Genomic DNA, 144,179 nt, shown 5'->3' with positions numbered 1-144,179 from the left:
CGAGACTCGCCTGTGCTGAGCGTTGCCATGGTAACCCGTGGCAACGCTCTAACGGCCGTGGGTCTCGCGAGAGTTAGAGCCGGAGAAGGAACACAGCGTGTGATGGCCCCTGTGTGCAGGTAGCAGGGCAGGTCCTGCAGGACTACTAGCGGGAACGGCGTTCCTGCTTTGGAAAAAGTGCAGGAACGCCGTTCCCATGCATTCCTGCAGGACTCGAGTGTGTTTGTTGTGAGTGCAGTGTGTGTATAATGAATGTAGTGTTTGTTGTGAGTGCAGTGTGTGTATAATGAATGTAGTGTGTTTGTTGTGAGTGCAGTGTGTGTATAATGAATGCAGTGTGTTTGTAGTGAGTGCAGATTGTGTATAGTAAATGTAGTGTGTTTGTGGTGAGAGCAGAGTGTGTATAATGACGTGTTTGTAGTGAGTGCAGTGTGTATAATAAATGTAGTGTGTTTGTAGTGAGTGCAGAATGTGTATAATGAATGAAGTGTGTGTAGTGAGTGCAGTGTGTATAATAAATGTAGTGTGTAGTGAGTGCAAATTGTGTATGGTGAATGTAGTGTGTTTGTAGTGAGTGCAGAGTGTGTATAATGAATGTAGTGTGTTTGTAGTAAGTGCAGTGTGTATAATAAATTTAGTGTGTAGTGAGTGCAGAGTGTGTATAATGAATGTAGTGTGTTTGTTGTGAGTGCAGTGTGTGTATAATGAATGTAGTGTGTTTGTTGTGAGTGCAGAGTGTGTATAATGAATGTAGTGTGTTTGTAGTGATGCAGAGTGTGTATAATGAATGTAGTGTGTGTATAATGAATGTAGTGTGTGTATAATAAATGTAGTGTGTTTGTAGTGATGGCAGAGTGTGTATAATGAATGTAGTGTGTGTATAATGAATGTAGTGTGTTTGTAGTGAGTGCAGAGTGTGTATAATAAATGTGGTGTGTTTGTAGTGAGTGCAGAGTGTGTATATGAATGAAGTGTATTTGAAGTGAGTGCAGTGTGTATAATAAATGTAGTGTTTGTAGTGAGTGCAGAATGTGTATAATGAATGTAGTGTGTGTAGTAAGTGCAGTGTGTATAATTAATGTAGTGTGTTTGTAGTGAGTGCAAAGTGTGTATAGTGAATGTAGTGTGTTTGTAGTGAGTGCAGTGTGTATAGCGAATGTAATGTGTTTGTAGTGAGTGCAGTGTGTCTAATGAACGTAGTGTGCTTGTAGTGAGTGCAGAATGTGTATAATGAATGTAGTGTGTAGTGAGTGCAGAGTCTGTATAATGAATGTAGTGTGTGTAGTGAGTACAGTGTGTATAGTGAATGTAGTGTGTTTGTAGTGAGTGCAATGTGTGTATAATGAGTGCAGAGTGTGTAGTGAATGTAGTGTGTTTGTAGTGAGTGCAGAGTGTGTGTAGTGAGTGCAGAGTGTGTATAATGAATGCAGAGTGTGTATAATGAATGCAGTGTGTGTATAACGAATGCAGTGTGTGCTGGATGAAGTGTGTGTGCTGCATGAAGTGTGTGTGCTCGATAGTGTGGGAGTGTGTTGGATTGTGTGTGTTGGATGATGTGTGTGTGTTGGATTGTGTGTGTGTGTGTGTGTGTGTGTGTTGGATGATGTGTGTGTGTGTGTGTGTGTGTGTGTGTGTGTGTGTGTGTGTTGGATGATGTGTGTGTGTGTGTTGGATGATGTGTGTGTGTTGGATAATGTGTGTGTGTGTGTTGGATGATGTGTGTGTGCTGGATGATGTGTGTGTGTGTGTGTGTATGTGTGCTGGATGATGTGTGTGTGTGTGCTGGATGATGTGTGTTCTGGATGATGTGTGTGTGTTGGATGATGTGTGTGTGCTGAATGATGTGTGTGTGCTGGATGATGTGTGTGTGTGTGTGTGCTGGGTGATGTGTGTGTGTGTGTGTGTGTGCTGGATGATGTGTGTGTGCTGGATGATGTGTGTGTGTGTGTGTGCTGGATGATGTGTGTGTGCTGGATGATGTGTGTGCTGGATGATGTGTGTGTGCTGGATGATGTGTGTCTGTGTGCGCTGGATGATGTGTGTGTGTGCTGGATGATGTGTGTGTGTGCTGGATGATGTGTGTGTGTGTGCTGGATAATGTGTGTGTGTGTGTGTGTGTGTGTGTGCTGGATGATGTGTGTGTGTGTGTGTGTGTGTGTGTGCTGGATGATGTGTGGGAGAAGACTTTTTATTTTAACTTTATGTGTTTATATATTTTTTATTTTATTCCCCCCTCCCTGCTTCTTACCTTGTCAGGGAGGGGGGAGATCGCCTGGTGGTCCGGTGGAGGGAAGCAGCCGCTGCACACAGGGGACATCACACGCTGTGTTCCCTCTCCAGCTCTAACTTTTGCGAGACTCGCCTGTGCTGAGCGTTGCCATGGTAACCCGTGGCAACGCTCTAACGGCCGTGGGTCTCGCGAGAGTTAGAGCCGGAGAAGGAACACAGCGTGTGATGGCCCCTGTGTGCAGGTAGCAGGGCAGGTCCTGCAGGACTACTAGCGGGAACGGCGTTCCTGCTTTGGAAAAAGTGCAGGAACGCCGTTCCCATGCATTCCTGCAGGACTCGAGTGTGTTTGTTGTGAGTGCAGTGTGTGTATAATGAATGTAGTGTTTGTTGTGAGTGCAGTGTGTGTATAATGAATGTAGTGTGTTTGTTGTGAGTGCAGTGTGTGTATAATGAATGCAGTGTGTTTGTAGTGAGTGCAGATTGTGTATAGTAAATGTAGTGTGTTTGTGGTGAGAGCAGAGTGTGTATAATGACGTGTTTGTAGTGAGTGCAGTGTGTATAATAAATGTAGTGTGTTTGTAGTGAGTGCAGAATGTGTATAATGAATGAAGTGTGTGTAGTGAGTGCAGTGTGTATAATAAATGTAGTGTGTAGTGAGTGCAAATTGTGTATAGTGAATGTAGTGTGTTTGTAGTGAGTGCAGAGTGTGTATAATGAATGTAGTGTGTTTGTAGTAAGTGCAGTGTGTATAATAAATTTAGTGTGTTTGTAGTGAGTGCAGAGTGTGTATAATGAATGTAGTGTGTTTGTTGTGAGTGCAGTGTGTGTATAATGAATGTAGTGTGTTTGTTGTGAGTGCAGAGTGTGTATAATGAATGTAGTGTGTTTGTAGTGAGTGCAGAGTGTGTATAATGAATGTAGTGTGTTTGTAGTGAGTGCAGAGTGTGTATAATGAATGTAGTGTGTGTGTGCTGGATGAAGTGTGTGTGTGTGTGCTGGATGAAGTGTGTGTGTGTACTGGATGAAGTGTGTGTGTGTGCTGGATGAAGTGTGTGTGTGTGCTGGATGAAGTGGGTGTGTGTGTGTGTGTGTGTGTGTGTGCTGGATGATGTGTATGTGTGTGTGTGTGCTGGATGATGTGTGTGTGTGTGCTGGATGATGTGTGTGTGTGCTGGATGAAGTGTGTGTGTGCTGGATGAAGTGTGTGTGAACTGGATGAAGTGTGTGTGTGTGAGCTGGATGAAGTGTGTGTGTGCGCTGGATGATGTGTGTCTGTGTGCGCTGGATGATGTGTGTCTGTGTGCGCTGGATGATGTGTGTGTGTGCTGGATTATGTGTGTGTGTGTGCTGGATGACGTGTGTGTGTGCTGGATGACGTGTGTGTGTGTTGGATGATGTGTGTGTGTTGGATGATGTGTGTGTGTGTGTGTGTGCTGGATGATGTGTGTGTGTATGTGTGTGTGTGTGTTGGATGATGTGTGTGTGTGTGTTGGATGATGTGTGTGTGTGCTGGATGATGTGTGTGTGTGTGTGTGCTGGATGATGTGTGCTGGATGATGTGTGTGTGTGTGTGTGTGTGTGTGTTGGATGATGTGTGTGTGTGTGTGTGTGTTTGTGTGTGCGCTGGATGATGTGTGTGTGTGTGTGTGTGTGTGTGCTGGATGATGTGTGTGTGTGTGCTGGATGATGTGTGTGTGTGTGTGTGTGTGTGTGCTGGATGATGTGTGTGTGTGTGTGTGTGTGTGTGTGCTGGATGATGTGTGTGTGTGTGTGCTGGATGATGTGTGTGTGTGTGTGTGCTGGATGATGTGTGTGTGCGTGTGTGTGTGTGCTGGATGATGTGTGTGTGTGTGTGTGTGTGCTGGATGATGTGTGTGTGTGTGTGTGTGTGTGTGTGTGCTGGATGATGTGTGTGTGTGTGCTGGATGATGTGTGTGTGCTGGATGATGTGTGTGTGTGTGCGCTGGATGATGTGTGTGTGTGTGTGCTGGATGATGTGTGTGTGTGTGTGTGTGTGTGCTGGATGATGTGTGTGTGCTGGATGATGTGTGTGTGCTGGATGATGTGTGTGTGTGTGTGTGTGTGTGTGTGTGCTGGATGATGTGTGTGTGTGTGTGTGTGTGTGTGCTGGATGATGTGTGTGTGTGTGTGTGTGCTGGATGATGTGTGTGTGTGTGTGCGCGCTGGATGATGTGTGTGTGTGTGTGTGTGTGTGCTGGATGATGTGTGTGTGTGTGTGTGCTGGATGATGTGTGTGTGTGCTGGATGATGGGGGGAAGCATTTGTTTTTTAAACTTTATGTGTTTAGGTTTTTTTTGTTTTATTCCCCGCTCCCTGCTTCTTACCTTGTCAGGGAGGGGGGAGATCGCCTGGTGGTCCGGTGGAGGGAAGCAGCCGCTGCACACAGGGGCCATCACACGCTCTGTTCCCTCTCCAGGTAACCCGTGGCAACGCTCTTACAGCCACGGGTCTCGCGAGAGTTAGTGCTGGAGAGGAACACAGCGTGTGATGGCCCCTGTGTGCAGGTAGCAGGGCAAGTCCTGCAGGACTGGTAACGGGAACGGCGTTCCTGCTTTGGAAAAAGTGCAGGAACGCCGTTCCCGTGCGTTCCTGCAGGACTCGAGCCCTGATTATACACCAATATGCACATAGCAGAGGTGCCCAAAAGGTAGATCCCCAGATGTTTTAAAACTACCGTTTCGATGATGCTTTGCCATTCTAAAGGCATTCCAAAGACATGCAAAGCATCATGGGAGTTGTAGTTCTACAACATCTGAGGAACTACCTTTTAGGCACCCCTGGTCTATGGTATGCAGGTTTAGGAAATTAAATATTAATCTTGCAAGGTTCCTTCCACCATTTTGTGCTCTCCTAGTTAAAATGCAATGCACCTGCCCTTTAGACATTGGGATACATCTTCATAATCATTAACCTCAGTCTGTCGACCATGGTGTGCAAACAGATTGATAGTCAAACTTAGTAGGCAACCTACTGGTCATCAAACCAATCCTCAATGATTCCCAGTCACTGTTCTGTCCAAACTGAGATATTTTAGAAACCTTACTGGTCGATTGGGAGTAGTGTGAAAAAGCAAGATAACAGTAGATGTTAAATGTGGTATTTATAAATACAGTTTTACTAACACCTCTTGCAGTGTCTGCAAGGAATTATGAATGTATTGGACTACAATGATCAATAACAATATAATATCAAGCACTTTTATGTTGAAACACTTTCTGAATGTGAAAACCATGTGTCCTTAAAATTACTCTGTTTGATCTACTAAAATGTTATACAGACATTGCTCTAGCCAAATGGATTGCAAATTAATATTTTAAAAATAATTATAAATATATTTGTTACCCCATGTACAGATTTATTAGAGCACATCAGGAGACTGCTGTGAATTCTACAAGGAGTCCTAATCTGATTACTTGTGAACAACTGAAGACAGTGTTTTGTGGATTTTTGAACGATAAGCAGGGGAGACGATCTGTGATTGCTAATTCTAAATGTTAGGATTTTGTGTGTTTTCAAAAAATGCAGTTGCTAATATAATATAGATTATTATTTTTTTTTTGGACATTTCTTTTCGTGATCCAGAGTATTAACCTATAACAGCTGACGATCTTTTTGATTGCTGATTCCTTAAAGTGAATGTATCACTTATTCTATTCCTATATTGTAAGGCCCATGTATGTATACTCTTATCGTTTAGAATGTTCTGGTGCTTCAATATAACGCATGATCATCTTTGTGTTTCTGCTCCTCTATGATACACTGCCAAATGTAAATACATATATTTGTTTTCGGTGCACCAATCATCTTTTTTGTATATTAGCTTAAGTCTCCTCCGTTTCCAATAATTTCCATTCCTAAGCTCTGTGATCTGGCTCAAAACGTATATGAACTCAGACAAGATGTAAGTCATACATGAGTTTATATACAGTCTTTTGATTACCTGTTAGTTTAAAGTGTGTGATTTGGAAATCGTAGCACCTGATTGTCAGTTTTCCTCTTATCCCTGTTTGACGCCAGATACATTGGTTTTATTTCTTTTTTTTTTCTGACTTCCAACAAATTTTCTTACACTATAAGTTGCTGAACGTGCAAGTTTTTGTAACCTCGAGCTGTTCTTATAAATATCTTGCTGCAAAGCATTTGTTTTGGCCTTATTAGTATGTTGTATTTTTTTTTTCTGATCAAACATGTAAAGCTTTTGCACAAAAAAACAAACATTTTGCAGAATATTGATCCATGAGCCTTTTTCCATAGTCACGCCCCTCACGCCAAAGAGACTTTCTTCTCAAATGTATGCACACTGTCCCGGTCCCAATTGCACTGAGCGAGCTGCTTTTAATTCACAACCCGGCTGCGCAAAGCCAGATAAACTACAAACAGGTTGTGATATCCTTACTACAGCCTCCCTGGGTGTCCTCTCCTGATGCAGTTTGCTTTGTAGTTCAGATCATACAGTGCTGTCAGTGACCAAGCTGTGTGCACATATTTGATAAGGAGGTATTTTCTGTAGTAAGGGAACGTGGTTTAGTGGGCAAGGTTATGGTGCATGATTCTGCAAAGCATTTCTTTTTTTGAGTATGCAAAAACAATACAGCATGTTAATAAGACTCAACATGTGAAATGTGTCAAACTTGTATTTGTTCCCGGACTGTCCCTTTAACTTAATTTTTGAGATCTCACAATAGAGAACGATATATCCAACGAGACCAAGTTTTGTCACTTCATTATATATCATATAAATATACCTGCAATTTTTTTTAAAGCAGGGTTGGAACTGTAAGCGTTAAATACACATTTTTCACGTGGCACAAATCCCCAGCTCTCTTCATTGGTTCCTTGTAAATTGGCAATTACACTTACAAAGTTGGTTTGGTGACTTAACGCTCAGCACAAGCAGCTCGTTAGCATCTGATGGTATTTAGGTGACATTTACCGTTCTGCTTTCGTTTTGTAGAACGCTTATACACGATCAAGGAAGTGCAATAATATTTAAGACTCAGCACTTCAACACCAGTGAACTCTTAACTTTAAAAGTTTTATTTTTTATTGATTTTAGTTGTCATCATGTGTTCCCTTTGTTAATCCATTTCCATTCTTCCAAGTGCTTGTATGGTGTAAGCATGTACAATGTGTTGCCAGGGCCAGTGCAAGGATTTTTGCCGCCCTAGGCAAAAAAAATTTTGCCGCCCCTCCCCCCCCCCCAATATGCTCTGCCCACGATGTGACATCCCAATGCCCCACCCATTTGATCTGCCTTACATGACATCACATATGTCCCACCCTTTTTTTCCGACATTTACATTAATCAAAAGTATTATATGTTGCAATTAAACCTATTTAGAGTAGTAGATAATAACTTGCCATTGCTAAAGAATCAAGCTACAGTGGTACTGGTAAAAAAAAAAAAAATCAATAAATAGGTGCACAATATGGAGTCTACAAAATTTCAAGTGAAGCTCAAACACCTTAAGTGGTATCCCCTAAACCACCTCTACAAGATACAGAAAAAACATACATACATAAGGTGGGGCTTCTTGCATAAGTTGTTCAATATGTATCTGTAGTAATATAAATACAAAACACAAATAGCGCAATATTGTTGTAATAGAAATAATCTATAAAGAGATGTATATAGTGTCACTCACAAGTCAGGAGTCATAAACCACATATGACTCGGATGGTAAGCGCTTGTGGACACTTTAAGGATGTCCAATCCATTCTTGTGGTGACTTTGCTGGAAACCTGGTTCCTTTTGCTTTTTGAAGTGATGATGGTTATTCAGTATTCCCAGTATTAGGTATGTGTATATAGGATGCCACAGCAAAGTTTTCAAAAACAATTTGCTTTTATTGGTAATCCACAATAAATATACACTAAAAATGCAATGTTTTTAAGAAAAATTATGCAAGTAAAACAAATATAAATACCGGATACAAATGTCTCTGGATGACTAAATAGTCCAATGAATGTCCAAAATGCGTTTCGCCCTTAAATGGGCTTCCTCTGGTTCTATTGGGGTGTTTTCCCCCATTTGGATATTGTAAAATTCACTTTGATTTCCCATAAATTCAAGCTTTTATGAATTAACCTGTTAAAACATAGCTCAAATTGTAATTTTCACTAAATAAACATTTAAAGCACCATTACCACTACAGTGCACAGTGGTGCTCCCCCCCCCCCACTACCCCAATGTAAGTAGTTAAGCCATATTAGAACTTACCTGGCCCTGCCTTCACTACATCAAAGAGCCAAAAGATCTCTGCGTTAGCTGAGAATGAGCACGTCGGTTGATGTAGTGGTGGTGGGGAGCAGCTTAAAGAAACACTACAGTGCCAGTAACACAATCATGTATCCCTGACACTATAGTGCAAAAAACTATTTAGGCACTGCCCCCCCTCTCCATCTTGATGATAGAAAAGCATTAGGAGCCTATTGCGCATGCGTAGCAAAACACTGCACCAATCACCATCTACTGATAGAGATGAATTGAATCAATGCATCTTTAAGGTGAACATTTAGCTCCTCCATGCAGAGCGTGGGGACGCATAACGCCAGTGCTCCCCATAGTGCAGCACTGACCCAGGAAGCATCTCTACTGGAGATGTCCCCAGGCAGCAGTGCTTACAGTGAAAAGCCTGCGCTGAAAGGCTATATTCACCAGGACAACTACATTAAGCTGTAGTGGTTACTATAGTGTCCCTTTAATGTGAGGTAAATTAGAGATTAGTGGTACCAATACTCTACTAGATTGTCTACTTACCACCAGATGAGGGCAAGATGATGATGATGATCTTTGGCTGTAGTCTGGCTCCTTGGTCTGGTGTAGAACAGGCTCTCTGGAGACTTTTTGCAGCTGTTCATCAATACCAACACCTTGGGAGAACAGGAAGCAGCTTAATTTGTAGCAGGCCACCTCCTTGGCTGTCCCTGAACCCCAGCAGGCACTGCTGCTGCCCACTGGTCAGTCAGACTTCTTTATTAAATACAGCATGTCTGACTCCGCCCTCTCACACGTCTCTATGCACAGGGGTGGGCAGTAGGCGCTAAGATGCAGAATGACGCATACAGACATACACAGACACATACACACTTATACACTGATATATTCTTACACAGATACACACACTGACATTTTGACACACACAAGCACTGACACATACTCAAACTCAGATACGCCGAGATACACTCTGACACACACACATATAAACACACTGACACATACATAAACACACGTCATAAGTGTTATATTTTCTGCCATCCTTCTACTAACATACCTTTTAATGTGCAGGCTTCCCAGGGTCCTGCTGGCTGAGGCTGATATGAGTGTGGAGCTGCCTGGACTGGGTCTCTCTCCTCCTTTAGTTCCTCCACCTTCTGTGTCCCGCATGGTGCTCTATCTGCATCTGGAGGAAGTGACCTGACTCACTTCCTTCCATGTCATTGATATTACAGGGACCTGGTCACTGCTAGAGGGCAGCGGCACCTGACCAGGTCCCTGTTCAGATGCACATGGGGAGACCCCAATCGTGCAGGCCTTCGAGCCCCAAAGGGCTCTGCTGGCAGAGGCACCCAGGCCGATAGCGCAGTTCCCACTCCCCCTGAATCATGTTGTGCCGCCTGCCTCTGAGCTCAGGTGACTGCAGCACGTGAGACAACAGGCAGCGCAGAGATTACAGCGTAGGTGGTCGCCAGGCACCCCCTTTTCCAATGCGCCCTATCTCGCCTATAGGAATCGCCAGCCCTGTGTGTTGCAATGAAGGGCCCAGAACACACTGTGGCGGCCTTTTTAGCATGACATGAAATAATCACAGTATAAAATAAACATTTGATGGCTAATATTTGCACAAACTTATAAAACCTTGTTGTCCTATAGTGCAAACTTCCATGAAAGGCCTTTTTGTGTAACTTACAACTTCATTTGATCGTCACTTCCCTGACTGCTTTGGGAAAAATCAGATACATTCAGGTTTGTAGTAAAATATTTTATTTATTTCTTATAAGGAGGACATCCTGGCTGGGTGCATTTCAGACAGATATGGAGGAAGTGAAATTTCCTAATAATTATGTTGCACTTGGCAACACTGGAGATTCTATTTTTTTTTTTGCAAAACCAACTGTATTATTACCTTGAACCGTTATGTCAAAAAAATGGGTGACAAAAAATATTTTTGCAGTTGTTGCATGCCATTGCAGCTTTTGAAGCGATCACCTGCAACTTAGCAAAGCAAGTTATATATTCAATGACTTCCTGCCAATCTTCGTGTTGTGGGGATGGAGATATGAGAGTTAGAACATGCCCATACTGCACAAGTGCAAAGAGGAAATCCCAGTGTTCTCATCACTTCCTCCCTGCATGTTCAATCACCATGCACCGCAGTACCCTTATAGAAACATAGAATGTGGCGGCATATGAGAACCATTCGGACCATCTACTGTGCCCGATTTTCTAAATACTTTCATTAGTCCCTGGCCTTTACTTGTATCTGAGATACCCACGCATGCTTTAACTCCCTCACTGAGTTAACCTCTACTACTTCAACTGGAAGGCTATTCCATGCATCCACTACCCTCTCTGTAAAGTAATACTTCAATATTAACAGTAGTAATATTATTTTTCAACATTTGCCCTTTTCCATTAGTATAATGCTTTAGATAGGAGGAAATGCAGCAAATAAATGTGTTGTCTGTTGTACTTCAGAAGTGTTGCTGATTCTGACACCTTGAGTCTAATTAATGGAGAAATATAAATTGTTTTGTTCATGCCTAGTATTCCCAGCCCATTTCTATGTAAACGATTATCCTGGGAGATATTATCTTTGTGCCAGACATGCCGTTGGAGAGGGGCTGTGTAAATCATAATGTAGACATAACTGCACTAATATGACCAAGCCCATTTCTTTTCTTTTTTCTCACTAGAACTCGGATTGATAAATTCTCCTTGGTTAATGGCTGTTGACAGTACTGGGCATCAGAGAGAACTGCCAGACTTGTTTTTAAACCACATAGGCTAAGACTTCAGATTGCAGCTGTAACAATGTAAGGTGAACAATCAATTTCGGGACAGGATAATAGAGGTGGGTAAATTGGTATTTTATACAGATTATTAAGCAACCATTTTGTTTTACATGCTTCCATCTTGTATCAGACTATTTCATAAACTAAAAAACACGATATCTGACACCAATATCAGAAAACAGGGCGCCACAGTCACTTAGAATAAATGTAACTGAAACAGGAGATAGAAGAAAAAGGAAGAAACAATCAGTGGAAATACAAGAGTCTACTTTATTAACAAACAGTAGCACACACTAGTGCAAAATCACAAAGTATATAAAATGAAATGCATAAAAGACCAAAAATTGGTCCAGAGCCCCTAAGGACAGCAGCTTCAATCATACAAGTTATGATTGTAATAGTGCAAGAGCAGAGGTGCAAAGTACCATAACACTCCTCCACAATCCGGAGGCAACACAATGCACAAATAATGCTCTACAACATAGAATATAAATGATACACAAGTAGAAAAAGAAGACTGCTATACAGAATTTGTAGGGCTTGGGTAAATGCTCAATGCGTTTCGTCAATGTCAACTTCCTCAGGAGCTTCTGAATCCTTCCTGGTTCTTGCTTCTTTTAAATCCACCGGTCCGGGCGTTCTTCATGGATTGCGCATGCGCAGAGCGCGTCTGGCGCACCGTCATACGTAATGACGTGCGACCGGCCTGTGTGAGCAAGCGCAACCAAGCTGGAATGCAAACTAACTTTATGTGTATTGTACCCAGCCGCAAGACGAGCAAAACTCCACTTGGAGCGCTTCGATATTAATGCGGTCTGCCTAATTCAAAATCTGCATTCTAACAAAGTATAACTAACCTCATAAATGCGATACAAATTGGACCAGGGAGGAAAGAATAGCTGATTAAAAACTATATAAAAAATATGAAAAATTTAATGTACAAAAGTAATATAATGCTCATCCTAGGGCACTGTTATAGAGGGGTTGCCCGTAACACTAGCCTTACCTAGTGGTGAGGGAGTATTGTGGTCTACACGAGTATTGAGTGCAGATCACTTTAATAGCTCCCTTGTGCACAGTTAATGACTCAGTGCTCCAGCCGCGGTGCTCGGAGTAGTTAAGAAATACCAGGGGACTGCAAGTGAGCTCTAAAAGTGAGTCAGGAGAAAGTTGAGAGAGGTTAAAGTAAAGATTGGAGGGAAACTGGAAAACCAAAGCAAATCAAGACATCAAGTGAGCTTAGGTTTCTGGTAGGTCAGGTTGAGTTAAAGGCACTGTAAAAAAAAAAAAAAAAAAAAAAAAAAAGTAGCATATCATAAAAACAAAATCTTTAGGTAAAGACTGAGTTGGAATTACATTGAAACTCCAATTCTGTCAAAAGGTTTCATAAAATAATATAGGGCAGGCATAGGCAACTTTCGGCACTGCAGATGTTTTGGACTACACCTCCCATGATGCTTTGCCAGCATTCACCATCACATAAATGTACCTTTAATGTATATACACTGTGTGTAGCATTGCTTAACCATTCTGCAAGCCCACCGGGGTCCTCCGCTCGAGCCAAGCGTGGCTTGAGCACTCTTTCCTCCACATGAGCCACCGCGGCTTGATCACTTCTTCTGAGCGGGTCATGGGCACCGACCATATAGAGCAGTCACATGGATGGCCTCATATCATTAAGAGCGCTGCTCACATCACAAGCACGCCCTTAAAGGGGCAATGGAGCCCCATGTAAATTCCAGCTCCGATTGGTCCACGTGATTCCGACGCCGGGGGGGCGCAGGTATTACGTGGACCTAGCAAATGTGACCCAAAGGTATTTAAACCTCCCTAGCCCTGTATACTGTACCCTACTGGGGTTTCTGTCCCAGTACCCTTTAGTGCGTTCCTTGTTCTATGATATATATTATTCTGGTATTGATCTTGCCTTTGATACTGACTCTGCATTTATCTTTAACCCTTTCCTGTGTTTGCCTGTCTGACTGATCACCTTGTACCTGACTGGTTAGTTCTTGTTTTCACCGTCTCTCTGTTACGCTGACCTTGGCTTGTTACTGACTACGCTTTTTTTCTAACGATAGGTCCGGCCATTTTAAGGCCCGATCATACGTTATTTCCTTGTTTTGTCCCTTGCTGTCCTGGACACTGCGTGTTGGGGTATTACACTGTAACATTGTGCTCACTAGCAGTTTTGGAATACTGCAACATCATTTGATATCTGTAAGTGCAGCTTCTTGTGGACACCATATTTGTAGCTGTTACCTGTATGCAAATTAAATACTCACAGCAGTTATGATCTACATCCTTTAAAGAGGGACAACGAGAAGCTCTGAGTAGAAAATATGCTTAACGTTCCTCAGATGACAGATACTTTGAAAATGTGTTCAAGTATGTAATACTTCTTGTGCTTTAGTAGAGGAACATTTAGAAGATATGTAGGTTCTTCAAAACAAATCCACTTGGAAAGAATGAAAGTTATAGATTATGTTCTTCAAAATGGTTCACGATAGTCAATCTTTTCGTTAGCACTGAATCAGTAACTCCACTAAATTATGAAATTGCGTAAACTCTGGGACACAAATAACATTATCAACAATAAGAAAAGTGTATATTTTACCATCTCATAATTTTTGTTTCACGTTATATAATGAAGACATGTCCCTGCCAAATCAAGAATTGGAAGGAAGTCGACCCTTAGAAAAACATAAGCATCATTCTTCAGTTTTATTTCTGTAAATTATTCATGCTCAAGAATAAATAAATACATTCTGAACTAAACATGGAAATATGGAAAAGACAAATCAGGTCAAACTGCATCATAAATTATCCCACATGACATGACACAAATATTGGCACTCACAGTACTGTGACAGTTTATATATTCCAGGAGTTGAAGAAAACATGTAATTATAGTGGTGCTTCAGGTTAACAGAGAAGCAATTTATCTATTCTTATGCAGATGTGATACAATTTTTCTTTTGAAGACAAGCGCGAATGTTTCAGATTTTTGGCTTAAGTGTAGTCATCTTTACTGCATCATTGGATTAAGTGGCTTAAACAGCTGCTTAATTATCTATCTAATTTGCATCTTGCAACTCTCGGAATATGACATATATGTAACTTAATAATACATGTGCAGGAAAGATTTAAAGAGAACAGTGTTAAGATATCTACGTGGGGAGGGATTCTGTACTTGGGTCTTATTCATTGCCTTTGTTGGCTTAAAAATACCTGTCGATGGCACATGTGCTTTGGCTCCAGTATTTCTCCATTTTAGCTTGACCTGGCAATGTAACACCCCATGACTTGCTAAATTTAACCCTATACATGGTAGAAACAAAGTAAAATTCAGAATATAAGTTTATACAATAAGTTTTACAAATTTTATAACAAATTATAAACAATTCAGGGTAGGTAGGAAGAATGAGAGAAACTTGGAGGTAGGGAAGGGTATCCATCCATCTTAGTATCAAATAAAACAATGTATTGTTTAGTTTACAGTATTTGTATAATAAAATGTAACATAAAATCAACTTTATAAACAGTACGCTTCGTTTAATTTCTTCTTCCCATTTATCCCAATCACATTTAAGCTTTCCGTTAGCTCTAGAATCAGTCTATAAATTTAACACCTGAACACACAGCTGTTTTGCTAATCACTAAGTGGTTCTGACATTAATTCTCCTTGTTCTCTTACTTATTTTGAACAGTTTGCATTTGGCTAGAGTATCCCAGAATCATAAGGATAATTTATATGTGGATCCCTATCTCACTGTGCATAGAAGGGTATTAGCTACAGCTCACTGTCCAGGCCCATGTAAGTACTAAACCGGCATCTGAGGTTGCTCTCGGTTTCTTTCTGCGGGTCTGCCAGTATTTGTCTGCAGCACTGTCCTTGTGGGTTGGATCAGTCTCATGTGGACATGGTATAGGTTCCCATTGTAATGGCAAAATAAAACTGAATAAGGACCAATTGGTAGGCAATATACTGCGTTTTATCACGTTGGTTTTCTTTTACTCTCTAAACTAGCAGCATGGATTTGCAACCAATCTATCCATTCACATATCGAACCATCAAACTGTTTTTAAGTATGCCTTTTAGTGCTGCACTATAGACTTGAGCATTCAGATTCAGCCAAATTCTCTGAATGGCCATACAGACGTATAATTGAGCAAACGACTAGCGCTATGGCTAAGCATTTCTGCTAGATTTGGTATTCAGAGCTCCTCTTGTGGCGCAAAAAAATTAAAAAGAGATGATTTATGGGGAAAAAAGATGATTGATGGCTTGGGGACAGCCTCTAAATGTCGATTTTATTCACAGATTAAATCAGAAGTGAACAATAGAGGTAAGAAAAGGAGTAGAAATAAAAGAAAAAAAATCTATGTAACTTCTGTTGGTTACATTTTCTCACTACATCTATTATCAAAATGGCAGGGAGATGCGTCTATCAGTGTACTATGTAGAGAGAGAGGATACTATGTAGTGTACTATGTAGTTGAGAGAGGATATTATGTAGTGTACTATGTAGTTGAGAGAGGATATTTTACCTGAATCCTCTGTAACTTTGCATGGCCAACATTAAATATATAGTAGCACTGTCCTTGTAGTGCTTTTTGTAGGTGCACCACTGTCCTTGTAGAGCATATTCCAATTTTATTGAAATGTTGGCCTGTAATAATTAGTACTGCAGTCCCCTCCTTTTTGATGTCTCTCTATTGCTGCTAGGAAGAGTAAAATATGCATGACCAGATTTTTGATCAGTTTTGAAAAAAATGGGCAAAAATATGATTAGAAATTTTTACCCTCCCGGGCTGTCTGACAACCACCTGATCTCCTCAATGTATCCGTTTCTAGTGGCAATTATTCACGCCCTACAATTCAGACCTTTCTTTTAGGGCTATCATAGGCCTGCTAGAACCAGGGGGTGGAGTTCTCCTGCAGCCTCCATTTTGTCTCTGCCCCTTCCATTTTCCAGCTTTAATCTTTATCCCCAGAATTAAACATCCCCTCAGATGCCCAGCTTCAGTTCCATCCTCTGCTCAGGACTAAACATACCCTCAGATCGACTGCTTTATTACACTTCATAAAGCAGAGTTTAACTGGAAAGGCTAACTTATTTGCTGGTTCTGAAACCATAGTCACTAATAAGTAGTCTAAAATGTGAAGTTCTATGCTATTCGACAATCTTTACAAATTGCTTGCCATAGAATACTCACAGGGGTGAGCTTCTACATGTCTAACTTATAAACTCACCAATGGCTATTGGTAAGTGGAAATTGTGAGCCCTGGTCTATTGTATTATTGTAGGTCTGCTATGAAGGGAAGCATTTTATATTTACTTATTTTTTTCATGTATTTATTTTTAGTATTATGATTTAGATTAATAGTATTATCTGCTGCTATTACACTTTTTTGTCCAATAGGTGGCACTATAGGATTACATTTGAGGATTAAGGTTAAAAAAAAAAAAATATGGGGGGTTATGAGATTTATTGACCAAACTTCAAACTGCAGTGTGCTGACGTCCAAGCTGCAAAATGTATGCAAACATGGCTGATTTTCTGAACGCTGTTGTTAATCTTTCCATTTTCTACAATTAAAAGTTTAGCTAACAAACCAATACATTTAATATGTTAGCAAAGGGCTTGAGTTAAAGGACCACTCTAGTGCCAGGAAAACATACTCGTTTTCCTGGCACTAGAGTGCCCTGAGGGTGCCCCCACCCTCAGGGACCTCTCCCGCCCGGCTCTGGAAAGGGGAAAAGGGTTAAAACTTACCTTTTTCCAGCGCTGGGCGGGGAGCTCTCCTCCTCATCCTCTCCGCCTCCGTTCCTCCCCGTCGGCTGAATGCGCATGCGCGGCAAGAGCTGCGCGCGCATTCAGCCGGTCGCATAGGAAAGCATTCATAATGCTTTCCTATGGACGCTTGCGTGCTCTCACTGTGATTTTCACAGTGAGAATCACGCAAGCGCCTCTAGCGGCTGTCAGTGAGACAGCCACTAGAGGAAAAAGGGGAAGGCTTAACTAATTGATAAACATAGCAGTTTCTCTGAAACTGCTATGTTTATAAAAAAATTAGTTAACCCTAGCTGGACCTGGCACCCAGACCACTTCATTAAGCTGAAGTGGTCTGGGTGCCTAGAGTGGTCCTTTAAATTCCATAGCAGGATTCTAGCACCCCACTATGTTAAAATACCGACATCCCACTGCATTCTCGCTTGTAAAACAGTTCATCTTGTATACAGTTTGTAAAAACCTTAAAGTACTGCGTCAAATTATTTAATTAAACCTATATAATTATTATATCCAATCGTATCCGATAGTACGGAGAATAATTATTGCTAGAGCAGTTTGAAGATATGCTGACATATTTCACGTTATGAATATTGTAAGTAAATAAAAAGAAAAAAAAGTTAAAATTGTTTTTTGTTTATATAAACAAGTATTTACTACTGTTGTTCGCTGAGTTGCAGATTGCTATTTTAGGATTATTTTCTCTAAATAATCTGTTTATCCGTGATATTGCTTTCCTACTCTTTTAAGAACAGCATAATACTTCGTGAAAATGGGGGTAGCTGTGTTTATATTCATTCATTATTCCATCTGGGGCTCTCTGCAGTACAAGGCTAAATAGGGCCCTGCAATGAGGCACCTGTGACAGGGAGAAAACAGGGGGCTGGCTGCACTCACCTGAATATACATAAATAGGGTGCTGCTGGGAGCCAATTTCTACAATAAAAAAAGAAAATCCAGCGACCTCCATTATCCCCTAAACAGCAACTTCAGTGCTGACAGATTTAGTTTTTTTTTTTTTTTGGGGGGGGGGGGGGGGGGGGGAGGGATTTACACCAGTATTTTAAAACACCTAATCCAGGCAAAAAATAATGGGGGTTTAGTTACACTATATGATCATACATTGCATAAGCCTGCCACAACGTCAATGTACCCCATCTTTGGCAGGTCCTACTCTCACTGCCAACTGTCTACTAAATGAGCTACTCACTTGGGGAAATCCTTCCATCTTGAGTTCTCTGCAGTACAAGGCTTAAATAGGGCCCTGGGATGGGGCACCTGTGACAGGGAGGGGTGCAAAACCAAGGAGTTGGCTAGACTACCAAATATATATAATTTATGCATATTCAGGTGAGTGCAGCCAGCCCCCTGTTTTCTCATATATTCATTCATTAAACATTAGACTAAGATCAATAATGAAAAAAAATGAATGGCGGTTAAACATGGAGGCAGATGAGTTTAAGATAGTTGGTTTTACTATTTTAAATTGTAGATATTGTTTAATAGACTTTTGAGACAACTTGCAGAACAGGGAAAATAATCCATTAAGAAATTAGATGCTATGAAAGCTATCATTGGTAACATGTGGATTTTTTCCGCATAATCTAACTGTAAGCAGAATACACATTTTTTTCCCCAGAAAATATATTATTGCCCAGTACATTTGTTTGGAGATTACTTCTTATTTTTAGTTTGCTCTGCTTATTAGGGCAAATGTCTTGTTCCACTGAAGGGGTGCTCAAATTCATACTAAGTGCAATACTGACACCTAATGTCCATTTTAGGTAATTTCAGTGCCTTGCATTGAAAATTTAGAAGACAATTATAGAAACAGAAACATAGAATGTGACGGCAGATAAGAACCATTCGGCCCATCTAGTCTGCTCAATTTTCTAAATACTTTCATTAGTCCCTGGCCTTATCTTATAGTTAGGATAACCTTATGCTTATCCCACGCATGCGTAAAATTCTTTACTGTGTTAACCTCTACCCGTTCAGCTGGAAGGCTATTCCATGCATCCACTACCCTCTCAGTAAAGTAATACTTCCTGATATTATTTTTAAACCTTTGCCACTCTAATTTAAGACTTTGTCCTCTTGTTGTGGTAGTTTTTCTTCTTTAAATATAGTCTCAACCTTTAATGTGTTGATTCTCTTTATGTATTTAAATGTTTCTATCATATCCCCCCTGTCTCGTCTTTCCTCCGAGCTATACATGTTAAGATCCTTTAACCTTTCCTGGTAAGTTTTATCCTGCAATCCATGAACCAGTTTAGTAGCCCTTCTCTAAACTCTCTCTAAAGTATCAATATCCTTCTGAAGATACGGTCTCCAGTACTGCGTACAATACTACAAGTGAGGTCTCACCAGTGTTCTGCCAGCATTTCCTGCTGCTCTATTACATTGTCTGCCTACCTTTAAGTAATCAGAAATAATTACTCCTAAATCCCTTTCCTCAGATGTTGAGGTTAGGACTCTGTACTCTGCCCTTGGGTTTTTACGTCCAAGATGCATTATCTTGCACTTATCCACATTAAATGTCAGCTGCCACAACTCTGACCATTTTCTAGTTTGCCTAAATCATTTGCCATTTAGATTATCCCTCCTGGAACATCAACCCTGTTACATATCTTAGTATCATCAGCAAAAAGACATACCTTACCATCAAGACCTTCTGCAATATCACTAATAAAATATTAAAGAGAATGGGTCCAAGTACAGATCCCTGAGGTACCCCACTAGTGACAAACCCATGCTTCGAATATACTCCATTGACTACAACCCTCTGTTGTAATTATTTGTATCAATTTAATTGGCAGTAGAAGTTGGCAATTAAATAAACCAAGATTTATTTTTTATTTACTTACTACCATATTGTAATCATTTAGAATCAAAGACGGAGCATTTAGTGAGCATTTAATAAGAATTTAAGAAACGTTTTATTGGTAAATGGAGGATTGTAAATATGGCTTAACAAAAAATGCAAAATAATAAACTATTTCAAATATATTTTGTAGTATATCACGTTTATAGAATATTTCTAAAATATTATTGGGATATCTCTGCTAGATCTGATTTGATCAAAAAAGTATTCAAATCTTAAACAATTCACAGGTCAGCTAAAAGGAACATGGGTTGGATGTACTGAAATACAAAATAGGGAGAATGTGGGTAGAATCTGATAAGTTTCATCTTTGCTATATATTACGTCAATGCTTGGACTTAACTGTTCTAGTGGAAAGTCTACTAGAAGTGGGAGGGCATTCTATAGGAGAATTGGTAGTGTGGGACTAGAAAAAAATGCAACAGAAGATCACTTATTGACAAAGTGAACAAGAAGGGTTTTGTGAATTAAAAAGGAGATGGAATGAAGGGTAAACTTGTTGAGGGCTTTATAAGGTACTAGTAGTAGTATGGATTGGATCCTGGAGGATATGGGAAGCCAATGTAAGGACCGTTAAAAGAGTAAGGTGTGAGAGTAGCAGTGGATCTTGAAGGTAAGTCTGGTGACAGCATTTATAACACATCAAAGAGGAGCAACGTGGGGACCAATAAGACGAGTGAGGAGTGCGTTACAATTTCCAAGGCAGGAAATGATAAGTTCACGAACAAGTGCTTTACTAGTATCTTGCATTAGATAAGGATTATTGCAAACAATACTTTTAGGGTGGAAGTTACCCATACATCCAATTTAGAAAAGACCCTGTTTTGGGCCCAAATCCATCTGTCCCTCTTTTCTAGGAGCTACATATTGTTGGTGTGTCTGAGTATATAACAGAGCTTCAGAGCAATAATACACACAGTAATGTGACAAACATGTAAAACCACCATCTAGCCCTCCTGCCCCCCCCCTCCCCCTTGAGTCCCTAAATATATTAAAATATATTAAAATCTTACTTTTAAATCAAGTCTGCAGCTGCTGTCTCTGCCCCTGATCTGCCTGCTTCTGCATCATCAGAAGTAATTCTCTTAGCCAATCACAATGCTTTCTGATAGGATTGGCTAAGACTGTCAAGGAGGCAGTGTTGCTGGACAGCTGCCTGTCCGTGAATTGCCCTTCTTTTCTAGTATGTGTGTTCTCACCATCCTTTCATATACTGTGCCTTCTCCCCATTCGGGAGTGCCTCCACAAAGGGAATTAATTTGCCTCCTGAACAGGGACCACCCTGATACCCCCCATTTAGAATGTTAATTTAGAACCTTTACACCTCACCACACAAGTATCAAACCGCAAGGGAAACAATTAATGAGCGCTCCCCTGGGCGGCTGCCATTCGTACAGACGAACACTAGCCAGGGGGAGCGATTGTGGATTGTTTCCCGACTCGTTTGTTTCCCGACTCGTTCGTTTTGTTCTGTTATCCGTGGTCTGCTACAGGTAGACTAGGGGCAGAGCTAGCACAAGCCAAACACTGGCCCTGGCCAATCAGAATCTCCTCATAGATAAATGCATCTCTATGAGGAAAGCTTAGTGTCTCCATGCAGTGGGTGGAGACACTGAATGGCAGCACTGCCCCAGGAAGCTCCTCTAGTAGCCATCTGAGGAGTGGTCAGTGGAGTTATCTCTAGACTGTAATGTAAACACTGCCGTTTCTCTGAAAAGACAGTGTTTGCAGCAAAAAGCCTGAAGTGAATGATTCTACTTACCAGAACAAATACAATAAGCTGTAGTTGTTCTGGTGACTATAGTATCCCTTTAAGATAGTAACTATATTTTAGCAAAATATTTTCAGTTGTAAGACGTGTAGTAATAGCTGACTACTACAACATAAGACTCAAACCTTTATTTAGCTTTATATTACATGTTATTTCCATTTCTTTCTACTCACCATGGATACATTTAGGCAACCTGGTCACAAAGGGTCAGCTTTGGAGATACCCTTTGCCTTGCAGCTTTTCCACGCAGCTCCGCTCTCGAGGGGGCAGAGCCTAATGAAATGGGGCGGAGCCTAGAACCGCACACACTTCCGACGCACCTCTCTCTCAGTTCTCCTCTTAGGTTCATATTCTCTATGTAATATTGATGCTGTGGATTGCAAGTCTTAATTGCCAATGGAAGGTCTGTTCAGTTCCCTGATCATTCTACCATTTTTAATTTTTCATACAATATTTCACTTGATAGCAGAACGATAAGGGACATCACTGAACATGAAGTCACACTACTTCTGGCATGTTGAAGGAGATTTTTCTGGGTTTCCGGCTATCTGGACTTTCCAGCAAACATGTGGATTTAAGCTGCATAATATGAAATTGTAGCTTGAGACAAGCATTTGGCTGATATTTTCTACATGGTCTCTGTACCTAGATCTGTAAAAGTGATGTACATTGCTGATATTCCATTGATGTAATATTGTGAATTTTATGATTGGACTGGTGTTACTATGTTTGCAGATAAAACAAGCTGCACTAGGATATTGGTGGGATGAGGGCATTAGTAGAGTAATGAGGCCTGTAGTGATGGGGATATGGGCTGTATTGGGTGGACAGGGGCTGTAATGGTGGGGTAGGGGCTGTAGTGAGCAGACAGGGGCTGTAATGGCGGGGTAGGGGCTGTAGTGAAGAGGTAGGGGCTGTAGTGAGGAGGTAGGGGCTGTAGTGAGCAGATAGGGGCTGTAATGGTGGGGTAACGGCTTTAGTGGTGGTTATATGGGCTATAGTGATGGGGTGGGGCTGTAATGCAGAGACATTGGGTGTAATGGTGGGGGTAGGGGCTGTAGTGGGGAGACAGGAGCTGTAATGGTGGGGTAGTGGCTGTAGTTTGGAGACATGAGCTGTAATGGCGGGGTAGGGGCTGAAGTGGGGTAGGGGCTGTAATGGTGGGGTAGGGGCTGTAGTGCGGAGACATGAGCTGTAATGGCGGGGTATGGGCTGTAGTGAGGATACAGGGGATGTAATGGGGTAAGGGGCTTTAATGGGGGACAGGGGCTGTAATGGTGGGTTAGGGGCTGTAGTGGGGGTACAGAGGCTGTGATGGGGGTTATGGGCTGTAGTGGAGAGACAGGAGCTAGGGGAAATTATTTTATAAATTAAGGCTGTAATCAGGTATGGGACTAAAGGGAAATTATAAAAAAAAAAATGTATTCCTTCCCTGTGGCTTACCTTGGGCAGGGGGAGGGTAATCCTTGGTGGTCTGGTGATATCTGGTGATCTGATCGGAGGGACACTAACTAGTTTCCCTGGTGGTCCAGTTAGGGCCGGCGCTTCTTATAAGGCGAAATAGGCAGCCACCTAGGGCTGCAAAATTCCTTTCACCGGCCCTAGGTCCAGTGTATCTGCTCTTGCCAGCTCCAGTGTTTGGCGTGTTGCTGTGGTAACCCTCTTCATGTGTAAAGATGACTGCCAAGAATGCGTACTACCTGTTTACATGAATGGTTAGCCTGCCACTGACTCTATCTAACCAGCTTGATTCTTGATTGAAATAACAACAAAGCAACTGTCCATGAGTGGTTTCACTGGCTTTGCTCCTCTTCCTCAGTTGTGTTTTAAAGCTGTTGTATACAGCAGACATATGCTCCAAGGAATCCATGTACAAAGTGGAATCATGAGTCAAAATGAGCTCATTTGCATATGCCTACCCAGAATCCTTTACAGTAGTGAGAGCAGTGTTAAAGTGAGATTTCTGTGGTAAAAGCAAGTCTTATGACTTGACTCGTGTGTGAATTTGTGTTTAACATTGCATTAACTATATATATATATATGTCCTGACGTTGTTGGCCTCAATTTGAATGATGTGCTTCTTCTTGCCTTAGCCTTGTAATATATGCTATTTGTGTTATTGGATTCTACCTCTCCTGTAATTTATCATTCGTGTATAAAACAATCCATTTAGCCTAGTCTAGGCAAAAATAATGGGGGTTTAGTTACAGTATATGATCATACATTGCATAAGCCTACCACCACGTCAATGTACCCCATCTTTGTCAGGTCCTACTTTTAGCACTCATTGGAAACAGAAAATAAAATAATGTGGTGTCTAAAACTTAACTTTTATTAGTATAAAGTCCTAAAATATATTAGATTAAAAATATATCATAAAAGTGAAGTTTCAAAAAAGTAATGGAAATACAAATTATACTTCCAAATATACACCATCTGTAATCTCTGTTTAGCTAAATAGGTCAAGTACAATTTAACACCACTCAAAATGTTACCAATTTTAAATAAAACAATCTGTAGTCTATAAAAATGGGAAATCCCCCAAAAATCTGCACACCAGTCAAGCCATAATACTTGATTTTCCCACAGAAATCACACATTTGCAGTGATGTTACTAATGCAAAGGATTCTGGGTGGGCATATGCAAATTAGTTCAACAAAGAATCACATGTTTGCCTCATTCCATTTTAAACATGGATTCCTATGAGTCTGTGTCTACTGTTTACAACAGCTTTGAAACACAACTTAGAAAAAGATGCAAAGCCAGTGAACCACTCATGGACAGCTGTTTCATTGTTAATGCAAATCATCAGCTTGAGGTCGGTTACTGGTTTGCTATTGAGGCTTGGCAGTACTTGCAAAGCAAAAACCAAAAACCAAAAAACTTTATGGTGGGGAACAAATTGTTATTGAAAACCCCTTCCACCTTAAGTCTGTGGATAGTCAATACAATGTTAAAAAAAAATCTGCACACCAGTCAAGCCATAAGCCTTGCTTTTCCCACAGAAATCACAAATTTGCAGTGATGTTACCGCAAAGGATCCTGGGTGGGCATATGCAAATTAGTTCAACAAAGAATCACATTTTTGATCATTCCATTTTAACCCCTTAAGACCGCAGCAAAATGTACAAGTTGTGATCAAAACAAAATGTAAACAAAACCTGGCATTTGCGCCATATGTCTGTCCAACCGTAATTCACCTCTTTCATATTAACCCCTTAAAGGACCACTCTAGTGCCAGGAAAACATACTCGTTTTCCTGGCACTAGAGTGCCCTGAGGGTGCCCCCACCCTCAGGGACCCACTCCCGCCGGGCTCTGGGGGGAGGAAGGGGTTAAACTTACCTCTTTCTCCAGCGCCGGGCGGGGAGCTCTACTCCTCCTCCTCTTCTTCCTCGCGACGTCATCGGCTGAATGCGCATGCGCGGCAGGAGCCGCGCTCGCATTCAGCCGGTCGCATAGGAAAGCATTCATAATGCTTTCCTATGGACGCTTGCGTGCTCTCACTGTGATTTTCACAGTGAGAAGCACGCAAGTGCCTCTAGCGGCTGTCAGTGAGACAGCCACTAGAGGCTCTGGAGGCTGGCTTAACCCTCAGAATAAACATAGCAGTTTCTCTGAAACTGCTATGTTTATAAAAAAAAAAAGGGTAAAAGCTAGCTGGACCTGGCACCCAGACCACTTCATTAAGCTGAAGTGGTCTGGGTGTCTAGAGTGGTCCTTTAAGGACACATGACATGTGTGACATGTCATGATTCCCTTTTATTACAGAAGTTTGGTCCTTAAGGGGTTAAATGCACTCACACTTATTATATATAATTTTATTCAGGGGAAACAGGGCTTTCATTTAACATCAAATATTTAGGTATGGAATATAATTTAATATGAATAAAATATAAAAAAAATGGGAGAAAATAAGATTTATTTAAATTTTCATAGTTCTACGTGACATTTTAACTGTAAATGTCAAAATACTGTTTGCTTTTACTGCAATAAGATACAAATATTTGTATTCAGCGATATCTCACGTGTAAAACAGTACCCCCTATGTACAGGTTTTATGGCGTTTTGGGAAGTTACAGGGTCAAATATAGCGTGTTACATTTTTCATTTTTTTCACATTGAAATTCGCCAGATTGGTTACGTTGCCTTTGAGACCATATGGTAGCCCAGAAATAAGAATTACCCCCATGATGGCATACCATTTGCAAAAGTAGACAACCCAAGGTATTGCAAACGGGATATGTCCAGTCTTTTTTAGTAGCCACTTGGTTGCTACAGTTGCTAGCAAATTAAATTCCCTGAACGTTCGGCATGGGTTCTCAGGCAGGTCCTGCAAATTGTAATTAATAAAATGACCTAATTATGTAAAATTATTACATAAATATATACATAGAATTATTATATATATATATATATATATAAGTGTGTGTATATATATATGTGTGTATATATATATATATATATATGTATATAATTTTTTTACATTATATTTATTTATATATATAGGTATACCTAAAGTGATATATACGTATATAATTATGTATATAGATATAAAAATTATTTCATTCTACATGTATTTTGATATCAATATATATATATATATATATATATATATTCATTTTAAAATACAGTTAGAACGAAATTACACATGTATATATATTTTTTATTTATAAAAAAAATATTTTATTATTTAACATATTTACATATTTATTTTTAATATATATATAAATATATTCATAATGAAAATTATATATATATATTTAATCAATATCATTGTACGTGTATTTTTATATTAATATATATATATATAATTATGTATATATTAATATTAAAATACACGTAGACAGTGTATGTGTATGTGTGTATATATACTTAGATCATATATATAATAAATATATATATGATCTAAGTATATATTATTTATTTTTACACTGATTTAACATGTTTTTATTTTATTTTCAGACAGCAGGGGGAGTACCTGTCATTACAGGCACTCCCACTGCTGGCATTGCCTTGGACGGCTATGCTGTCCATGTGATCGTGAAGTCCTCGCAAGGACTTCACGATCACATGGCCCAGGGGGGCCGAAGAGGACGGAGGGGGACTCCCTAGGCGATCGCCGGCGACCGGGTAAGTACATAAGATCGCAGGGCATTCTCTGCCACCCTGCGGCGTTTAGACTTATCTTTTAGGACTTATGTTAAGTTATGTTTTAGATAACAGCACATTATTTTGTTTCCAGTTCAGAGAATGCAGATAAAAGTTGCAAGTTGCAAGTTGGGCTAATAATTCTAACATCCAAATCAATAGTAATTCAGCATACTATAAATTGAATAAGAAATGCATAATTGAATGAAAAAAAGATTGCATAGAGACTCTTCATCCAAAAACCTACCCAAAATAATAATAATAAAATAAATAAATTCAAAATGGATCATGCTTCCTGTCCAAGTTACACAGTTCCGTGGGGAGTATAAGAAAGTGGCTGTCGTTTTATTTACATCTTAGAATTCATTCTTTAAAGAAGACATAGGACTTGGAATGTTTAAGGAACAAGACACCATTTCCTAAATACAAGTTAACATAACAATATGCAATTGTAGTGTAACCCTATGGAAATATATATAAAGTATCAAAAGTGGAGTACAAGAGGAGAGGAATAGATCATTTGTTTTAGCGTTTCTGTCCCGTTTATTCAAGGTAGCTTATGTAAACTGGATTAGAGTAAGAATAGTCACTTCCACTGGGTTCAAGTTAAAGGGTTACTCCAACCCCCATGACCACTTCAGTGATTTGAAGGATGCACTACATGCTGACAGACAGAAATCTTTCCCTTGCAGGTAGAGCACATCCTCACCCACTCTGCATTCCCTCCTGCCTTTCTCTGTTCCAAATTGGGTATAAAAAAAGAAAAAAAAATTTCCTCCCCACTACCTCTCTTCACCTCCCTCCCATCTGAGCAAGCAAAATGGTCCAATCAGAGGCTTCTCTATGAGATATAAGAAACAATGTACATAGGATAATGACACCACAGTCCTCTTCAAAGTAGACTCCTTGGGACCTCACACAGTTCTCCCAGGGTCTCTTATGTTGTTAGAAGCACTCTGCAAAATCCTTTGTTGGAATCGCCTTCAGGTCTAAAATCTCTTCCCTTTCAAAGGTGATTTTAGTTTTGGCCAAGTCGCAGGGTGTCATATTTTTCAACAGATTCTTGACCATCTTTGAAGCGTTTGTGCCACACTTTTATTTGCTCTGCTCTCATTGCATCATCTCTGAAAGCCTTCTGAATCTTCCAAATAGTTTTCACAGAGGAATGTTGAAGCTTAAGACAAAATTTGATGCAGATTTGTTGCTCTACTCAGTCAGTCATTTTGGATGCGAGGGTCACACAGTACACTTGCCGCCACTGACTAGTACAGTGAAGTCGTCGTTGTTCACGCATGTGCATTCCAGTCCACTCTCATTGGCTGCCAGGTTACATCGATGTCGCGCAAACTGTTCTTATTATATTACAATGGCTGGACTTTTTCCGGGCAGACTTCGTATGTATTTAGGCACTCTGAGTGTTCAATTTGAGTGAACATTGTTAATTGTATTCAGTGTAGGTGCTCATCTCCATTGGATTTCTACATGCATAGTTCCTCTTATGGTATATTATTCCTATGGTCTCAGTTTTGCTAATTTAGCCCAATTTCTTTGCTACATTGGTCAGATTTACCAACAGACATAACATATATTACAGATCTTTTCTTTTTTCTTTTCCATAATAGACTAGGATTATATTGTGTCGCATAGGTGTATCTACAGTGTTATAACAAATGTATTCCCAGATATCAGCCCTAGTATCAAGTTTGAGTTTTTAGACAGGGGAGACCTAGTGCATCATGTCCAATAATTCATTATAAAACAACCATCAGAGAAAGGGTTAAAGTCACCATTAAGGACACCATATGGGGGGTTGACCTAGTAGGTGGCCAGCCTTTCCGTTAGTAGTTTCTGTCTGTTTACCCCGAATGTATTAGAGCCCACTCTAGTGTCTGCAGTCTTTGTAAGACCTTCAGTTATTCTACCTATGTTGCTTCTATATTTCAACTATTTCCTTTTAAGACAAAGTTCTTTCTATTGATTTTCTTCTGCTGCTTTCATTCAAAATGTTCTCCAATAAGGAAACCGGAATATCAATCTGTTGGCGCAAATATTTTCTGTCCTGTTGCAAATTAATTGCAATCATATGATATATCCACTAGATGTCGCTCAATCTCTTATCTAGAAAGTACACATCTAATGGTCTTGTATCACTACCATTCAATTGCTACAGGGCAGTGACGAGAGAGAGAGAAAGAGAGAGAGAGAGAGAGAGAGAGAGAGAGAGTGTGTATATATATATACACATGTTTGTGTTTTATAAAGAATATTTTCACCAACTCATTGATATTCTTTAGTCTGTGTATGAATTTGTTTGGCATGTGACTCTTTTTGGGCGATTTATCATGGCATTTACTGGTGTAATTCTGGCTATTAGTGCAGTTCATCAATAGGCTCCCCCACATAGCACAATGAAGGCAATATATTTTGTGTATTTAAACTGGCTCTGTTTTTTTTTGTTTTCTTTTTGTTTTACTTTCCTTATGCCCCCCTGTATTTTAATGAATAGTCTCCACTTAACCCTCTTTATTAATTTATTTATTTAACCACCTTTATTTATTTTTATTTTATTTTATTAATTTTGCCAGATCTCAATATGAATGCATTTTGTTCTCTTCTGCTCGTAACATGTTTGTTGCCTTTCTGTGGGACTGATTTTACCAAAGGACTGTGGCTAAATTTGATTGGCAATTGAAACATAACCTTGCTTTAAACTCTGCTAATTGTCACGGTTTGTCAACTGGACTCCTATCCATGAAAAAAAGTAGTATTTTTCTGAATAATAGATCGCTCAGGGAAAAAAAATAAAAAGAGATTCAAGGAGCTATGTAGAAGCAAGTTAGATAAAATGTATTTTTGGTTAGTTTAAATTCTGTTGATGGACTCTGTATCCCATGGCAAATGAAAGTACTCCTTGTATATCTACATAAAATTGGAAAAATGTTTCACTTACCTTTTTTTTCCAGCTCTGAGACCGAGTGTCTGCAGTTGCTTGATGCTTCTAAATGTCCAATCCAATGCTCCTCATTCTCCTCATATAGAAGCATTGGGGACTAAAAGCACATGTGTAGAAGGGCTGTGCTCTTATTGGTCATCAGCTGTTAGAGCTCGACTAGGCTGAAAACTGCCAGTGTTATTCTCTAAAATGTGAATGGGCAGGAATTTAACATAAGTCAAATTAGCCGAATTGGAAAGGAAATCAGTCAGCTACATTTTCAAGTTAGATATTTTCATTTAAAACTTGAAATTCACATTGAATTTAATATGAATTTCCAGCAATTCACACTTGAAACATGATAATCTCTTACAAGTCACCAACACACAGGGTTATTCGGTAAAGTTAATATCCAAGGTGAATTTAAAGTACATTTGAAATATAAGTCCACAGTAGTTGAATGGAAAGCATTACTGACTTACAGAATGGGTCCATTTCAACTATTTTGACCTTATATTTAAAATTCACTTTGAGTTTAACTTGACTTCTCACCTTAGTAAATGACCCCGATAGTGTGAGCATCCACTAACTCCACACATTTCTATTCCAAATGATCTTCAGTTGAGCAAGGAAATAAACCTAGTCTTTTTCCTATCCTTCTGAAGAGCTGCTGTGTATCTTCAGGAATATCCCATCCACTCCCTGCTGTGATTTGTATGTGGATTCCCTGCTAATGGTATCCTATGAAGCAGCAGTAGGGTAATGCCGCTATACAATAATGAGACATCAGCAGTGAAGATGATTTAACAAGTGTAGTGTCAGATAAAGGAACAGATAAACTAGGCACGAACTACATTTGTATTAGATGAGACAGACATTGCCTCTTTTTAATCTAACATTGTATGTTTATATCCGTGCAGCCTCTTTCCTCCTTGAATTAACCAACTACATCTTGAAGACCTTGACAACTTGACAAGGATGACATACACCAGGAGTGGAGATTCCTTGAGGAGATATCGAGAAGTGTACAGCTCTTGAGGTACCTGTGTGTTTTGCACAATCTTATTGTGATTTTTACTTGTGAGTGTTTAAATTCAGATGTTTTCAATTTGATATCAATTAAAATACTGCACTATATATTTTTCAAAAAAAAAATGTCTCTATTTGAGTTCCTTGGTTGTATACCATATAATAAGGTAGTTATATCTTTGTTTTTATTACAGTTTTAGGTAATACATTATTGTTTAATACACGTTGTTCCAGAGACCTCTTTTTGTTTGGCATGTGTAGCAATCCTGAGACCGAAAAGCTCAGCAGAAGTCCTCTTGAGCTGGAAGAAAGCGCTGTTCAGTGATTATAGCCCATTCCCCCAGTAACTGGACGACACACACAGTTCTGGGAGGCAACTGAAGTTTATTATGCCACAGACCCCCAGCATGGGGTCTCCATAGAAAAAAATACAAACCCCTCCCAGGCATCTCTGTGTCTTGAAGATAATTGAGTCAAAGAAGGATAACTCAATTATCTCTCTGTTAAAGGAAACTATAACATTTTGCATATATTACCCCAAAAACAGATCTAAAATATACAGGAACCCCACATGCCTTACATCTCTGAATAGCCCGGATTTTAGCGCCCAAGTTGTCCAAATAGCGCTGATCCGTTCGGTAGAATCAAGTCACCATTCGGGTAAAGTTTTGACCAGCCGGCCACGAGGTGATAGCCCAAAATAGTTCCACAAGAAAAGGGGCAGCGACCGGTCTCTTTTTGGGGGTTCCTGTGCAAACACCGATGAACGCTCTCCCTGGCAAATGCTCCCCCTGTTTGGTAGTTCCTATCTCCAGAACTTTGTTCTCCTAACTCGTCTGGGAGAGGAACGGACAGCAGTACAAGTTTCTCCGGAGTTTGCGGGATCGCTTAGCCGTCAAAGAGTTCCAGGCACTCGACGACCATGTACTGCTGCTTGTGTTCGGGAGACAAGATGGCTGCAATTCACTAGAGCACGTAGGTTCAGTTATACGAATAGCGGCCACCCAGGGAGAGCACTTGAGCTTATTGTTCCTTTGAAGTTAACGAGCCAAGGGTAGTCGGTGTTCAAGGGTATTAAAGGGGGGACAGACACATTTCATTCGGTCCACGAACATGGGGTAACGGACAGATTCAGGGAACTTGAAATTAGGTATGGGCAACCGAAAGGGATAGTATAAGGTCTGCCACACAGTAAACCATATACATATCTGTCCCATATATTTTTTCACAATGTAGAGTATCATGGATATTTTTTTTTCTTTTTTTTTTAATTCTTTATTTTCACAAACGAACTTCTGAACGTAACTAATTTATAGCGGTTATCCCACATCTAATAAATAGAGTTGCATATGTTTATGGTTCTCATTAAATACACACACAATAAAACAAACAAACAAACAAACAAACACACACAACTTTGTTTAACTCTATTCTTCTCTCTAGGATCTTTGCCTTGCAGGTTGTCAATAAATATTAATTATTTTCAAGAACGCCTAGAAAGTGCCATTATTTTTAACTGGACACAAAGAGCCTACAGTTGTTATGTGAGAACCATCAATGGCTCACTGTCATTCCTAAAATAAAACACGTAGACTGGCAAAAGACAGTGATCATAGTTTATATAAATATTGAAAACAAGCAATACTGACTGGGGTCTTAAACAAACAGGTATTGGTTAACATCATAGCATGGCATTGTTTAAAATATATTTATTGAAATAGCATTCTATATTATATCACCTTATTCCCTAGATAGTAACTTAAACAACTAAAATATATTGTTACATACAGATGAAACTACTGAAATTCGCCATTCGTAGCCACCGGGCGTGCAAGCAGGAGTGGTGTTGTTAAAATATGACGGCTGGTGTTGTTAAAATATGACAGGGCGCTAGATTCTAATTACAGATTTACCCCCACCTACTAATTGTTGGGCTCTGCCTATTTTACTGTGTGTATGTGTTTATTTACTTATTTAACTACTTGTTACCTCTGCTGCCAAGTATACATAATTTTGGCATATAATACCTTCTATTTGACTGAATTCTGAAATCATCAACTGCAAATGCAGAACCATATTCCAGCATATTGTTTTGAATGACAGCATTCAGACAATCAGGAAAAGCTAAAATATGTGTAACACTATTTTTATATGTAATCATTTGATGAGACTATCGGGACTGTTCACTAAAGGGAGAATTCAACGTAAAGTGAATTTCAAGTTCAAGGTAATACTAGCTGAATTGGAAACGTTCTCTAAGTCATCTATGCTCCCAGTTTGGCTACTTTGGTCCTAAATTAGAAATTTGCTTTAAATTCACCTTGAATTCTCACTTTGTGATTGACCCTGTAGATGTCCTCTTGACTTCTACAAAAACAATTGTTAAAGCAGTGAGGAAACTTTGTGGCACAACCGGAAACTACAGCCTTTGTCAGTAGGGGTAGAGCCTGATCTGCTGTCATGAGGTCATTATTATTATTATTATTTTGGTATTTATATAGCGCCAACTTATTCTGCAGCACTTTGCAATATTATAAAAGGGGGAAATTCAACAATAAATAAGACCAGAACAATAGATTGATGAGGACCATGCTCAAACGAGCTTGCTTTACTGCAAAGATATGGCTCAATGTGTATGCAGGCTGAGTAGAAGAATGTGTGTCTATCACAGAAGCAAAAATATGTTTTGTTTTTTTATTTACTATCACTTTATTTTGTTTTGTTTTTAATCTGGTCTTGAGTTTAACGTTTAACAAGAGCTCTGACATTAAACAAAAATACTTTCTTATAAATCAATTGTTAGATCCTCCACAAAAAATATTCTTTCATACTCATCCTGTGCAATAGTTTATGTTCACATTTATGAGTCGGCTGTCTCTTGTTTTATTTGGGAAAATCAAATTGCTATAGTTTTGTATTGATACCAATCTATATATATTTTTTTTTTCTCACCAAATTTCTCATAGTTTCCCAGCATGGTATTATTTGTTGAACAGCGATGTAAACAAGCACTTTCATAAAATATATGAACTATGTCTCAAAATATACATATTTGCTAGCATTATTTGATAATAAAAACTATACAGCACATCAGGATGCTGCTTAGGGTTGTATCGGTGTACATGCAATCTGTGCAAGAAGTTGTGTTAAATATGGCCGCTATGTACAATATAGATCCCCTGTCTGCTAATCTGGGGTTCCAAAAAGGGGAAAAAGTTATTTAAGCATTTCTAGAGATGCACTGGGAACAGAACAGCCTTTTTGAAATGCCTTTTCATAATAATCCACTTACGCTGTGCTTCCTCGTTTTAATCTAGTTAATGATTCATCTTGATTTTCCTTTAAATACTGGTCTCATTTAACCCCTTCACCACCAAGTGATTTGCAATAAAAACAATAATCTTACTAGGACAGAAAAACCTAAAAAAAAAAAAAAAAACATAGTTACAGGTCAGAAGAATATTGTAATAATGAAAATAAATAAAACCTATAGTGCATTTATTTATTTTATTGTTACCCAGTTCCTGCTTCCTGTTTTGGAGAAGAGAGGGGCAATAATCAATTTTTCCAGTGGGCACCCTAGTGGTGTGGTGGGCTGTGCCCTGGCTGGGTGTGTTCCAGTCTCTGACCACGAGGGGACAACAGCAGTGATCTACACCGAAGCCAAAATAAGCAGTCCAGCAGTCACGATACCTACCCAACTGACGAGCAGCTCGAGTCTCTCCTGCCATGCTGTGTGCATCATTTGGGGAGCCATAACTCAGAGGACTGATGGAGGGCTCTCTGCGTCTCGCCCATCAGAGCCAAGTTTTGGACTTGCTGGGCGGCTGATTGGGAGGCGAGCCAGCTTGCTCATTTAGGTTTAGCGTGCGGGACGCTTCTGGCCTCTTCTGAAGCACATTTTCATACTTCTTGTGATCACAGGGATATGTGAACAAATCAAAATGTTTCCCAGTCAGCGTGTTTATTTTACTTAAATTGTGCTTGTCTGGCTTTGACCTCGGCTTCTTCTTGAATTTATATGTTTCCGTAATGCTGACCTTGGCTAGATTCTTCGTTATTCAATTTCGCTGTACTCCTAACCTTGGCTTGATACTGTTTTTAATTATTATCTCTGTCATGCGGCCATTCTAAGGACGGTATACGCTATTTTCAGTAAAATTGATTCGGGTTCTGTATTTTGGGAACTGTACCCTTACACCTTCACTGGGAGCGGTGCAGGGCTGATCAGGGAAATATTAAGATCTCCCCTTCACACTGTGCAGCTAAACTGGGACCCTATAGAGACAGTGCTAATCGTAACGCTGGTTCTGCTGCCTAGGACCCCCAAAGTGTACTACTGCAAACAAACAAACTGTATTTGCATTTTAACAAATTTTTATTGCATAATAAAAATATATTATATACACAAGACTCTGGGGTATGGGTGTATAACTTAGAAATCATGCATACAAGATTCTCGTAATGAAGGGGTTAATTAAAGGCAAATCTCACTTTAATATTTAATCCAAAATGACAAATACCTCATCTGTTAATCCTTTTTCATCTTATTTATAACTTCTCTTCTGAATGGAAATATTTGGCTGAAGATGATTGAATTTCCTACTTCCTCTATATTTTTTTTCAATTATCACTTTTGTACAGGGAAAATTACTTTTTGTTTCAATCATGTTGATAAGGAAAAAACATCTCCCAACCCACCATAAATTCTGACTCTCTGATAAATCAGTCAATAAGTGATGTATCCCAATAGTTCAATTTTCCATTAATGAAATTACTTATTTACCACACAATATACTGTGTTTGATTCAGGTGTTTCTTTCTTGAAATCTACTTCTGAATATTCTTCCTCGGATTTTTGCTGTGGATCTCTCACAAGCGAATACTCAACTTCTGGGCTCTCCATTAAATCACATCTGTTACTAACTGCATAGGGCGTGCCTGCGGGAAACATGTAAAACAACAAACAATATTACACACACAATAAAGGTCAGAGGAGTTGGGCAGAATTAATAATATATAAAATGCATAAATGTTTAAGTCAACACCCGATAGAGTCAGAAAGATGAGGCTGGAGTCATGGCCGTCCGCAGGAGAGAGCAGGCCCCCTTCCAGCCCCATCATGCCCCCTGTTCTCACCCCCCTCGAGTCAGGGCCATCCACAGGAGAGAGCAGGCCCTGCCCCGCTCCTGGACTTTTAAGCTTGTGCTGGTATTTTTTGTTTGGGATTGAGAATACACTACAATACCGGTGCTGGCCAGTAGGTGCTGTGTATGGAGAAAGGCAGGGATAGGAAGCTACATCTTATCCCTGCTTCTCTCTCCTGTCTGAATCCGCACAGAGTGCAGCCAGCAACTCCCAGACCAGACAGCCTACAGATCAGGTAAGTGAGGCATGGGGGGCAGCCTACAGATCAGGTAAGTGAGGGATGGGGGGCAGCCTACAAATCAGGTAAGTGAGGGGTGGGGGCAGCCTACAAATCAGGTAAGTGAGGGGTGGGGGCAGCCTACAAATCAGGTAAGTGAGGGGTGGGGGGGCAGCCTACAGGTCAGGTACGTGAGGCATGGGGGGGCAGCCTACAGATCAGGTAAGTGAGAGATGGGGGAGGAGGGCAGCCTAAGATCAGGTAAGTGAAGGATGGGGGTGGGGGTGGGGGGGCAGCTTGCAGATTAATGAAGGGAGGCATGAGGGAAATGTGGGGGGGGCACCAGTGGATTGACAGGCTGTGCTCAAAAATCTTAATCTAACACATGGACTTAACTAGCTGATAATCATCACCTTCAGGATTAAAGAAAATAATCCATGACTTCATGTATAAAGTCAGAGTAGGAAGATGTAGTCTCTAAAAAATGAATGAGGGAGGGCTGCTTGCTGTGTGTGTTTGTGTATTCAGCAGTCTGTGTGTATGTGATCAGCAGTCTGTGTGTATGTATTCAGCAGTGAGTGCATGTATTTAATCCTTCTGTCTCTGCATGTTTTCAGCAGTCTGTGTATGTATTCAGCAGTCTGTGTATGTATTCAGCAGTCTGTGTGTGTGTATTCAGCAGTGAGTGTATGTATTTAATCCTTCTGTCTCTGCGTGTATTCAGCAATCTGTGTGTGTGTTCAGCAGTCTGTGTGTATATTTAGTTTTGAGTCTATGTATTCAGCAGTCTCTGTGTGTATTCATCAATCTGCGTGTGTTTATTCAGCAGTCTGTATTCAGCAGTCTGTGTGTGTGTTTTTCTAGCAGTCTGTGTACTCAGCAGTTTGTGTGTATTCAGCAATCTGTGTGTGTGTGTGTGTGTGTGTGTGTGTGTGTGTGTGTGTGTGTGTGTGTGTGTGTGTGACTTCAGCAATCTGTGTGTGTATTCAGCAGTCTGCATTTGTATGGGCTGGGAAGGGGACAGTGATGGTAATGCAAAACTGTAGAGACCATGCAAATCTCTTCCAATAGTTTTATTGCTCTATTAATATTTGTCCTGTTTTGTTTTTTTGTTTTACATGCACTGAACTAGAGTGCTATGTAATTAGCTAAATCCTTAATAGAAATTTAAAGTAAATAGAGCGTTTTACGAAAAATAGGTTAGCAGAAGTTATAAGTGATTTTCAATGTTTTATTTAATGCTGTAATTCCTGGGAAGAAACAGTTCCCCTTTAAAGGGTGCCTTTCATAGCTACAGCGTATGCTTATTTTATCTATACATTGTGCGAGCTGTTTTGCTTGCAAATGTATAGATTGGGAGAAAAAAACATTTGAAAATAGATATTTCTTCCACCTCTCAGACAAATCTTCAGTATAGACTCTATGCCAATGTTTTAATTGAGAAGGGACAACAGAACAAATGTCCCACAGACTGTACTTCTGTTCTCTTAAACATAGCAGCAATCACATGGTTGATATGAAAACTCAACTCTTCATAATGGTGCGAGTGAGTGCCAAATCAAGTGTCGAATGAAAGCATGCAACTTGTTTTTAAACATAACCAACTGATGTGTCTATAGAGGCCTGAATGTTTAGTGGATATGGGTGGCGGGACCTAATGCAGCAGATACCGATGACTGCCTTGAAGCAATGAAAGGTTGGCAGGTTAGTTTTGGAAGGTGTAAAAGTAGAAGCTTTCTCCTTGTCCTTTCATACCCTGCCAATATAACATGCTTGAATTACCCCACGTTAGAACTGCAGTATAAACCTAGTTCCATCCCTTATTATACTTCCTGTTGGTTGTTCCATTTATATCTCATTATATTGTTGTCAGGATCGGGACAGGGATCCAACACGCAGAGTACAAACAGTAGCCAGATACGTATACCGGACCTTAGAATGGCCGGACTAACGTAAGTAGTACAGTATAGAATGGTCAAAGACAAGCCGAGGTCGAGGGTAACAGAAGACAGGTAAGCGAGAGACAAGCCGAATCAAGGGTAACAGAGATAAGCAGAGTAAGGTAAACAAGCCGGGTCAAAACCAAAAGGGATAAGAGAATACACAAGCACTGAGTGACTAGGACAAGCTAGAACCACGACAGGGCAATGAGCATATGAAAGAAGCTCTGTTAAATACCCTGTCTAGAGCAGTAACCACGCCTCCTAGGCGTCCTGATTGGTCCTGCAGCAATTGACTGACAGGTTGTTCCGGAGGAGTGTCCTGATGACAACTTCCTGCCTAGATGCTGTAAAAGGCAGTCACTCCCTCGCGGCCGGCCTTGCATGACCGGATAGACCGCGGGGAAGGGAGCCATCAGACCGTCTGGATGAAGGAACAGCTAAGTCTCTACCTCTTTCGGAGGTAGAGACCACAGGTACCCTGACAGTACCCCCCCTCTCAGATACGCCCACCGGGCGGAATACACCAGGGCGAGAAGGGAATCGAGAGTGAAACGCCCTGCGGAGATGGGGAGCATGCACCTCCTCCTGAGGTACCCAACTTCTCTCCTCAGGACCATAACCCTTCCAATCGACCAGATATTGCAGTTTCCCCCGGGAGATTCGAGAATCAACGATGGAATTGACCTCATACTCCTCCTGACCCTCCACCTGAACTGAGCGAGGAGGGGCGATCGTGGAGGAGAACCTGTTACAAATTAGTGGTTTTAGCAAGGAAACATGAAATGAATTCGGAATGCGTAAGGCATTAGGCAACGCTAAACGATACGCAACTGGGTTAATTTGAGACAGTACCCTGTAAGGTCCAATGTAAGCAAACTTCATGGACGGCACCTTTAGGCGAATGTTTCTAGTACTTAACCATACTCTATCGCCTGGAACAAACACTGGTGCTGCCCTTCTACGTTTGTCAGCGTGTTTTTTAACCAGCATAGAATTGTGCAGAAGAATTTGTCGAGTCTGATCCCACAACTTCCTTAAATTGGCAACATGAACATCCACCGACGGTACCCCCTGAGAAGAAGATTCCGAAGGAAGGATGGAAGGATGAAAGCCATAATTCAAGAAAAAAGGGCTAGAATGCGTAGAATCACAAGTGAGATTGTTATGTGCAAACTCCGCCCAAGGAATCAAACCGACCCAATCGTCCTGGTGCTCAGAAACGAAACAACGCAAATACTGTTCGACCTTTTGGTTAGTGCGTTCAGCAGCTCCATTGGACTGAGGATGATAGGCAGAGGAGAAATTCAATTTGATGCCTAGTTGGGAGCAGAACGATTTCCAAAAACGGGAAACAAATTGGGAGCCTCTGTCAGAGACAATTTGGGAAGGTATCCCATGCAAACGGAAAATCTCCCTAGCGAATATCTCCGCTAATTCGGGCGAAGATGGGAGTTTAGGTAAGGGAATGAAGTGAGCCATTTTAGTAAATCTATCCACCACAGTGAGAATGACAGTCTGCTTTTTGGAGATAGGCAGATCAACAATGAAGTCCATTGCCAGGCAGGACCAAGGCTTTTCAGGAACCTCTAAAGGGTGCAGAAATCCGCATGGAAGCGAATGGGGTAGCTTGGTCTTGGTACAAACTTCACATGCCCCGATGAATTCTTTAATGTCTTTACGTAAGTCAGGCCACCAAAAATCTTTAGAGACCAGAGCATATGTCTTGCGGATGCCAGGATGCCCAGCCACCTTGCTGTTATGGAGACAGCGTAGCACCTCCAGTTGGAGAGCGGCAGGAACGAAGTGTCGATCCCCCGGAGTCTTTTTGGGTGCCAAGTGCTGAAACTTCATGATCTCGGAAAGCAATGGAGAGTGAATCTTGAGATTAGTGTTCACGATGATATTCCCCTTAGGAACTATGGAGGACAGGACTGGTTCAGTTATAGTGGATGGTTCATATTGACGAGACAAAGCATCGGCTTTAGAGTTCTTAGAACCAGGCCTATATGTAAGTACATAATTAAAGTGAGTGAGGAATAAGGACCAGCGAGCCTGCCTGGCGGATAAGCGCTTAGCCTCCCCAATATAAGACAAGTTCTTATGATCCGTTAAGATAGTAACAGGGTGTAATGTCCCTTCCAGTAAATGTCTCCACTCCTTTAAAGCCTTAATGACCGCTAGCAGTTCCCTTTCCCCAATGTCATATCTGCTCTCAGGCCCAGAAAATTTCTTAGAGAAGAACCCACAAGGGTGTAACGGTTTGTCCACCCCTAACCTTTGAGACAAAACAGCCCCAACTCCTGTCTCAGAGGCATCGACTTCGAGCAAGAAAGGCAGAGTCGTATCAGGATGGACTAGAATAGGAGCCGAGGCAAAAAGTTCCTTGAGAGTCTTGAAAGCTCCAAGAGCTTCCTTAGACCAGAACTTAGTATCAGCCCCTTGTTTGGTCATATTGGTAATAGGCGCAATGATAGAGGAGTAACCTTTAATGAAGCGCCTATAGTAGTTGGAAAAACCAATAAATCTTTGGATAGCCTTGAGTCCTTTGGGCAAAGGCCAGTCTAAAATAGATTGGAGTTTTACAGGATCCATTTTAAAACCTTCCCCAGAAATCACGTACCCAAGAAAGTCTACCTGAGACTGATCAAAACTGCACTTTTCCAATTTGCAGTATAAACCATGTTGCAGAAGTTTGTGTAACACCTTTCTGACCTGTCTATGGTGAGTCTCAATCTCCTTAGAGTGTATTAGTATGTCGTCCAGGTAAACAATAACACAATCATGCTGAAACTCCCTAAGTACCTCATTAATCAAATCTTGAAATACTGCAGGAGCATTACATAGTCCAAATGGCATAACCGTGTATTCGTAGTGGCCATAATGGGTATTGAATGCCGTCATCCACTCGTGACCTTGCTGGATTCTCACCAAATTGTAAGCCCCTCTGAGATCTAACTTGGTGAAGATCTTGGAGCCCTTAAGACGATCAAATAACTCGGTAATCAGTGGGATAGGATAGGCATTTCTGACAGTTATTTTATTCAAGCCTCGGTAATCGCTACAAGGTCTCAGGGTGCCATCCTTCTTCTTAATGAAAAAAAACCCAGCCCCGGCCGGAGAAGAAGACCTCCTGATGAATCCCTTTTCTAAATTCTCCTGAATATACTCCTCTAGAACCAAGTTTTCCTGAACAGACAAAGGATATACATGGCCCCTCGGAGGCATAGTCCCGGGTAGCAGCTTAATTTTACAGTCAAATGACCTGTGTGGCGGCAAAGAATCGGCATTCTTTTTGTCAAACACTGCCCTTAAGTCTAGGTAAAGGTCTGGTATTTGTCTTTCTGTGGACTGAGTAGGATTCTCTGGTATGCTAACATTAGCTAAAGGAGAAACCTTGCACAAACACCTATCCTGGCAGCCCTGGCCCCACGAGAGTATCTCCCCTAACTCCCAATCGATAATAGGGTTATGTTTTTTCAACCATGGGTACCCCAGAACTATGGGAACGGAAGGAGATGAAATGAGCTTAAGAGATAAATTCTCCACGTGTAGGATACCAACATTTAAATTAATGGGTATGGTTTCACGAAAGATAACAGGGTCTAGTAGTGGTCTACCATCTATGGCCTCAACGGCCAAGGGTGTCTCCGTTAGCTGGGATGGGAGATTGTTTTTAATAGCAAAGACTTGGTCGATAAAATTCTCAGCAGCACCGGAATCTATCAATGCCATAGCCCTTACTACTTCCTTCCCCCAAGTTAAGGAAACTGGTAGCAGAAGCCTGTGATCGATATAATTAGGAGTAGAGGACAAAATAGAAACACCCAAGGCCTGTCCTCTAGAGAGACTTAGGTGCGAGCGTTTCCCGGGCGGTTAGAACAGTTCGAGAGTACATGGCCCTTGGCTCCACAATACATACACAAACCCTCTCTTCTCCTGTAATGTCTTTCCTCCTCAGAGAGGCGGGTATACCCTATCTGCATAGGTTCAGGAAGCAAAGATACCGTGGAGTCAGGACTTGGAAAAGCGGGGGCTAACCTAAAAGAAGGTCTCCGGTTCCTGTCTCGAGTGTTCTGTCTCTCTCTTAAACGTTCATCTATACGAGAGATGAACGAAATTAAATCCTCTAAATTCTCAGGGAGTTCTCTGGTAGCAACCTCATCAAGGATTACATCAGATAGGCCATTCACAAATACATCCATATACGCCTGCTCATTCCACTTGACTTCTGACGCCAGAGACCTGAACTCTAGTGCATAATCCACCATTGTTCGGTTCTCCTGTCTCAGGCGCAACAGTAATCTGGCTGCATTAACCTTTCTACCTGGGGGGTCAAATGTTCTTCTAAAAGCAGCTACAAATGCATTATAGTTATAAACTAATGGGTTATCGTTCTCCCATAGTGGGTTGGCCCATCTCAGAGCTTTCTCAATAAGTAGGGTGATAATAAATCCTACCTTTGCCCTATCTGTAGGATAAGAGCGAGGTTGCAATTCAAAGTGGATAATAATTTGGTTTAAAAAAACACGACACTTCTCTGGAGCCCCACCATAGCGTACTGGGGGGGTAATGCGAGAAGAAGCACCCACTGTGGGTACCTCTAGACCTGAACCGACAGGAGAAACAGGGGTATTACGTATCTCCTCTGGTGGGTTATTGGCATGAGATAATAGAGCCTGTAGCGCAAGCGCCATCTGATCCATTCTGTGATCCATGGCTTCAAACCTAGGATCAGGAGAAGCCCGCTCACTGTTTGTACTTGCAGGATCCATTGGCCCTGTCGTAATGTCAGGATCGGGACAGGGATCCAACACGCAGAGTACAAACAGTAGCCAGATAAGTATACCGGACCTTAGAATGGCCGGACTAACGTAAGTAGTACAGTATAGAATGGTCAAAGACAAGCCGAGGTCGAGGGTAACAGAAGACAGGTAAGCGAGAGACAAGCCGAATCAAGGGTAACAGAGATAAGCAGAGTAAGGTAAACAAGCCGGGTCAAAACCAAAAGGGATAAGAGAATACACAAGCACTGAGTGACTAGGACAAGCTAGAACCACGACAGGGCAATGAGCATATGAAAGAAGCTCTGTTAAATACCCTGTCTAGAGCAGTAACCACGCCTCCTAGGCGTCCTGATTGGTCCTGCAGCAATTGACTGACAGGTTGTTCCGGAGGAGTGTCCTGATGACAACTTCCTGCCTAGATGCTGTAAAAGACAGTCACTCCCTCGCGGCCGGCCTTGCATGACCGGATAGACCGCGGGGAAGGGAGCCATCAGACCGTCTGGATGAAGGAACAGCTAAGTCTCTACCTCTTTCGGAGGTAGAGACCACAGGTACCCTGACAATTGTCTATTTTGACCTTTGGTAATATTTGAAGGTAATATATAGGGACATCAGCGCTGGATTTAGGTAAGTGATAGTAGGGTTTTTAACCCTTTCTGCAGGGCCGGACTGGCCCACCGGGATACCGGGAAATTTCCCGGTGGGCCGTGGCATCTGGGGGCTGCACAGGTATGTGCCACCGGGTGGCCGGTCCGGTGGCACACATTTAGAGGGGGCTGGCCGCGTTCCACGCTGGTGCCGCCAGGCCGGGTGGCAGCCTCGCCGGGCCGGCGGCACTTCTAATGCTGAGGACGGAAGGAGGAGGGAGGAGCATGAAGGAGGAGGGAGGAGCATGTCTCTCTACCATGCTCCCTCGCGGTTCCCACAATTCACAGCACAGGAACCGCGAGGGAGCATGGTAGAGAGACATGCTCCTCCCTCCTCCTTCATTCTCCTCCCTCCTCAGCATTAGAAGTGCCTCCGGACCGGCGAGGCTGCCACCCGGCCCGGCGGCACCAGCGTGGAACGCGGCCGGCCCCCTCTGGCTCCTCTCAGGTAAATGGAGGGGATGGATGGGGACACAAGGGGAGGGGGAAAAATAAAACAGAGATAGGGAAGAAAGAGACAGTGGGAGAATAGAGAGAGACAGGGGGGGAGGGGGAGGGCCACAGGGAAAGGAGGGAGAAAGAGACGGAGGGGGGAGAGTGAGACACAAGGGGAGAAAGAGGGGGATAGAGAGATGGTGGTAGAGAGGGAGAGAGAGACAGGGAAAAGGGGGAAAAAGAGAGAGGGGAAGAGAGAGATACACGAGGGGGAGAAAGAGGCAGAGGGGGAAGAGAGTGACTGGGAAGGAGAGGGGAGACATGGCACAGTGGAGCAGTGAGGGGGAGAAAGAAACATATATATATATATATATATATATATATATAACAGACCAGACTCTGGCACTCAACCCCAAAAAAATATGATATAAAAATATTACCAGGGTGCCTCCAGGCCAGTAGATATGAAGGTAAGAAACAGGAGCACTCGCTTGGATTTTTCAAATGTGTATTAACCGTTTAACCACAAATCAACATCAACGTTTCAACCCTACACATTTGAAACATCCAAGCGGGTGCTCCTGTTTCTTACCTTCATATATATATATATATATGACTGGTGGATCCAGGGGGGGCAACGGGCAATTTCCCTTTCCCCCCCAGATGCTCTCACCTGCTGGCCAATGCAAGGCTGGCACTGTCCAAGCACCATGTGCCTTCACGGACCGGAGGGGAGATCAGAGAACTCCCTCCCTGTTCTGGAGGCACCATGCAGGCAGCCGGCAGGGGAGGGAGGAAGAGAGGACCTGGGAGCTCAGCCTGCAGCTCCTCCGGGTCCTTCTTGCGCGAGTACAGAGCATTGCCGCGGTTACAGTGGCAACGCTCCAGCTCTCGCGAGAGTGAACTCTAGCGCTGGAGCTACGGGCTAGAGTTCACTCTCACCACTGTGACCTCTAGCCCCATACACACACACAGACCCCCCATACACACATTGCGCCACACACACACACACACACAGCCACCCAAACACACATTGCCCTACACACTGAACCTTTCACACAAACTGCACCCCTCACACATATCCCAGCAGACCCCAGGTAAGTTGTCAAACTGTTCTTAAACGGTTTGACTACTTACTCTGGGAGCGGGTCCTGGCACTCCTGGCACCATAACCACTACACAGAGCAGTAGTGGTTATTGTGCATGGATTATTTCTTTAAATAATCTATAAGTGCCCCTCCCGAGATCAGGCTCTGGATCCACCACTGGTGTGTGTGTGTGTGTGTATATATATATATATATATATATATATATATATATATATGTGTGTGTGTATAATATTATGCCTATTATATTTACACATATATTAATGTACATATATATATATATATATATATATATATATGTAATACACAGAGAAATGTAATTGATATGTACCATATGTAATGAGCAGATATTGGCCCAGTCTTGTTGCTAGGTGCATACTCCAGCACAATAACATATTTAACCCCTTAAGACCGCAGCCAAATGTACAAATTGTGAACGAAACAAAATGTAAACAAAACCTGGCATTTGCGCTATATGTCTGTCCAACCGTAATTCACCTCTTTCATATTAAATGCACCCCCCCTTATTATATATCATTTTATTCAGGGGAAACAGGGCTTTCATTTAATATCAAATATTTAGCTATGAAACATAATTTAATATGAAAAAAATGGGAGAAGATAAGATGTTTTAGATTTTTTTAGTTCTACATGACATTTTAACTGTCAATGTCATAATACTGTTTGCTTTTACTGCAATAAAATACACATATTTGTATTCAGCAAAGTCTCACGTGTAAAACAGTACCCCCTATGTAGAGGTTTTATGGTGTTTTGGGAAGTTACAGGGTCAAATATAGCGTGTTACATTTGAAATTGAAATTCGCCAGATTGGTTACGTTGCCTTTGAGACTGTATAGTAGCCCAGGAAATAAATTTACACCCATAATGGCATACCATTTGCAATAGTAGACGACCCAAGGTATTGCAAATGGGGTATGTCCAGTCTTTTTTAGTAGCCATTTGGTCACAAACACTGGCCAAAGTTAGCGTTAGTATTTGTTTGTGTGTGAAAAATGCAAAAAACGCCAATTTTGGCCAGTGTTGTGTTTGTGACTAAGTGGTGACTAAGTGGTTACTAAAAAAGACTGGACATACCCCATTTGCAATACCTTGGGTTGTCTACTATTGCAAATAGTATGCCATCATAGGGGTAATTTTCATTCTTGGGCTACCATAGGGTCATAAAGGCAACATAAGCAATCTGGCGAATTTTAAAGTGAAAAAAATGAAACACAAGCCTTATATTTGACGCTGTAATTTTTGAAAACACCATAAAACCTGTACATGAGGGGTACTGTTGTACTCGGAAGACATCGCTGAACACAAATATTTGTGTTTCAAAACAGTAAAAGGTATTGCAGCAATAATATCGTCCGTGTAAGTGCTGTTTGTGCGTGAAAAATGCAAAAAACGTCACTTTTACTGGCGATGTCATCGTTGTAATACATTTTACTGTTTTGAAACACTAATATTTGTGTTCAGCGAAGTCTCCCGAGTAAAACAGTACCCCCCATGTACAGGTTTTATGGTGTCTTGGAAAGCAAATTAAATTCCCTATACTTTCGGCATGGGTTGTCAGGCAGGTCCCGCTAATTGTAATTAATTAGGATACCTAATTATGTAAAATTATTACATAAATATATGTGTAGAATTAATATATGTATATATATACATATGTGTATATATACGTATATATATATATATATATATATATATATATATATAATTTTTTTTAAATATTTTTATTTATATATTGGTATATATATATAGTGATATATACGTATATATTTATGTATATAGATATATATATTATTTCGCTCTACGTGTATTTTGATATAAATATATATATATTAATATCACAATACAGTTAGAACGAAATAAAACACATCTATATATTTTTTTATATTTTATTTTTAATTATTTTTTTTATTTATTTTTTTACGTATTTACATATTTTTTATATTATTTATAAATATATATATAACAATAATTATATATATATTTAATCAGTATCAGTCTACGTGTAATTTGATATTAATATATATATATATAATTATATATATATTAATATTAAAATACACCTAGACGGTGTATGTGTGTGTGTGTGTATATGTGTATATATATACTTAGATCATATATATATATATATATGATCTAAGTATATATATTTTTTTACACTTATTTAACTTATTTTATTTGATTTTCCGCCAGCAGGGGGACTAACTGTCATTACAGTTAGTCCCCCTGCTGGCATTGCTGCAGCCAGCTATCCCGGCCATGTGATTGTGAGGTCCTCGTAAGGACCTCACTCTCACATGACCGGGGGGGACCGGAGGAGGAAGATCTGCCGCGGGGGGGCTCCCTGGGAGTCCCCCCAACCGCGATGCTGGGGGGGATCGCCGGCGACCGGGTAAGTGAATAAAAACCGGAGGGCGTACATTTACATCCTGCGGCGTTTAGAGCCGCTTTTAAAAGGACGTAAATGTACGCCCTCCGGACTTAAAGGGTTAAAGTGAAGAGCGCACCCACAGGACTTCAATATAAACAAGATACCGGCCTTTTTTACAGTTGTGCCCTACATACATTCACCATTTCAGTCCCATTACCAAGCTTTTCTTAATATGTCAAGGTAGTTGGACTGAAACATTGGTTATATGCAAAGGCACGTCTGCTTAAAATAAATCTGCACTCTTGGTTTTTTTTTAAGCCTATATGTGCTTTTTTTCACGTTGGAGTAATAATTTTTAATCTTAAATTATCTTTTCTAACTCTGTATTTGCACACTATGCTGGCGCGACGCATTATGGGGCTGGCAAATAATATTTTCCAGTGCTGCTTTTAATTTCCAGTCCGGCCCTGCCTTTCTGCAATGGAAAAGGGAACGGGCTGAGATTGATTGGGGCACTATAGTGCTAGGAATACAATTTTGATTTCCTAGCCTATAGTTTACGTTTAAGGAAGACAAACTAGCTTGCTGAAATATTTAGCTACAGTGGGGACATATAGTTTGTAATGTAACATAAATAAGTTTAAAGTATATGTATTTTTTAGAAAGAAGTAAAATAAATTTATGCTTTTTTTAAATCTAATTCATAACATTGGAGTTTGGAGAGTTCCTTTAAATAGGTGCTCAGAATGTAGCCATACTTTACGGTTTCTTAACAGTCTGACATGTGGCTTCGACTTACAATCATTTTCTGGAAGCTCTACTGCATCGGATTTCCTGCGAATTACAGAAATCGGTTATATGGGTGGTTAAGGAGACAGACACACACATTGAAAATATAAAATATACTTAAAGTTATGGGATATTATATAGGGGCTTTACTGGGTGGTATAGGTGCATTAGTGTCTAGGGATAGGGGCTGTATTGTCATAGATATGGGTATAGGGACAGTATTGTGAGGAATAGGGCCAGCATTGTGGGGGGAATAAGTATTCCAAAGCCACCGTTTAAAATGTTGGGAGATATGTACCACTGGGGTAATAGGGTAAAGAGGGCCAAAGTCAAAATAAAGTTCTCAGCAAAAAAACAACAATTTGTTATAGTAGATTAGAATGAAAGGCAAAGTGAAGAGGTAGATTTACACAAATGTAACCACAACTGAAAGATGACACATTATTGATGCCAATCATATTAACAGAATGTTCAGCATCCGTTCCACATTTTATAAAAGCGGCATACTTTGAGTATCCTGTATGGAATGATATGACACTGTATTTAAATTACGTTTTCATTTGTTAATTACCTGTGCATATCTGTTTTCTTCTTTTTTCCTAGAAATAAAAGAAAAGGAAGAATATTAGAATGCTATTATAACAGCAGTAGCAGATCTGGGTTTACTTTTTTATCCTCACCCTTGGACTTGATACACCATACAATCAGCAGTATTATTCCGGTGAAAAGAATTATCCCTGCCACCGCTCCAATGGCTATAAAAAACGATTCATCCGGGCCTTCTAGATATAAAGATTTAAAGGTTTAATCAGTACCTGTTCATTTATTCATAATATAGCTTATTCATTTTAAATACATGTAGTGTAGATACAATTATCAATACCAAATAAAGAGAAACCTGCATCAAAGAGCAACAACATTTCAAGGGAACTACAGAATTAACTCCTATGGTACAATGCATCAAACAATAATCATTTAAACCCTTAAGGACACATGACACTGTAGCTACAATCACCACTTCAAGTCTGAAATTACACCAGAATGTTATGTCTATTGGATTTGCTGCCCACTTACTTACTGAAAATGACCTCAAACTTCCACATAGGTAATGTTCAAATAATAGACCGCTCTAATACAATGCATTATACAATAATCATTTAAAGGGACACTGAAGGGACCCGTTAAACTGTTTACTCACTGTTTAGCAAAGATGCTCTGATCACATTAGGCTGCAGCCTGACCCTCATTTACAATGTGGCAAAGTTACGCTCCACTTCACACCATACCAAGTCATCCCACGGATTGCTAAAAGTGATAGGCTGAAAGCGCTCAGTTGACGCCAATGACTGCCTGCTACACCTGGTATGGAAAAAGGCAGACTGTAATTCCACTTTCACCATATTGTTACTGGGGGTTGGGCTGCAGCCTTCCGGGGGACAAGCATGAGTCAAATACTGCCAGAACTGAGCACTATTACCACACTTAGCAGTAACGTGGGACACCGCATTCAAAAACCTTTGGTACCATAACCCATTCTATTATTCAACGTGCTTATAGTGCATAAAGTTTCTCTTTAACCCCTTAAGGACCAAACTTCTGGAATAAAAGGGAATCATGACATGTCGCACGTGTCATGTGTCCTTAAGGGTTTAAATGATTATTGTTTGATGCATTGTACCATAGGAGTTAATATAGTATTATTTTTTCAAATTAACAATGGAACCCATGTGGTAATTAGAAGATCTTTATAGGAAGTAAATTGGAGACAAGCCCAATAAATGTAACTTTGTGTTGTATTTTTATTTTTCCAAACACAAAATATGACCCAGAGAAGTCATGACAACTAACAATCACAGTGTGTGCAGCAACATCACTATAGTTGGTCCTGGGGATATTGTCATGCGAGAAGGGAGTACATTCGGTATAAACTACAGGAACATGAGACTGAGGATGTGCATTCTCCCACCCCAGCATTAGAAAAGCAGTAAACCATATTATCAATATGCATGTGCTGGAAAGAAATTTTTTTTTTTACAATTAAAACAAATTACTATCAGCACATGCTTGCTTTTATTATTATAATTTTTATCTCATTATACTTTTTAGAATTTTATGTTGTTGCGAACAGAAATATGATATACTAGCAGACCTGGTAATCCTTTGTTTATGAATTGCAAATGGTTTGATTTTAGGCTGATTGGGTGACCGTGACAATTGCTGAACTACAAGCTGAAATGTAGATGAATAACGAACAAAACAATTTGCAAAATGATTCGGAGTTCCATTCCTGGTGCCAGGAAAAAATGGGGATGGAATGGAGAAGATTTTTTTTTTGGTGGGGGCATATAAGCATATATGCAACTTCTTTTGAGAGATCTGCCCAATCATTTGGGCTGCATCTTCTATCTATTCAAAAGGGTTAATAAAAAATATGATTCATGGTTAGGGGACAGTCAGGTATTGAAAGTGGGGTATGATTAGTCTTTTTTAGTAGCCACTTAGTCACAAACACTGGCCAAAGTTAGCGTTCATATTTGTTTTTGTGTGAAAAAAGCAAAAAACTAATATTTGGCCAGTGTTTGTGACTAAGTGGCTACTAATAAAGACTGGACATACCCCACTTGCAATACCTTGGGTTGTCTACTTTTGCAAATGGTATGCCATCATGGGGGTAATTCTCATTCCTGGGCTACCATACGCTCTCAAAGGCAACATAACCAATCTGGCAAATTTCAATGTCAAAAAAAATAAATGCAAGCCTTATATGTGACTCTCTAACTTTCCAAAACACCATAAAACCTGTACATGGGGGGTACTGTTATTCTCGGGAGACTTTACTAAACACAAATATTAGTGTTTTAAAACAGTAAAACATATTACAACAATAATATAGTCCATAAAAGTGCAGTTCGTTTGTAAAAAATGCACAAAACGTCACTTTTACTTAAAATACCATTGTTGTAATACAATTTACCAGTTTGAAACACTAATATTTGAGTTCAGCGAAGTCTCCCGAGTAAAACAGTACCCCCTATGTACAGGTTTTATAGTGTCTTGGAGAGTTACAGGGTCAAATATAGTGCTTGCGAATTAAATTCTCTGCACTTTCTCCCTGTGTTGTCAGGCATGTCAATCAAATTTTACTTAATCAAATCACATAATTATGTTAAAAGATTACTTAAATATACATGTAGAATTTTAATGCATTTATAGGTATTTAAATTCTACGTGTATACTAATGTAATCTTTTATTTAATATATGTATTTATCTATATATATATTTGTGGTTATTTGTATTTTATATATAGATAGATATCTATCTATACAGGGAGTGAAGAATTATTAGGCAAGTTGTATTTTTGAGGATTAATTTTATTATTGAACAACAACCATGTTCTCAATGAACCCAAAAAACTCATTAATATCAAAGCTGAATATTTTTGGAAGTAGTTTTTAGTTTGTTTTTAGTTTTAGCTATTTTAGGGGGATATCTGTGTGTGCAGGTGACTATTACTGTGCATAATTATTAGGCAACTTAACAAAAAACAAATATATACCCATTTCAATTATTTATTTTTACCAGTGAAACCAATATAACATCTCAACATTCACAAATATACATTTCTGACATTCAAAAACAAAACAAAAACAAATCAGTGACCAATATAGCCACCTTTCTTTGCAAGGACACTCAAAAGCCTGCCATCCATGGATTCTGTCAGTGTTTTGATCTGTTCACCATCAACATTGCGTGCAGAAGCAACCACAGCCTCCCAGACACTGTTCAGAGAGGTGTACTGTTTTCCCTCCTTGTAAATCTCACATTTGATGATGGACCACAGGTTCTCAATAGGGTTCAGATCAGGTGAACAAGGAGGCCATGTCATTAGATTTTCTTCTTTTATACCCTTTCTTGCCAGCCACGCTGTGGAGTACTTGGACGCGTGTGATGGAGCATTGTCCTGCATGAAAATCATGTTTTTCTTGAAGGATGCAGACTTCTTCCTGTACCACTGCTTGAAGAAGGTGTCTTCCAGAAACTGGCAGTAGGACTGGGAGTTGAGCTTGACTCCATCCTCAACCCGAAAAGGCCCCACAAGCTCATCTTTGATGATACCAGCCCAAACCAGTACTCCACCTCCACCTTGCTGGCGTCTGAGTCGGACTGGAGCTCTCTGCCCTTTACCAATCCAGCCACGGGCCCATCCATCTGGCCCATCAAGACTCACTCTCATTTCATCAGTCCATAAAACCTTAGAAAAATCAGTCTTGAGATATTTCTTGGCCCAGTCTTGACGTTTCAGCTTGTGTGTCTTGTTCAGTGGTGGTCGTCTTTCAGCCTTTCTTACCTTGGCCATGTCTCTGAGTATTGCACACCTTGTGCTTTTGGGCACTCCAGTGATGTTGCAGCTCTGAAATATGGCCAAACTGGTGGCAAGTGGCATCTTGGCAGCTGCACGCTTGACTTTTCTCAGTTCATGGGCAGTTATTTTGCGCCTTGGTTTTTCCACACGCTTCTTGCGACCCTGTTGACTATTTTGAATGAAACGCTTGATTGTTCGATGATCACGCTGCAGAAGCTTTGCAATTTTAAGAGTGCTGCATCCCTCTGCAAGATATCTCACTATTTTTGACTTTTCTGAGCCTGTCAAGTCCTTCTTTTGACCCATTTTGCCAAAGGAAAGGAAGTTGCCTAATAATTATGCACACCTGATATAGGGTGTTGATGTCATTAGACCCCTTCTCATTACAGAGATGCACATCACCTAATATGCTTAATTGGTAGTAGGCTTTCGAGCCTATACAGCTTGGAGTAAAACAACATGCATAAAGAGGATGATGTGGTCAAAATACTCTTTTGCCTAATAATTCTGCACTCCCTGTATGTCATTCTAAGTGTATTTTGTTACCAATATAGTTAGAATGAAATTACATATGAATATATAATTTATATTAAATTTTGTTTCAATATTTTATTTATTTTTTATTGTAATTATACGTATATACATATTATATATATGTAACGTCATTCTAAGTGTATTTTAATACTAATATATGTACTTATATTAGTATTAAAATACACTTTGTATGACGTTACATATATATATAAAAAGGGCTTTAAAGCCGTTGCGGCGGCATAGAACGCCGTAACGGCTTGCAGCCCCTGGAGGCCCAAATTACTTACCTCCACCGCGATGCTCTTCCGGAGGGCTGCCTGACAGCCCAGGCAGCCCTCCCCCGGCAAATGAGGCCTCCGGGGGCCATGTGATCGCTCTCAAAGAGCGTTCACATGGCCCCCTATAGCTGGCTATGGATCTGCCAGCAGGGGGACATGGCCCCCTATAGCTGGCTATGGATCTGCCAGCAGGGGGACTGTCTAAAATATCAGACAGTCCCCCTGCTGGTAGGAGGTGTAAAAAAAAAAAATTAAACATGTTTAAAAAAAAAAAAAATATATATATATATATATATATATATATATTTTTTTTTTTTTTTTTTTTTTTAAAACATGTTTAATTTTTTTTTTTACACCTCCTACCAGCAGGGGGACTGTCTGATATTTTAGACAGTCCCCCTGCTGGCAGATCCATAGCCAGCTATAGGGGGCCATGTGAACGCTCTTTGAGAGCGATCACATGGCCCCCGGAGGCCTCATTTGCCGGGGGAGGGCTGCCTGGGCTGTCAGGCAGCCCTCCGGAAGAGCATCGCGGTGGAGGTAAGTAATTTGGGCCTCCAGGGGCTGCAAGCCGTTACGGCGTTCTATGCCGCCGCAACGGCTTTAAAGCCCTTTTAATGCGGGATGGCATAGAACGCCGTAACGGCATTAAGGGGTTAAATTATATATTATAAATTATTGTATTTCATCTAGATTAGCAAGTTATGATCAAAATGCACAATACAAACTTGGATTTGTATACTCTGAACTTTCTGTTGTAGTGGGGCGATCAGTACAGTCTGCCCGACTCATGTCTGTGATGAGTAGATTTTCTACAAGACAAAAAAGCAAGACTTGAGTAAGGCTAGACTCAGATTGAAGTTTGCCTTTACTTCAGATTAAATTAATGTTTATTGAAATGAAGATATAGAAAATTATGTATATACAATACTATATAAAATGCACCATTATGTCTCTCTTCTCTCTTTAGTATGTTTAATTTTTAATTTTCAATTTTAACCTTTTAATTTGTTTTAATTCCAAAACTAAATATGTAATGCATTTCTATTTTGTCAAATGTATTATAATGTTGGGATTTAAAACAACGATTTCAACTATTCTCGTATTATTAAAATTGTGAATATTGTATAAATTGTAAGATATGAACTGTATACAAGTTTCAATGTAGTTATTCAAGTGCTTACACACTATTCCGTAAGACCAGGTGGTCGAGTACGGAAATGTGTCCGCCGGCATAAATTATCAATAAAGTTGATCATCCAGCGTTCCAGGCTGGATGTGCACGCATGCGCGTTAAAGTTTTACCGTAATGCGCATGCGCGCAATAATGAAAGCCACGCGAATTCAATGGTTTAAAAAGCCGGAAGAAGAACAGACACACAGCTCCTGAGAAAGTCTATAGGACGAAACGCGTTGAGCGATCAGAAAGCCTGCCAGCATCCCTACAGTCTTTGGATCATATCCAGCCTTGACGTCCAGCTGACAAAAGACCAACCACCTCTTGGAGTCTTTGGAACTGGGATCCTCCTGCAAAAGGGATTTTAGCCCAGGAAGGGGCTAAAAAGCTTTTTTAGCACAATTGAGACATATGTCCTTTTTGTGCAACTACATTTGTGAGTGTATTTGTTTTTTATTATTCTGTTTAATGTGTTATTAACCCCTTAAGTCCGGAGGGCGTACTATTACGTCCTTTTAAAAGTGGCTCTAAACGCCGCCGGACGTAATAGTACGCCCTCCGTTTTTTAGTAACTTACCCGGTCGCTGGCGGTCCCACGCCGGCGATCGCGGTTCGGGGGACTCCCAGGGAGCCCCCCGCGGCACGTCCGCCCTCCAGGAGCCCTCCCGGCCATGTGAGAGTGAGGTCCTTGCGAGGACCTCACAATCACATGGCCGGTATAGCTGCCTGCTGCATTGCCAGCAGGGGGACCAACTGTAATGACAGTTGGTCCCCCTGCTGGCTGAAAATCAAATAAAAAATGTTTAAAACAGTGTAAAAAAAAATAAATTATATACTTAGATCATATATATATATTATATATATATGATCTAAGTATATATATACACATATACACACATACACATACACCGTCTAGGTGTATTTTAATATTAATATATATATAATTATATATATATATTAATATCAAATTACACGTAGACTGATACTGATTAAATATATATATAATTATTGTTATATATATTTATAAATAATATAAAAAAAAAATAATATGTAAATACGTAAAAAAATTAAATAAAAAAAATAATTAAAAATAAAATATTAAAAAATATATAGATGTGTTTTATTTCGTTCTAACTGTATTCTGATATTAATATATATATATTTATATCAAAATACACTTATAACGAAATAATATATATATCTATATACATAAATATATACGTATATATCACTATATATATACCTATATATAAATAAAAATATAAAAAAAAAAATATATATATATATACGTATATATACACATATGTATATATATACATATATTAATTCTACACATATATTTATGTAATAATTTTACATAATTAGGTATCCTAATTAATTACAATTAGCGGGACCTGCCTGACCACCCATGCCGAAAGTATAGGGAATTTAATTTGCTAGCACTATATTTAACCCTATAACTTTCCAAGACACCATAAAACCTGTACATGGGGGGTACTGTTTTACTCGGGAGACTTCGCTGAACACAAATATTAGTGTTTCAAAACAGTAAAATGTATTACAACCATGATATCGCCAGTAAAAGTGAAGTTTTTTGCATTTTTCACGCACAAACAGCACTTACAGGGACGATATTATTGCTGCAATACTTTTTACTGTTTTGAAACACAAATATTTGTGTTCAGCGAAGTCTCCTGAGTACAACAGTACCCCTCATGTACAGGTTTTATGGTGTTTTCAAAAATTACAGCGTCAAATATAAGGCTTGTGTTTAATTTTTTTCACATTAAAATTCGCCAGATTGCTTACGTTGCCTTTATGACCCTATGGTAGCCCAAGAATGACAATTACCCCTATGATGGCATACCATTTGCAATAGTAGACAACCAAAGGTATTGCAAATGGGGTATGTCCAGTCTTTTTTAGTAGCCACTTAGTCACAAACACTGGCCAAAATTGGCGTTTTTTGCATTTTTCACACACAAACAAATACAAACGCTAACTTTGGCCAGTGTTTGTGACCAAATGGCTACTAAAAAAGACTGGACATCACTTATTTGCAATACCTTGGGTCGTCTACTATTGCAAATGGTATGCCATTATGGGTGTAAATTTATTTCCTGGGCTACTATACAGTCTCAAAGGCAACGTAACCAATCTGGCGAATTTCAATTTCAAATGTAACACGCTATATTTGACCCTGTAACTTCCCAAAACACCATAAAACCTGTACATAGGGGGTACTGTTTTACACGTGAGACTTTGCTGAATACAAATATGTGTATTTTATTGCAGTAAAAGCAAACAGTATTATGACATTGACAGTTAAAATGTCATGAAGAACGAAAAAAATTTAAAAAAATCTTATTTTCTCCCATTTTTTTCATATTAAATTATGTTTCATAGCCAAATATTTGATATTAAATGAAAGCCCTGTTTCCCCTGAATAAAATGATATATAATAAGGGGGGGTGCATTTAATATGAAAGAGGTGAATTACGGTTGGACAGACATATAGCGCAAATGCCAGGTTTTGTTTACGTTTTGTTTCGTTCACAACTTGTACATTTGGCTGCGGTGTTAAGGGGTTAAATACTTCACTATATATGTTATTGTTTTTATCTCTTTACATGAATATTCATGTCTACAATATGGTAAATATATTCACATGTTTGTGATTGTGGCGCCCCCGGTGATATATGTTGTCTAACTATACTATATATCTGTTTGCATTGTAACTGGGATTGTGAGTGATCCCTATTTTGGGGTGACTAGCCTGCACTATACTTTGCACTTTTATTCCCACTTACTGCCCTTTCTCTAGATTTAGCTACTATTAGGCCTATTTATTCAGGCACACTTTGCATATTAACTCCCCCACATTTCGAGTATCTAAGGAAAACCTCATGCTTGTGATAGATTAGATTCCATCATTTACTCAATAATATTCTGTTTATTCATTCTGTTATTTTGTATATACTTTGATACTTGTTTTATGCTTCTCGCCTCCATTCTCTATAAATAAACGTTTCTCTCACACCGATACCCATACATAATCATCAACAAAAACAAAAGGCGTCTCCATTCTCTTTCAAAGAAACTGGTCCTTCCAACTGCAAAGCAAATGCAAAGATCCTGAAGGACACTTATTAATCTTAGAAGGCTTGCTTAACAATGAACCCATCACAATTGTGTCCTTATGTGTACCTAACATGCATCAGATTTGACCAGGCAACAATGCAAACATAGATGCATTGTTTCCAATTGCTATGTTAAAACCTCAATAACCTCTGCAATAATGTCCAGGTTATACCAATTCCCTGATGTTTAAGGAATAATTTTAGAGTTTTATCTGGTGGTGTTGGTGAAGAAAGATAAGAATAGCTACAAACACAAACAAGTGATTCGCTTGGATTTATTATAGTTGGTTATACTAACTACGCACACATTATATAGGGTTATTCACTAAAGGGAGAAATCAAATAATTTAAAATTTAAGGTCAAAGTAGCTGAGCTGGAAGCACGGCTGAATTAGAGAATTTTTTAAGATTTTACTTAAATTTGAAATTCACTTTGAATTCTCAATTTAGTGAATATTAAGGTCCAACATCTTTAAAGGGACACTATAGTCACCCAGACCAGCTCAATGAAGTGGTCTGGGTGCCAGGTCCCCCGGGTTTTAACCCTTCACATGTAAGCATTTTTTATTTCAGAGAAACTGCTATGTTTACATTGCAGGGTTAACCCAGCCTCTAGTGGCTGTCTTCCTGACAGCTGCTAGAGGCGCTTCTGCAATTTTCGCAACCAGCGTGCAGAACGTCCATAGGAAAGCATTAAGAAATGCTTTCCTATGGACTGTTTGAATGCGCGCGAGGCTCTTGCTGTGCATGCGCATTCCCCTTCACTCGGGAGCTGACGTCGGCGGGGGAGGAGAGGTGACCAGCGCCGAGGGAGCCCGGCGCTGGATTAAGGTAAGTGGCTGAAGGAGTGTTAAGGGTAGCCCCTTCAGCGCCAAGGTAGGAGGGCCCTGAGGGTTGGTGGGGGTCCTAAGAAGTATATAGTGTCAGGAAAATGAGTTTGTTTTCCTGACACTATAGTGATCCTTTAAAGGGACACTATAGTAGCCCAGAACACTTCAGCTCAATGAAGTGGTCTGGGTGCCAGGTCCCTGAGGTTTTAGCCCTTCACATGTAAACATAGCAGTTTCAGAGAAACTGCTATGTTTACATTGCAGGGTTAATCCAACCTCTAGTGGCTGTCTTCCTGACAGCCGCTAGAGGCGCTTCAGCAACGTTTGATGCAAAATGCTTTCCTATGGACTGTTTGAATGCACACGCGGCTCTTGCCGCGCATGCGCATTACGCTCCACTCAGGAGCTGACGTCGGAGGTGGAGGAGAGGTTACCAGCGCCGAGGGAGCCTGGCACTGAATTAAGGTAAGTGGCTGAAGGGGTTTTAACCCGTTCAGCCCAGCGGGAGGTGATCCCTGAGGGTGAGGGTCCCCCAAGGATGACATAGTGTCAGGAAAACAAGTTTGTTTTCCTGACACTATAGTGATCCTAAGGGAATACTTAAACAACACAATGTAACTCCAGGTCAATCACATTTCTGTGAAATCAAACTGTCCACTTAGGAAGCAACACTGAGTGACAATCAATTTCACATGCTGTTGTGCAAATGGGATAGACAACAGGTGGAAATTATAGGCAATTAGCAAGACCGCCCCAATAAAGGAGTGGTTCTGCAGGTGGTGACCACAGACCACTTCTCAGTTTCTATGCTTCCTGGCTGATGTTTTGGTCACTTTTGAATGCTGGTGGTGCTTTCACTCTAGTGGTAGCATGAGACGGAGTCTACAACCCACACAAGTGGCTCAGGTAGTGCAGCTCATCCAGGATGACACATCAATGCGAGCTGTGGCAAAAAGTTTTGCTGTGTCTGTCAGCATAGTGTCCAGAGCATGGAGGCACTACCAGGAGACAGGCCAGTACATCAGGAGACGTGGAGGAGGCCGTAGGAGAGCAACACCCCAGCAGCAGGACCGCTACCTCCGCCTTTGTGCAAGGAAAAATCAGGAGGAGCACTGCCAGAGCCCTGCAAAATGACCTCCAGCAGGCCACAAATGTGCATGTGTCTGCTCAAACGGTCAGAAACACACTCCATGAAGGTGGTATGAGGGCCCGACATCCCAGGTGGGGGTTGTGCTTACAGCCCAACACCGGCAGGACGTCTGGCATTTGCCAGAGAACACCAAGATTGGCAAATTCACCACTGGCGCCCTGTGCTCTTCACAGTTGAAAGCAGGTTCACACTGAGCAGATGTGACACGTGACAGAGTCTGGAGACGCCGTGGGGAATGTTCTGCTGCCTGAAACATCCTCCAGCATGACCAGTTTGGCAGTGGGTCAGTAATGGTGTGGGGTGGCATTTCTTTGGGGGGCCGCACAGCACTCCATGTGCTCGCCAGTGGTAGCCTGACTGCCATTAGATACCGAGATGAGATCCTCAGACCCCTTGTGAGACCATATGCTGGTGCGGTTGTCCTTGGGTTCCTCCTAATGCAAGACAATGCTAGACCTCATGTGGCTGGAGTGTGCAGCAGTTCCTGCAAGACAAAGGCATTGATGCTATGTACTGGCCCGCCTGTTCCCCAGACCTGAATCCAATTGAGCACATCTGGAACAATATGTCTCGCTCCATCCACCAACGTCACGTTGCACCACAGACTGTCCAGGCGTTGGCAGATGCAGGGACGGACTGACAGCCATTTGGGCCCCCGGGCGAAATTAGGTCCTGGGCCCTTTGAAGGCCAATATATATGTATTAGATACATTTTAAATATAAGTTTCATATAATGTTGGGTATTACCTTTGTTGCTTATAATGTTGATTATGATTGCATGTTTGCAAATCATGTTTAAATTGCATGTTTAAAATCATCGTCAATGGACACTTTTGCATATTGGACTATTATGGATGCATATGTGTTTGTAGAATGCCAATATGTGTATTTTTATGGAATTTTGTTGTGTGAATACAGGAGTATATGTGTTTAAAGTATCAGTGTGTGTAGGAGTGTATTTGTGTGCAGTGCTTGTGTCTAAGTAAAGGAAGGGATATAAAATGCATTTGTGTTGAAGAAGCTGTGTGTGTAAATGAAGGAGACGGCTGGTGTGTGAATGTCTGTCTGTATTAATGTGGACAGTCTGTGTATTGATGCAGGGATAGAGTGTTTGTGTGTGAATATGAGCAGTTATATAATATACACACAGATATACACAGTCTGACACACACAGTCGGATAATATATACACACAGATATACATACAGTGACACACAGTCAGATAATATACACAGTATGACACACAGTCAGATCATATACACAGTATGACACACAGTCAGATCATATACACAGTATGACACACAGTCAGATCATATACACACATATATACATACAGTGAAACACACAGTCAGATCATATACATACAGTGACACACACACACACACACACACACAGATAATATACACACAGATATACATACAGTGACACAGTCAGATAATATACACACAGTGACACACAGTCAGATAATATACACACAGATATACATTCAGTGACACACACAGTCATATAATATACACACAGATATACATACAGTGACACAGTCAGATAATATACACAGTATGACACACACATTCAGATCATATACACACATATATACATACAATGAAACGCACAATCAGATCATATACACACATATATACATACAGTGAAACACACAATCAGATCATATACACACATATATACATATAGTGAAACACACATTTAGATCATCTATACATACAGTGAAACACAGTCAGATAATATACACACAGATATACATTCAGTGACACACACAGTCATAGAATATACAATCAGATATACATACAGTGACACAGTCAGATAATATACACACAGATTTACATTCAGTGACACACACAGTCATATAATATACACCCAGATATACATACAGTGACACAGTCAGATAATATACACACAGATATACATACAGTGACACGGTCAGATAATATACACACAGATATACATACAGTGACACACACAGTCAGATAATATACACAGATATACATACAGTGACACACACAGTCATATAATATACACACAGATATACATACAGTGACAGTCAGATAATATACACACAGCTATACATTCAGTGACACACACAGTCAGATAATATACACAGTATGACACACACAGTCAGATCATATACACACATATATTTACACACAGATATACATACAGTGACACAGTCAGATAATATACACACAGTGACACACAGTCAGATAATATACACACAGATATACATTCAGTGGCACACACAATCAGATCATATACACAATGTGACACACACAGCCAGATGCACATAGAAACATATACACACAAATAAATTACTATACCATATTCTTAGCCACCCTCATGTCCCCATACCTTTTTGGTGTAGGAGGAGGATGGCTTCTCTGGGTCCAGTGGGGGGCTGGAGCTTGCTGGGGATGATAGGAATGGGCTGCCAGGGGCTTCCATCTTTCAATCCTCCACTTGAGGCTCTCTATGCGATGGGAGGAAGTGAAGTGTGAGTGAAGTGTAATCACTTCCTCCCAATTCAGCTGCCGCGCAGGGGAACTGCAGGGGGAAAGGGGCCCAGTCTGATGTGCAGATACAGTGCTCGACCGGGCCCCTGGTGGGAGGAGTTTGAAAAGTGTATAGCAATTAGAACACAGGCTCTACACCAGCAGAGGCCTGCAAAGGACACTACAATTATGCCGATCTCCCCATCTAGACCATATCAGTGCATCCGGGCCCCTGACTGCCTCGGGCCCTCGGTCCATGACCGATGTGCCTGAGTGGTCAGTCCGCCCCTGGGCAGATGCTTTAGTCCAGGTCTGGGAGGAGATCCCTCAGGAGACCATCTGCCACCTCATCAGGAGAATGCACAGGCATTTTGAGTGTGACTCCAAATCCAGACCTCCAGACCTTTTTTAATTTTTGTATGATTTTGTTGTCAGCACATTCAACTATGTAAAGAACAAAGTATTTCAGAAGAATATTTAATCAATTCAGATCCAGGATGTGTGATTTTTGTGTTCCCTTTATTTTTTTGAGCAGTGTATTAAGCAACATTTAGAAGATAAGATACACATATTAAGTAGATAAGATATATAATTATACATTTATTGGTATTTATAATTATTGTTTCATTACTACGATCACTTTATATAGATTATGATTGCTTTATATAACATATACCTCATATATTCAATTCACCTTATATTATCTGTGTGTAATAGTCTGCCATAAAAGTATTTGTTATGGTAGTAATTGACTAACTGTGGAAATTTACAGAACCTCACTTGATTTTGTGACAAATCCCAAATTATGTAATGTCTGTGTAACTGACAAAAACTTGAGATGATTTGAGATGATGCGTACTGTCATTTTTAAAATACATTTCCCAAGACGCCTTGCAATATATTTATCTTCCTGTGTCTAGGTGTGGGGCCTACCTGATGTACCAGGTGAATACCTCACATAAGTGAATAACTATGATTAGTTACTATACCTGAAATGCAGATAAATAATAGTGTACCTGGTTTGGAGGTTGGTTTGTTTGCCTTGGTTACTTGCAGTGAAATGTTGCTGACCAGTATCCATTTCTGTTTATCTGTTGAAGGCCATGTTTGTACAATACACAGATATCTCCCACTGTCCGATTGTTTAATATTCGTAATTTTCAAGTGGTGACGTTGATTTTGGTCTATTACTTTTGATAAATTCCTATTAGTAAAGCGCCTATTGATATTATCAGTAGAATTGCAGAGATTGTTAATTCGATATTCATAGCCCTCTGTGTCTACCTCTACAGATGATACACACTGTTTACTATCAGCTTCAGGATAGAGAGCGATCCAAAATAAAGCAAAGGATAGGCTTGAACTATTAAATTCACAGCCAAGTGTTACATTTTGATCTTCTTTTATAGTTGTAGAATTTAATGTAACATTTGTTGTATCTATAAAAAGAAACAAAGAAAAAGTCATGTAGAAATATTAAAATAAACCCACACACGTTAAAATAACCTCATCTAGTGAAACACACACTCAGAACATTGTCCTTTTGTATGTAAAAGATTAGGAAACATAAAAATGTATTTTCAAATAGATTTTAAAAATAGCTCCTATAACAAGAGACAGAGAGAAGAAATATGAGCAGATCTATGGGATAGCCCAGCGGTTCCCAAACTTTTTAGATTCCAGGTGCACGTAATATTTCAATATTTTTCCAAAGCTCCTTGTTTTGACAAGGAGTCAAAACAAAGTTCTAGGTTATATGTCTGTACAGCGCTGCTGCTGCATATGCTGGCACTATAGTATGATGTTTAGTGTTGGTGTTTGATTGAAGGGGTGCTTGTGTATAATTGTATAGTGTTTTAAGACAGGGATTTGTTTGTATGTAATGTTTGCGTTTGATTGAAGTGGTGTGTTTGGATGTAATATTCGCTTTTAAATAAGGATGTAGATTTGTGGGCAGTATTGGTGTTTGAGAGAAGGGGTGTATTTGTATGTAATTTTGTAAATTGAATGCAGGGGTGTGTTTGTATGTAATAGTCGTGTTAGATTGCAGGAGTGTGTTTGCATGTTGTGCTGGTGTTTGATTGCTTGGGTGTTTGAACATAGACACATACATTAGTATGCACGTACATACACATATATACATACAGATTGACACAGATATATATATATATGATATAGAAATATATACACACACTGACATATACACACCGACACACACACTTGACACATGCACACAAACACACACCCTGACACACAAAAACACTGATACATGCGCACACCATGACACACATATACAAACACTGACATAAACACACACACTGATGCACACACTGACACACAGATGTGCACACACAAATGCACAGACACACACCGACACACACCGACACACAGATGCACACCCAGGGCCGGTGCAAGGATTTTTGCCGCCCTAGGCAAAAAAAAAATTTGCCGCCCCCCCATATGTCCTGCCCCGCCCATATGCTCTGCCATATGGGCCAACGCCAGTCTTCACAAAGGGTCTTTTATCTGAAAAGACAGTGTGTTTACATTAAAAAGCCTACAGGCACAGGCTATAGACACCAGAACCACTACATTATGCTGTAGTGCTTCTGGTGACTATAGTATCCATTTAATGTGAGGTAAATTAGAGATTAGTGCCACTAATAATATATTGGATTGCCTACTTACCACCAGATGAGGACAAGAGGCTGATGGTGGGCTTAGTCTGGCTCCACAGGTCTGGTGTAGAAGAGGTTCTCTGGAGACTGTTTTTAACAGTGCTCACAACAATTAACGAACAGGAAGCAGCTCCATGTTTTAGGGCCCCTTACACATCTCAAGGTCTGGGCCCCCAGGGGGCATACGCCTACAATGCCCACCCATAAATCCACCTACATGGCCCATCCATGAGTTGGGGATGTTTTATGTGTGCAATTTGTGTAAGGGATGTAGTGTGTTTATAGGGGATGTAGTGTGTGTTTGCGTGTAAGGAATGCATTGTATGTTTCTGGGTGTTTGTGTGTGTGTGTGTGTGTGTGTGTGTCTGTAAGGGGGGCATTAATTATGTAAGAGAACGTAAGGGATGCATTGTGTGTTTCGGGTGTGTCTGTGTGTGAGTAGGAATGCATTGTATGTTTCTGTGTGTGTGTGTGTGTGTGTGTGTGTATGGGGGGGATGCATTGTGTATGTGTGTAGTGTAAAAGAGAGGGATTGTGGGGTAGGATAGGGAATGAGAGGGGAACAGCTCTTTATTATTTTTTTTTTTAAATTCATAGTGCTCTCCCCTCTGGTCAATTACTGATTTCCCCCTCCCTTCTGTCCCTCCGTGTTCTCCCCTTCTGTCACTTAGTGCTCTCCCTTGGCCCCCTGTCCCTCTGCAGTCCCCCCTTGGTGGTCTTCTCACTCCCCCTTAGTGGTCCTCCCTCTCCCAAACCCCTTAGTGGTCCTCCCTCTCCCAAACCCCTTAGTAGACCTTCCCCTACTCCCCCCACCCCTTAGTGGTAATCTCCCCCCCCCTTAGTGGTCCTTACCCTCCTCCCCTCTCCTTAGTAGTCCTCCCTCCTTACCCCCCTTTGATGGTCCTTCCCCCCCTTAGTGGTCCTCCCTCTCCCAAACCCCTAGTGGACCTCCCCTCCTCCTCCCTCAGTGGTCCTTACCTCCCCCCACCCCCGTTCCCCCTGTGTTCCTTCACCCCCCTCCCCCAGTGGTCCTGACTCACCCCTCCCCAAGTGGTCCTTACCCTCCCCTCCCCTAGTGGTCCTTTCCCTCCCCTCCCCTAGTGGTCCTTACCCTCCCCTCCCCTAGTGGTCCTTACCCTCCCCTCCCCTAGTGGTCCTTACCCTCCCCTCCCCTAGTGGTCCTTACCCTCCCCTCCCCTAGTGGTCCTTACTTCCCCCTCCCCTCCCCTAGTGGTCCTTACTTCCCCCTCCCCTCCCCTAGTGGTCCTTACTTCCCCCTCCCCTCCCCTAGTGGTCCTTACTTCCCCCTCCCCTCCCCTAGTGGTCCTTGCTCCTACCTTCCCCTCCCCTACTGGTCCTTACCTTCCCCTCCCCTAGTGGTCCTTACTCCCCCTCCCCTAGTGGTCCTTACCCTCCCCTCCCCTAGTGGTCCTTACCCTCCACTCCCCTAGTGGTCTTTACCCCCCCTCGTGGTCCTTACCCCCCCAGTGATCCTTACCCCCTTGGTCCTTACCCACCCCCAGTGGTCCTTATACCCCCCTTTCCCTCCTAGTGGTCCTTATCCCCCCTCTCCCTCCCTCCCCTAGGGGTCCTTATCCCCCCTCCCTCCCCCCTAGTGGTCCTTACCCCCACCTCCCTCCCTTCCCCCTAGTGGTCCTTATCCCCTCCTCCCTCCCTCCCCCCTAGTGGTCCTTATCCCCTCCTCCCTCCCTCCCCCCCTAGTGGTCCTTATCCCTCCCCTCCCTCCCTCCCCCCCTAGTGGTCCTTATCCCTCCCTCCCCCCCTAGTGGTCCTTATCCCTCCCCTCCCTCCCTTCCTCCCCCCCCTAGTGGTCCTTATCCCTCCCCTCCCTCCCTCCCTTCCCTAGTGGTCCTTATCCCCCCCTCCCTCCCTTCCCTAGTGGTCCTTATCCCCCCCTCTCCCTCCCTCCCCTAGTGGTCCTTATCCCCCCTCTCCCTCCCTCCCCTAGTGGTCCTTATCCCCCCTCTCCTAGTGGTCCGTATCCCCCCTCTCCCTCCCTCCCCTAGTGGTCCTTATCCCCCCCTCCCTCACCTAGTGGTCCTTATCCCCCCTCCCTCCCCTAGTGGTCCTTATCCCTCCCTCCCCTAGTGGTCCTTATACCCCCCTTTCCCTCCTAGTGGTCCTTATCCCCCCCTCCCTCCCTCCCTCCCCTAGTGGTCCTTAACCCCCCCCCCCCCTAGTGGTCCTTATCTCCCTCCCTAGTGGTCCTTAACCCCCCCCCTCCCCCTCCCCTAGTGGTCCTTAACCCCCCCTCCCCCTCCCCTAGTGGTCCTTAACCCCCCCCTCCCTCCCCTAGTGGTCCTTATCTCCCTCCCTCTTGCCCATGTAGCGTGGCCGGGCGGCGCGGAACACGGGACAGGAACCTCTGTCATTCTGCCGGCGGCCGGGTACAGGAAACAGAGGTTCCTGTCCCACGTTCCGCGCCGCCCAGCCACGCTACATGGAGAGACCGGCAGGAGGGAGCGCTCTGCGCTTCCCTCCTGCTGGTCACTCAAACCCGGCCGCCCTCCATGCAGCAGTGCTGCGCCGCCTGAGGCTTGTAAAAGCGCCCAGGCGGCGCAGCATGAGGAGCGACACCGGGCACAGGGATCCGGCGCCCCCTGCTAAGTTGCGCCCTAGGCGGCTGCCTAGGTCGCCTTACAGGTGGCGCCGGCCCTGTGCACACCCTGTCACACAGATGCAGACACTGATACATACACACGCACTGACACATAGCCGCTGCATCCCTACCACGTAGTCTCTCTGTATGAAGCTGGGAGGAAGTGACAGGCTGTCACTTCCTCCTACTCTGCTGATACTACTGGGGCCCCATCACGGTCTTAAAGGGTCTCGGCGCCTGACCGGGCCTGGTTCAGCAGTAATGTTTCCCCAACTGCTATGATCATGCCACGGCACGCAGTTTAGGAACCGCTGGGCTAGCCTAATATTCCTTGCTACCCATAGGCGTGCGCAGCCTATTGCATTAGGGTGTGCACCCTAAAGCACAAACACACATGCCGCGTATATATGTGTGTGAATATATATATATATATATATAGTAGGTAGAAAAGAGATGCACTCTATGGTCTTTCAACGAAATCACTGGTATTTAATATCCAATATCACAATATACATATGATCGACGTTTCGACCTATTCAGGTCTTCCTCAAGATCAATATATAAACATAAATGACAAAAATATATAGGAAAAATAAGGGGAGTTACTCACCAATCATGCAATGTGCACCGGTTTCCAATTGCCCGAACCCGGAAGTGTGCGTGAGAAGCGTCACATGATACGTGACGTGTAACCTATGGGCGTGTCTATCTCCCGGCCGTGGTTGCTAGGGGATAGGTAAACAATAGCCGAGCGTGTATAGTAGTAAATAGAAGGCTCGGAGCTGAGAAGAAATTGTGTAACTGGTGTCCCTAAGGCTAAGAATGCCTAATACAGTTAGACAGAGTATTCATCATCAATGGTGCAGAGATATAAGACAAAGTTAGTAAGTATAAGGGACAACGGTCCTGTGCATAGTGTGAACGCACATATAGTGATGTGCATCTGTAGTGTCATATCATATACACCATTTAAAGTGACAGTACAAGTGTAAATGTTCTATAGCATACATCCAATAAAAACAATACCCACAGGGGTAGTCAATGTACAATACAGGTAATTACACCAAGTATACCATGGAGAATAGTTATAGGACTGCTAGGTAAGAGAGAGAAATTTTAAAGACAACGTTTCTGCTAAGAAACTGTTGGATAATCAGATTTGAAATTTTTAAATTTTTAAATTTTTTAAATTGACTACTTAGACAAAAGAATGGGGACTAGGGGGCGGGGCCTGAACGCAGAGCGGAGCAGACGCATGCAAGCACAGCTCCTGCTCAGCACAACCTTTCACTCGACTAAAAGGCACAAATTAGCCCAAAAAGGCGATAAAATGAGCTACCGGCGGGTAAATAAAGCTAACCTGAATAGTTTGATACCACACACGAAGCAATTTACACCGGCTTACCGGGATCAGCATTTGAGGCCTAACAGGGTCAGCAACCTGAGTGCCAGGAGAGGCGGCCGATCTCCCAACGGAGGGTCAGCAACGCACTGCAGCTCTGCTGTTCCCCTGCTACCCCCTCCTATGGACCGGTGGGGGATATCCCGGTCCCCGCTGGAGACTCACACTTACCTGCCACAGGGTAAACTACAGTCCGACGGCAAGCCGCACGAGGCACCTAAGATGGCCGCCACGCTATATCCTGAATACGCATCAGAGGACCAGGGGCTCCAACTTTGGAGACAGCGATTTGAAGCCCGGTTCGATCAAATATGCAGGGCCTTCTGGAGGCGACTACAGCACAAATCTTCATCCCAAACCCCACATGAAAAGCAAGAGCATGCACCAGAGGCTGCCTGCCAGACTCACTCCGGGCACGGAATCCATACGGAGGTGCACCCGCCCTGCCGCCCAACCATCCAGAGGGCACCCCGCAAGCTACAGAGCCCCAAAACCCAAGCAGATGCTGGGCAAGGCACTGCCACATTACCACCCACCAAGCGACGTACCACAAAGCAGAGGAAAATGGAGAAGCGGCGGAGGGAGGTCAGACTCCTCCAGTACAAGAGCTCCAGCTACCGACCTACCTCTGACCCTCCAGAACAAGCAAAGACCAAGCGGAGTGACCCAAACAGCCACTCCATCAAACGGGACAATCATCCAGCATCGAGACCCCCCATAGGTACCACTTGCCCCACGGTGTGCCCTGGGAGTTTCCCGAACCTGGGGATTGGCTGAGCCGGAGTTTCCCCGAGGACAGAGGACTAAGTAACTAATCCCTGAGTCTCCTATACTATTGATGGACACCATCTTCTTATAATGCGATACCATACTGTCTTAGTTAGCCTGTATCCCAGCGGTTAATTAACGTATTCACCAGCGAGCACTAAACATATGTCTACAAACCTTTTAATATATATCTCGCAAACTATCACCCTATTACTAGGACAACTCACCTTTTGTACACTCATAACTTACTTAGTGCAGACAGTATACCTAGCTTGAGAGGAATGTCCACAATAAAATAGTGCAGAACCATTAAGAACGCCATATAACGCGAAACTAGAATATGCGTCTCATTAGGCAAACGTGTTTTATCAATCTTGCGGGCAAGTTACTGTCTACCTATATGCATTATCTGTACCATACTTAATCAGCCTAGCTAAGGGTGTTTTCTGGTTATCAAATGTTACAACTAGTGGTTACTCCTCATGTCCTATGCATAATTGGTCTGACGTGTTTAAACTTTATACCACATCTATGTATCTCGTTAATCATCAGATGACTACTCCTGCATAACCAACCTAAACCTGTGCTTCCTGATGCATTATTGTGTACTCTTACAATGTTTATTTTGCCTTTTACAAAAATTTGTGCAGATTACCTTGACATGTAAACTACTTTTGTCTTCCTACTGTTCATGGATATACTATATGTCACAGCATACCTGTGTTATTACCACTGCACAAGAAAAATAAAGAATTTAATAAAAAGAAAAATAAATAAATAAATAAAAGAATGGGGACAATAAAATCCTTAAGTATATGCATATTATAGATTATATATACCACAATAACACACAGGCAATTGGCAGGTTGCCCATTGCCTGTGTGGTATTGTGGTATATATAATCTATAATATGCATATACTTACGGATTTTATAGTCCCCATTCTTTTGTCTAAGTAGTCAATTTAAAAAATGTAAAAATTTAAAATCTGATTATCCAACAGTTTCTTAGCAGAAACGTTGTCTTTGAAATTTCTCTCTCTTACCTAGCAGTCCTATAACTATTCTCCATGGTATACTTGGTGTAATTACCTGTATTGTACATTGATTACCCCTGTGGGTATTGTTTTTATTGGATGTATGCTATAGAACATTTACACTTGTACTGTCACTTTAAATGGTGTATATGACACTACAGATGCACATCACTATATGTGCGTTCACACTATGCACAGGACCATTGTCCCTTACACTTACTAACTTTGTAAGTTAGTATCTCTGCACCATTGATGATAAATACTCTGTCTAACTGTATTAGGCATTCTTAGCCCTAGGCACACTAGTTACACAATTTCTTCTCAGCTCCGAGCCTTCTATTTACTACTATACACGCTCGGCTATTGTTTACCTATCCCCTAGCAACCACGGCCGGGAGATAGACACGCCCATAGGTTACACGTCACGTATCATGTGACGCTTCTCACGCACACTCCCGGGTTCGGGCAATTGGAAACCGGTGCACATTGCATGATTGGTGAGTAACTCCCCTTATTTTTCCCTATATATTTTTGTCATTTATGTTTATATATTGATCTTGAGGAAGACCTGAATAGGTCGAAACATCGATCATATGTATATTGTGATATTGGATATTAAATACCAGTGATTTCGTTGAAAGACCATAGAGTGCATCTCTTTTCTACCTACTGTTTATACCCAGCGTGGGATTGCACCAGCTTGCATTTACAGTCTTTAAAAGGGTGAGTGCCAATATCTATCTATATATATATATATATATATATATATATATATATATATATATATATATATAAAGTATATACGGAATCTGGCACTCTTCCTTAAGGTTACTGTCCAAAAATAGCCTCGGTGCTACAGAGCGTGGATAAACAGAAAAAAGATGAGAAGAGCACTCCAGAGGACTTAATAATTGATTTTTATCGGTGTTAAACAGAATCAACGTTTCGACCCGCAGGTCTTTATCAAGACCATCTTGACCATACTGCTGTGTGTGTGTGTGAGGGTGCTGTTAGTGCGTGCGTGTGTCTGTGCTGCCATGCCTGATCCCTGGTGGTCCTAGTGAGTGAACTCTAGCCTGCAGGGCTAGAGTTCACTCTCACGAGATCTGAGCGTGGCCGTGGCAATGCTCCGACCTCACGAGAAGAACCCAACGGAACTGCTAGCTAGAGCTTCCCGGGTCCTCTCCTGCCTGTGGGCCGGTGAACAGGGCTGGACTGGGACAAAAAGTCAGCCCAGGCAAAGCAGCTCACTAGGAAGGGTGGGCCAGAAATGTGGCGCGTTATATCGCCACCATTGACAAGCACTCCCCGCCCTCCCAATTGTTATGTTAGTGCTGTCTGATGGAGAGAAAAAGTCCTAGTGACTTGTCTCTGGTGTCCCCAGTAGTGGAAAAGGATTGTTAACGTGTATTTTGCATGTGTGGAATGCTCCCTGCGGCGTTATATGTGTTTGGATGTTTTTTTATGTGATTGCATGTGTGTAGAGGAGACCGGTTATGCTGTAGAGTGTAAAGGGGTCTGTTTGTGGTATATAATATGTAGCTGGGGCCTGTAGTGTATAGGTGTGTTTTTGGGCTGTATATTATATGTGTGTGTGTGTGTGTTTATAGGGTCTTTAGAGTGTGTGTGCCTAGTGGTGTGTTGCGTTTGCATGTAAGGACTGTATTTCGTGTATCTAGGAGTTGCACAGGATGGCATTGTGTGTATGCGTATAGGTGTTGTGCACATGTGTGTATTGGTGTGGTAATAATAGGGGGTGTAGTGTGTGTTTAGGGGAGTTGTGTGTGCATAGGGGTACAGTGGGTGCACAGGAGGTGTATATCGGCATAGTATGAATGCAGTGGTGAGGTGTTTATAGGGGTATAGAGTGTGTAGTGTGTCTGTTTGTGTGTGTGTGTGTGTGTGTGTGTGTGTATGTAGTGTAATATGTGTGTTTATAGGGAGTATAGAGTGTGTGTGAGTGCAGAGGGTGTAGTGTGTATATAGGGGGTATAGTGTGTAGGGGGTGTATATAAGGTGTATAGTGTGTGTAGGTGCAGGGGGTGTAGTGTTATGTATAGGGGTATAGTGTGTAGGGGGTGTATGTAAGGTGTATAGTGTGTGTAGGTGCAGGGGTGTAGTGTTATGTATAGGGGGTATAGTGTGTAGGGGGTGTATATAAGGTGTATATTGTGTGTAGGTGCAGGGGGTGTAGTGTTATGTATAGGGGTATAGTGTGTAGGGGGTGTATACAAGGTGTATAGTGTGTGTTAGTGCAGGGGGTGTAGTGTTATGTATAGGGGGTATAGTGTGTAGGGGGTGAATATAATGTGTATAGTGTGTGTAGGTGCAGGGGGTGTAGTGTTATGTATAGGGGTATAGTGTGTAGGGGGTGTATATAAGGTGTATAGTATGTGTAGGTGCAGGGGGTGTAGTGTTATGTATAGGGGGTATAGTGTGTAGGTGCAGGGGGTGTAGTGTTATGTATAGGGGTATAGTGTGTAGGGGGTGTATATAAGATGTATATTGTGTGTAGGTGCAGGGGGTGTAGTGTTATGTATAGGAGGTATAGTGTGTAGGGGGTGTATAGTGTGTGTAGGTGCAGGGGGTGTAGTGTTATGTATAGGGGGTATAGTGTGTAGGAGTGTATATGAGGTGTATAGTGTGTGTAGTGTTATGTATAGGGGGTATAGTGTGTAGGGGGTGTATATAATGTGTATAGTGTGTGTAGGTACAGTGTGTATATAGGGTGTAGTGAGTAAGTGGTGGGGTATAGTTTATGTATATATTTTGATTGTTTCATTATTTAAATAAAAAAAAAAAACCTGCACCACATTTACTCCCCTTTCCCCTTATTACCTTATTACTTTGCAGGGGGAAGAGGGAGCATGCTGCTGGTCATCCCTGGTGATCCAGTGGGCTAGTGATGTGGTCTGTAGCTCGGCAGGGTACAGACCATGCCTTCCTTTTGCGAGAGCTGGAGTTTCAGAGTGTTGCCGCGGGTTACCACGGCAACGCTCTGAAAATATTGGAGATCGTGAGAGGGCTGCCCTGCGTGCAGCCTGGAGGCTGTTAGCTACGTATCCAAACTGAACGGAGCTCTAAGTTCAGAGCCTCTCTCGGGGCTAATCAGGTAAGCTTGAGCTGGCAGGGGAGATATTTTGATCTTCCCTGCCGGCCTCGATCCATGCGCGGCGCGCGGCGATTAGGGTGTGCCCAAGCTCACCCGGCACACCCCGTGCCACGCCTATGATGCTACCACCACATAGTTACATAATTACGTAGGCTTAAAAGAGAAGTGTCCATCAAGTTCAGTCCTTCTCACATCTGTTTTTGTTGTTGAATCAAAATAGATAAGGAATGCCAGTCAGCAGAAATTATAAAAATATAAACTGGATTTAGGAATACTTATAAAAAGATCCAATGCTTTATTTTATTTAGGTGATGAACAAAGTTAAACTATAACGAGGGCACCAATACTCAAAATAAGAGTTCTTTTTTTTAGTGACAAAATCCACATACCCTAAGAAAGCAAGCTGACCAACTAAAGATACCACATAAGACCATAAACCACTGTAAATTTTACCTGCAACTTTTAATTTAGTTTTAGTCAGTCTTTTTTTTTTGTCATATTTTAGTCTTCTGAATTGTTTTAGTTTAAGTTTAGTTGACTAAATATCGTAATGTAAATGAGTCAAGTAAAATCTAATTCACTTAGTTAAAGTGTAATGCATTATTTAAGCATTTCTCTAGAATTTCCAAACTCATTATATGCTCCTGGAGATGTAAACATAGTTACATAGTTACATAGTTAGATAGCTGAAAAGAGACTTGCGTCCATCAAGTTCAGCCTTCCTCACACCTGTTTTTTGCTGTTGACCCATCAATTACCACTTGTGAATTATGGTTTTAAGGTTTAAACACGCAACATAGACACAGATTTAACTGTTGTCAAATAACATGTCTTTATCATTTATCTTAAAATTAAATGAAGCCAAGCCTCATAAAGAAATAAAATATGGCCTTTCTTTTGCACAAAGGATCAGTAATTAAATATGCATTAATTTTTTTATTTAACAATTTACATATGACGACATTTAATCTTCCAAGCAGAAATGCAACGCCAAAATATTAATAAAAAGAAAACCTGTGTTAGCTGCAAAATGCCATTGGCACATGCATTCCTTGTTAGACAATTGTCTCTTTCCCCCAGAGTGTGAAATAGGAAATGTGTGTAAAAGAAGAGACACTTGATAAAAAAAGAGAAGTAGAGAAACTTGATTAAAGTAAAAAAACTGGACTAATGTCCCCAAATATTCAGAGCTAGGGGACTACATGCTCTCTAACTCCTTGCACCAAACTTCTGTTTTTAATTTCACGGGAGCTTTACTTTGACTAAATGTATTTTAATAAGTTGTGTGATTTATGGTTCTTTTTTTGGGGGGGGGGAGGGGCGAGGGGATTGGCTTGATACTTTTTTATCCAAATATCCAAATTTGAGATGGCTGGCTTTCTTTTTATTGGTTCGTCTGGAGGAAGGGAGTGTTTGAGGTTATTGTAGTTAGTCAGTTAGATAAAATGTTTGACATTTTTCAAGCACATGAAAACACAGTTCAGCCTGTAACCCCAAGGAGCCAAAGCACAGCTTAGCGGAGGAGGGCCTTGACAGGGGTGAGGAGGCGGGCTTAGGAGGAGCCGGCCAGGACTGGGGGGTTGTGGGAAATAGGGGCTGGTCTACTTAAGTAGGCAGCCATTTTAGTCAGAGCACATTTAATTTCTTACCTAGCCAGGTTTGTGTGCACCCTGGTGTTCACTGCTTTGCTGGGTAGGGTTTTTTCCTTTTTGTCTCCTCTGCAGGGCCATGGAAGACGTGGAGAGGTTGCTGGCTGGAATCCGGGCAGTGGCGCTGCGGCAGGACGCGGGCTGGGTTCGGGCCCAGCTGGACCAGATCCTGACGGCGGCGGAGAGAGATGGTGGCAGAGAGAGGCCACAGCGGGCCAGGAGGCCCCCGCAGCGCTTAAGTCCGGGATCAGGACTGGAGGAGGGAGGTGACGGCGGAATGGAGGCCGCGGACGGAAGCGGCAGGCGTAGCAGGCCCGTGGACCCCGTGGTTGAGGCCCCGCCTCCCGCGGCGCGGGCCTCGGCGAGGTGCTTCCCGGCGGGTGGCGGCTGAAGAGGCAGGCGGTGCGCCCCCCGGAACGGGTGGGGTGGCGCCTGGCGTGAGGAGGCTTGCGGCGGACGAACGGCCCTCTCCAGGGCCAGGACCGACTGGGATGCGGCCCGGGCGGGCGCCCCCCCCCACTGGAGGCTGGAAAGGACGGGGCCCAGGGCAGGACGGCCCGGAGAGGGCCCCTGGCAAACCGGAAGCAGCAGGCAAGTGCTGGGGATCCTCCAGGGGCCCCCCCTAATGTGTCCAGTGCTAAGGGTACGCAGCTAGGGGACAGGGCTCGGGCGGTAAGGGGGAGGGGGGCTTATTTCCCCTAGGAGGCCAGTAGTAGGGGAGGGAGGGCCGGTTAGCCGCGGGCGAAAAGGGGCGGTTGGGGTCCAGGCTGTAGCGGCACAGGGGTCTAGTGGTCGGGATGCTGGAGAAGGGGAGACAGGGGGGGTGAGTGGGCAGCAGGCATTATCTTCTGGCAGGTCAGGGGGTTTGGTGAGGAGGGTAGGGCAGGGGGCAGCTGAGGTTAGGGGGGAAGCGTAGGGGCATTTTTTCTGGGCACAGTAGGGGTGAGGATGGTGGGGCCCTCATTAGCTCAGGGGCCGAGAAGGGGGGGCTTAGGCGGGTCCGGCCCGGTGATAGGTCGGGCTCCAGGTCTAGCAGTGGGAGCCCATCCCCTGTTAGGTACGCTAGGGCAGGTAGGCATCTCGAGAGGCGGCGCCGTAGATCTTCGTCCAGTGGTTCCGCGGGAGGTAGGTTAGGGTCCCTCAGGCATGGTCGATGGGGGCAGGCTTCAGGGGGTGACGGTAGGAGTTGTAGCCCGTGGGGTGGGGCCCCAGGAGAGCAGCGGCTGAACAGCAGGCAGCGGGAGGCCTTGGCGGTCGGCAGGCGCTCCCTGGGTCGGGACGGGAGGGCTGACAGTACACCCTGCCCAGGACTTCTTCTCCTCATTTCAGGTCTCGGAGCCACTCCTCATCAGTGTTCGGGAGGCACCGGGTGGGCTCCCCGGTTGGCGGGACTTCAGTGGACGTTGCTCTTCATGGAGGCACAGCAGTTCCCATCGCAGCCCCGGGCACTTCCGGATCGGGGGGCTTGGCCGGTGAGTTCAGTGGATCGCTGCAATCCAGCGCGCTAGTACAGACACTACAATCACTGCTCCACTCACTGGGGGCGGGGGGTGGTTCAGGGGTTAGCGTAGGGCAGGTGTGGCACAGGGGGCGGCGGCTGGGGGGGCCGGGGCGTGAACCTCAGCGGTGTCGGCGAGCAGCGTAGAGGCAGGGGCTGCGCCCAGCGCAGGGGATGCAGGGAGCGAGCGGGTGGAACTAACCGGGGGGTGTCGGATGCGGCGAGGCAGCACGCGTACGTATTTTTCGCTGGCCCACTCGGGGTCCACCTCAAGCAGGAGGTGAAAGACAGGATCTGGAAGGGGGAGTATTTTGAGATCTTCTCCCTCCTTCCTTTGGAGGAATTTATTGACCTCAAGGAGGAGGATAAGAAAGATGAGAAGAAGGAGGAGGAAGAGAAGCGGAAGAGGTATCGCAAGGTATCGAAATCCTTTGGGAACTGGTTAAGGGCGTTTTGCGTCCTGGCCAGCGTGATAGGGGAAAAGTCGCCAGGCGTGTGCTCTTCCCTGTTTTGCTACTTGGACGGGATTTGGGAGGCATACCGTACCTATGGCGGGCTGGCATGGTGGCGGTATGACGAGCAGTTCCGGGAGCGGCTGGCGGCTAATCCGGGTATGAGGTGGGACCAGATGGAACTGCCTCTCTGGATGAAAGCTGATGATGGCGCAAAAGGCGCAGCCCTTTCAGCATGCGGCTGGCGCAAAAGGTCAGTCCGCCTCGTCGGCCGCCTCACAAAAGGGACTTTGCTGGCTGTTCAATGAAGGCCAATGCAAATGGGGTGCTTCCTGCCGAATGCTCCGGCTGTGGGGGGGCACATGGGCTGCAGCGCTGCTTCAAGAAAGGAAAATCTGGGGGATCAGGAGCCGGGTCCGCGGTCGGGGGTGGAGGGGCTTCCGCTGCCCCGGGGACTCACCCCAGTGAGGCTAGACGCGATGGAACCCTGGCTAAGCCGCTACGGTAATAGGGCGGACGCCGAGCTCCTCAGGGCTGGGTTCGGGCAGGGTTTCTTTATCCTGTTCCGGGTCAGGGAAGGCACGGGACGCCCGCGTAATCTGAAATCAGTGGCCGAATTTCCAGAAGTGGTACGGGACAAGCTGGGTAAGGAGGTTATGTTGGGTAGGATGGCAGGGCTGTTCCGGGCACCGCCGATAGAGGGCCTCCGGGTTTCCCCTCTCGGAGTGGTCCCTAAGAAGGAGCAAGGGAAGTTTAGGCTCATTCACCACCTGTCGTACCCTAAGGGCAGGTCGGTGAACGATGACATCGATAAAGAGCTGTGCTCGGTCTCTTATGCATCATTCGACCAGGCGGTCGAGCTGGTAAAGAGGGCCGGGCGTGGGGCTCTTATGGCGAAGGTTGACATCGAAGTGGCTTTTCGGATGCTCCCTGTCCACCCGGCGTGTCACCACCTGCTGGGTTGTCTTTTCGAAGGGGGCTATTATGTGGACTTGTGTCTCCCAATGGGATGTTCCATTTCTTGCTCCTATTTTGAAAAGTTTAGTTCTTTTCTTGAATGGGTGGTGCGGGTTGAGGCGGGGGACAAGGCGGTGGTACACTACTTGGATGATTTTTTCTGTGTGGGGCCAGCCGACTCTCCGGCTTGCCTGCACCTGCTGAGGACCATTGAATGGGTGGCGGGCCAATTTGGGGTGCCATTAGCGGCGGAGAAGATGGAGTGCCCGACCAGGTGCCTCAGCTTCTTGGGGTTGGAGATAGATTCTGCGCTTGGGGAATGCCGACTGCCGCTGTCCAAATTGGAGGGGCTGCGGTCCAAAGTGGGAGCGGTGAGGCAGGCGCGCAAGGTGACGCTCCAGCAACTGCAATCGCTGATAGGGATGCTCAACGTCGCCTGCCGGGTGATCCCGATGGGTAGGGTGTTTAGCCGCAGCTTGTCGGCGGCTACGGCAGGGGCTCGGTCTCTGCACCATTTCATACGAGTATCCTCGTCCATGCGGGCTGACTTGGTAGTGTGGGACACCTTCTTGCGGGATTTCAACGGGACGGTGTTCTTCCGACGGGAAGGCATGTCACCAGCCGAGTTGGAGCTGTTCACTGATGCGTCCGGTAGCGTGGGGTTTGGGGCCTACTTCGGTGGGAAATGGTGCGCAGAAAAGTGGCCGGTGGCGTGGGGGCAGAGCCCCCTTATGCGTAACTTGGCTTGCGGGACCGAAAAGTGGTCTTTTTCTCGGACAACATGTCCGTGGTGCATGCGGTTAACAACCTGTCAGTGGCGTCTAGGCCAGTGGTGACGTTGTTGCGGCGATTTGTCTTGCTGTGCATGTCCCTTGACGTGGTATTTCGCGCGCGACATGTCCTGGGGTACTTGAACGAGGTGGCTGACGCTCTGTCTCGTTTTCAGTGGTCCAGGTTCCGGACGGTGGCCCCGGAGGCGCTGGACGTGGGCCAGGCGTGCCCGGACGAGATGTGGCAGTTAGGAGCGTCCTGCTTGGAGGACTTGTGAAGGCGTCACTCGCGCCGGCCACCTGGGCCGCCTACAGTAAGGTCTGGGGTGCATGGGAGCGTTTCTGGGAAGGGTTGGGTAGGCGAGCGACAGGGGAGCCACTGCTGGACGCCTTCCTGTGGTTCACCTTCCACTTGTTGGCAGGCGGTGCATCCACGGGGGGGGCCGTAGGGTGCCAGATGCTAGACGCCCGGTGTCGGTACGGGTGCTGGGGGGTCTAATCCGAGCCTTGCCTGATATCTGCTTCGATTGATTTGAAGTGGCTCTGTTTAGGGCGGCATTCCTTCTGGCCTTTTTCGGGGCCTTCAGGATTGGCGAGTTGGTAAGTGCCACGCGGTCGGCATCAGGGGGCATACAGGCATCAGGGGTTCGCACACTTGAGGGGAAGTTGGTGGTGCACCTGGCCAGGTCTAAGACTGACGTCAACGGGGCAGGCAGGGACGTGACCCTGGGCCCCCTGCCGGGTTCGACCTTGTGTCCAGTGGCTGCGGTAGTGCACTACTTGGAGCGGAGGCCAACAGTGGACGGGTCACTCTTGGTGCATGCGGACGGCTCGTCGCTATCCCGCTTCCAATTCACTAAAGTTTTCCGGATGGGCTTAGGACGGTTGGGGTTGAGTGCGAGCGCCTACGGCACCCTCTCATTTCGCATTGGGGCAGCCATGGAGGCTGCGCGCCTGGGGCTGGGGGACGAGCTGGTCAAGAGGATTGGGAGATGGGAGTCTGTCCGGTTTCGCTCTTATATTCGCTTGGGTTTATTGGATTGCTAGCTAGGGCAAAAGGGGGGGGGACTCCGGTGGGCACGGGGGGTATTTATACTCTGTCTTTCCTCCTTCCCCAGGTCGTGTTGCATGGATCGTGGGCCATTCCTTTGTCTTCTGGGCCGCCAGGAGGGCTGCAGTTTGAGCGAAAGGCCAACAGCTGGGCTTTCCGAAGGACCAGTTGGCTTGGGTACAGGGGATATTGCTGGAGGGACATATGCGGGGCGGTGTTCCGGAGGGTGGCAGGCGGGGTGAGGCCCGACATATTGGTACTGCATGCAGGGGGCAACGACTTGGGCCTCATTCCGCAACGGAGGCTAGTTAAGTGGATGAAACAGGACCTTAACAGACTGGTTGATCTGCTTCCCGGGGTCATGTTGGTATGGTCGGAAATGGTCCCGCGGCTGCGCTGGAGACACGCCCGGGACCATGCGGCCTTGGATAGATGCAGGGGCAAGGTTAACAGTTTGATGGCTAGCTTCGTGAGGAAGTTGGGGGGAGTAGTGGTAAGACACAGGGAATTGGAAGGTGGTTTGCCAGGGTATTATCACCCGGACGGCGTTCACCTATTGGCTGTAGGTTGGGACCTGCTGAACCTGGGGCTACAGGAGGGGATGCAAAGGGCGCTCTTTCTCCGGGGTAGGGGAGCTCAGACAGCTTAAGGGGTCAAGGTCTGAGCCCGTGGCGGGATAGGGAGCCGAGGAGGAGGAAATAGGCTCCCATGAGGAACGTCACGGACATGGAAATTGTGGTCACTGGTGGTTGGTAGGTTTCAAGTCCTGGAGGTGGCTCAGAACCTGGTGGGGTAGGGGTATCCGGGTATACCCCTGCCGTGGTTATTTATGGTTGGCACTTAAATTGTTATGTTGGAGTAAGGTTGCAAATTGCTAAAGATATATATATATATGTGTTAGTATGTTGGGGGTCATTGCCCGTTATTTAAAAGAAGGATGCGGTTGCGAGGGCGGAGTATGGGGGCAATGACCCATATTTATATGTTAAATTATTATTATATTGTTATGATTGTTATTATTATTGATAAACTTATTATTATTAATTGTTATAATGGTTAATAAAAGCTGTGGACAATTTTACCCATATACCCTAGTGTCAGCGTATTATTGGGTTAGGTATGTGGGGTTTTGTCCTAGGTTCCGACTGCCCATATGGCGACTATACACCTGTCATGTAGCCCCAAGGAGCCAAAGCACAGCTTAGCGGAGGAGGGCCTTGACAGGGGTGAGGAGGCGGGCTTAGGAGGAGCTGGCCAGGACTGGGGGGTTGTGGGAAATAGGGGCTGGTATAGTGTGTAGGGGGTGTATATAAGGTGTATATTGTGTGTAGGTGCAGGGGGTGTAGTGTTATGTATAGGGGTATAGTGTGTAGGGGGTGTATACAAGGTGTATAGTGTGTGTAGGTGCAGGGGGTGTAGTGTTATGTATAGGGGTATAGTGTGTAGGGGGTGTATATAAGGTGTATAGTATGTGTAGGTGCAGGGGGTGTAGTGTTATGTATAGGGGGTATAGTGTGTAGGTGCAGGGGGTGTAGTGTTATGTATAGGGGTATAGTGTGTAGGGGGTGTATATAAGATGTATATTGTGTGTAGGTGCAGGGGGTGTAGTGTTATGTATAGGAGGTATAGTGTGTAGGGGGTGTATAGTGTGTGTAGGTGCAGGGGGTGTAGTGTTATGTATAGGGGGTATAGTGTGTAGGAGTGTATATGAGGTGTATAGTGTGTGTAGTGTTATGTATAGGGGGTATAGTGTGTAGGGGGTGTATATAATGTGTATAGTGTGTGTAGGTACAGTGTGTATATAGGGTGTAGTGAGTAAGTGGTGGGGTATAGTTTATGTATATATTTTGATTGTTTCATTATTTAAATAAAAAAAAAAAACCTGCACCACATTTACTCCCCTTTCCCCTTATTACCTTATTACTTTGCAGGGGGAAGAGGGAGCATGCTGCTGGTCATCCCTGGTGATCCAGTGGGCTAGTGATGTGGTCTGTAGCTCGGCAGGGTACAGACCATGCCTTCCTTTTGCGAGAGCTGGAGTTTCAGAGTGTTGCCGCGGGTTACCACGGCAACGCTCTGAAAATATTGGAGATCGTGAGAGGGCTGCCCTGCGTGCAGCCTGGAGGCTGTTAGCTACGTATCCAAACTGAACGGAGCTCTAAGTTCAGAGCCTCTCTCGGGGCTAATCAGGTAAGCTTGAGCTGGCAGGGGAGATATTTTGATCTTCCCTGCCGGCCTCGATCCATGCGCGGCGCGCGGCGATTAGGGTGTGCCCAAGCTCACCCGGCACACCCCGTGCCACGCCTATGATGCTACCACCACATAGTTACATAATTACGTAGGCTTAAAAGAGAAGTGTCCATCAAGTTCAGTCCTTCTCACATCTGTTTTTGTTGTTGAATCAAAATAGATAAGGAATGCCAGTCAGCAGAAATTATAAAAATATAAACTGGATTTAGGAATACTTATAAAAAGATCCAATGCTTTATTTTATTTAGGTGATAAACAAAGTTAAACTATAACGAGGGCACCAATACTCAAAATAAGAGTTCTTTTTTTTAGTGACAAAATCCACATACCCTAAGAAAGCAAGCTGACCAACTAAAGATACCACATAAGACCATAAACCACTGTAAATTTTACCTGCAACTTTTAATTTAGTTTTAGTCAGTCTTTTTTTTTTGTCATATTTTAGTCTTCTGAATTGTTTTAGTTTAAGTTTAGTTGACTAAATATCGTAATGTAAATGAGTCAAGTAAAATCTAATTCACTTAGTTAAAGTGTAATGCATTATTTAAGCATTTCTCTAGAATTTCCAAACTCATTATATGCTCCTGGAGATGTAAACATAGTTACATAGTTACATAGTTAGATAGCTGAAAAGAGACTTGCGTCCATCAAGTTCAGCCTTCCTCACACCTGTTTTTTGCTGTTGACCCATCAATTACCACTTGTGAATTATGGTTTTAAGGTTTAAACACGCAACATAGACACAGATTTAACTGTTGTCAAATAACATGTCTTTATCATTTATCTTAAAATTAAATGAAGCCAAGCCTCATAAAGAAATAAAATATGGCCTTTCTTTTGCACAAAGGATCAGTAATTAAATATGCATTAATTTTTTTATTTAACAATTTACATATGACGACATTTAATCTTCCAAGCAGAAATGCAACGCCAAAATATTAATAAAAAGAAAACCTGTGTTAGCTGCAAAATGCCATTGGCACATGCATTCCTTGTTAGACAATTGTCTCTTTCCCCCAGAGTGTGAAATAGGAAATGTGTGTAAAAGAAGAGACACTTGATAAAAAAAGAGAAGTAGAGAAACTTGATTAAAGTAAAAAAACTGGACTAATGTCCCCAAATATTCAGAGCTAGGGGACTACATGCTCTCTAACTCCTTGCACCAAACTTCTGTTTTTAATTTCACGGGAGCTTTACTTTGACTAAATGTATTTTAATAAGTTGTGTGATTTATGGTTCTTTTTTTGGGGGGGGGGGGAGGGGCGAGGGGATTGGCTTGATACTTTTTTATCCAAATATCCAAATTTGAGATGGCTGGCTTTCTTTTTATTGGTTCGTCTGGAGGAAGGGAGTGTTTGAGGTTATTGTAGTTAGTCAGTTAGATAAAATGTTTGACATTTTTCAAGCACATGAAAACACAGTTCAGCCTGTAACCCCAAGGAGCCAAAGCACAGCTTAGCGGAGGAGGGCCTTGACAGGGGTGAGGAGGCGGGCTTAGGAGGAGCCGGCCAGGACTGGGGGGTTGTGGGAAATAGGGGCTGGTCTACTTAAGTAGGCAGCCATTTTAGTCAGAGCACATTTAATTTCTTACCTAGCCAGGTTTGTGTGCACCCTGGTGTTCACTGCTTTGCTGGGTAGGGTTTTTTCCTTTTTGTCTCCTCTGCAGGGCCATGGAAGACGTGGAGAGGTTGCTGGCTGGAATCCGGGCGGTGGCGCTGCGGCAGGACGCGGGCTGGGTTCGGGCCCAGCTGGACCAGATCCTGACGGCGGCGGAGAGAGATGGTGGCGGAGAGAGGCCACAGCGGGCCAGGAGGCCCCCGCGGCGCTTAAGTCCGGGATCAGGACTGGAGGAGGGAGGTGACGGCGGAATGGAGGCCACGGACGGAAGCGGCAGGCGTAGCAGGCCCGTGGACCCCGTGGTTGAGGCCCCGCCTCCCGCGGCGCGGGCCTCGGCGAGGTGCTTCCCGGCGGGTGGCGGCTGAAGAGGCAGGCGGTGCGCCCCCCGGAACGGGTGGGGTGGCGCCTGGCGTGAGGAGGCTTGCGGCGGACGAACGGCCCTCTCCAGGGCCAGGACCGACTGGGATGCGGCCCGGGCGGGCGCCCCCCCCCACTGGAGGCTGGAAAGGACGGGGCCCAGGGCAGGACGGCCCGGAGAGGGCCCCTGGCAAACCGGAAGCAGCAGGCAAGTGCTGGGGATCCTCCAGGGGCCCCCCCTAATGTGTCCAGTGCTAAGGGTACGCAGCTAGGGGACAGGGCTCGGGCGGTAAGGGGGAGGGGGGCTTATTTCCCCTAGGAGGCCAGTAGTAGGGGAGGGAGGGCCGGTTAGCCGCGGGCGAAAAGGGGCGGTTGGGGTCCAGGCTGTAGCGGCACAGGGGTCTAGTGGTCGGGATGCTGGAGAAGGGGAGACAGGGGGGGGTGAGTGGGCAGCAGGCATTATCTTCTGGCAGGTCAGGGGGTTTGGTGAGGAGGGTAGGGCAGGGGGCAGCTGAGGTTAGGGGGGAAGCGTAGGGGCATTTTTTCTGGGCACAGTAGGGGTGAGGATGGTGGGGCCCTCATTAGCTCAGGGGCCGAGAAGGGGGGGCTTAGGCGGGTCCGGCCCGGTGATAGGTCGGGCTCCAGGTCTAGCAGTGGGAGCCCATCCCCTGTTAGGTACGCTAGGGCAGGTAGGCATCTCGAGAGGCGGCGCCGTAGATCTTCGTCCAGTGGTTCCGCGGGAGGTAGGTTAGGGTCCCTCAGGCATGGTCGATGGGGGCAGGCTTCAGGGGGTGACGGTAGGAGTTGTAGCCCGTGGGGTGGGGCCCCAGGAGAGCAGCGGCTGAACAGCAGGCAGCGGGAGGCCTTGGCGGTCGGCAGGCGCTCCCTGGGTCGGGACGGGAGGGCTGACGGGGAACAGTACACCCTGCCCAGGACTTCTTCTCCTCATTTCAGGTCTCGGAGCCACTCCTCATCAGTGTTCGGGAGGCACCGGGTGGGCTCCCCGGTTGGCGGGACTTCAGTGGACGTTGCTCTTCATGGAGGCACAGCAGTTCCCATCGCAGCCCCGGGCACTTCCGGATCGGGGGGCTTGGCCGGTGAGTTCAGTGGATCGCTGCAATCCAGCGCGCTAGTACAGACACTACAATCACTGCTCCACTCACTGGGGGCGGGGGGTGGTTCAGGGGTTAGCGTAGGGCAGGTGTGGGCACAGGGGGCGGCGGCTGGGGGGGCCGGGGCGTGAACCTCAGCGGTGTCGGCGAGCAGCGTAGAGGCAGGGGCTGCGCCCAGCGCAGGGGATGCAGGGAGCGAGCGGGTGGAACTAACCGGGGGGTGTCGGATGCGGCGAGGCAGCACGCGTACGTATTTTTCGCTGGCCCACTCGGGGTCCACCTCAAGCAGGAGGTGAAAGACAGGATCTGGAAGGGGGAGTATTTTGAGATCTTCTCCCTCCTTCCTTTGGAGGAATTTATTGACCTCAAGGAGGAGGATAAGAAAGATGAGAAGAAGGAGGAGGAAGAGAAGCGGAAGAGGTATCGCAAGGTATCGAAATCCTTTGGGAACTGGTTAAGGGCGTTTTGCGTCCTGGCCAGCGTGATAGGGGAAAAGTCGCCAGGCGTGTGCTCTTCCCTGTTTTGCTACTTGGACGGGATTTGGGAGGCATACCGTACCTATGGCGGGCTGGCATGGTGGCGGTATGACGAGCAGTTCCGGGAGCGGCTGGCGGCTAATCCGGGTATGAGGTGGGACCAGATGGAACTGCCTCTCTGGATGAAAGCTGATGATGGCGCAAAAGGCGCAGCCCTTTCAGCATGCGGCTGGCGCAAAAGGTCAGTCCGCCTCGTCGGCCGCCTCACAAAAGGGACTTTGCTGGCTGTTCAATGAAGGCCAATGCAAATGGGGTGCTTCCTGCCGAATGCTCCGGCTGTGGGGGGGCACATGGGCTGCAGCGCTGCTTCAAGAAAGGAAAATCTGGGGGATCAGGAGCCGGGTCCGCGGTCGGGGGTGGAGGGGCTTCCGCTGCCCCGGGGACTCACCCCAGTGAGGCTAGACGCGATGGAACCCTGGCTAAGCCGCTACGGTAATAGGGCGGACGCCGAGCTCCTCAGGGCTGGGTTCGGGCAGGGTTTCTTTATCCTGTTCCGGGTCAGGGAAGGCACGGGGCGCCTGCGTAATCTGAAATCAGTGGCGGAATTTCCAGAAGTGGTACGGGACAAGCTGGGTAAGGAGGTTATGTTGGGTAGGATGGCAGGGCTGTTCCGGGCACCGCCGATAGAGGGCCTCCGGGTTTCCCCTCTCGGAGTGGTCCCTAAGAAGGAGCAAGGGAAGTTTAGGCTCATTCACCACCTGTCGTACCCTAAGGGCAGGTCGGTGAACGATGACATCGATAAAGAGCTGTGCTCGGTCTCTTATGCATCATTCGACCAGGCGGTCGAGCTGGTAAAGAGGGCCGGGCGTGGGGCTCTTATGGCGAAGGTTGACATCGAAGTGGCTTTTCGGATGCTCCCTGTCCACCCGGCGTGTCACCACCTGCTGGGTTGTCTTTTCGAAGGGGGCTATTATGTGGACTTGTGTCACCCAATGGGATGTTCCATTTCTTGCTCCTATTTTGAAAAGTTTAGTTCTTTTCTTGAATGGGTGGTGCGGGTTGAGGCGGGGGACAAGGCGGTGGTACACTACTTGGATGATTTTTTCTGTGTGGGGCCAGCCGACTCTCCGGCTTGCCTGCACCTGCTGAGGACCATTGAATGGGTGGCGGGCCAATTTGGGGTGCCATTAGCGGCGGAGAAGATGGAGTGCCCGACCAGGTGCCTCAGCTTCTTGGGGTTGGAGATAGATTCTGCGCTTGGGGAATGCCGACTGCCGCTGTCCAAATTGGAGGGGCTGCGGTCCAAAGTGGGAGCGGTGAGGCAGGCGCGCAAGGTGACGCTCCAGCAACTGCAATCGCTGATAGGGATGCTCAACGTCGCCTGCCGGGTGATCCCGATGGGTAGGGTGTTTAGCCGCAGCTTGTCGGCGGCTACGGCAGGGGCTCGGTCTCTGCACCATTTCATACGAGTATCCTCGTCCATGCGGGCTGACTTGGTAGTGTGGGACACCTTCTTGCGGGATTTCAACGGGACGGTGTTCTTCCGACGGGAAGGCATGTCACCAGCCGAGTTGGAGCTGTTCACTGATGCGTCCGGTAGCGTGGGGTTTGGGGCCTACTTCGGTGGGAAATGGTGCGCAGAAAAGTGGCCGGTGGCGTGGGGGCAGAGCCCCCTTATGCGTAACTTGGCTTGCGGGACCGAAAAGTGGTCTTTTTCTCGGACAACATGTCCGTGGTGCATGCGGTTAACAACCTGTCAGTGGCGTCTAGGCCAGTGGTGACGTTGTTGCGGCGATTTGTCTTGCTGTGCATGTCCCTTGACGTGGTATTTCGCGCGCGACATGTCCTGGGGTACTTGAACGAGGTGGCTGACGCTCTGTCTCGTTTTCAGTGGTCCAGGTTCCGGACGGTGGCCCCGGAGGCGCTGGACGTGGGCCAGGCGTGCCCGGACGAGATGTGGCAGTTAGGAGCGTCCTGCTTGGAGGACTTGTGAAGGCGTCACTCGCGCCGGCCACCTGGGCCGCCTACAGTAAGGTCTGGGGTGCATGGGAGCGTTTCTGGGAAGGGTTGGGTAGGCGAGCGACAGGGGAGCCACTGCTGGACGCCTTCCTGTGGTTCACCTTCCACTTGTTGGCAGGCGGTGCATCCACGGGGGGGGCCGTAGGGTGCCAGATGCTAGACGCCCGGTGTCGGTACGGGTGCTGGGGGGTCTAATCCGAGCCTTGCCTGATATCTGCTTCGATGGATTTGAAGTGGCTCTGTTTAGGGCGGCATTCCTTCTGGCCTTTTTCGGGGCCTTCAGGATTGGCGAGTTGGTAAGTGCCACGCGGTCGGCATCAGGGGGCATACAGGCATCAGGGGTTCGCACACTTGAGGGGAAGTTGGTGGTGCACCTGGCCAGGTCTAAGACTGACGTCAACGGGGCAGGCAGGGATGTGACCCTGGGCCCCCTGCCGGGTTCGACCTTGTGTCCAGTGGCTGCGGTAGTGCACTACTTGGAGCGGAGGCCAACAGTGGACGGGTCACTCTTGGTGCATGCGGACGGCTCGTCGCTATCCCGCTTCCAATTCACTAAAGTTTTCCGGATGGGCTTAGGACGGTTGGGGTTGAGTGCGAGCGCCTACGGCACCCTCTCATTTCGCATTGGGGCAGCCATGGAGGCTGCGCGCCTGGGGCTGGGGGACGAGCTGGTCAAGAGGATTGGGAGATGGGAGTCTGTCCGGTTTCGCTCTTATATTCGCTTGGGTTTATTGGATTGCTAGCTAGGGCAAAAGGGGGGGGGACTCCGGTGGGCACGGGGGGTATTTATACTCTGTCTTTCCTCCTTCCCCAGGTCGTGTTGCATGGATCGTGGGCCATTCCTTTGTCTTCTGGGCCGCCAGGAGGGCTGCAGTTTGAGCGAAAGGCCAACAGCTGGGCTTTCCGAAGGACCAGTTGGCTTGGGTACAGGGGATATTGCTGGAGGGACATATGCGGGGCGGTGTTCCGGAGGGTGGCAGGCGGGGTGAGGCCCGACATATTGGTACTGCATGCAGGGGGCAACGACTTGGGCCTCATTCCGCAACGGAGGCTAGTTAAGTGGATGAAACAGGACCTTAACAGACTGGTTGATCTGCTTCCCGGGGTCATGTTGGTATGGTCGGAAATGGTCCCGCGGCTGCGCTGGAGACACGCCCGGGACCATGCGGCCTTGGATAGATGCAGGGGCAAGGTTAACAGTTTGATGGCTAGCTTCGTGAGGAAGTTGGGGGGAGTAGTGGTAAGACACAGGGAATTGGAAGGTGGTTTGCCAGGGTATTATCACCCGGACGGCGTTCACCTATTGGCTGTAGGTTGGGACCTGCTGAACCTGGGGCTACAGGAGGGGATGCAAAGGGCGCTCTTTCTCCGGGGTAGGGGAGCTCAGACAGCTTAAGGGGTCAAGGTCTGAGCCCGTGGCGGGATAGGGAGCCGAGGAGGAGGAAATAGGCTCCCATGAGGAACGTCACGGACATGGAAATTGTGGTCACTGGTGGTTGGTAGGTTTCAAGTCCTGGAGGTGGCTCAGAACCTGGTGGGGTAGGGGTATCCGGGTATACCCCTGCCGTGGTTATTTATGGTTGGCACTTAAATTGTTATGTTGGAGTAAGGTTGCAAATTGCTAAAGATATATATATATATGTGTTAGTATGTTGGGGGTCATTGCCCGTTATTTAAAAGAAGGATGCGGTTGCGAGGGCGGAGTATGGGGGCAATGACCCATATTTATATGTTAAATTATTATTATATTGTTATGATTGTTATTATTATTGATAAACTTATTATTATTAATTGTTATAATGGTTAATAAAAGCTGTGGACAATTTTACCCATATACCCTAGTGTCAGCGTATTATTGGGTTAGGTATGTGGGGTTTTGTCCTAGGTTCCGACTGCCCATATGGCGACTATACACCTGTCATGTAGCCCCAAGGAGCCAAAGCACAGCTTAGCGGAGGAGGGCCTTGACAGGGGTGAGGAGGCGGGCTTAGGAGGAGCTGGCCAGGACTGGGGGGTTGTGGGAAATAGGGGCTGGTCTACTTAAGTAGGCAGCCATTTTAGTCAGAGCACATTTAATTTCTTACCTAGCCGAGTTTGTCCCACCCACCCTCCCTAGGTTTTTTCAGATGTCTAAGGGTATCCCGTTTTGTCACAGCGGCGGGATAGGGAGCCGAGGAGGAGGAAATAGGCTCCCATGAGGAATGTCACGGACATGGAAATTGTGGTCACTGGTGGTTGGTAGCTTTCGAGTCCTGGAGGTGGCTCAGAACCTGGTGGGGTAGGGGTATCCGGGTATACCCCTGCCGCGGTTATTTATGGTTGGCACTTAAATTGTTATGTTGGAGTAAGGTTGCAAATTGCTAAAGATATATATATATATATATGTGTTAGTATGTTGGGGGTCATTGCCCGTTATTTAAAAGAAGGATGCGGTTGCGAGGGCGGAGTATGGGGGCAATGGCCCATATTTATATGTTAAATTATTATTATATTGTTATGATTGTTATTATTATTGATAAACTTATTATTATTAATTGTTATAATGGTTAATAAGAGCTGTGGACAATTTTACCCATATACCCTAGTGTCAGCGTATTATTGGGTTAGGTATGTGGGGTTTTGTCCTAGGATCCGACTGCCCATATGGCGACTATACACCTGTCATGAAACTTGCATTCAAGTCTTGGACATGTTGACTGATTCTAACTGACTAATTGGCATATATGCAAGGTACCTAAGGAACCACAGTGATCACAGAGACCATAAGCTAAGTATCACACAAAATACTACAGGCAGTGATTCATTAGTATTGTATATTAGTTCACATACCTATTAGTCGAGGTATGATGATGAATACCCGATCAGTGTTGGTGATGACTGTGTTTTTCCTTTCGTTATGACCACATATAAATATTCCTCCATTCTCCAGTTTTTCATCCTCAGGTTTTTCGACTAAAGTGAAATATGAAGCCTCCCTTCCATATTCGTGCCATTTGATAGGTTCATTCAATCCATCTGATAAACTGCACTGAATAGTCGTATCATGATTTTCTTGGAATATAATAGTCTCCTTTCCTGCAAAAATATTTTAGCTTTAATAAATGTCTTTTTTTTTTTTTTTTTACAGAGGGGAAAAAATAAATCCAGAGAGATTAATTATTTCAGATGCAGCTTGCTGGGATAGACAGACAGACAATAATAAAAACAAAAAGGGAATTGGGGGGCACACACGAAACATGCATTTTACAGGAATAGTGCTGCCGTAAAAAAAACATTTTATACAGAATACAAAATAAGGAACAGCGCGCACATAAAACAGTTTTACATTTTATAAGGCTACTTAAAATTACCTCTCTCATCAAACAAATATAGGGATTCAGTTCCACCATATGGCCATATTGTGTTATGCCTACCACTGATTCACAGTACCTCAATATAGGTAGGTCCTACACTAATTCCAACGTGGGAGAAAAGTTAAATAGTGCTAGTGCTAAGTAAGCAAAAATTTATTTAATAATCTGTTGTAAGAGCGTTTTAAACATATATAATGCACAATCAATGTGATAAGAAACACAATTCAAAAAAATCACAATGTAGTGTCCTTTGAAATAAACCCGAAAAAACAAATGCACATAAAGTAGACTAAAACATATAATTTTAAAAAGACCAATTTCAATAAGATACGGGCAGCTTTATAATATAGTGACTATTTTAAACTCTTAAGTGAAAAAAAAAAAACTGAGGATAAATGGAATATCTTCAAACAAACATTAGAAAGGTAAATTTCTCAGTATATACCATTGGGTAATATAAAAGAAACAAATTGAAACCATTGTGGCTTAGTGAGAGAGTAAATCAAGAAATCAGAAAAGGGCATTTTAAAGCACGTAAATCAGGCAAATCAGAGGCATCCTATAAAAGATATCAGGCAGCCAATATTGCATGCAAAAAGCGATTTGATTCGCTAAACTACAAAATGAGGTAGTCATAGCCAAAGAGAGCAAAACCAACTCAAAGCATTTTTTTTTTTTAAATTCTTTATTTTAGTTGTGCGCAGAAATAACAGGAAGCCTCAATGCGCCACGACAGCGGCATCAGGGTAAAACGGTAAACAGTTGCATTACAGGTTGTGGCACAAATTAGTCAGGCACATCTTTCTTTATAACATAGTTTAGAGTCCAGTTGAATTCTATCATGCCTAGGCTTTATAGTGAGAGGGAAATATTGAGTTATGCTGTATCAGACATGGTGAGTATAGGTGTAAGATAGATTGTGGAACATGCTAGTGTTAAAACAAGTAGCAGGTTTGATTTTGCTTATTATGCATTAGCTTGGAGACAAGATTAAGGAACAGGCTTCTTGAGACATCTACACAGCTAGAATACAAGATTCATGGCAAACCACACATTTTTTGTTCTTATCTACTGCACTACAGGGAGCCCTGAGCAAAAATAAGGGGGGATCTGTGGCTGAGAGATTGCAACATATTGATAGATAAAAACACTCATCGTAATACTTTTAGTTTTAGTCCCAGGGTCTGTACCAGTTTTCCACCCCACTCCTTCTCTTGAGGCTGGATCTCTCCGTCCCAGGTTGTGGCTGAATTGGGGTTGGTGTGTGGCAGCTGGTTCTGTGTGTTGGCTTTTTTCTTGGACCCGGTGTCGTGAGCGGTGCTTGCCTCAACACTTGGGGAGTTCTCCCTTCCATGAGAGAGAAGGGGGTTCTCCCTTCCGCTTTCGCTCCCCTGGGGTCTGCTGTTGTAGTGGTGCTCTCCAGCTCCTGCCATTCAGGTACTGTATAGAGCCGATCCAGGCATGTTATCAGCTTCCCTCCGTGGTATATGGGATCTGCTTTGCGTGTGGCCGCCGCCATCTTAGGTGAGCGGATTGACTCTGCAGCCTCCCGGCCTTGCCCGTCTGGTAGGGCCCGTGTGTGCAGACGCTGGGCTGTGTGAATGCTGTGGTGGACCAGGATGACCCCCGCCGGTCCAGAGGGGGGACAGGATCAGCGGTGTCCTGCAGGACTTTGGGGCTGGGAGACCGGCCGCATCTCCCGCCCCGCATCAACTACTAGGCCCCAAGTCGGACCGGCCACGGTAAGTGCGCACGGAGAGTGCATAGTACCTTCGCCCTGTTCCCACTGGGTGCTGCGTGGGGTGGGTAGTTGAAGTACCCGTTTAACTTGGCTGGATTGCCGCAAATTGGGTGCATTTGTCGGCCTCTTAATAGGAGCTCCGGGTAAGTGCGACTTGTCCGCATGGCGGTCAAGCTCCGCCCCCCCCAAAGCATTTTTTAAGGACATAAATTCTAAAAAGAAAAATTGAAAGTGTAGGCAAACTGAAATGGGATGGAGGTGTTAGTTAATGAAAACCAGTTAAAGCAATTCTAAATAACTATTTTTTCTCTGTATATATTAAGGAAGAACCTATGGCTTGATATCTGCACATGATTGCTGCAAACAACTTGCATAAAAATGTTGATTGGATGACTCAAGACAAGATGCTGCAGCAACTAAAAGTTAATATAAGCAAAACTCCAGGGCCTGATGGTATTCACCCACAAGCACTTAAGGAACTAAGTGTGAAAATAACTGAGCCTCTGTTTTTATTCTGTCAAGATTTTTTTTAGTTCAGGAATTTAACCGGAGGATTGGAGGAAGGCAGATGTGGTTCCTATACTCAAAAAGGGTTTAACATCCTTGCCTCGAAATTATAGACCTGTGAGTAGAGATGTCGCAAACATAAAATTTTCCGTTCGCAAATGGCGAACGCGAATTTCCGCAAATGTTCCCGAACGGGCGAACCGGGCGAACCGCCATAGACTTCAATAGGCAGGCGAATTTTAAAACCCACAGGGACTCTTTCTGGCCACAATAGTGATGGAAAAGTTGTTTCAAGGGGACTAACATCTGGACTGTGGCATGCCGGAGGGGGATCCATGGCAAAACTCCCATGGAAAATTACATAGTTGATGCAGAGTCTGGTTTTAATTCATAAAGGGCATAAATCACCTAACATTCCTAAATTGTTTGGAATAACATGCTTTAAAACATCAGGTACGATGTTGTATCGATCAGGTAGTGTAAGGGTTACACCCGCTTCACAGTGACAGACCAAACTCCCCGTTTAACGCACCGCAAACAACCGCAAACAGTCCATTTGCACAACCGCAAACTCCCCATTTGCAAAAGGTTGGATACCAAGCTAGCCATTTCCCGTTCCTTGTCCTCACTGATGTCATTGAAGGTCTCTTCCTCCACCCAGCCACGTACAACACCAAGGGTCCCCGAAAGGTGACAACAAGCCCCCTGGGACGCCTGCTGTGTTTGGACTTCCACCTCCTCAAAGCCACCTTCCTCCTCTGACTCCTCTTCTTCAGACTCCTCTCTCTGCATTGCCTCTCTCTGCGTTATTATAAGGTGTGTTAAGTAGTACTATTCAGAGGGGGCGGGGCTTACCAAGCAATCTGACCAGACGCCATTTCTCTAAGCTCCCAAAAAACAAAACATAATCCAGCGGATATCAACCGAACCAAGCCCAATCCAAATACCAAAATAGCACAACCGGTGCCAGACAGGCAGGGCGAACCGATCGATGCCTTTCTTTCAACCACCGAAGACGGCACGACGGAAATATAAAACTGGGGCCTACCACACGTTGCAAGACCTCGGGAGTTTCCTGGGAGGCATCGCAACTACCAGCGCTGCAACACCCCACAGCCTAGCCTCACCTGCTTCGCCGACTTACACTCCGAGCATGGGCAGGCGCTCCCAGAAACCGCACACCCCAGCGGAGGGCAGAGATATAGGAACTATGCTCCAGCGGCCGGCGCAACCTAGGCCCATCCCCGTCGAACATCCAGACACGGGGCAGAATCAACCGCTCCAATACCAGGAGCCCGAGAGCCCGCAACGCTCACCAACACCCGTGACCCACATTAAAATCAGGGGTATCCCCGCACAGATTACAGCAGAGGAACTACCCCATTATACCAGAAGGCTGCTAGCCACAATCCTGTCACACACAGTGGCCAAAAAGATGACAATAGAAAGCGTTTACCGCCTCCCAAACCCTGCACCTCACCGAATCATCACAGGGAGAGATGTCATCCTACGCTGCAGTTCCCTACCTGACAAATGTTTGTTTCTTTCCCTTGGTAAAGAGGAATTATTTATTACATAACGTCCTTGCAGAACCTGTCTCACCCTTTCAGTGCAAAAGTTTGTTTCTTTCCCTCGGTAAAGAGGAATTATTTATTACAAAACGTCCTTGCAGAACCTGTTTCATCCTTTCAGTGCAGTCTCTGCAGAGTCGTTCACTTCTCCCCTGAAGGCAGAAAGATTCTGTGTGAACCCGTCTCGATTCTTTTGTGAGCAAGTTCCTTTCAATGCCCTCCACCATCAAATTCTCAAAGCATAGACGCATGGCTTGTTGCTTCTCAGGGGCCTGGCTACTAACAATGCTGCTCCGTAAGTCCGAGAAATACTTCTCATTGAGGAGAATGAGATCAAGGAGAGGTCTGCTCATGGACCACTGACTAAGACAGTCTTCAAATATATGATGATATCGAGAACAGTGGAGAGTATCTGCTGGGATCATTTCAGGGTGTGCATAATGTGCAGGAAGCGCTCGCTCTCTTGTGGAGGTGGGACTCTCTCCCCCCCCCCCCCCCGCGCTAATTCAGCACAGCACATATGCACTAATTCAGCACCGACAGAAAGAGAAGGAAGAGACTGTTATTAATGGGGGAGCAATAAATGGCTAAATAGGACTCTCTGCTGGAGAAAAAGGTGAGTAAAATTTATTTTTAGGTTTTTAATTTGGGGTTTCTTTATGTAGAAATGTAACAGAATACACTCAATGTTTCAGCCTCATTACCTTGGCGTCTTAAGAAAAGTCTGTGCTCTTACTGCAAGCGCAATGCACAATACACAAGACATTTGCACTACACTTTCTGGAGACGTTTTTTGGGGTTACCAGGGAACAAAGTCAAGATGACTGGACAAAGAACCTGGAATCCATCTTACTTGTTGCGTAACTGCAGAGCAGCAGCACATCACAAAAATAAATAAATACATATTTTAAAAAGCCGGTCATCTTGGCCGAATGGAAAAGGTGGACCTCCGGGTTCAATTTCAAATGCTTCTTATTTAAATGTACACTGTAGGCACCCAGCTCACTTCAGCTCATGGAATGGAAGTGGTCTGGGTGCACTGCCCCTGTCCCCTTAACCCGGCAAAGGTAATCATTGCAATTTTTGATAAATTGCAATAATTACCTGTCATGGTTAACTCCACCTCTAGTAGCTGTCTACCAGACAGCCACCAAAGCGACTTCTAGTTGGTTAGGCGGCTTTTGGTTGCCTAACTAATGCTGGATGTTCGTACGATATGTATGAGGACATCCAGCATCACACGAAACCCCAGAGGAAAGCATTATTCAATGCTTTCTAATGGGGAAGTCCTAATGCGAGTGCGGCATTTGCCTCGCATGCGTGTTAGGTCCCCCCCACCAGCTGACATCAGAGTGGGAGCCGAGGGACATCGGTGCTATAACCAGGTAAGTGACAGAAGGGGTTTTTAACTATTTTGTGTTGTGCTAGAACCAGGTAAGTGACAGAAGGGTTTTTTTTTTACTATTTTGTGTTCCTGGCACTAGTTTCCCTTTAATCTAGCCGTGTTTATATTCAGCAGCTGATTTTTCCTCCCAGATCCTATGTGAACTCTTTAAACTTTGTGGTTTTTATTTCAAGTTAAAATAGAGTATGAGGAAGTTGGGGACAGTATAAGTTTCGCCACAGTTTCCACAGTTCTTGGAAATATCTATGACAACAATTGTTAATATAAAGATGATTATTTTATAATAACCCTTCACTCCACTATTAAAGAAGCTTTCATCTAATGCACTGTGTAGCATGCCAGGAAGTATTAATTTGGATTTATCGCCTTAAAGGGATCCTATAGTGCTAGGAAAACAAAGCTGTTTCTAAGGCTTGGTAGTGGTAGGCAGCCACTGTGTGCAGACTTAGAGCTGCAATGTAAACATTTACATTGCAGCACTAAGTGCAATAGGGACACAACACCCAGACCACTTCAATGAGCTGTAGTGGTCTGGGTGCCTACAGTCAGGGCCGGATTTTCCTATAGGCTAACTAGGCTTCAGCCTAGGGCCTCAAGATCAAGAGGGGCCTACATTCAAATTGTTAGCAAAATTAAAATTACACTATTCTAAAAACAGTGAACACTAAAACACTGAACCGAAAATAAGGTTAGTACCAATCACAACATATTTCATTTAACATATTGATATATATCACAGTAATTATGTATTTTATTGTCTCTCATGTAATTTACAAACTACAAAAGGGAGACTCCAGGCACCCAGACCACTTCTGCTCATTGGAGTGGTCTGGGTGCCAACTCCCACTACCCTTAACCCTGCAAGTGTAATTATTGCATTTTTTTTATAAACTGCAATAATTACCTTGCAGGGTTAAGTCCTCCCCTAGTGGCTGTCTACTAGACAGCCACTAGAGGGAACTTCCTGGTCCCTAGCACATATTATCTGTGCTAGAGCGTCGCTGGAGGTCCTCACGCTTTGTGAGGACCTCCAGCGTCGCTCTATTCCCCATAGGGAAGCATTGAAATTCATTTTCAATGCTTTCCTATGGGTTGCGCCAATGCGCATGCGCGGCATTACCTCGCATGCACATTGGGACTCCTCGCCCGGTGGGCGGGATCAGTCTCGCCCACCGGCCGATGGAGAAGGAAGGTGGAGCGGCGGGGGAGGAGCAGGCAGCGACGTGGGACATGTCGCTGCCTGAGGTAAGTGACTGAAGGGGTTTTCACCCCTTCAGTAAACGGGGATTGGGGGGTGGGAGGGAGAGGGACCCTCCAGTGCCTGGAAAACGGATTGTTTTCCTGGCACTGGAGTTTCCCTTTTAAAATGGGAGGTGAAAGGGCCTCATAAGTGTAATAGCCTAGGGCAGGGGTAGGCAACCTACGGCACTAGTGCCATGCACGGCACTCAAGGTGTCTTTGCACGGCACTCAAGGCTGCTAGAGCCAAATAGGCTCTGGCCTATCAGGAGTCCCAGTGAAACTTCAGATATCTGCTAATACGAAAAGGTGGTGAAGGACAATCCTCAATTTATGCATTGCAGCACACAGAGGAAGTGATCTCAGATAACTTCCTCCCAGCACTTGTGAATGGGAATCAACACTGTAGTAGAGCAGCCTGCAGGTGATGTTGCAGCTCCTGTCCCTGACCTGTACCTGGCCAGCCTGGTCCCCACTGGAACCCAGGGAAGCCACCCACACTGCTAGATATACACAGACATGCATAATAACCCTCCCCTCATACAAATAATACGAACAGCCCACACACAAACATACAGACAATCCGCACAAACTCAACACCACTAACAATACACATACCTGCACACAACCCCACATGCAGCCTCAAATGCAATAACCCAAACAGCCCCCATACATGCACACACTACCAAACACACAATGTGACTTATCCATCCACACACAATTCCACAAGCAGCCCCCATACACAGCCCACATTGATATGTATCATACACGATACCACAAACTACTCCTGAACATATACATTATAATGGCTCATATACGCAGAAATACATTGATACCAAGCAATTACACTATAAATAACACAATCAGAATACAGCAGCATACAAACCTCGATTTAAAAAAAATAGGACCGGCACGCTACGGGACATCACAATCCTATATTGGCACAGTGCTGCTAAAAGGTTGCCTACCCCTGGCCTAGGGCCTCTTTTCATCTAAATCCGGCCCTGCCTACAGTGTCCCTTTAATGTAATGCATGTGCTCTCCTCACAAAACTGACAGAGAAAAAATAGACTTATTGAGATGGGAAAATAGACAAAACTGGGGGGATACTGAGACAGACACAAAACAGGGCTTGGAAGAGTATTATACTATTATATGTTTTGTCTCCTTTTTACATATAGAGAATCATTTACCCTTACCAATTTGGGTTTGTAAGTTGAATAATTTATATTATTTCACAAAATTAGCACTTTATACCACACATTTTTTTGTGTAAATAATAGTATATATTTTATATATGTCACAGCATTGGTTGTTTTGCACATTTTACACTTAAGCACTTTTGTGAGAGTGTTGCATTTTGCACAATTTTGTGAAGGCACAGCCATTTAAAGACACAGCGCACTTTATGTTTTAACTATTTGCATTTCAGTGTTTTATGAGCTTTTACACTTATAAGGTGCTGCTACTATTTGTTTTACTATTTCTTTTAGTCACTTAAAATACACTGCGCCATTCTAGCTTGTTATCTTTTTATATTATATACATATAATAGGAGTAATAATGATCCCAAGGCACCCCAAAGTTTGCACATAACAAAAGCATTTATTCATGCACTGAAAGTACATCAAAATATCTTGACAGAAAGAAAGTGCATTAAATAGTGCATAACCAATTTATAGTACCAACACCACAATAATACAGTGCTAAATGCAAACACCCATTAAAAAGGTATGCTCCAAGAGCAGGAGAAATGAAAACCCCTACGTTTTGGCTATGAGGCCTTCTTCTGGGGGACCTCTTGTTCATGGCCCACATGAGAATCAGAAAGTGTTCTTAGACAAAATTTTCACACTAGCATTGACATATAAATTTGGTGAAGTGATTATTGGTGGAGACACCAACTTTTTACTTGATTGCTCCCTAGATTCACCTTCCTCAGCAACAGTAACCCACAATACCTCTAGGAGGCGTTGATACCGGAGAAACTGACGGAAGCAAAGCACAGAGAGATGGACACAGGTTTCTTCAGGAAGGAAGAGATTCTTTATTCGATTCACCGACCGGGACTCAGAGGGACTAATGTCACCAAAATACAACAAGATCTGAGCCCCGAACAATAGTGTAGGTCTCTTATATAGGCATGTAACTCCTCCCATAATAAGCTCCACCCACACATACTCTTACCCAATCAACCTAACAAGAACTAACTTCCTGTTTGACCACATGGCTTGCCCAGCACAATGGAGGAGGGGAATACTACATCCGGTATCCTTGCACATGTTCCGTATACTACTGATTGTATCTTTGCCACGTGCAACCAACCGACCGATACATCAGTATATGCGCGCGCACATACCACGTGGTAATCTCGGCCTACTAAATGTATTTTTACCGAGATTCCACCACATTCCCCCCTTTGATGCTTCTGATATTTCACAATTCCAGATGCATCACTTACCCATAGTTTGCATGCACCTCAGGTTGCCATGAACCAGACCAGACTTTGCGACTCCCTAAAGACATGAATCCCTCAACATTCCTCTTCCTGTACTAGTTCTCCCTGATTTAGAGCCTCATATCTATATATAGCCATTATCTGTGCAGCAGCCTTTCTCTCTGCTATATTTTCTATAATGCTCTGCACAGACCTAAATACTAAAGGAATAAGACATGGCAGGAGAAGGCACAGCATCAAAATTAGCATGACTCCACCTACCAATGCCTTAAGTCCTCCAAACTGCTCATACCAGTTACCAAACCAACTACTTGGATTATACCCTTTCCATACCTGAGTAGGCACATGCGCTAGTTTAACCATATGGCTAGTAAGCTCAGCTATTGCTTGCCCTTCATCATCTATTTGAAGAAAGCAATTGCTTAGGTTAAACTTCCCACATACACCTCCCTCTACTGCCAATAGATAATCCAAAGCTAATCTATTTTGGTAAACGGCTGTCCTCATCCTAGTATTATGTTTCGCTAGGAGATTGAGCGCTTGCGATGTCTCGTTAGTAATTATTTCAACCACTGCCTGTAACCTTATAATACGGTTGAGCATATATATTGGGGTTCTATATCCAAAAGTACCATCCTCTGCCCATGTAGCTGGCCCATAATAATCTATAATACGCTGGGGAGGCCATTCATTATCTTCCCAGGTACCTATCTCTAGGGGTCCCCTTTTCTTTCTATGATTCACATCATATACCTTAACTCCCCAAGTCTCTCCTGTTTCAATAGGCAACAAGAAGAAGGATGGTTTGAGCATACCTAACACACATGCCCCTTCCCAGTCCTGTGGTAACTCCGAATAGGCTTTCTTACCACAGATCCAGTACAAATTTGCTGGGGCTTTCCAACTAGATGTAGTAGATAGGTCCAACCACACGTCCTTTAAATTGGTATAACTTGCAAACGGGTTAGGTGGTTCTGAGACATTTGAGGCCGACCACCAAGTTGTATTCTTTGTATTATCATCATAAGCTTTTTGCCCTAGACAAGTCAAGTCTCCTACAGATGTATTAAACATTATTCCTTTCCTTGCTATGCAAACATAACCTATAATGGAGGTCTTTAATCGCCACTCAGATTTACCTCTAACACTCATTTGATAATCAGCTTGAGAAGATGTTATCTGTTCAATTGTCTCAGAACCAGAATACATTACCTCCTTTGCTTCCCAGGGCCATTGGTCTCCCATATTAGTACCTCCACACACATAGCAGTTGGTTACATTAAGACTACCAGCAATACTTTCGGCTAGATCAATAAACAGATTCTTAGCATTATGGGGGATCTTAATTTCTACACTCATCTCTTCATAAAAAGAATGGAAAACCTGATGAGTTTGGGATGCTACGGTATCAGTCTCTATCCCTATAAATAATATTGTCCCAGGATCCAAACCCGTACCATATATCTGGAACCCAAATAAATTTCCGAACCTATCTATAAACTGTTCAGGATTATTAATAAGTATATGGACTGGGTTACACTCCATAGACTTACAATCTGTTTTGGTAGGCAACTTAGTAACAATCATATCCCTATCTACTGTCTGTCCCCAAGTTGCCCACCCTACAAAAGACCAATATGGACAGTAATTATAATCCTTATTTGGGCATTTTGGATCTATATACTTGTTCTTACTACTGGGGCAAATATACTTATCATTAGACCCATACGCTCTTTCCCACTTAAGATCCTCACATACATTCCACGGTTTTCTACCACTTGATATCGCCTTACATGCATCAAATAGCAGAACACCCGAAGAATGTACAGTTTCTAGTATTGTCTTATTTATTAGGGTCCCCTGTGAGTCTCCATTCCGAAGGGTCAACCAAATTGTACGGAGTTGATACTCTGGATTGAAGCACTTAGGTTCTCCTACTCCTAAATGGCATACACTATAATCTATACCTAAGTATCTACACCTAGATACATATCCTTTACACTCATATTGTGAATGCCAAATAAGGGTCTGGGAAATATGATTACCTGTTTTAGGAGTCTTAATGCAAACCTCACAGCCAGGTGTGTCGGTACCTCTACCTTCCTGAATAATTAAAAACACAAATATATACATTATAAAACACATCTCTCCTGACATCTTTGTCCTCATTCTTCGTCCGTGCGATGGCACCTCAGCTTCCAGGTGTAAGGGCTGCAAGGAATGGAGTTCTTCAAGTCCTCTCTTCCCTTCACAGAGGTCCCTTCAAGACACTCTGGCTATGTCACGTGGGTAAGTGGTCAGGCTTTATTATGGCCGTCAAAACACTTACTTGCTGATCTCTTTAACCCCTTAAGGACACATGACGTGTGTGACATGTCATGATTCCCTTTTATTCCAGAAGTTTGGTCCTTAAGGGGTTAATTACACTTGAAATCCCAATATCTCCTCGTCACTCCGACTGAGTTGTGCGCTTTAACCGGATCTTGCAGGGATTCTCTGGATCTGGTGTAGCTTGCCAAGAATCTACTGCTGCTGGTTTAACCCTGGAGTGATGAATCCACGGAGTCACTTCAGCCACCTTTATAGCTGTAAGGGTAGACAAAGGAACAACATAAGGACCCCTCCACTTAGGCCCCAACGGTACACTGTTCCACTCTTTTATCCAAACTTGATCTCCTGGATGGTAACTATGAACAGGTGGATAAATATTCACAGGTAATCTATCTTGTACCCATTTCTGTACCTCCTCCATAGTTTTACCCAACTCTACAACCTGCTGTCGGGTAATCCTTCTCCCAACTGACTCAAATCCCCCCTTAAGTTACCAAGTACGGGAGGTGGACGCCCATACATAATTTCAAAGAGTGAGAGACCCATCCTTCTGGTAGGTGTACTACGAATGCGCAACAGAGCTATGGGCAAAAGAACATTCCACTTAAGTTGAGTTTCTTGACACCAATTGGTTCTTAATAGTTCTGTTCATCCTTTCCACTTTCCCAGAGCTCTGAGGTCTATATGCCGTATGAAGCTTCCACTTAATACCAAGCATATGAGTCAGTTGTTGTAGGCACTGGTGAACAAAGGCTGGACCATTATCCGATCCTATAGAACATGGTAGTCCATATCGGGGTATTATTTCTCGCAACAAGAATCGCACAACTTCTCCTGCTTTCTCTGTACAAGTGGGACATGCTTCTACCCAACCTGAGTAGGTACACACAACTACTAGTAGGTAGCGATGTCCGCCGGATTTAGGCATTACCGTATAGTCTATTTGAAGATCGGACATAGGGAGTCCCCCCATATACTGGACTCCCAGTGGTTTCACTGGTCCTTGCCTTGCGTTATTCTTGGCACATATCACACATCTTCGTACAATGGCTTGAGTCAAGTTGGACAATCTTGGTATGTAGAAATGTTTCCTGTGAGATACTTCCATACTATCTCTTCCAGAATGTGTCCCGTTATGATAATTTTGGACAATTTCTACAGCTAGTGATGCTGGAATGACTAATCTTCCGTCTTCTAACTGATACCAATTATTCTCCAGGTACTTCCCAGCTTCAGTCTTTAACCTCTCTTCTTCTTGAGCTGTATAAACTGGAGTCCATTGAGACAGTGGGGTCGGTATAAGAGCAGCTATATGTTCCACATACTACTGTTTTCCTGATTCAGCGGCACGCTTAGCTGCATTATCTGCCATTCGATTTCCTTTTGTTACATCACCATCACCTTTCAGATGCGCTCGACAATGTATGATACCAACTTCTTTCGGTTCCCACACGGCTTCCAGTAATTGTAAGATCTCAGCTGCGTACTTGATTTCTTTACCCTCTGAGTTCAATAGTCCTCTTTCTTTATACAAGGCTCCGTGGGCATGAGTGGTTAAAAACGCATACTTGGAGTCCGTGTAGATGTTCACTCTTAAACCTTCAGCCAATTGTAACGCTCGTGTGAGTGCGATTAGTTCTGCCTTCTGTGCTGATGTTCCTTTTGACAATGGCCGAGCTTCTATCACCTTGTCTATAGTTGTCACTGCATATCCTGCATAGTGAATCCCTTCTTTCACATAACTACTACCATCCGTATAGTACTGGACATCAGGGTTCTGGATGGGAAAATCACGAAGGTCCGGTCTACTTGAGAACACTTCATCCATCACCTCCAGGCAATCATGTTGACTCTCAGTAGGTTGTGGCAAAAGGGTAGCTGGATTCAAGGTATTAACAGTCTCTAGGTGCACTCTCGGGTTTTCACATAACATAGCTTGATACTTAGTCATGCGGCTATTGCTAAACCAATGATTGCCTTTATAGTCTAGCAACGTTTGTACTGCGTGCGGGACTCGCACGTAGAGTTCCTGACCCAGAGTGAGTTTATCAGCTTTGGCTACCAGCAGGGCGGCGGCAGCCACGGCTCTTAGACAAGGTGGAAGACCACTGGCCACTGCATCCAGTTGTTTGGACATATATGCAACAGGTCGTTGCCATGATCCCAAGTACTGTGTCAATACTCCCACAGCCATTCTTCTTTGCTCGTGTACGTATAAGTAGAATGGACGTGTGTGATCAGGTAGACCTAATGCTGGGGCGCTCATCAATGCCTTCTTCACATCTTCAAATGCCCTTTGCTGTTCAGGGGTCCACAGGAAGGGATCGTGTTCTGTACCTTTTATAGCTGCATAAAGAGGTTTCGCCAGTATCGCATAACTGGGAATCCATAACCTACAGAAGCCTGCTGCCCCCAAGAATTCCTGCACTTGTCTTCTATTCTTGGGTATTGGTATTTGGCATACAGCTTCTTTTCTCTCTGGCCCCATTATCCTTTGACCTTCAGCGATATGGAATCCCAGATACTTGACAGTTGGCTGACACAACTGGGCTTTCTTCCTGGACACCTTGTATCCTGCCTTCCAAAGGATGTGTAGTAAATCATGTGTTGCTTGCTGACATATTTCTCTTGTAACTGCCGCTATCAACAAATCATCTACGTATTGTAATAGTACACACTCTCCTGGGATGGACTTGAAATCCAGTAAGTCTTGACTTAAAGCTGATCCAAATAGGGTAGGTGAATTTTTAAACCCTTGGGGCAGTCTTGTCCAAGTCATCTGGCGTTTCGAGCCCGTTACAGCATTTTCCCATTGGAATGCAAAGATACACTGGCTTTCCGCAGCAATTCGGAGGCAAAAGAAGGCATCTTTGAGATCCGAAACAGTGAAATAGGTAGCCCCGCGCGGAATTAAAGCAAGCAGGTTATATGGATTGGGCACAACTGGGTTTATACTTACGACCGCATCATTGACTGCTCTCAAGTCCTGCACAGGGCGATACTCATCTGTACCGGGCTTTTCAACAGGCAACAATGGGGTGTTCCAGGGGGAAGTACAGAATTTTAGGATACCATACCTTATGAACTTATCCAAATAAGATTGTATATTCTTCTTGGCCTTTTGTGGGATGTGATATTGTCTTAAGCTCACTGGATAAACCCCGAGTTTTTGTTCGATTCGAATTGGTGGAATATTGCGAGCAAGTCCTGGTGGGTTATTCTCTGCCCACACTCCTGGTATATTGAACAAGGATTCATCACTCTTAGGGTTTTGGCTAGTCAACACTGTATAAAGTCGCCACTCTTCTTCCTTTGGTACAGATATTGTCATTATACCTGAAGGTCCATTGAACTTCAAAGATGTTGTTCCATTAGGTAGAAATGTTATCTGTGCTTGTAATTTCGACAACAAATCACGTCCTAGCAGTTGGACTGGACATTCAGGCATATAAAGGAACTGGTGTTTTACTACGTGGCCTCCCAGTGTACAGAGTCGACTTTTAAGAACCGGTTTAGCGGCACTCCTTCCAGTTGCTCCTATTACGGTGATAGTTCTTCCTGAAGGAGGAGCAACTAGGTCAGTCACCACCGAATGTTCAGCACCAGTGTCTATCATGAAAGCACTCCTTTTTCCCCCTATTGCTACATCGACCATAGGCTCCGCTCGGCCAAGGGGGATGGAGCCCGGTCGGTATCAATAGTCCTCCATGACTGTGTCAGCCAAACCCACAAAGTCCCTATCCTCTCTATCGCGGGGTCTCTGCGCTGCTGGGTAATACCTATCCCCACTAACGCTACCTCTATTATTCCCACTATTTCCTCCAGGGCCTCCTCTCCCTCTCGCTCTGCCTCTATAATTACTGCTATATCCTGCCCTTAGTCTATCTCTCTCGTATTGTTCCCTCTGCGGACACTCACTTGTCCAATGCCCTTCTTCCCTACAATACGCGCATTGGTTCCTACTTAACGGCTCCCTATTCCATTTATTCTCGCCTTTATCCGTTCCCCTATACGCTTCCTTTTCCCTTCTATCTACGCCTGCGATTGCTACCGCTAGCATATCTGCTTTCCTACGCATCTTTCGTTCTTCCTCCTTCTTCGTCTCTGTCTCCCTATTCATATATACTTTATTTGCTATTTCCATTAGTTGGTTTATAGACATCCCTAAGAACCCTTCTAACTTCTGTAGCTTGCGCTTTATATCTCCGTAGGCTTGGCTGACAAAGGCAGAGTTAACCATTCGGGAATTCTCAGGAGCCTCTGGATTAAAGGGGGTATACAAACGGTATGCCTCCAATAATCGGTCATAAAAGACACTGGGCGATTCATCACATTTCTGTAATACCTCAGCCGTCTTAGACATATTAATCGCCTTCTTCCCTCCGGCTTTCATGCCAGCAATAATAGCATCCCTGTATGCTTTTAAATGAGCCATATCTGCGCCATTGATATTCCATTCTGGATCGGTGTTTGGATAATGTGCTGCGGCCCATGCTGCCGGGTTGGCCTGATTTTGTGTACGGGCCACTTCTTCCAGCACTTTAATTGCCGCTTGGTTTATCCTTGTCCTTTCCTCGTTATTAAACAATGTCATAAGCAGTTGCTGGCAATCAGCCCAAGTGGGATTATGTGTCTGGACTATGGAGGTAAACAAATCCGTCATGGCTTGAGGCTTTTCGGTGTATGAGGAGTTATGGGTCTTCCAATTAAATAGATCAGTAGTTGTGAAGGGGACATAAACGAATACTGGATCAGCATATTGTATCTGGCCGTCCCCGTTAATGTGTGTCGTGCCAGGTGTCAGTCGAAGTGGCATTTGATAATGTCGGGGTTGTAAGGTACCGGTCAGTTGTCGGGTTAGTATGGGGCTTCGGTTAAGAATGTCAGTTAGGGGTTCTGGTCGAGGGGTAGTAAGACAAGGGAATGGGGACGCTTTACTGAGGGGGAGGTCGGTGAGTAAAATATTCCGGGCCGGGCTAGGAGGAGCCTGACCAGGAATTAGAAATGGCGCCAAATCTGGGTAGGTGGGGTTAACAGAGGTAGGTACTGAAAGGGGAGGGTTTAAAACAAGAGGGCTGGGCTCTGAGCTAGAGGAGGGAGTAGGTGGGGACAATGGGGCGAGGGGAGTAGCATTACCAACAGCACCTCCTCTTCCTGTGGAGGAGGAGTAAGGGGGCGGCATGGGGATCTCGGACTCAGGAGGCGTGTCCAAAATGGGCGTAATTACGGCCTTAGTGGACAAGCGAGTTCGGGCCACCATGAGGCGACATTGTTCCTCGTGGCATACCCGGATCCATTTTGGCGAGTCATTACGGCCTGCTTCCAACAGTCAATATACGGAAACTGGCCGTAAAGTTCAGGCCTACCTGATACAGCCACGTGTACACGCTGTACCAGATTAGGATCCAAACTGCCACGCGGTGGCCATGCGGCAACCAAAGTAGGCCATTCCCTACTACATAAAGTAGTCAGGCGTGTTGGAGACATCTTTACCCCAAAATCATATACAGTGTATCCCTTTTTAAAGTTTTTCAACATACATCCTATGGGATCCATAACCGTTGAATCTGATGCACCCATACTAACAATGAAGCGTCGTCTCCAACAAAAACTAAACAAACACACTTCCAACGGTCACACCCGTTCCCCTTGGCAACAGCACCACGTGGTACAGTTACTAGGCGAAACGCACACAACAAAACACTCAGGGAATTCCCGTACACACACAGCTGTTACACCAGTCACTAAGTAACTATTACTGTGCCTTTTGGCGAAACTATACAGTCACCCACGCTATAATTCCCTATATCTGAATTACCCGTCTATAACATACCCCAGTAACATCGTCTTTACAAAGACCATGTTTACCAACATCACTGCCAAAACAACAGCAAGACGTCTACTCACAGAAATTGTATGTAGATTTGGACTACCAGAAGTTATTGAGAGTGACCAGGGCCCAGCTTTTACAGCAACAGTGACTAAAGAAATTTGGACTGCTCTGTGGGTGACCCTAGCTTTTCACACCCCTTACCACCCACAAAGTAGTGGCAAAGTGGAACGTATGAATGGTACCCTAAAAGCTAGAATGTTAAAAATGTCACAAGAAACAAAGATGCCCTGGCCAGAAAGCTTGTCAATAGCTCTATTCAGACACACACCTAGAGGGAAGCATTCACTATCCCCATATGAGATTCTATTTGGGACTGCACCTAGGCTAGGTTGTTATTACCTGAACTTGTTACTTATTATGTAACTGAACTTGCAAGTGCTTTGAACAAAATACATGCCCAAGTTTTCTCTTCAATTCCAGATCCCGATTTTGATACGGGTACCCATAACCTGCTTCCCGGAGATTGGGTTCTGGTCAAGAGATTTGTGCGGAAACACACCCTGGAACCAAGATTTGACGGACCTTTCCAAGTTCTCCTGATCACTTCAACCTCCGTCAAGTTGGCCGGCAGGCCACATTGGATCCACGCTTCCCATTGCAAGAAGACTCCTGCCCCAGAGGAAGCAGATACCGCACAACCATGTACCTCTGGTACATTATCTCCTTAATTAGCCTAATTAAGGCCCAACAAGTAGCCATTACTAAAGATGCCAGTGGGTATACCTTCTGGTACAATTCCTCATGTACCCGTGTGGCTACATACACTTTTGACTATTGTGACATTGTAGACTGCCCATTCCCTACGTCACAAATTCAAACCATCTATAGAGATATACCCCATGTAAAAGACCCTTACGTTTGTGTAGTTGATAAACAATGGGGGCACAATTGTAACCATTGGGGGGCTGCAGGGTGGAATGCTGGGCCTGCCTGGGGTTACAAACCCAAAAGTGCCTTATCTAAGGTAGATGACCATGGTAGATCCCTCCTCCAAAGAATGACTCTGAGGAAGCCTGGAGGAGGTACAACTATGAAACTAATCCTAAACATAGAGCATCCCAGACCAACAGATGCAGACCAGTATGTAATGGGAATGTATTGGAAGAAAGGTTCCTATAACAAATTGGGGCACTTCTACCTGAAAGATATGTGCCACTCTCCAGAGTGGCAAGGGGCTACCCACATTGTCTCAAATCCATTAAAACCAAACATCCAGTCCTTCAAAGACATGATGGCCATTGCTAACCCCACTTTTGAAGATACTATGGCCGCTGAAACAGGTTTTAATGATGTTAATTTATGGTTAGAATGGATGAAATATAATGCCAACAAACATAACAGAACCGCATGCTATGTGTGTGGTGGTGCCCGACCCCATCTCGGCACCGTACCTTTGACTTTGCCATTAGACATAGAAGAATGCATCTTAAGCCTTTTTGCCTACCACTACAACTTTAACAGGTCCCTCTGCAAAGCATGGACAGTAGAATACCCTCTCCTAACCAAGGATGTCAAACCCCCAGATGGTATTACGATTTATAAGGGAAATTACACCTGTTATGCCAATTATGATGGAATTGGTAAGTTCTTGGGTAACTTCTCCAAAGGATATTGTGCCACCTACAGAACTGTCCCTATGTACCTGTTACAATTCCATACTAGGTCATTAGGGGATATTTACTGGTTGTGTGGGGATTTACAGCTAAGATCAAGAATGGACAAGGAATGGTGGGGGGAGTGTACTCTGGCTAAAGCTATCATGCCCATACATATCATCTCTGACACACACCCTGACATACATGAGTCCATACACACACCAGCCAAGGTTAAGCGTGAAGCCCCAGTAAGAGGCAGTTTTGACCCCCACATATACATTGATGCCATTGGGGTGCCTAGAGGAGTGCCTAATGAATTTAAAGCAAGAGATAAGGTTGCTGTGGGGTTTGAATCACTTTTCACCATAGTTACTGCAAACAAGAATTTAAACTGGATTAATTACATTTATTATAATCAACAACGCTTTGTCAACTACACCAGAGATGCCCTCCAGGGCTTGGCCGAACAGTTGCAGGCCACATCCCAGATGACTTTCCAGAACAGAATGGCCTTGACATGATTCTAGCTGAGAAGGGAGGCGTATGTAAAATACTGCCCGACACCATGACCTGTTGTCCATACATCCCAGAAAACACAGGTCCTAATGGTAAGGTCACTATGGCCATAGAGAAATTAAATGAGCTCTCTGAAGAGTTAAAAAGGAACTCTGGGGTGAAAGATCCCTGGGAAAGGTGGTTTGGTTGGATGACGGGGTGGCAAAAAGCTTTAATTCACATTGGTATGGCATTACTAATTTTTCTTTTTATTCTCACTCTTCTCGTTTGTTGTGTCCTCCCCTGTCTGATAAAATTCCTACAGAAGACTGCAGACCAAGCGGCACCAACTTTTGCACATCTGACAGTTGATGACCAAGATTTCCAAGATTTCAACTCACCCTGTATACCGCTGCAAACTATCCCTTTTACTGATAAAGTGCAAGAGTTTTAGGTAGGGAACCAGCTTAGGGACAGCGTCCGTCTCTATGGAATTGACTGCCGTGCGGAGATGTGGTGGACAAGCCACCGCGGGATACCAGCGGAGTGAAGAGAGTTCCTGACCGTATTGACGGATGTGCTGCAGCCTATTAGGGGAAGGAAGGGACAGAATTGCACTTTGCAATAACACCTCGCTAGCGGTCACGGGGTTTCTGTGCCTTTGGGCTAACACGTCTTCTGGTATTAACAAATAAAGTTTATCTTTTTAGCGTCTAACATTTCATAGGGGGGACTGTTATAGAATTATTAAAACCTATATTAAAATTTCTCATTAACTCCATTTAACTTCATTATATGACAGATTTTCCTAACAGCATTTAGAATATTAGAAAGAGAATGTATTGTATGTATTTTCTAAAAGGATATGACTAACACCGGAATTATCAAGTTCCTGTAACATGAAACAAAGTATACCATAGCTAGCTCATGAGAAACTGCTCTAATGAAATGTCCATTCTCTAAAAAGCCTTGAACCTGACCTCGAATATAACATCACTAACTACTCAAAATGGCGCCTAAAGCCCCCCTCCCATCGAGTAAAGCCTCGTGCTAAGCAAGATGGCGCCTGAACCATCGTGTCCACACCCGTGTCCAATATGACGCCACCTCTCGGTGGGAGGACACTTAGCCAGCCATTTAGTACTTGAGCCAATTAATAATATTGATGGGTGGACATTGACATAGCCACTTAACACTTAACCCAATTAATGATGTTTATTTGTTGTTATCTTGATATTCAATGATGATGTAATATTGCTCTTATAAGGGTCTGCGAGCCCGCTTTTTACCCAGATGCCATTACATTTTCTCGAAGTTTCTTTAGCCTGAACTCCGTGTGTCAGTGTGAATTTACTTCTGCGTATACGCAATTTAATCATCTCAGATTGGGACAGGAACAGATAGACATTCAAACATATTTGTTTGCTTAAAATAATCTATATCATATATATATATACTGGGGTTACAAAGCAGCCTTGGAAAAAAAATTATGCCGGCTTCATAAGTCATTGTGCCATGTAGTGTGAGTGTATTGTGTTTTTGTATGTATATACATATACACATACACACACAAAATACACTCACACTACATGGCACAATGACTTATGGAGCCGGCATACATTTTTTTTCCAAGGCTGCTTTGTAACCCCAGTCTGGCCCTGCAAAAAGGGGCCGAGCATGGATGTCATTACAATTATGCCCCCCCCCCCCTCCAACCCCCCCCCCCCCTCCCCCCACCCCGGAAACATTCCTGCGGACGCCCATGACTATTTATTTAGATATATGTGTGTGTATGTAAATAATATTAAAAAATATATATATATATATATATAGCTAGATAGATAGATACATATTATTAGTATGTTTCTTTTTCTAATTCAAAACATTGGTTCTGTCAGTGTAAAAAATTTAATTATACAGTAAGCATGCAATCTCACTGACACAAGCACACAGACTCATTGATACACAGCTTCACAGACCGACAATCTCATTGATACATATAAGCTCATTGACATAAAAACACAAGCTCACTGATACACATTTATAGGCTCACTGACAGACAATCTCACTGACACACACAGACAAGGTTGCTGGTACACACACACTTAGTACAAACTCTGACACTCACACGGTTACTACAGACAAACTCATTGGTATACAAACACAAACTTACTACAGACAAGCCTACTGTCATACACACACAAACGCTCACTACAGACAAGCTCACTGACACACACATGCTCACTACAGACAAGCTCACTGACACACATACACATGCTTATAATAGACAAGCTCACTGACACACATGCTCACTACAGAAATGCTCACTGACACACACATACATGCTCACTACAGAAACGCTCACTGACACACATGTTGACTACAGACAAGCTCACTGACACACACACATGCTCACTACAGAAAAACTCACTGTAGTGGGGGGTTAGGGCCAGTAGTGCGGTGGGTCTGGGTCTGTAGTAGGGGGGTCATGACCTGTAGTGTGGGTTTAAAGGCTGTAATGGGGGGCAGGGGGATCAATAGGAAGGGTGAGGGGAAAAAGGGGGGGTCAGGACCTGTGGTGAAAGGTGAGGGGTAGTAAGGGGGTCAGGACCTGTAGTGCAGGGGTCAGGACCCCCCCAGCTGTACCTCTGCCTCCATTAATCATGTATTAATCTCTTCCTTCTCAAGCCCCCACTTTTATTTGTTTTAACTTACCTATTACTTGAGTCTCTTCTCCACACCAGCCCTTGAGCAGCATGCCTCTGCAGTAATCCTGCCCAGAGTGTTTCCTCCTGCAAGCAGTTCCTCCTACACGTGCTGGGAGCACACATCATGCTGTAGAAGGAGGAGGGGATGTCACTCCCTATCTCCTCCTCGTATTCAGCTCTGAGCTCTCCTCCCTGCACACAGAGAGCAAGACCTGGCAGGGAGACTTCTAACACTGCTAGGTCTAGCTCTATGAAGGATACGGGTGGTGGGGTTAATACTTCACTGGTCAGATAAATCTTTTGATCTTCCTGCTGGCTCAATCAGCAGCTGACCCTGGGGGAGGAGGCAAGCTAAAAGATCCAGGGGGGGGGGCAAGTGCCCCCTCTTGCCCCCCCTTGTGGACGCCCATGTTCCCAGTTCATGTACAGGCCTGTCCTGCCCTGTCCATGCCCTGTTCATGTTTCCCTCATGTATCGTGTACATGTTCTGGGTTTTGCTTTCTGTCCTTCTCCGGTTCTGGGTTATTCTAGTCTTGTCTTGTCTTGCTATCTTGTTTGGTGCCTGTTCTAGTCTTACCTTGTTTCTAGTACTGGATACATATCTGCTGCAGAGCCTCCCTATCGAGATCCTGGGAGGTATGCATATTTTCATCTAGCACCTGGAATCGGCAGGAGCTGCATCAGGGTCCTGGTATGTGGCCGCACAAATGCTGGTGCTCAACACCAGGGGTGTGTGGTTACCCAGCACCAGGCTCTGATAGTCCATTTCCATGCTGTGACTCCTATCATCATCAGGAATACAGGGGTCCCAGTCTTCGGACCACCACCTGTGACATCCCTAACTGATTGTAGAAGAATTTGCTAAATACTACAGTTCCTTATACAACCTAAAAGATGACCCCTCTATGACAGTTCCCTCCACCGCAAGCATACAGTCCTTCTTAGACATGGTACATCTCCTCACCGTGCTACCAGATGACAAAGAATTAATCTCTAAACCATTTACTCCCAATGAGATCGCACAAACCATTTACCTCTTACCAAAACACTAGTCCCCGGGACCAGACGGATTCACAAATCTATACTACCAGACGTTCACTGAAACACTTGTTGTAGAATTATAGACTCCATAAAATTATCTTAAGAGAATGCTTTGTCAGGAGGAAATGTGCGTCGGCGGAACAATAAGTTCCTGTTGAATGAAACATTGTGGCAACTGAACTACATGTTGGTCTTAATAAAGTATGTGTCAGCTGAATAGTAAAATGTGTATTTACTAAAAGAGCCTTGAAAACTAACCTTGAAACTAACAATGCCAACTACTCAAAATGGCTGCCAAAGCACCCCTCCCATCGAGTGAACACCTCATGCTAACAAGATGGCGCCTGCATCTTGTGTCCACTCCCGTGTCAAGGATGTCACCACCTCTTGATGGGAGGGCATTTAACTAACCACTTAACACCTAAACCAATTAATAATGTTAACTTGTTGTTATCTTGAATTATTTAGTGATGTAATAATGCCTTTATAAGGGTCTGCGCACCCATTTTCTGTTGAGCCATTAAAACCATTCCGAAGTTCTTTCATTAACCTGAACCCTGTGTCTCAGTGTGAATTTACTTCTGCGTGCACGCAACCTTATTATTTTTAATTTGGACAGGAACAGATAGTCATTCAAACTTGTATACAAAGGGTAGAGGGGAAATCGCTGTCTATACCTATAGAAAAGAAATTAACAGTACATAGTGAAGATTGTTATGAGCATGTATAAAGACACGCTAACAGTTACACTCACAAGATGTCAGGAGTTTTGCGCATTCAGAACATCACCCCTTGGTGGCAGAGGGGGAATATGCAACACTGGGACTGCTAGATGTTATTGGTCCACAGATCCGGAAACCACAGAAGAGCAGGAACAAGTAGTATGATTAGAAAATTTATTTGGTAAAATAAGGCACTGGTCCAACGCGTTTCGTTCGGTTAGAACTTCATCAGGGACCTCTTAGTAAAAAATATAAATAATCTTCATACAAAACAAATTCCCGCTATACCCTCCCTCTCCCCACAGTCTCACTTTATAGGAGAACCCTTCTTCCTATTGGTGGTGTAGTGGGTGTGTTCTGGATCAATCCTGCCGTGTATCAGCTGTTCGTTCTTGAATTTCCCGCTTTCAGGTGCTGTCAACGTCGCCCGGAAGTGATGTAAGCGCTTCACCCGGCACTTCCGTGCGTTCCAGCATACCCGGAAGTGATGTCGACGTTTCACGCAACGCTTGCGTGCGTTCCAACATGGTCCTTGCGTCTAGGGGGTATTGGTTTCCGTAAATACATATAGTCTGTTTGCGCATGCGTGAATAACGGATCTCAATACTTATGGCAATTCTCAAAAAACGTAAAACCATTAGTATGCATCACTAAAAACAAAACATAGCGTTAGTAAAAGGACATAAATAGGTCAGTACAAGAGACCTTATACCGGATCCCATAACATGGAATCATCAAAACCTCAGATGTCATTTACTCATCAAAACTCTTCACTTTTAAATCAATTCATAATTAATATCATACAGCAATTCATATATACAAAATATAAAAACTCCATATTCTCCAATATTCAACAATATATATACACAATATCAGAGAAAGCAAACTAAATCTATGTCTACATTTAAACCTTTCGGTTCCAATGTTTGTAGACGGTGAATCCAATAAGTCTCTTTTTGACATAATTTCTTGAGCCTGTCACCCCCTCTCCAATGGGGGGGAACATACTCAATACCCCTACATATACATTTTTTAAAATCAAACAGGGGACATGATTGGCAGTGTATTGGGACTGAGTGAGTAGTGAGACCCTTTTTTATATTATTAAGATGTTCCATAATTCTCACTTTTAATAATCTTTTGGTACGTCCCACGTATTGCTTACCGCACGGGCACTGTAGTAAATAAACCACAAAGTCCGTGCGGCAGCCGACATATGATTTGATAGAAAAAGATTCTCCCGTTACATTACTCTGAAAAGTACTTGAATCTAATAAAGAAGCTGTCCTACACGCCACACAGCTCCTACAGCTCCTAAAGCCTTTAATAGTGACCCCAGGGGTTGTTTGTTCAATTGGTTTAATGTAGCTTGGTGCTAACATGTTCTTAAGGTTCTTGTTTTTTCTAAAAATCATAGTGGGGTTCTTAGGTAGTACTTGTCCCATCACAGGGTCACATTGTAAAATCGACCAATGTTTACGAAATATCTTTGTGATTTCATTGTGATGGGTATTAAATCTTGTTTTGAAAGAAAACTCAAACTTATTTACAGTGTTATTATTTGATTTCCTGGTATCCGAAAGTAAATCAGTTCTTTCGCCTATGTCCACAAGTCTCATCTCCTTCTCTATACTGTTCTTATTATAACCCCGTTGGATCAATTTATGTTTAATATGATCTGCTTGGGTCTTGAATTCCTGGGGTTTGGAGCAGTTATGTTTCACCCTTGTGAATTGGCTTTTGGCTATCCCTTTCAACCACGGCTTGTAATGGCAACTAGTTTGATGTACATAACTGTTGCCGTCTGTAGGCTTGAAAAAACATCTTGTGTGTATTTTATCCTCCTCATTAAATAAAACCACATCCAAGAAATTGATCGATTTCTTGGATGTGGTTTTATTTAATGAGGAGGATAAAATACACACAAGATGTTTTTTCAAGCCTACAGACGGCAACAGTTATGTACATCAAACTAGTTGCCATTACAAGCTGTGGTTGAAAGGGATAGCCAAAAGCCAATTCACAAGGGTGAAACATAACTGCTCCAAACCCCAGGAATTCAAGACCCAAGCAGATCATATTAAACATAAATTGATCCAACGGGGTTATAATAAGAACAGTATAGAGAAGGAGATGAGACTTGTGGACATAGGCGAAAGAACTGATTTACTTTCGGATACCAGGAAATCAAATAATAACACTGTAAATAAGTTTGAGTTTTCTTTCAAAACAAGATTTAATACCCATCACAATGAAATCACAAAGATATTTCGTAAACATTGGTCGATTTTACAATGTGACCCTGTGATGGGACAAGTACTACCTAAGAACCCCACTATGATTTTTAGAAAAAACAAGAACCTTAAGAACATGTTAGCACCAAGCTACATTAAACCAATTGAACAAACAACCCCTGGGGTCACTATTAAAGGCTTTAGGAGCTGTAGGAGCTGTGTGGCGTGTAGGACAGCTTCTTTATTAGATTCAAGTACTTTTCAGAGTAATGTAACGGGAGAATCTTTTTCTATCAAATCATATGTCGGCTGCCGCACGGACTTTGTGGTTTATTTACTACAGTGCCCGTGCGGTAAGCAATACGTGGGACGTACCAAAAGATTATTAAAAGTGAGAATTATGGAACATCTTAATAATATAAAAAAGGGTCTCACTACTCACTCAGTCCCAATACACTGCCAATCATGTCCCCTGTTTGATTTTAAAAAATTTATATGTAGGGGTATTGAGTATGTTCCCCCCCATTGGAGAGGGGGTGACAGGCTCAAGAAATTATGTCAAAAAGAGACTTATTGGATTCACCGTCTACAAACATTGGAACCGAAAGGTTTAAATGTAGACATAGATTTAGTTTGCTTTCTCTGATATTGTGTATATATATTGTTGAATATTGGAGAATATGGAGTTTTTATATTTTGTATATATGAATTGCTGTATGATATTAATTATGAATTGATTTAAAAGTGAAGAGTTTTGATGAGTAAATGACATCTGAGGTTTTGATGATTCCATGTTATGGGATCCGGTATAAGGTCTCTTGTACTGACCTATTTATGTCCTTTTACTAACGCTATGTTTTGTTTTTAGTGATGCATACTAATGGTTTTAAGTTTTTTGAGAATTGCCATAAGTATTGAGATCCGTTATTCACGCATGCGCAAACAGACTATATGTATTTACGGAAACCAATACCCCCTAGACGCAAGGACCCTGTTGGAACGCACGCAAGCGTTGCGTGAAACGTCGACATCACTTCCGGGTATGCTGGAACGCACGGAAGTGCCGGGTGAAGCGCTTACATCACTTCCGGGCACCGTCGACAGCACCTGAAAGCGTGAAATTCAAGAACGAACAGCTGATACACGGCAGGATTGATCCGGAACACACCCACTACACCACCAATAGGAAGAAGGGTTCTCCTATAAAGTGAGACTGTGGGGAGAGGGAGGGTATAGCGGGAATTTGTTTTGTATGAAGATTATTTATATTTTTTACTAAGAGGTCCCTGATGAAGTTCTAACCGAACGAAACGCGTTGGACCAGTGCCTTATTTTACCAAATAAATTTTCTAATCATACTACTTGTTCCTGCTCTTCTGTGGTTTCCGGATCTGTGGACCAATAACATCTAGCAGTCCCAGTGTTGCATATTCCCCCTCTGCCACCAAGGGGTGATGTTCTGAATGCGCAAAACTCCTGACATCTTGTGAGTGTAACTGTTAGCGTGTCTTTATACATGCTCATAACAATCTTCACTATGTACTGTTAATTTCTTTTCTATAGGTATAGACAGCGATTTCCCCTCTACCCTTTGTATACATGTGTTAACCAGGCATCTATGTGGAAAAGTTGCCATTGGGAAGCTGTCACTAAGTTAAGTTTGTTTTAACATTTTATTTTATACATACTATTGTAGTGTGTTTGTTGTTTCAGTCATTCAAACTTATTGGTTTGCAGAAAAGAATCTACGACAATTTGGCGCCCTTAACGTGGGGCTCTGGGTTATGCCCTGCCCGGACAGCCGTCCAAGAAGACGCTGGGGGGATGAATCCTGGGGGAAGGAAAAGAGCCTGATCACCTCTGAATACACGGTAGAGATTGCTGCAGCACCTAGCCGGTATGTTCCTACCCCTGTGATTGACCTGTCCCAGTGTCTGTGACTGCTGCCGAGAGGACATCAAAGTCAGGTAATAACTTGCCCAGAGTCTTTGTATTGTTATTGTTATCTAGTTTACCTGCTTGTTGACTATCTGTTGCCTGGGTGTGTTTGTATTTAGCTTAGTCCCCGGGGAGTGTGAGTGCCTGTTTACCTCTTTTAGGTGCTAGGTGGCTCTAGCAGTAAGGAAAAAGGGGAGGGGACCTGGTGGAAGTCTGTGTGGACTCACTACTTTCTCAGGTCCAGGGTGTCACTTTGAGGGCCTGGCTAGCCTCATTGTTCACGTTACTCTGCTTGCAGAGGGTGGGACACTTCAGCCTTGAGCGCTGACGCTGTTAGTGTTCTGTTAACCTCTCAGTGCCCGTGGATACGGACATTGTTAGGTTGTTGGTGGGCTTGGATTCAGGCAGGTATTGCTGTTTCCATCACCAAGTGGTAGTGAGACTTGCGGGTGGGTCCGCAACAGGGACACTACGAGGTTGATGGAGGTGGCTTGGGCCACAAGAGTAACAGAAAGGGATTACTGTTGATTTTATTTGAACTGTGATGCATGCACTGTATTTTATTTGAAATGTTGTCTTAATTGTCTGTCACACAGATTTCTGTGCCTACTCTTATCTTACTCTCTGTGTTATTTACACTTTCCACTCCTATTTCTCTTTGTTGAGAGAAGTGATTGGTCACACACTTCTCGCCACATTCCAATCCGCGGCTACCTCGGGTAGGCGGAATTAGTGACTAGTCTACGTTTTGGGAAGGCGTACGTAGGAACCCACTCTTACGTAGCAGTCAAGCACTGTAGACCTTCTTGTCTCTCTTTCTCTATATCTGGGACGCCTTGTATAGGGAGGATGGGACAGAAGTTAGATAAACCCAGTAAGGGTAGTTTGGCATGTGATCTGGTAGAAGATAGAGAAGGAGAAGAGATGGTTAAGAAAGTGAGTAAGATTGCTAAAGTATGTGGAATTACCGTACCTCCGTGCGGCAGGTTGCAGCCAGAAAGCTGGCGTAAGTTACTGACAGAGAAGAAAGGGAAGCTATCGGACCATGATTTGGTCCGTACAGCAGAAGCCTGGTACCGAGTAGCAAGAGCTATTCAGCAAGAGGGATGGGTTGAGGAAGAAATTGATCACAAAGGTTTAAGATTGTTTGTTTATTATAATAATTGTGTTACTGGGAAGTTCTCCCAGCCAGCGCCCTATTATGGTGCCCAGGAGGTGACCACTCCCAACATCACGTCAGCAATGACCGAAATGCAGCTGACCACGGTCCCCACCCCTGGTCCCCACCCTACCACCGCCCCTGTTTACCCGGTCTTGAATGCTGATGGATCTTTATTCTCCCCCCCATCAGTCCTACAGATCTCGTCACCCTCATCCTCTCCTTTACCACCTCCCCTCTCCAGTCCATTTCTCCGGTCCGCTCTTCCTTCCTTACGCCCATCCACCACTCCACCCACCTCCGCTGCTACATCACCTGTCTGCCCCCCTACTTGCCCACCTCCTCCTACTCCTCCCACTAATCCCTCCCCTTCGTCTGTCTCCCCTCCTACTGCTCCTTCTCCTCCTCCACCCTCATCTCCCGTCCTTCCTACTCCACCTTCTCCTCCTCCTACTCCTCCTGTCTCTCCTACTCCACCTTCTCCTCCTCCCACTCCACCCGCTACTCATTCCTCCATCTCCCCGCCGCAATATCTATATCCTTTATATCCTTCCTCCCTTCCTAATCCCTACCCATCTCCTCCGCCCTACTCGTGCCCCGCCCTGACACCTGCCCAAATGGCCTGGCCATTCTCCTACCCTTATTCCGCAACTCCACCCTATCCAGCCACTTCCATGTACCTTCCATTGCCACACCCCCGACCCCGATCACGCCTACCCTGCCTCAACCTGTTCAAGTCGTGCCCACATCCAACATGGCCGCCACTTCCTCCCTTAACCCCAACGCCACTCCCTTCCACGCCTCCAATATGGCGGCCCCCAGTGGTGTGGCACCTCTAATGCCGGTCCTTCCAAATTATTTGTTACCACAAGCTAATAACTCACCATTAGCTCCGGCAGGCGGAGTGCCCATTTTACCCCCGGTCCTGACACCCCAGGTAGCTGCAAATCCTACAGGAGTCCGAGTGACACAGTCCCAAAATGAATTCGATTCAGTTAGCTCTCATGGTTACCAAGTCCCACCGGACTCCAGAGAGGCATCGCCTGCCTGCCCCATTGCTCTATCAATGACCCTTTTGGTCGCCGGATTCAGGGAGAGAAGGCCCCTATAATGTATGTCTCCTTCAATCCAACACAAGCCTGTGCTCTGATGAAATCACTCCCTGACCCTGAAAAACAACCCATGCCCTTCTATAGAGGGGTAGTTCAAATTCAGAAACCTATTCCGCCGCATGGCGGGATTATTAAGCATCTGTGCCATAAAGGCTGGAGATGCTTATTGGCCTAGCATTGCCCGCCCCCTCTGCACCAACTGGCTCGCTAGTGATACTGACTACACATCGGGGATTGAGTTCTGCGACCAGCTGAAGGCCTGGGCTAAGGATAAGCTCGCGGACCAAGCAGCTGGCCTCAATGATGTTGTTCAGGAAAAAGGTGAATCTGTGGAGAGGTTCCATGCTAGACTTTTTCAAGTGTTCTCAGACCTGGGATTTGATCTCAGTAATAAAATTCACTCCCAGATGCTTTCCGCGGCCTTTGTCCTAGGCATCAAAGACTCTATACGCAAGGGTATCATTGCTGCACGCCCTGAATATAGAGTGGTTCCCCTGGATAAGTTACTCTTAGTTGCCAGAGGACTAGAATCAGCACAGATTCCTAGAAAGTTCAATTCAACTCCCATTATGGTGTCACGCCCTGTCCCAAAAGGCACCAGGCCCGCTGATGCAGTCTGTTGGAATTGTGGGGAAAAGGGCCATTTCAGGAGTGACTGCCCCGAGCCCAGGAGATACCGAAAACCATATACAGACGAAGAGGTGACTAAGCCTACACCTACAACAAAGGCTCCAAAACCTCCCTTACCTGATTCAGTTCAAGAAGATTAGGAAATTGGCAAGCCTGTGTCATTAACCCCTGTCATGGCAGTGTCTTCAGGGGAACAAGGGGGGCCACTAGCCACTGTAACTTTACCTATTGAAGGTCACCCTACCACATTCCTTGTTGACACAGGTGCAGCCCGAAGTGTTCTGAGAGAACAAGACCTGCCTGATTCTTCATTCCTTTCCAATATTGATGTCTCCTGTGTTGGCGTAGATGGCCTCCCGAGACAAAGTCCTTTAACTACTCCTTTACGGGTTGGCAACTGCCCCAGTCTGCTTGCCCGATTTGTGGTGTCTTCCACATGCCCTATTAACCTGTTAGGTGCTGATGTCCTTTCCCGCCTACAGGCATCTATCACCTTCACACCAGACGGCCAGGTGGAACTATCTTCTCCCCTGTCCGATTCAGACACCTCAGCCTTGTGCTCCCTGCCTTTGATGCTTCATCTAGAAAAACCCCATGGGGATGCAAAGGCCCTGAGGGACAATTTTCCAGAATCGTTAATGACAAGTGTCCCCAAGAAGCTATGGTCTTCAGGCCCAGAGGACATAGGTCTTCTTAAAGTCCCACCTGTGATGGTAAAGCTAATTCCAGGAGCAAAATTACCAAGAAAGTCTCAATATCCATTGAAACCAGCACAAGCTGCAGCCATCACGAAACAAGTCCAAGCACTACTGGCTAAAGGTGCTCTTGTCAAGTGCGAATCACCATGTAACACCCCATTGTTCCCTGTGAAGAAGAAGACACCCAAGGGTGAACCTGAAAAGTACAGGATGGTCCAGGATCTTCGTGCTGTAAATGAGGCCACGGTTCTGGACACCCCAATTGTGCCTAATCCACACACACTCCTCTCTGGCGTTCCACCCTCTGCCAAATACTTCACAGTGATTGACTTGGCCAATGCCTTTTTCAGTGTCCCTCTGGACCCCAGCTGTCAATACCTGTTTGCCTTCACACACGAAAAACAACAGTACACATGGACTGTTATGCCCCAAGGGGCACAAAATTCACCAAGTCAGTTTGCAAAGGCTATGTCTTCAATCCTTGATCCATGGCAATCTGACCACCATGAGGTTGTCCTGCTCCTTTGTGGAGATGACACCCCCACGACAGAAAAATGTTCTCTGGATCTCCTTTGTTCTCTTGCAGATCAGGGGTGTAAGGCATCTCTTATCAAACTTCAATTTTGTCAACCTACTGTAATTTTTCTAGGTCATTGCCTGTCCCATGGCACCAGACACCTCACCCGTGATCGTGTCAGAGCGGTTTTGGCCATTCCACCTCCAAGAACTCCAAAGTCTCTCCACGCCTTTCTAGGCCTTATTTCTTACTGCCGAGCGTGGATCCCTGAGGCATCCCTACTCATGCAACCTCTGTATGATGCTCTCAAATCAGACCCCTTCTGTCTGTCCTCAGAAGCACATGACAACTTTTATACTCTCCAACGTGCTATTGCTTCTGCTCCCGCCCTTGGCCTACCAGACTACACCAAACCTTTCAAATTATTTGTGTCTGAAAGACAAGGCCACGCTACAGGAGTCCTCACTCAAGCCCATGATCCTGGCGGACGCCAAAGGCCTATTGGGTTCTTCTCCTGCCAACTGGACATTGTAGCTAGAGGAACCCCCCTCTTGCCTTCAAGCTGTTTTTGCTGCTCAGGAACTCATTAACAGCACTGGAGACCTGGTTCTTGCCAACTCTCTGACTGTTTTGGCACCTCATGATATTTCTGCCATAATTAACCAGGTCCAACTCAAACATGTCACCCCTGACAGACACCTTCGTCTCCAATGTCATCTCCTGTTACCTGACAATGTGACCCTTCAAAGATGTCAGGTTCTGAATCCGTCCACTCTTCTGCCACTCCCTGAGGGGGGTAGCTACTATGGATTTGTCATGGATGAAGGCTATGTCCTACTTTTTACCCACACTACTAAATCAATGCATCCCAATTTACCCTTCTGTGACGGGCCAGAATATGCTTTCTGCACCATGTGGTACAAACCAACCATTAACCCTGACCCTCATTACGAAGATGAACTCTATCAATTAGTTGAGGTAAAACTCACACTACATGATTTTTACTGCGATACTGAAAGCAACAGTATGATTTTGGTCCAACTACCACCTGGACTTGAACATCTATATCACCATTGGGACACAGCAATTCCACATGTCCCTATTACCAAATCAAAGATAAAGTCATGGGGTGATCTCGGGCCCATGGCAAAGCTATGGGCCCCCATGGATGAACTACAGCTCCAAGAAAGAGGCGTTGTCAAATACCCAACAACTGAACATGTAAAAGCATGGCCACGGTACTTTCTGGAAGAAGAATTTGAAGATCTGGTCATAAAGCACGACTATGATCCAGAAGCGCCCCATGACTGTTTTGAACAGATGAAAATGGAAACAACACATCTACCAACCGTGCATGAGGATCCACTAATAGATCCTGACCTCACCCTGTTTGTGGACGGCTCAAGGTATGCTGATGAAGAAGGAAAATATCACACAGGATATGCCGTCACCACAACAGGTGAAGTTATCAAGTCATCATCTTTACCATCAATAATGTCTGCACAAGAAGCTGAATTACAAGCCCTAACCACAGCATGCAAGATCTCTGAAGGGAAGCGAGCCAATATCTACACAGATTCAAGATATGCACTGGGCGTGGCTCATGACTTCGGATTAATTTGGAAAACAAGAGGATTTCTTACCACTGCCGGTACACCGGTCAAGCACAGTTCTGCAATCAAGGAGCTGATGGATGCCCTTCTACTCCCAGAAGAAGTAGCCATTCTGAAAGTAAAGGCACATGGGAAGTTGGATTCGGGTGAAGCAAGGGGCAACCATCTGGCTGACCAAGCTGCAAAACAAGCTGCGAGAGAACCACAGGAATTGGACAGAAGAGTGTCCGGAAACGAAGAAACTCCTATATTTACCTTGCAAACTCTTCCAACTGATCTAAAAATCCTACGGGAACAACAGGCTGCAGTTGCCCCTGAGGAAATACAAAAATGGAAACAGAAAGGGGCAGTTCTGAAGGATGGAGTGTACTCCAACAACCTCAAGTTCTGCCTCCCTAAGAATTTGTACCCAGCAGTCGTTCAATGGGCACATGGACCTGCACATTTATCAAAGGATCTAATGAATGCTCTTGTACAAAAGTACTACAAAGCACCCGGAATTACTACACTAACCAGTAACTACTGCAAGGCCTGTGTTATCTGTGCTAAATGCAATTCAGAAAACACAGTCAAAGTTCCTCAAAAACATCTGGTTAAGCCCATGTATCCATTCCAGCGGATTCAGATCGACCACATCCAGATGCCAAATAGTGGTCACTATGAATATGCACTAGTGATAGTGGACATGTTCTCAGGCTGGCCAGAAGCCTATCCAGTAGTTAACATTACCGCCAAAACAACGGCAAAGCATCTACTCACGGAAATTGTATGTAGATTTGGACTCCCAGAAGTTATTGAAAGCGACCAAGGCCCAGCTTTTACAGCATCAGTGACTAAAGAGATTTGAACTGCCTTGGGAGTGACCCTTGCTTTCCACACACCTTATCACCCACAAAGTAGTGGCAAAGTGGAACGTATGAATGGTACCCTAAAAGCTAGAATGTTAAAAATGTCACAAGAAACAAAGATGCCCTGGCCAGAAAGCTTGTCAATAGCTCTATTCAGTATCAGACATACACCCAGAGGGAAGCCCTCATTGTCTCCATATGAGATTCTATTTGGGACTGCACCCAGGCTAGGTTGCTATTTTCCCCAACAACTACAACCACAGTCTGCTCCCCGGTGATTGGGTCCTAGTCAAGAAATTTGTGCGGAAACACACCCTGGAACCAAGATTTGACGGACCATTTCAAGTTCTACTGATCACCTCCACCTCCGTCAAGTTGGCTGGAAAAGGCAACTGGATCCACGCCTCCCATTGCAAGAAGGTTCCTGCCCCAGAGGAAGCAGACTCCTCACAACCATGTACCTCTGGTACATCATCCCCTTGATTAGTTTTCTTGAGGCCCAACAAGTGGCCATTACTAAAGATGCTAGTGGGTACACTTTCTGGTATAATTCATCATGCACCCGCGTAGCTACATTTACTTTTGATTACTGTGACATTGTAGATTGCCCATTTCCCAAGTCACAGATTCAAACCATTTACAAAGATATACCTCATGCAAAAGACCCCTATGGTTGTGTAGTTGACAAGCAATGGGGACACAACTGTAACCATTGGGGGGCTGCAGGGTGGAATGCTGGGCCTGCCTGGGGTTACAAAGCCAAAAGTGCCCTATCTAAAGTAGATGATGATGGTAGATCCCTCCTTCAAAGAATGACCTTAAGAAAGCCTGGAGGAGGTACACCCATGAAATTAATGTTAAATATTGAGCATCCTGGCCCAAAAGATGCTGACCAATATGTAATGGGAATGTATTGGAAAAGAGGTTCCTATAACAAGTTAGGTCATTTCTATCTTAAAGATATGTGCCACTCTCCAGAGTGGCAAGGGGCTGTTCATATGGTCCCGAATCCACTGAAACCACATATCCAGTCTTTTAAGGACATGATGGCCATTGCTAACCCCACTTTCGAAGATACCATGGCCGCTGAAACTGGTTTCAATGATATCAATCTATGGTTAGAGTGGATGAAATATAATGCTAATAAACATAACAGAACCGCATGCTATGTGTGCGGTGGTGCTCGACCTCATCTTGGCACCTTTCCTCTAACTCACCCTTTGGAGATAGAGAATTGCTTCCTAAGTCTTTTTGCCTACCGCTATGATTTCAACAGGTCCCTCTGCGAAGCATGGACGGCAGAATACCCCCTCTTAGTTGGAAACGTCAAATCCCCAGATGGAATCACGATTTACAAGGGTAATTACACTTGTTATACTAACTATGACGGGATTGGTAAATTCATGGGTAACTTTTCCAATGGTTATTGTGCCACCTACAGAACTGTTCCTATATGCCTGTTACAACACCATACCAGGTCATTAGGGGATATTTACTGGTTATGTGGGGATCTGCAGTTAAGATCCAGGCTAGAAACTGAGTGGTGGGGTGAGTGTGCCCTAGCCAAAGTTATCATGCCCATTCATATTATTTCTGATAATCACCCTGACACACACGATCCTCCACATACACCAGCCAGAGTCAAGCGCGAAACCCCAGTAAAAGGCAGTTTTGACCCTCACATTTACATAGATGCCGTTGGGGTGCTTAGAGGGGTACCTAATGAATTTAAAGCTAGAGATGAAGTCGCTGCAGGTTTTGAATCACTTTTCACCATAGTCACTGCCAACAAAAATCTTAATTGGATTAATTACATTTATTACAACCAACAGCGTTTTGTCAACTACACCAGGGATGCCCTCCAGGGCCTGGCCGAGCAGTTACAGGCCACATCCCAGATGACCTTCCAGAACAGAATGGCCTTAGACATGATTCTAGCTGAAAAGGGGGGTGTATGTAAAATACTACCTGACACCATGACTTGTTGCACTTACATTCCAGAAAACACAGGTCCAAATGGTAAAGTCACTATGGCCATAGAAACTCTCAGAAGAGTTTTTTTTTTTATATTCTTTATTTTAGTTGTGCATAGATTAGACATGTTCATTAGCAATGCCACAATAACAGTTGCGAATTCAAGTGACAAACATATAAAATCAGTTGTTGGCATTTGAGAATTCGCAACTGTTATTGTTGGCATTTGAGAATACTGCACAGTTTTTTGTTTTTTTTTAACGTATACATTACAAGAAGGTAAAACTTGCCATGAATTATCGTTTTGCATACATCTAATAAAATTCGACAGAGTGTATGGCTAGGCTATGTAGTGATGAGATGTCCCTTTAGTGGGCCTGTCCGCTGGTTTGCGCATTAGGTGCTTTCGCTATGTGCTTTGAGTATACAGACATTATAAGAATGAAAAGCTCCTGTAGCTAAAGATGGAGCCTAGTTAGCGTTAAATGTGCGTCGGTGTGATATAGGCAAACTGAAAAGTGGCTAAATGTATTACAAGAGAGTGAAACAAGATAGTCTAACTCTCAGAAGAGTTGAAAAGGAATTCTGGGGTAACAGATCCCTGGGAAAGGTGGTTTGGTTGGATGTCAGGTTGGCAGAAAGCTTTAGTCCATATTGGTATGGCTCTACTAATTTTCCTTTTTGTTCTCGCTCTTCTCGTTTGTTGTGTCCTCCCATGCCTGAGAAAATTCTTACAGAAGACTGCAGACCAAGCAACGCCAACTTTCACTCATCTGGCGATCGATGATCAAGATCTCACCTCACCCTGTATTCCGCTATAAACTCTCCCTGCTGATAAAGTGCAGAAGTTTTAGGAAGGGAACCAGCGCAGGGACAGCGTCCGTTTGTATGGGTTAGTCTGTCGTGGGAGATGTAGTGGGTTAGCCACTGCGGGATACCCACGGAGTGAAGTGTTCGAGGGCCGTACTGACGGATGAGCTGCAGCCTGTTAGGGTTAGATAGGGGTAGACATGCACTTTGCAATAACACCAAGTTAGCGGCTATAGGGTTTCTGTTTTTTGGGCTAACAAGTCTTCTGGTATTAACAAATAAAGTTTATCTTTTAGTAACTAACATTTTAAGGGGGGACTGTTGTAGAATTATAGACTCCATAAAATTATCTTAAGAGAATGCTTTGTCAGGAGGAAATGTGCGTCAGCGGAACAATAAGTTCCTGTTGAATGAAACATTGTGGCAACTGAACTACATGTTGGTCTTAATAAAGTATGTGTCAGCTGAATAGTAAAATGTGTATTTACTAAAAGAGCCTTGAAAACTAACCTTGAAACTAACAATGCCAACTACTCAAAATGGCTGCCAAAGTACCCCTCCCATCGAGTGAACACCTCATGCTAACAAGATGGCGCCTGCATCTTGTGTCCACTCCCGTGTCAAGGATGTCACCACCTCTTGATGGGAGGGCATTTAACTAACCACTTAACACCTAAACCAATTAAGAATGTTTACTTGTTGTTATCTTGAATTATTTAGTGATGTAATAATGCCTTTATAAGGGTCTGCGCACCCATTTTCTGTTGAGCCATTAAAACCATTCCGAAGTTCTTTCATTAACCTGAACCCTGTGTCTCAGTGTGAATTTACTTCTGCGTGCACGCAACCTTATTATTTTTTTATTTGGACAGGAACAGATAGTCATTCAAACTTATTGGTTTGCAGAAAAGAATCTACGACACACTCACACCCCATCTCACTACACTTTTCAATAAATGTTATCAAGTGGGGTCCCTACCCACCTAAATGCTCCAAGCGCACATATACACCCTTCCAAAACCCAGTAAATCCCCTACAATATGTCAAAACGTTCGCTCAACTGCGACACCAAACTATGCAAAAATCCTGACCAATCGACATTCAAAAATTTTAAACAAGATCGTTCACCACGACCAATCTGGGTTCGTAAAGTCTAGACAGGGATCAGATAACACCAGGAAAATCGTAAATATCCTTGCCAAGATGTAGGAGGATAACCTTGAAGGCCTTCTATTGGTGCTTGACGCCGAGAAGGCCTTCGATTGTCTAATTGGCACTATATAGAACTAATGCTCCTCAAGTTTGGATTCCCCCCAACTTCTTAAAAGTGGGTACTGGCCAACAGCACGAGTAGCCAATGCAGGATTCCTCTTCTCACCTATTGCCATCACCAATGGCACCCAGCAAGGCTGTCCACTCTCCCCTATGCTATTCATACTGACACTCGCACTCCTAGCTTACAAAATAAGATCACACTCGGATAATAAGGGTGTCGAGGTACATGGAACTGACTGCTGTCTCTCCATGTTTGCTGACTATACTCTTTTGTCCCTAGGTAACCCTACCACGTCTCTCCCGATCATTTTAGATACACAACGAATATCGTACAGTATCCTACTACAAACTGAATCAGACGAAAACGCAAGCTCTGCCACTTCGCATGCCCAAAACAATTGTAACCGAATTACAAAATACTTATGCTTTCGACTGGAGACACACACGTTACATGTCTAGGAGTTTAACTAGCTAACACTTATCGAAACATCACAAACCTGAACCACGCTGCGCTGGTTTCCATGATCAGGAAAACTCTACTAACATTGAAAAATGGTTAACTATGTTGACTAGGCAGAATCAACACGATAAAGATGATGATTATTCCAAACATCTTCTACATTTTCCGAATGCTGCCACTACCCATATCTTCAACTCTATGCAAACAAATACAATCCTCTCTGTCTTCCTTCATATGGAATAAAAAAAGACCCAGACTGGCAGCATTCCTATTACAACTCAGAACTAAAGAAGATGGTTTAGGCGTGCCCAATGTGTCGAGCTATTACAGAGCCTCTACACACCCCAAGAGGTACTCTGGAATGGGTCGACATGGAGACTGATAGGGCCCCCCAAAAATCCTCCTCTTATGAACCCCTAAACTCCTACGACCAACACATATCTCTCTGCTACCATTATCCGTGAAATACTACATGTATGGGATCATGGGATCCAAGATAAATTTCACCTTTGGGTACAACTTACCTGTCACGGGTGGCAGTTCAGAGACTGGGATCCCTGTATGCCTGATGATAGTAGGAGTTACAGTGTGGAAATGAACAATAAAGGTCTGGTGCAGGGTAACCACACGCCCTCTGGTGTTGAGCACCAAGGTTTGTGCAGCCACATATCAGGGCCCTTATGCAGCTTCTGCGGATCCCAGGAGCTTGATAATATGTAGATATGTATCCAGTACTAGAAACAAGGCAAGACTAGAATAGGCACCAAACAAGATAACAAGACAAGACTAGAAGAACCCAGAACCGGAGCAGGACAGAAAGCAGAACCCAGAACACGTACACAAGACATGAGGGAAACAAGAACAGGATATGGACAGGACAGGACTGTTCATGAACTGGGAATACAAGACAAAATAAAACAAGACAAGAAATACAAGGCAAAACAAGAGGAGAAATAACCAAGTACTATATATGTAATAAACATTGGAGATTTAAAGATACCCCTCCAGGTTACTTCCCCCTAGGAACATGACAGGGTAATAAAATTATATATTTTTTTACAAAAAAAACTAAACGATTTGATTCAAAACATGGCTACCATACTGTATGATAAAAGTTATGTGATACACAAAATCAGGCTGTATTACTGTTTAGAACAAACAGAGAAACGGAAGCAAGGGAAAGAGACACCCGAAAAATACAACTGAGTCACTCAAGCCACTGAATCCGCACACCAGTGGATTATACCAGGGATGTCCCAGGGTTTAACCCTATGAATTGCAATTAGAAAAAAAGAGAAAAGGCACATCTCACATAAAAATGTAGAGAATAGCTACCATGCTAGACAATAGTATCAGTAACAGTATACATTTAGTCATTTTTATATTAAACTGGAGAAGTGTTCATAGATGAGAAGGGTTCCAGGAGCAAGGTTAAAAAGGAACTCTATTTATAACTATTTAAAACAATAAAAATAGTATTGCATAAAGACACTTAACACATTTCACCTTATCAAAAATATGTTTTCAAAGTGTAGTAGAAGCTCCTGGAAGTAGGATGTTTAACCCTTTAAGGACACATGACATGTGTGACATGTCATGATTCCCTTGTATTCCAGAAGGTTGGTCCTTAAGGGGTTAAAAAGGTTTGTAACAATTCAAATTTGGCACACACATGGCAACATGTGGCTTTATTCCGTGACCTATGACATCATAGGTCAAGAAAAAGTAATTAAAGCCTAATAATTAGTCTAATAAAAAAAAAACTCAATATAGTGTACTTGATTTGTTGAACAGTGTAATGTGTTAAAATAACTAAAATTAAAATAAAACTAGGCTCCCACAAAATGGCAGAGCTTAATGGTGCAGTATAATATAAAATGTGGCATGGAACATAGGGTCCGAAATGTTGACGTGTGTCAAGGAGAAATGGGACGGAAAATATATGTGTTAATATTGTAAGTGCAATTGCAGAGAAGCATTGGAAAGCAGGGTACATGTGTTAGTGTCTATAAGTCAAACAAAATGAAATCCGACCGCACTTTTGTGACACGGAGAAATAAAGGTGGACATTCCAGAACAGGTGATGATTTATGATAAAAGGCAGAAAAAGACCACATAACTGTAGGCTAAAAATACAACTACAAAAAAATTGAAAATGGGGATGTACAGAAAAAAATCCTAAAACAGCAGGACTCGTTTTATGTCTAAACTGATGTTTCATCAACTTTTATTCTAGAGGTCACAAAATATATGGGGAAAGTAATAATTACTGCTTCCAATATAATGACATTTCAAAACACAACTGCAGGACTAATAATAAAGCAAAGGTATTTAACCACGAAAGGGACATGCCAGGGTGTATTGGCTAAATAGTGTACCTGAACTGAAAAACACGTTACAAAATGAAGGGCCAAAAGAGCTGACTTGGAAATATTTTACAATTCAGTTGTAGCTACAGTTTGACTATTCTAGACTTAAAGGACCACTATAGGCACCCAGACCAGCTCAATGAAGTGGTCTGGGTGCCAGGTCCATCTAGGATTAAAGGGACACTATAGTCACCTGAACAACTTTAGCTTAATGAAGCAGTTTTGGTGTATAGAACATGCCCCTGCAGCCTCACTGCTCAATCCTCTGCCATTTAGGAGTTAAATCCCTTTGTTTATGAACCCTAGTCACACCTCCCTGCATGTGACTTGCACAGCCTTCCATAAACACTTCCTGTAAAGAGAGCCCTATTTAGGCTTTCTTTATTGCAAGTTCTGTTTAATTAAGATTTTCTTATCCCTTGCTATGTTAATAGCTTGCTAGACCCTGCAAGAGCCTCCTGTATGTGATTAAAGTTCCATTTAGAGATTGAGATACAATTATTTACGGTAAATTACATCTGTTTGAAAGTGAAACTATTTTTTTTTTTCATGCAGGCTCTGTCAATCATAGCCAGGGGAGGTGTGGCTAGGGCTTCATAAACAGAAACAAAGTGATTTAACTCCTAAATGACAGTGAATTGAGCAGTGAAATTGCAGGGGAATGATCTATACACTAAAACTGCTTTATTTAGCTAAAGTAATTTAGGTGACTATAGTGTCCCTTTAATCCTTTCTGCTGTAAACATAGCATTTTCAGAGAAACTGCTATGTTTACACTGAGGGTTAATCCAGCCTCTAGTGGCTGTCTCACTGACAGCCGCTAGAGGCGCTTCCGAGCTTCACACTGTGATTTTCACAGTGAGAAGATGCCAGCGTCCTATGCACTGGCTGAATGTGCGCGCGGCTCTTGCCGCGCATGCGCATTCAGCTGATGACTTCAGAAGAAGGAGGAGAGTCCCCAGCACCGAGGGAGCCCGGCGCTGGAGAAAGGTGAGTGTTTACCCCCTTACTCCCCCTTCAGCCCGGCGGGAGTGGGACCCTGAGGGTGGGGGCACCCTCAGGGCACTATAGTGCAAGGAAAATTAGATTGTTTTCCTGGCACTATAGTGGACCTTTAACTTTACAATTCAGCTCAATAAAACTCACTGAGCTCTATTCAGTAAACTCTGAATTGTAATGAATTTAAATCCCAATGGAAAAAGTTGGGCGACAATAGCTTGTTTTTTGGGGGCTTTAAACACCCAGTGGTTTATATGTTATCACACAGCTTAAAGGAACGCTATAGTATTAGATATACCAATACATATTCCCAACACTATAATGTCCCTGTTCCTAGATCTATAAAGGTTCCCCATTTATCTTTTTCCAGTACCATACTCCCTGAATGCTACTGACCTCTCCTCTGCCTGTGAAGTCATGAATGAGGAATGGCCTCTTTTAGAAGTGAACTTAACCCTGCAATGTAATGCACCTGCAGTGTTTTTCCATATTCAGATGAAGTGCTCTGGGTGACTATAGGATCCATTTAAAAATACTCATTTTAGCAAACTTAGAGGAATGAAAGGCAAAGTAAGCTGTGCTGGAACTCAAAGCAACAATTCTAAAATATTGAAGCTACTAACTGGACTCCAAAATTCTTAATTCACCCATCACGTAAACATTTAGCCTGCATCAAACTTAGCACCTGTTTTACCAATTTATATTGCTACATACAGCATAAAAATAATAATATTTGTATAAATTTTTTTTACTCAAGGTAATTCAGAGTGCTCTGACACACTGTCACATGTTAAACAACTTGCAGTTCCTGAAATCCACATCATTTATTGGCCCTCATCAATTTAAATGTAAACACTACCGTATATGAAAATGTCGACCTTGTGGTTTTAACAAATTCTATACTTAGTCATCCAACAGAGCTGACCACAAAAATAAAAAGCATTATATTTTCAGTTCTCCATAAAATATGTGCTAAAAAACTTACCTTTCACGTGCCATGGTAGTGGATAGATTAATATAAAAATGACCACGGTTTTAAGAAATGTTGAAGTGTGTGCCATCTTCCTCTGTAGAGAAATTGTGATTACACATCTACAAATTGTTGCTGTGCTACAACCCTGAATACACTGTTCCTATCACTCACTTCCTTCCTTATTTGTACTCAAATATTGCATTAGTTTTAAGCACGGAGTTCCATGGAAAAACACAATCATCCTTATTGAGTAGTAAAGATGGTATAAAGAGTTCAAAAAGTACGATACTAGAGATAAACTGACAGGTGCCTTACAAACATGTTATAATATGAGTTAGAAAGTGTCAGTTTCTTCTTACATTTTAGAAAAAAATATCTCATCTACTCATAGTGGTCACAGGCTTGCAGCTGCTAAGCTGTTACAAAGCTTGATAATGCCTAATAAGAAAGCAAGGCAGCTGAGTATTACCACTGTTCAAATAATTTAAACATTAAAGAGACACTATAGTCACCAGAACAATTACAGACTAATGTCCCAGCAGGCATGTTCATGTAAATACTGCCTTTTCTGAGAAAAGGCAGTTTTTACATTACTGCCTAGAAACACCTCTAGTGGCAGTCACTCAGATACTTCTGTGTCTTAAAAGGACAACCTCCACATGGCTCTGTAGTGGTGACGATGCCAGGAGGCCCAGACATTCCCTATTGTAAGTTATAGGATGGTTTGACTACTTACCTGAGGTCAACCAGGTGCTGCTCCCATCCTCTACTGCTCAGTGAGAACTGGAGTTAGTTAATTAAAGGGACACTGTAGGTATTGTATCTGCTCCATCTCATTAAACTGGTTCGGGGAGGAGGAGGGGAGCAGAAAAGGCACAGAAAAGTTCCCTCCTCTGCCAGCCTCAATGCAGCCGCACCAACCCCCAGCACCTCCCACCTTAATTCCCTTGGACTCTCACAGTCCGAGGGAAAAAAATAATTTAAATGGCATTAGGCCTGCTGGTGCAGTGTGGCCCTGCAAATAAGTGGGTAATCTCTGCCTTAGGCGCACTTCTAGAAGGAGACTGAGGATGTCCAGGGTCACTTATTTAGTGTTAAACTGCTCTAAAATAGTTTACGACGGAATGAAGGGTTGGTGCTTGGGGACTCCAATCTCTATAACCAATTGAAAGAGTGTGGTTATAGTGACTACAGTGTTCCTTTAAGCTAAGCCGGGTGATGTTCTCAGCCAATGTGCTCGCTTAGTTCATTAGAGCTAAAGGAAGCTCCCAAGTAAAAGCTTCCAGCAGTTACTCTGTGCAGAGCACAGGAAGGCGCTGCTCATATCTTCTTACACAATAACTAATTATTTGGAACAGATGAGAGGAGAACCCTAGAGGGGATCAAGTCTCACTAGATTACCATATGCATAAAGCACTTCTTTGAGGTAAAAACACATTTTATTTATTAGATTAAAACAATAGCAGGCAGCCATCCTGTACAGACGCCATCTAAGCTTGCTCTCCCAAAACCTGAGACAATTGGTCGAAAATCGACCCCGCCAAGCCCCATCTACCCTCCAAAAACACCTTGCAATTACTAGCAACACTTCCTGCACCGATTCATGCCTTTCTTCCAGGCACCTAAGCAGCCCAGACCCAAATACAAATCTGCGGCCTACCTCGCCACTCCAATCCTAGGCTTAGAGGCCTTCCTTGGCGGGATCTACCCGGAACTCACCCCTCCCTACGCGGCTGCAAGCAAGGCAGACATGGGTGCCGCACACAAAAACCTACAACCGGTCCCTGCACGCAAGGCAGGGATATCGGAGAGATGCTGCTCCGGCCTCCACACCCTGAACCGGCTCATGCCGCGCACCCCAACGCCAGCAGCCCGGCCTCCGACCCGGACAGAGAGGTGCCAACCGCAACGGCAACTCACCCGGTGGACCATCATCGGAACCCCAAGATTCAGCACCCACCACCAAGGGGGACTTAAAAACACTCTTGGTAAATATACAAAAATTACTAGTGGCTGATGTCGCAAGGGTAAAAGCGGATATAACACAAGTGACAAACCATGTCAGAATGGCAGAGGCAGACATCACAACCATCCAGGATGAGGTTTCCAGCCTCAAAGAATACAAACTGAGAAACATGTACTAGCTGCACAAATCATGTCCCTCGAGGACAAACAACGCCAGACCCATATTAAAATCAGGGAAGTGCCCACCGCAGTCCCAACCGAGGAACAAGCACACTACACGAGGCGGCTCCTCACCACAATCCTGCCTCAAGCTACCGCCAAGAAAATAGTCCTAGACGGGATCTACCAGGTCACAGGCTCAGCACGAATCCCACCCAGCACACCCAGGGATGTAATTCTGCGCTGCACGACGGTACATGACAAAATACAGATAATGACCACCATGAATGGTAAAACACCACTGGCCTTCGAAGGCCCCCAGTTGTCATTCTTTCAGGACCTTACCAGAGCCACACTATTAAGGCCAACCGCTGGCATAGCTTATAGATGGGGGCAAACCGGCTCACTGTTGGTACACCACAATGGGACTACTCATAACCTTACAACCCTGTCAGGCAGGGGTGTATCTATCACGAGGCAAACAAGGCATTTGCCTTGGGCGGCACTTGTCAATGGGGCGGCAAAATGCCTTGTTTGCCTAGTGAGAGATACATATTTCAGCTTTAGATAAAAGCTGTAAGAAGAAAAAAAAAAAAACGATCACTCCGACGCCCCCTCGCACTTGCCACTCTCTCTCTGCTCTGCTCTGTCCCTGCTTCCTGATTAATGTCTGTTGCCATGGAGAGCAGAGAGCCAGCCGACCTCCCACGAGAAGCAGCATGCACCCCTTCAGAGCCTCCTTCTATTCTAGCCAGGCAGCACATGCGGTCCGTGGAGGAGGAGTGCAGACATGCTGTCTGAATAGTGGAGCTCCGCTGAGCTGTGACAGGGAGAAACCGGGAAAAGCTGCAGTCTGTGGGGTTTTTTTTTTACTCTGCAGTGTGGGTGAGTAATGTAAATTTAACATGTGAATGTCTTTTTTTTATTTTAACAGCACTAAATCCCCCATATGTATGGCACTGTTTAAAGAACAAACCCCTTATTCCAAAAACATGTATTTTATAAGTATTTTGTAGTAATGCAATTTTTTCCCCCTATTATTATTAATTGTATTATTATAGAATTATAATAAAATGTAATTTATAATTATTATATATTATTTTTTTTATTATTATTATTACTACTTTTTTTTTTTAAAGGTAAATTGACTGTCCTCAAAAGTCACAATAGGTTCTCGCCTGATTGTCCCCATAAGCACCCCCTGGCCTGCACAAATTTAGTCAGGACATCCAGACATGCTATGTCTGTTGAATTTTCACTCTCGCTATATCTGTTGATTTTCACTGACGCTACGCCTGTTGGCCGATTTTCACTGACGCTACGCCTGTTGGGCGATTTTCACTGACGCTACGCCTGTTGGCCGATTTTCACTGACGCTACGCCTGTTGGCCGATTTTCACTGACGCTACGCCTGTTGGCCGATTTTCACTGACGCTACGCCTGTTGGCCGATTTTCACTGACGCTACGCCTGTTGGCCGATTTTCACTGACGCTACTCCTCTTGGCCGATTTTCACTGACGCTACGCCTCTTGGCCGATTTTCACTGACGCTACGCCTGTTGGCTGATTTTCACTGACGCTACGCCTGTTGGCTTTCACTGACGCTACGCCTGTTGATTTTCACTGATGCTACGCCTGTTGATTTTCACTGACGCTACGCCTGTTGATTTTCACTGACGCTACGCCTGTTGATTTTCACTGACGCTACGCCTGTTGATTTTCACTGACGCTACGCCTGTTGATTTTTACTGACGCTACGCCTGTTGATTTTCACTGACGCTACGCCTGTTGATTTTCACTGACGGTACGCCTGTCGATTTTCACTGACGGTACGCCTGTCGATTTTCACTGACGGTACGCCTGTCGATTTTCACTGATGGTACGCCTGTCGATTTTCACTGACGGTACGCCTGTTGATTTTCACTGACGGTACGTCTGTTGATTTGAACTGATTAAGGGGGTGCCCGAGTTTAGTCTCGCCTAGGGCAGCAAAAAACCAAGATACACCACTGCTGTCAGGCACACCAGCCTTCCTATCTGCAACGGGACTGCAACCTGTGCAATTCAACCCCACACCTGCAAGTCAAGCAGAGAATTGGGAACCAGACAACGATCCAACACCAACCCAGACGACAAGGGGCCAAGAAACTACAAAGGCATAATTGTAATGACATCCATGCTTGGTCCTTTTTGACAGTGTCATGAAAGGGAAGGGGCATAGTCATTATCACATAGAGCCAGGGTGAATAACGTTTTCACAACTATGGTGTCAGGAATACATGTTTGTATTCCTGACACTATAGTGTTCCTTTAAGCAAATTAAAGGAATATTCTGGTCACCATAACAACTTCATCTAAATGAAAATGCTATGATGCCAGGAAGACCCTGGGTGCTCGCTTTCCTTTAAGGGGTTAAACCGCTCTCAAATGGTTTAACCCCTAAGGCTTCCTCCAGCTCCAGATCTTCAGGTCGCTCAGTGGTATTCGGCTTCTGAAACATTGTGTCAGAAAGTGCAGATTGACGTCAGGCATGGGTGCTGCAGATTGGCTAGAGTGGTCAATTGACGCTCTAAGCCAATCGCTAGTTCCCAGTTCAAAAACATTTTGTACTTTATAATGAATGGGGAGCTACTGATTGATTTAGAGTGCCAGCTGACTGCTCTAGCCAATCAGCGACACCCCTACCAAGCAGCACTCTGTGCTTCCTGACATTCAGTAAATAAAAGTGAACACATTAACACTGTTTTTTTTGTTTTTTTTTAACCTTGGTAGATGAGAAGGTCCAAAGTTTCCCTGCCAGGCCCAGGTACCAAAGTCTTATGAAGTGGTGTCCAGAATAAAGTGGAGGGTTCACTTCACTTGTCCTTCCTGCTCCAATCTCCTTTTCTTCTCCTTCATTTGACACAGTCTTCTTTTTCTTCTGACATTGTCTTCTCTCCTCCTTGGCTCCTTCTGCTCCTTTACCATTCTGCTACTTTCTGCTTATTTTGCTCCCCCTTCTGCTCCTTTCTCTTTCTGATCCCTTTCTGCTCATTGCTACTCTTTTCTGCTCCTTCTCCTACTTTACCTTTGTGCTCCTTCTGATTCTTTCTGCTTCTTTACATTTGTGCTCCTTCTGTCTCTTTCTGCTCTTCGCAGACCCTTCCTTCTCCTTGTAGACCCTTCCTGCTCCTTGCAGACCCTTCCTGATAATTTCTGCCCCTTCTCCTACTTTACATTTGTGCTCCTTCTTCTCCTTCCAGCTCATTGCTGACCCTTCCTGTTCATTACTGTTCCTTCTCCTACTTTACCTTTGTGCTCCTTCTGTCCCTTCCTGCTCCTTGCTGCCCTTTCCAGCTCCTTGCTGACCTTTTCTGCCCCTTCCTGCTTATTGCTGACCCTTCCTGCTCCTTGCTGACCCTTCCTTCTCCTTGATTACCCTTCCTGCTCCTTGATGCCCTTCCTTCCTTGCTGACTCTTCCTGCTACTTGCTGACCCTTCCAGCTCCTTGCAGACCCTTCCTGCTCCTTGCAGACCCTTCCTGCTCCTTGCTGCTCATTTCTGTTTCTTAGTGCTCCTTTTCCTACTTTACCTTTTGTGCTCCTTGCTGTCCCTTCCTGCTCCTTGCTGACCCTTCCTGTAGGCTGCCTCCCCCATCCCTCACTTACTTGCCTCCCCCCATCGCTCACTTACCTGATCTATAGACTGCCCCCCCATCCATCACTTAGCTGATCTGTAGGTGGATCCCCATCTCTCACATCCCTGATCTATATGCTTCCCCCATCCCTAACTTCCCTGAGATATAGGCTGCCCCCCCATGCCTCACTTCCCTGATCTATAGGCTGCCCCCATATGCCTCACTTCCCTGATCTATAGGCTGCCCCCCATGCCTCACTTCCCTGATCTATAGGCTGCCCCCATGCCTCACTTCCCTGATCTATAGGCTGCACCCACCCATGCCTCACTTCTCTGATCTATAGGCTGCCGCCCTATGCTCTCTCTCCCCCGCCCCCAAATGCCTCACTTACCTGATCTGTAGGCTGTCTCTGGCTGCATGTGCTGCTCCCCTACGGATTCAGTAAGGAGAGAGAAGCAGAGATAAAATGTAGCTTCCAATCCCTGTCTCTCTCCATATACAGCACCACCTACTGACCAGCACCGGTATTGCACTGTATTTCCAATCTCACCCGAAAAATAGCAGAACATGCTGAGGGGGGGGGGGGGGGGGAGCTAATGTAAATGGGTATGAGTGTGAATAAATTACTGATTCCCAAATTAATGCATTAGGTAAAGGCCTTAATGTTGTACCTTCTAATCCAGGCAATGTGTTTAAAACTCAAGTGGAATTGAAAAAAAATGTTTAGGATAAATGTATTTATTTATTTATAAACTATTTTACCAGGATGGACACATTGAGATTACTCTCGTTTTCAACTATGTCCTGGGTCCACAAAACATTGCATTGTTACAATAGGATACAATATTACAAAAATACAATATACAAACAGTATATATATATTTATACATACATACATGCACACGCACATATAAATGTAACATATAACAGGTGATAAATATATTCAACCATGACAGGTGCATGTGTTGAGGTATACTGCCATAGATCTCTTGAACGATTTTAGATTGAATGAAGATTTGACTGTGTCCCTGTAATAATCTATGTGCCTTCTTTGCAGACGCTGATCATTGGTACACAGCCACATCCATACCCTAATTTTACAGTCAACTTAGGAGGTATGTACAAATAAAGTACATTCTTTCCTATTGTCTCCAATACATCAGTCCAAACCCGTATGAACCTAGTATCACAGGAAGTCGAGCAGCTACCATGGCGATCACAAAGCTAAATCTAGTGGTTACTGTGCAAGCAAGTGATAAGTATGTTCTCTCCAGTCAGTGTGACTAACATGTTTTTCTGGCACCACCACCCCTGCATGGCAAGACAGAATGGGGAAGTTTCACATCCTCCTTCTCTGCACAAAATATTTATACGAGCTATACCAGGAATTATCTACACAGTATAGCCGCGTTTCCCTTGCAAAGTTAAACCTCTGTTAACTGTGTCAGTACCATCAACAGGCACCTTCTCAATAAGTGCATAAATGCATAGTATGTATAGTTTTCTTGAAGGACTTTTTTTTTTTAAATACAGTGTGTGTACACAAAAATAGTAAAATATAAAAAGCGTTTGTTCACAATTTTCTTGTTCCCAACCAGTGATGCTGAGGAAAAGTTTCTCAGAGTAAATTATTTGTCCTGAGTTTAAGAATATCAAATATGTCTACTATTCTAATCATTTTAAGCAGTTATAGGCAACGCCGGACTGTCCCACCGGTATAGGGGAATTTTCCCGGTGGGCCGCGGCACCTGGGGCCGGCAGGAAATCCCTAATGTTTTAATTAAATAATTTTTCCCTCGGACTGTTACAGCTTCTGTCAGTCCAAGGGAATTCAGGAGGCAGGTGCTGGGTGCTGCTGATGGCAAGAGGGAACGGTAGCTCCCTGGCGGCCGTTCGCATGGACCAAAACCGCGAAAAGACTTCAGGGGGACTTAGCCACGAAAGCCCTGGAACTGTTTTCAGCATGAAGACTTCAAGGTTCCCGGTCGGTCCCCCGCGGCACTTAGCCGTGATTCTATGGAACTATTTTCGGCTAGGGGACCATACGTGTGTGGTCGGTCAAATTATGACTTACAGGAAATTCCTGAACCCCTGAACCAATTTGGGTGATTTGTGGATATGTTGGTCACCCAGATCAGGGCTATCAGGGGATTTTGTGGGGTTTTATGTATTTTTAAGGTACTTTTGGGGTGTTTGGGAAATGTGTGTTTTTTTGTGTTTGGAGATAATTGAGTTTGATACAGTGCTTGACTCAATTATCTCCCAGGCACAGGGGAGGGATTATCTTGTTGTATAGGAGTGTCCTGGACCTGAGGGCCAATGTAATCATGTGTATGTTTTTACTGTAGTTTACTCTCAGGGGGGAGAACCCCTTGCATGGGGACCTGCATATAAGGCCAGTTGTGGTTGCCATTAAACTTTTCCAGATTGTACTCCCAGAACTATGTGTTGTTTGGTTACTGGGAGAGGAAAGGGCCAATCACTGTTCGAGCTTGTTCCAGCGTGGAGGATTCAGCGGGAAAAGTCCTTGTATGGACTAGAGCTCCTAGGACTGAGTGTCATCCAGTGCCTGGGGGTTGCTAAAACAAGTTCCCCATTCGGCTCTAGTAGAGAGTGGTTCCAGGGCCCCAGTCAAGCCACGGCGACTGTGGGCAGAAGTGCTGTGGTTTGTCCCCTGTTCCAGCTAGGAAGCGGTCCTTGGCGGAGGTACCCAGCAAGGGGTACAGGGAGCTCCGTTACATTGTGGTGGGATGGCTTCCTAGCCTTGGGAAAAAACAGCACTACTTCAGAAGTATGGAAGGCAAGTACTACCGGACAATATCCGGCTTTGACGCCAGACTCCAGCAGCGACTACAGAATGTGCTGTGCAGTATTGAGTACCCTATCCTAGAGGAAAGAGAGACAGAGCGGAGGGTGGCGCTTCGAACTGATCTCTGGAAGGAGGACCTCGACAAAATTCGACCCTTCCGGAGTGAGGAAATCCTGACCACCAACCAGCGCCAAGTGGAACAGCTAGTGCTGTGAATGCCGTTCTTGGGAGACCAGCCCTCAGAGTAATGGGTAAGCGAACTGAAAACGCTTGTTGCGGCCGAGGTGTGGCTAGATGATTCATACTGGGCCCTATGGTGGCATGCCTACCACCTCTACCCGTGGTTTGTCGAGTATAAGTGTATTGAGAGGGGAGACTACGATGGCCCTGGTTTGTTGTGCGAGGCTTTTAAAACTAGTCTGGGGTTCACAGAATCCGACAGTGCCCGCTTCTGGTCCATCCGAGCTGAGCAGGCAGACAACTGTGACCTTACTGAGATTGCTGCCACACAGCCAGACCTGTCTTTTCTGGCCAACCGGGAGTGGGAAATAGAACAGAATTATGGTTGCCTATTTCAACGTGTAATGTCGCCTATCTCCGATATCATGTGGTTTATGAACTGTGCAACACCGAGAGAGTCGAGTTTCATCCCTCCTCTCCAGCAACTGTGCCCATCATCAGGATACAAGGCACCTGGCCTGGATGGTGCAGATGGTACCGTGGTCTCTGTGCCGGCCTAGCAGGAAAGCTGGATGGCTGGCCCAGACCTGCCACACTACAGGTCGAGAGACCTGGCTGCTGTGCCCCCTGTTTTACAACCAGTTCCAGAAACAGGGGACCTCTTAGACTGGTCCTGGGAAGAACCCCAGTTGGCAGGT

General features: G+C 43.9%; 1 protein-coding gene across 1 annotated transcript; it reads right to left on the bottom strand.

Moving 5' to 3' along the window:
- Window positions 1-35,592: 35,592 nt before the first annotated feature.
- Window positions 35,593-136,684, bottom strand: LOC134601806 (uncharacterized). The gene is made up of 8 exons (XM_063446305.1): window positions 136,673-136,684; window positions 134,765-134,846; window positions 63,279-63,701; window positions 54,194-54,277; window positions 48,970-49,071; window positions 48,861-48,888; window positions 48,300-48,334; window positions 35,593-35,769 (listed from the first exon to the last, which is right to left on the bottom strand). Exons 1-8 carry the CDS (start codon window positions 136,682-136,684, stop codon window positions 35,603-35,605), a joined length of 933 nt encoding a protein of 310 aa, XP_063302375.1. The 3' UTR covers window positions 35,593-35,602.
- Between the last annotated feature and the right edge of the window lie 7,495 nt (window positions 136,685-144,179).

This window comes from Pelobates fuscus, chromosome 3, assembly GCF_036172605.1.
Source record: "Pelobates fuscus isolate aPelFus1 chromosome 3, aPelFus1.pri, whole genome shotgun sequence".
Classification (NCBI taxonomy): Eukaryota; Metazoa; Chordata; class Amphibia; order Anura; family Pelobatidae; genus Pelobates; species Pelobates fuscus.
This window is presented reverse-complemented; position numbering and strand designations above follow the sequence as displayed.

Excerpts from the sequence above, each read along its gene's own strand:
- LOC134601806 (XM_063446305.1), bottom strand. Across the intron at positions 63,702-134,764 it reads ACTACCATGGCACGTGAAAG|ATACAACAAATGTTACATTA; the intron begins GTAAGTTTTTTA and ends TTCTTTTTATAG. Across the intron at positions 48,889-48,969 it reads ATGGTGTATCAAGTCCAAGG|GAAAAAAGAAGAAAACAGAT; the intron begins GTGAGGATAAAA and ends TTTTATTTCTAG.